Raw genomic sequence first — 126,093 nt, forward strand, 5'->3', positions numbered from 1 at the left:
AGTTACCACAGATAAAGTAGACATCTCTAAAATGAATATCATGTCACGAATGTCGGAGTTATTGACAAAATAATGCTCACAAGTTAGGTAGAGTCTACGATGCATTATTTTATTTAGGAGTGGTAAGATATCTTAATGCCATTTATATTCAAATAATGAGGGATTATAATAATTAATTTTTTTAAAAAAATCATCAATATTCTTAAATGGGGTTTTTTTTTTTTTTTTTTTAAAGTTTAAAGGCATGAATGAAGTTTTAAAAAAATAAATAAAAATAATTTTAGATTATCAAGTCATTTTTAATTAAAAGAAACGTTAATAAATTAGTTCAAAATCATTGGATTAATTGAAAATATTTTTTAAAAAAGGGGTTTAAATCAAAAGGTACTTAAAATATAAAGATTTTAATGTAACTTATACTTTGTTCTAAGAAATATTTCAATTGGCCAAATTCTTGACAATATCTGATCATTACATACATAACTGATAGATATGCACCTGCAGAGTCTAAACCCCTCAATAAGTGTTATTCAAACAGATTCAATCATTTATATCGACACGTACCTGGCGAGTCTTGATCTTGGTTTTTAACCGAGTACGAATCCGAGCAGCTCTGTGATAACTGGCAAAACAACAGAAACCTAACAGAAATAGAATTTTGGGAGTATGAGGGTTCCAAAACATGCATATCATGCTAGTGCATTTGACTTCCCCATTATGGCAGCAGCAGCAATGTTATCTATACAAAAATGCCAAAAAGGGGTCGAAAGCGATACCCCGAATCTCGTAGCTGATAAATGACATAGCGGCATAAGTTATTGATGAACTATTATATCATACAAGGGAGTAACAGAGCCAATGAATCATTGTACAAAATGTATGGGGCATAGTTCTACTGCTACAAAACAGTTGGTATCACAAAAGTTCAGGATTAGTCATCCTACATACCAACTCAAACCTTGTGCACATTCTTCTGGTCATAGGATCGCCCCCGAGGCTGTTTCGAGTTCGAAATATAGATTGAAATCAACTTCAAATGCCAACAAGAACTCAGACGAATGAACGTGTGAATTCAGAATAGTTTGACTAACCTCATAAGAAATATCCTAAATTAGGCAAATCACTTGCACTTTTCCTTCAAACAAGCAATTGTCGCTTTCATAGCATGAACGCTCATTTTCTTTACCTGTTTCAAGCATAGGTCATGATAGAAACTTGCTTCCAATCGGCAGACAGATATGTTTTTGTTATAAAAAGGTTATCAGACAGCCACATAAACAATATGTTCCCGACAAAACAAAAACATGGTCAGACATTAATCGACGAGACGAGGTTGATGAGAGATAATGATGAATTACCTCCAACTTGTCCTCCTTAGCCCAATGATTTGACGGAAGTCTGCGAAATTCTTCAGTCAAGTGGATGCACTCTCCCACGTTCTCAGGTGAGACAAAGTCCATAGCAACCTTTATGCATGACTATGTGGAACATGAATTGGAACGTAATTAGAATAATAGCCTAACAAATACATCAATATTAATAAAAATACATATTGTACCATGCAAATGTGCTTGATTTGATAATACAAAAAAAAAATGCATTTTTAGTTGGCATATATATTCTTAAAACTGAACAAGGATAAGCTTAAGAATGAATACTATCTATTACCAAACTTGAGGAGAGTGTCAAACGATATTTGTGTAATCCCATTAAATAAGAAAGTAGCTTAGGAGTATTATTGTGAGATCTCATTTCGGTTGGGGAGGAGAACAAAACATTTTTTATAAGGGTGTGGAACATCTCCCTAGCAGACACGTTTTAAAAGCTTTTAAGGGGAAGCCCGAAAGGAAAAGCCCAAAGAGGACAACATCTACTAACGGTGGACTTGGGCTATTACAAATGGTATCAAAGTCAGACACCGGGCAATGTGCCAGCGAGGATGCTGAGCCTCAAAGGGGGTGGATACGAGGCGGTGTGCCAGTAAGGACGTTGAAACCCAAAGGGGTAGATTGGGGGGTTCCACATTGCTTGGAGAAGGGAACGAGTGCCAGCAAAGATGTTGAGCCCCAAAGGGGGTGGATTGTAAGATGTAGATTGGGGGGTCCCACATTGATTGGAGAAGGGAACGAGTGCGAACGAGGACGTTGGGCCCCAAAAGGGGTGGATTGTGAAATTCCACATTGGTGGTGGGGAGGAGGGAGAATGAAGCATTCTTTGAAGGGAAACCTGAAAGGGAAAGCCCAAACAAGACGAAGCATTCTTTATAAGGGTGTGAAAACCTCTTCCTAGAAGACGCGTTTTAAAAACTTTGAGGGGAAACCCAAAAAGGAAATCCCAAACAGGACAATATCTACTAGCGATGAGTTTGACCTAGACTATTACAACTATATTTGTTGGATTTATTACTTAATATCTAGGATTATTATTGAGATTTGGTTACATAGTATTAGATTATTATTTAGATTTAGTTACCTAGTAATTAAGGATTATTATTATTAGATTTAGTTACTTACAAGTCTTTCCTAAACAACAACAGCAGTCCAAAACAGCAATCTAATTTAGACTTGCAACATGAGAAAACAGCCGTCTAATTTAGATTTGCAACATGGTATCAAAGCCTAAAACCAAACCCTAACTCAATCAGTGAAGCCTACATAGATTTGCAACATGGTATCAAAGCCTAAAACCAAACCCTAACTCAATCAGTGAAGCCTACATAGCTTCCGACCTTCTGTGCATTATAGCAACCAACCGCTGCTACTTCCTTCAACCGAGTATCACAATAACTCATCCAATCAAGTATCACAGTCCATCGCAAGGTCACCATTGCGAAGTCCAACTTTCTACTTCTGCTTCCAAGCTGCAAGAATACCCTCAAACCACTATCGCATCAAGTCCACTACCGCCTACAACCACTATATTCCACTATTGATCATAGACCGTAATGCCAACCTTTGTATAAAGGTTGCTATTGGACCTAGTACAGTGTGATGGGGCAGCCTTGCTCGGTTATGCAGTTTGTGGAATGAATGTTGCTATATCACAAAAAGGGAGTTCCTATTTTTGGTCCCAACAAGCTTCAACCCTAATTCCAACAATTTTCCAAATGATCGAATCGTTGTCAAGACTGCACGGAGAGCTCTCCACTGCCCTTCAACCATCCACTTGACCAAATTTATTCAGAGTCTCATAGCTACAAATCTTCCACCTTGACCAAATTTATTCAAAGCCTTCATTGCTACTGATCTTCTTCTACGGAATCTTCATCGCTACCGATCATCTACCTTAATAAATGTATTCGAAGCCTTCACAGCTACCGTTGACAAATTTATCCGAAGCCTTCACAGTTACCGTTGACAAATTTATCCGAAGCCTTCAGCTACCATTGAACAATTTGTTCAGAGCCTTAATAGCCACCGATCATCCACTTGGACCAAATTTATTCAGAGCATTCATAACTACCGTTAAAGTCATGTCGTCAAAATCGTGAGGTCAATATTGCACATAAGTCTATTCAGTCCAAGATGACTAATAGATATATTCATTTTCACCTTGAAGGGAAGTGTCAAAAAAATTAGTCTTAAAGTTGGGAGATATTTGTATAATTCGTTAGTTAATAACGATATTTGTGATGCATTAGATAACGAAAACAGTTGACACATAAGTCTATCTCGTCCAAGCTGAGTAATAGAAATATTCATTCTCAGCTTGAGGGGAGTGTCAAAAAATTAGCCCTAAAGTTGGGAGATATTTACACAAGTCTATCCCGTCCAAGCTGAGTAATAGAAATATTCATTATTGGCTTGAGGGAGAGTGTCAAAAAATTTGTTAGTTAATAACGATATTTGTAATCCATTAAATAACTATGACCTTCCCAATTTATCTTATTTAATTTATTTAGATTTAGTGGCTGACCAGTATATAGGGATTATTATATTGGTTGGATTTATTTAGACTTAGCTACTTAGTATTTAGATTTAGTTACCTAGTATCTAAGTTAATAATTTAGAATTAGTTCTAGAGATTATTAGTAGATTTAGTTATCTTATAGGAATTTTTTTTAGATTACTTAGTATCTAATAGATTATTTATCAATTTGGATTTAGTTAGTCTTTTCCTATAAAAGGGACATGAAATTCTCTGAAAAGAAGAAAAAACAAAACAGCATTCGAATTTAAACTTGCAACAAATACCATTCTGAATAAATGGATAATGAACTGACACAAATCTTGAAATGTAAGAGTAAAACCAAAAGGTCCAACCAGTGAAGAATCAGCTAAAAAAAGAATCAAGTTTTTTTTATATATAAAAACCAAGTTCGTTCATGTGGGCTGTGTATCCTGACCAAGTTGTGTTTCTAGATGCAATAAGGACCAGCTAATATCTAACCAAGTTAAAATATGTGTGCCCAAATGTCTGAATCTTCAACCCCACATGTGATTGAACTCTCAAACGAAAAAAAAAACAAAAAAAGAAAGATGAGCTAAAAAACTACCTGATTAGAATTGCTATCAAGAAGACATTTTTTTAAAAAGCATACAATCACATCAATCAGTTTTTAAAGAACACAATAGATACCTTTAAGTTTCTGACTTGATGAGGACAACCAGCAGGAATAAAGACAGCATCTCCCAGATTTTGGACAAACGTCCAAGGTTCAATTCCTATACAAAGAGCAAGCAGAAGAAGATTATTGTCAAGAATGATGATGATAAAAAAAAAGTGTAGCCTAATAACACATGACAGTCTAACCATATTCCTCCTTGAGCTTTCTTTTGTGTTCCAAAGTCAAATAAAATGACTGATCATGCACTGGATGAAACACCTGGATTACCAAAGCAAGAACACCTAGTAAACACATTACTTCATAAGCTTGCTCTAATCTATAGTCAATGCAAAACAAGTCCAGTTCAAATATAATGCAAACAGCTTGAGCCAACTAGCAAAGAGCATCACAAGGTAGAACATTCCTCTATGTTTCCTTCAAAGCAACTGATAGCATTTTGGGCAGATAGGAGAGAATTGATTTCCTTTTTCTTTTTACTTCAAAATGGAATAAACAATGAGGCCCAATTGAACAAAGGATACTTCATAATATTGCATATTTGTAATTATAAAAAACGATGATTTGCTATCTTAATATCAAAATAATTAAAGAATACAAGTCCAATTGATGATCATAGTAACCTGTGGAACTGGACCAGCGTGGATATGCCGAAATTCTCTGAAATGATTGTTGAGATATTGCTGCAGCAGGGGGACATCTTGCCTACGAAAAATGTCCCAAAGTGCACCACCTTCAGGCGCCTCCCAATTTTCCATTGCTTCTGATATTTTTGCATCACTGCAAGTTTCTTCAGCTAGATTTACCTTTACAGACTCATCAGGGTCAGTTCCATTGGGTTCATTCAAACTTTGAAGATCACCCTCTTCAGCATCAGCTCTCTTAGGGCTAGATGCATTCTCCAAGACTGCATTATTGTTTTGATGACCAACTTCACAAGCAAGTTCCTTCCCATTTTCAGTCATGCTACAAGGGTCATTGCAAGACTTGCTTTTGACAACAGTATTAGTATCAGTCGTGGCACCATAAATTTCTTTTTGGTCATGAGCAAGATGTTTTTCTTTTAATTCTTTAATACTATGTAAATGCTTGGGCTCAAGGGTGACATTGGTAACATGAGTAAGAACATTTACCTGAAACAAGCCAGCATAAGATTATTTTGATTCAAGTAAAAACAAGGCAACTAATCAAGTTAAAGGGTAAGAAACGAAGTAAAATAACAAGTGATAACAATCATTAAAGAAATAGGATTTGCATATTGTTTACTTTTATTGCTGTAAGCTGTAACATTTACCATTTCTTACCAGTATCAATCAAACATGATTTAAAGAAAAAATCTTAAAACATTATGCAAACCAAAATTCTTAAATGATGATAAATGAAGATCAACAATTAAATTTTTGTTATCAAAACAGATGATTTGAGACTTTAATACTCGCAAATGGAAATACTAGATCGTCAGAAGTTAAGAAATCAACCAGCCAACCTCCCTCATCACAGTACAAATTTTCAAGCAGCAGCTCAAACAAAATTTCCAAGGCACATGATAGAATACTCTTCAAATGAGCAATTCCCTTTAACAATCTCAAAACATTAAAAAAAAAAAAAAATGGTTTCTCTTAACTGACTGATGTGCAGATTCTTAAAGAATTATAGGGTGCAGAAGGAGACATCAGTAAGATGTGTAAATCTGTCTATCATGTGATAGAGTTAGTCTGCCCAATGCAAGAACTAGATATAATGAAACTGATCGTCTATGGAACAGTCTTAGCTACACCATATCCTGTAATAGACGATCTCATGCTGGCATATATGATGACTGATAAAAACTGGAAATAAAAAATCCATGAAGAATGGAATACTGATTATCTCAAATTTCAAACGGGAATATATATATAGCTCTACAAGATGAAAGAAAGTTAGATATTGACATACTGCATCAGACATATCACAATGAAGTTTGGTAACGGAGTCCCCACGACCAAGCTCCTGTGCAACTCCATAAGCAATATATGTCTTGGGTCCCATATCAGGTTTTAGAGATTTCTCCGGCAATTTAACAGCAAGATTTAGACTGCCTTTATAAGGATGTGTATATTCCTTAAAAGGTAAGCAACTGATGAATTCAGCATTATGACGAGGCAAGCATTTCTCAAAATGACTAGAAGGAGGCCAATCCTTGAGTTTAAGTATCCGGGGCCATAATTTCGCATCAAACTGACCATTGGTGTAATCGATAAAGAATTTGTGGATATTGACATCAAGCTGCAATTCAACAAGTCCATATTAGTTTACATAGTTTAAAAATAAAGTTTACCCTAAAATATAATTATAAAATAAAAGGCATGTGCAGCTGAAAACTGATATATTTCAGTATTAAGGAGCAAGGACGCATTAATTCTCAAAAATAGATATTATCCAAATTGAAATTAGACCGTATCTCTAAAATGTACATAGATCTTAGACCACAAAATTTTTATACATAAAAGGCCGGAAACCGCTGAATATTTCTGGTTGAGATTAAAGGCCATTAGTTTCATCTATCCAGAAGTTTTCCAGAATTTCCGCATTTAATTATTAACTTTAGGAATCACCAAAAGAAATAAAAAGGGTTAGAAATTCGGAATGCAATCACCCGACAGCATCCAGACCAACTAAAACCCAATTTATCATATTAAAACTACAAGATAAAGATAATTCTTTGCCTAGATGATCCTAACAAAAAATAATGTTTCATTTGCCAAATGTCAAGCTTTACCTAATGTGCAAAGTGAATGAACGACAGAGAAGAGCTATTAAATTCCTTTCAGGATTTGAAACCAAAATAAAGCACAGCTTTATAGTACAACAGTCAATTAAAAAAAATAACAAACAAAATAAGATAAACATTTTATTTCCTCAAGATGTTCTACTAGCATTCCTTATCTATTACTAGGGGTATGCTAAAAAAAAAAAAACCCAAACCCAACAGGTCAACTTAGGTATCCTTTTTGAACTTCAGGAAATTTTACTTCATGGGAAAATGAAAACCAAAATTTAATTTGGTTTTCAGAATTTATACGGGATTGAACGAGAGAAACAACACAGGTATCCCTTGATCCATCCTCTTTGTTCTATCTATCAAAATACAGCTCCCACCTCTCAGCCACTCTTCCACTCTCATATGGTTGCAGGCTTCTCTCCATCACTCAAGGCTAGTCTATATGGACGCTTGATGGATTGAAAGTACCTCGTGGCTTAAAATTGGTCTCAATAACATTCCAGGCTTCCACTTCCTCACTCATTTGGATATCTGAAGCTTTTCCGATTCGTAATTCATTTTCCTTTGCATGCCTTCTTTCTTTTTATGTTACTTTCTTCCTTGCCAATCGCATGGTACAGAAAGGTATGTTAATTTTTGGGTTAAAATGTTAGTCTTTTGCTGTTAGTTTTTGGCTTTACTTCTGGATTACACGATGGCCCTTTTTCCAGTATCTGTGGAATAAGAAACCTGTGATTAAGTTTCATATTTTTTATGAATGAATTTTGAAGGGAAAAATAGTTCCCTATAGGGAGGGGTGTTAAAACTTTATTTCCCCGTGTGTGCACACGAGTGTGGTAAGGGGGTCTGGTTTAGTTTGATGAAGGAATATGTGGAGTTTCCTTAAATTTTCAAGCTGAAGTGAGCAGAGAAATTATCTCACAACAAATTGGGGAGGAAATTAGAAGCTTTAAATTATCTCAATGTCTAGCAAAAGCAATTAAACTGACCTCACACCAATCCAAGCAATCAATGGCCTTAACTTCCAACTGCTGACCATGTTTCGTATGTGTAATTTGACGGAAGGCACGCCACATGACAAGGGGTTCCCAGCTCAAACCTGATGTATTTTCAAGAACATTGCTAACAATCACAGGCTCACCTTTGCTCCAATGCCACTGAAAATGCTTTAACTCTCCAGCTTGGATATCCCTTCCCCTAGGACAATATAAATAATTATCACTTGAACCTTGTCTGGAAGCAGCTTTCTTCAACACACCACTCTCAAGATCAATTTCACCACCCGAGTTAAAGCATGGGCACCACTTTCCTGCAGTTTCATCCACATCACTTATGTTGTGGGTTTTGGCAATTTCCTCTCCTTCATCCACCAGTTCAGAGATTGAATCTTCCAATATACATCTTAATTCTAGAAAACCATTACCACAACCACCCAAGTTGGGTGGTGGACAAGGAATCCTTCCATCTTTCTCCGCTCTCCATATGAATGCTGATTCCACATCATCTTTAGGACAAGACTCAGCAAGCACTTTGGCTTTTTTACTCACTCCACCATGCAAGTACTCAAATCCTTGATTAGTATATGGTATTATCTTTTTTTTCTCACAACACCGCATATCTCCTTCGCGGACTTCTCGGCAACAATTGATGCAAAGGTCAAAAGAACAAGAAACACACGTTCGATGAAAATCAAAAATTGAGGTTCTACAAATGTCGCTGCAAATAGAAATTTTGATATCAGAATATCCTCAAACTAATACTACACACATATCGAGGGAAGAAATCTTATAAAGAATGCCTGTACCAGTACATCCGCTCGTTGTCTTCAAAATCTACCTTCTCCACCTTCAGATCATTAAGAGGCAAATCTGCCGAAAGTAACCCACCAATTATGAAGTAAAACATGATTGAATATAAATTTCTCTACATCAAATTACAAATTCGGTCCCAATGACTTGGAGAAAGTAAAAATTTAGTCTCTATAGCTTTAAAAGTTGGAACTTTGTCCTTATAGTTTGATAAAACCCCATACACAGCCTCTATGGTTTAATAAAACCCTTGGTTTTAAAGAACCATAGGGATGAATTCTTACTCTTAAACCATAGAGACTAAATTCTAACTTTCTCCTAACCATAGGAACCAAATTTCTGCTTGGTTCGTTCAGAAGGAAAAACTCGGAATCTTAGCTCTGATTGAATGTAATCTTTTGTCTAAATAAGAAGGTTATATTATATTATATATATAGATATAAACTCATCCTGTTGATTATTTTTTTACTATGATGTAAAAGAAAAGCTACTTGAAGAATTATGAAAACAAAATAACTACGTGATCCATTACAAGAAACTGAGCATATCCACAAAAAGAAATGGACCAATATATATTTCCATAACTGAATGGCCCAAAGATTATACAAAACTCCCATGTCAAAAATTTTGTTTCTGTTAAGCACTTAAGAAAAATGTAAATTCCTTAAATACACCCTACTGTACAAATATTAGTCCATTTATATGAGAATTTTTTAGAAAAAAAAATAGAATTCCAAATTAAACAGTTTTAGAACACTAAGAATGAGAATTGCTTATGAACGGAGTCAATGACTAAACCCTAATTCATAGATAACATAAAAGTACCTAGCCTTGTAGCTTCCTGTTTTTTCTCCAACATCTGTTCTTCATTTAGCCATCTTAGAAATGGTAGAAGTTTACTTAGTACATATTTTGCATGCTCAACCTCGCTGCCTTCTGTGAGCTCCGGTTCCATGTTCTTTAAATTCTATAAATACAAGAAATTATTAATTTTAAAAAGAGAACGTCATCAAATGAACAAATAATACTCAAGAAGGAATCAGAGAAAAGGCTCACTTTGACAGGAACATCTAAACGCAAACATGCTTTGCAATTACAATTCCCACGGCAAACTGGGCAAGATTCTGCAATTTCCTCTTCTGATGTATGAGGGTACCTGCAGAATAAGAATTACACATAGTAATTTCCAAAGGGATAGGGAAGAATGAAAAAACCATAAACCATACAAACAAAGAAACATAAAAACTACAACTTCACCACATTACTGATTTTATAATTAGGATATAAGAACTTATTCAAAAAAGTAACCTTTTCAAGAAGGCTTTAAGGACATAGAAACTCAAGATAAAGGTTCCTTTAGGTTCACCAAACTCTTGATTGGGTATGTTTATTTCCTCAATGACAATTCAAACGTCCATAAAATCAGAGTATGAAAAATATTTGGTTTTGTGGTCCTAAGTCCTGGAAGAATTTGTATTTGTGAAAAAGTCTTAAGTGCAGGCTTCAGCTTATAGAAACTATGATATGAACCAGGATGTCCTTGCTTTGCCTCGAAGACCAATCAAGCACTCAAGAGTCAATCAACTACAAATGGTTTTCAATACCGCCATACAAACAGTGGTAAACTCAATTAATGAGGGTCTAAAGGGAAAATGAACCAAAGCTCTATACACTTGTTATTTTTAGGTGGTTATGTTTGGGTAAAAGTTATGACTTCTATGTTTAAGGGGGAATTGGTCTTTTAGCTAATTAGCTAAATAGACTAGTTTTAAATCATGATAAGAACATTGCATATATTACTTTTGGGTTTTTGAGTGAAACTTTTTGGCTTTGATGACAGAGATTCATCACCATTATGCAATTCTTGAGTCTGAATTGTATGCCAAGAACAGTTGAGTAGGCTTGATCAACTTGCTTGTGGAGTGCTGAAACCTTGAGGAGAGTACCAACATTCCTTACCTCCTAATCAAGGTAATCCTTATGTATTCCTTCCATTGGGAATGAAATCAAATAGATTTGAGGGTTTTTGTAATTGATGATTAGGGGTTCTCATAACAAAAGGTTTCATAATTTCAAATTACTAGATTTTCATATCAAACTGATCACTCTCTTCTAGCAGACGATATCTGTGTAAGGGAAGCAACAAAGATGCTTACCATCTATCCTTGGTTGGTTTCCCTTCCAACCTCAAACTTTAGTGGAAGCTATCAAACATCAATAGTTTCCGATGTGGTCACTTAAAATAATAAAATAGGTCTTCTCCAACTTAAGCGTGCCTCCTCTTTCAACAAAAAGCAACTGCTTTAGCTCAAGGCTATCCAGGCACTGCTCTGTGTAGTGTGGATTGAAAGAAATAAAATAGATCTTCCACAGTTTTAGAGTGGCTTCCCTTGAATAGAAAGCTGCTCTATGAGGTGTAGATTGAAAGAAATAAAATAGTTCTACAACTTTAGTATGGCTGCCCTTGAATAAAAAGCTAACTTCTTTAGCTTAATGCTCCGTGCACTTAAATGAGAAGTAATGATTCCTTGGTTAGATTTAACTCTTCACTAAGGACATCAGTTATCCGGTATTTTGTACCAATATCCACAACCATTCTATTTCCTCCACCGGTGTTAACTGAATAGCCTTCTTATATCTCCAATGCTAGGACCAAGAACTAGATCTCCTTTAGTATCATAATTGGATACAGTCAGAAGAACCATTGAAGACCATAAGGATTGGATTCTAGATCCTTCAATCAAATTTTCTAGTAAATCGCAAGTAATACATCTCAAATTCTTCAATTGATTCTGCCTCACACTGTTAGTATAAAAATATGAAAGAAAAGAATATTCCCAAGAAAATCAATCGCTTTTATAAATCTATATACTTGGAAGGAATCAACAAAAAGGAAAGAATTAAAAGAAACAATAATAGTAATAATAAAAAAAATTTTAAAATCTCATCCCAACATCTAAATCTCTTTGAGTTGGTGCGACCTCAGTATAAATTAAAATGAAAGGCATGTGTTCTCAAGTTCCCCTTCCACTTATTAATGGTCTAGCCTAATCCTGCAGACTTTCAAATTAAAGTGATGCGTCTCCCAACAGCTTGGAAGAAACTCTAGGGCAGATTCTCTGTGGGTATGCTGCCAAACCGTTAATTTAAGAACTATAGTTAGAAAGTAACATAAGTGAAGTGCCTGTAAATGAACTCCCCGTATAGAGAGGATTTCCTGTCCTCCACTGGTGTTTTTCTTCGGTTATGATAGTTATTACTTACGAGGGGGGAAAAGCACATTTAGCTTAAATTGTGGGATAGAATGTCCTAACAATACCATGAGAGATCACCACTGCAGTCTACAGTTGGAATAACTGATAAACATTCCACTAGTACCATGAGAGACCAAGAACTAGTAGAGCATCAGTTTATGGCCACAAGTGCATGTGCTAGTCCAAATCATATTCATGTCATAGCATTGTACCACCCACCAAATACCGAGAGGGGAAAACGTTGCGAGTCTTTCAGTTAAGTACTTGTCTACTGAAACTATTAAATGTAGGCCTTCATTACGTTAGAATGATATGCATCCTACAATGCATTGCTTGCTACATATTAATCGATCCCCACCTCTCCCACCATCAAGGTAAGAGTACAAACTCAACAATGTGCATGATAAACATCCAGCTATAAGCACACCACGCCCATTGACATACATCCACAAAGTAAATAAACAATCAAGCATAAATAATCCTGCTAACTTAACAGTATAAACAAGGGCGAAAAAGTTGGAAGTAAATAAGGAAGATTTGCCTACCAATTCTGCAAACAAGGGATACAATATCGCTTCCTCCTACATTTAGTACAACGTACCACACGGCCCTTATCATTCCTCTGGCACTGATGGCACATTAAAGATATCTTCTCGATGAACTGTTAATTCACATGGAAAAAAGACGATCATAACAGTAATAAGCAAGAAAAAACAAAGAATTGCACTAATCAGAAACTGTCAATTCTTACTTCCGGATCCAACTTGTTGATTCTTTTCTCGCCCTCCGGTTTGACAACTATTTGCTTTCTTTGCGCATATTTTCCACCGCGTTTCCTTCTAGAAGAGCCTCTCCTATTTCCAGAATCGCCAGAATTTGTCTCCCTAACATCGTCTGCTTCTTCCACAGGACTCCGTTGCTCTTCTTCCTCAAACACATTCCGATTCGAAGAAAATACCTTCTTTTTCCTACCCCTTCGCCCAGGCTTCTTGAGAGGAATCTCCTCTTCATCATCTTCTTCCACAGGACTCCGTTGCTCTTCCTTGTCAGATACATTCCGGTTCGAAGAAAATCCCTTCTTTTTCCTACCCCTTCGCCCAGGCTTCCTGAAAGAAATCTCCTCTTTATCATCTTCTTCCATAGGACTCCGTTGGTCTTCCTTGTCAGATACATTCCGATTCGGAGAAAATACCTTCTTCTTCCTACCCCTTCGCCCAGAATTCTTGAAAGGAATCTTATCATCATCATCAGACTCGTCAAACTCGTAAACCTCATCGTTGTACGAAACTCTCGCCTTCTTCCTCAAACTCCTAGTCGGACTCGTGATAGAAACCCCACATTCCAATCCACCATCTTCCCCACCATTAAAACCCTTCTCCTCCTCGCCATTGCCCTCCCCTTCAGTTCGCCGCAGAGTCTTTCCATCTTCACCTTCTGTAACCAATCCATCCTCCTCTTCTCTCTTCGTCTCCCATTGCACCTCGTTTTCCCCGTCGCCCAAAATTCCATTATCAACGCCTCCAACTTCAGTCCCTCCATCGCCACGCCCTTCCTTGATTTCAGTAATTTCACGCTCCGCAACAGTCTCCGGCCGCCGCCTCTTTCTACCTCGCGCCATACAGGAAGGAAGGAGAGAGGAAGCTGAATCGAAAGAAGAAACAGTAGAAAGAAGCCGAATTGAGAGATAAGATGAACAAGATGAAGAAGCAGAAGAAGAGAGAGCTTGGGAGCATCTAGCGGTGTGAAGGAGAAGATCGTAAAAGTAGAGGAGGGTTTGGGGAGAAACTGTGGGTAGACTTCCAAATTTTCCCACTTGTTTTCCTAAAACTGGCGCCGAAATTTGGAGGGTTTTTGCCTTCATTTTACTGTGGTTAAAAAATATTTGGAGGGAAATTTATCCATCAATTATTAATTACTAGCGTTGTTGCCCTGGTTAGATTGGGTAAAAAAAAAAAAAAAGAATTTCACCCCTCAAAAGTTTACAGCTCAACTCAACTCCAGTTTTTTTTTATTATTATTTTAATTGTTTAAATAACTCTACTTATCTACGTTATATGTATTAATAACTAAAATTTCATAAAATTTGAAAACTTTGATTAAAAAGGTCAAACCTTTTTCTTAGTTTTCATAATAATCTTAAAAGTCGGTTTGGGTTGGGGAGTTAACCCGACAGAAAAATGTCAACCTGCTTCTTAGTTTTCATAATAATCTTAAAAGTCGGTTGGGGAGTTGACCCGACAAAAAAAATGTAAACCTGCTTCTTAGTTTTCATAATAATCTTAAGAGTCGGGTTGGGTTGAGGAGTTGACCCGACAAAAAAATGTCAACCTTCTTCTTAGTTTTCATAATAATCTTAAAAGTCGGGTTGGGTTGGGGAGTTGACCCAACAGAAAAATGCCAACTTACTTAGTTTTCATAATAATCTTAAGAGTCGGGTTGGGTTGAGGAGTTGACCCGACAAAAAAATGTCAACCTTCTTCTTAGTTTTCATAATAATCTTAAAAGTCGGGTTGGGTTGGGGAGTTGACCCAACAGAAAAATGCCAACTTACTTAGTTTTCATAATAATCTTAAAAGTCGGGTTGAGTTGGGGAGTTGACCCAACAAAAAATGTCAACCTGCTTCTTAGTTTTCATAATAATCTTAGAAGTGGGGTTGGGTTAGGGAGTTGACCAGACACAAAAATGTCAACCTCCAAACTAACTAGAATTCTTCAAATTTTCAGAAAATCCAATCCAACCCATATTAAAAAGAAAAAAAATCACTCAACCCAACATTTATGGATTTAGTTGGATAATCTTAATTGGTTGAGTTCTGGTTATGTATTTAATTGTAAGAGGAAAAAAAACTATAATTTCTCCTCCCGAGTCAGTGAGTTTCCGCTCTGTTACACCCTATTTTGAACTTACACGTTTAAATTAAATAATAATCTCTTCTTTTTGCAAAGACGTTATCTATAGCAAACGGTCGTAGAGAGATGAGTCTTTGATCCATGGACCTCTGATCTCTTTCATTTTATTTAATAGTTTGCTCGAGTTGGATCGAAAATTTTTACACGTGAACGAGTATCGATCTCTTTGAACTCGTACTCCTTTTAAAAGATAGGTGGGTACTCATTGATGAGGAAGAAAGCCCATGGAGGGCAAGCAGGAGCCCAAGAGACAGAGCTACTGAGGGGACCACTCATTAATAGGCCCTTTTTTCTTTATCCTTTTGATCTTCTGAGCATCATGTCCTGCAGCTTGTGAGAAATGTGCATCAATTTCAGGTCCTCTTCTGCCCATGGAACCATTGGATTGTATGCGAGCACGGTTGGACCGACCGACGATGTGCGAGTCGGGATTTAGCTTCCTCTTCATCTCATCATGTAAGATCATCCTTTTACATTATTCAATATGAACAAAAATCATAAGTATATCGAAGTCTCGAGATCGAGCCTGTGAACGGAGTGCTCGGTAGCAAGAAAACTCTTGTCGTCGTCTCTTAGAGCCAGCATTCTTCATCCCACAGCGTCTCCCAACGTGTGCAAAAATGGGAGAGAGGTCATGAAGACCGGAGGAGTGTAAAGTGACAAAGAGAGTGGCATGGATTGACATGTAGCTTTGGCTTACGCGCTGTAATTCTCTTGCCAATTTCTTTTGGCTCGGAATCGAAAAAACGTTGACTTTCTATCTATTTGTATCGGTCTTTTGACTTTCATGTGGATTTATTATGTCGGTTGGAATTTATAGGACTAAAAGAATAGAAGCATTCGGAAACATTCTAACTGTCCGAGCCATGGGTCAATCCCATTGCATGCATCTAGGATAAGCCCATTGTTCACCTAAGGGACTCTTTCGTCAAAGTCTTAGATTGGTGACCAAATTACTTATCCTTATTGTTTCGCATGATATATAAATTTAAAAAAAAGTTATTATTGTTGTTTATTCAGTAAAGATTGTTATTGAATAAAGTGAACTTTACGATCATTAATCTAAATCCAATAAACTAAGAACACTCTGGCTATAGTATGATTACTTGAACTATATGTAGAGACATAAGAGTGGATCAAGTTCAAAGTATATAGTCAAAATAATTTATAGTATAAGGATAAGACTTAGTACCTTATTGTGGGGACACTATGGATGCGGCCCACTTTTGTATATGATATAAACAATGTGATCACTAAATTGTACATGTGGAGACATGTGAGTGGGGGAGTCCTATGCAATGAGTATTGCATAAGATCGAACCATGAAGAAAACCACTCTCACTTTATAATGTCGTTTACTGTTGAGACTGATTTTCTTTTCATTCGATAACCTAGGTAACTCGGTTTTAATCCTGAGCTAACCATGAACTCCTGTTTATTCGGAATTATCCTTAGATTTGCATGGGTGAGAGTGGCTCTAGTTCGCCAACTCAATAGGCCTCCCATTTCAGGGGTAAGACTGGGTGAATGGCTGGGGACGTGGGGTGCAAGATGGAATTCACTCCTACCTACTTTTAGGAATAGAAGAGAGGTAGTTCCCTTAAGCACGGACTCCAGGTCTTGAACAAGGGGCCCCACCCTCTCATTGGCCTGAGAGAGATTCGGTTTACTGGTTGGACCACAAACCAATTGTTCATTAGAGGATCAGTGAGACATAAGGAACAATAAGTAACTTCAGGGGTAAAACGGTAAATTGACCCAGCTCTAGTTACGAACAACCTGTGAAGGATCGACTTACTAATCATGGTTATATCAAATGGACAGAAATATATCTATAGTGAGGGGAGTGCAATTACTAGGCTATAGTGGAGTGTCCTAGTAGTTAACGAATGTTGGTTAATCAGGTTAATGAGTTTAACCGGTTAATCTTGGATCGTTGGAGCCCATGATCTATAGGTTCATTAGGTCCCTCTGCTGGCTCATATCGGACTAAACCATAGAACAGTGTGATGAATGAGTTCGAAGTGTTCGAATTCAAATTAGGGAATATGCGCTACATATATACGATATATTTAACCGCATTTTTGTTTTATTTACGAATTAAACAAAAAGAGAGAATCTGAGATATTTAAATATCTTAATCAATTATGTGTCGGAATTGATTGGAATTGGCATTTGAATTAATATTAAATATTAATTAAATAGTTTAATTAATCATTTAATGTTAATTTAATTTGAAATTAATTGTTCGAATTAAAATGAAGAAAGTCAAAATGTTAACTTCATTTAACGGAAAAATACATGTTAGTGGAATTTTGAGGTATCAAAATTTGGTGATCTCAAACTTGCATGAACATGCAAACATGACTGTTTAAATAGAGTGATTATGGTGAAGGTCTTCTTCTTGGTGAAAAACCTTGAGAAAAACCTCTCACAAACACTCTCTTTATATATACAAAATCCCTCTCAAGTTTAGTCACTCACCAGATTCCACAATCCCGTTCTAAGGTCGGAAGATAGTGGAGAAGACACTAGTGGTGGTTCGAAACTGGTTCGTGAGGAAAAAAGAGTTTGAACTACAAAAGGTTAGTATTCAAACTCATTAAGTTTTAATACTTGTGAACATGCTAGTTATTATTATAATTGATGTTCTAAAAGTGCCTAAGATCTAAATTGCTTCCGCATGTGTTATATTAACATCATAAAAAAATATATATATAATAAAAAAATTGTGTTCTACTTTAACCCTTTCATGCTATAATAAATATATTTTTAATTTATTAAACCAATTTTAAAGATATTACTAAAAAATTTGAAGTTCAATATTTTTTAAATCTTTAAAAAAAGTATTAACTATTTACATTAAAAAAAAAATAACCTTAAATACAATTTTTTAACTTTTTAAAAAGCTTAAGATTATTTTTAAATGGATTATAATTTTTTTAGACAAAATCTAAAATTCAGTCTTTTATTTAAAAATTTATAAATTAAAATTAAACATTTTAAAATCATAAAACTTACAAAAAAAAAAAAAAAAAAAAAAAAACTCAAATATATTATTTTTAAAATTATGAATAATATTTAGAATAATTGAAGAGTTGAGAATTTAATACATTATTGAATTAATTTATTACATAAATATTGTACTTTATGAATAGTGACAATAATTGGGTTTCACTAGATAATGTGACATTAAGTTATGGTTGCAATGCAATCAGAAATAATGTAATGAATAGTGCGTGACATGAAAATTAATGCAAATAATGCTACAAAAATACCAAAGTAGTTGGTAATTGTTTGTTGAAGACTTGTCAACTCATAGGGAACATCATGGTAGACACAACATTACCTTACTGTAGCCATCACAAATTTTTTCTCGTTTAAAAAATATGTTAAATTAATAAAAATACCCTTAAATTTTGTACTGTGTCTAAAAACACTCAATTTTTCAAAAATTTCAATAATATCTTTGAACTTTCGATAAAAGTTAAAAAATACACTTCAACTTTCAAAAAAGTTTAAAAGTACCCTTATTTACGGTTAGTTTTAGATGAAATTTGTTAATATATTGTTTAAAAATACTACTTGGCTATCCAACATTTACCGTGGGTACGATAACCGGTACACTAGAGGTGCGTCTTTCCTGGTCCTCTCAATGCTAATACCCACACCGGATATGGACCGAACTGTCTCACGACGTTCTGAATCTAGCTCACATACCGCTTTAATGGGTGAACGGCCCAACCCTTAGAATACTACAGCCTCTTATACTTTAAAATCATGTTTTAAAAATACCATTTTTTAATTTTAGAAAGTTTTTTGAAAAATACCCTTTTAACTATAAAAATATTCCAGAATTGTGAAGTGTCATAGGCGGTATTATTTATTTATTTATTTTTTCTTAATAAAGGTTAAGGATATTAATTCTATTTTTAAAATTTATGGATATTTTTTAAATATTTTTATTAATGATAAAGAGTATTTAAAAAAAAAAAAAAATTGGAGGGTATTAATAAATTTTTTTAAAGCTGTAAGTGGTTTTAAAATATTATTAAAAGTTTAAAAATATTTTAAAAATAAAATACTATTGAAAATTTAAAAATATTTTTTATACATAAAATATAAAATACAAAGTTTATAAATAAAAATGTGATATTATAATTTTAGTTTTAAAATTTAAACATTAAACCTATTTTATTCTTGATTTTAAAAAAATTAAAAAGGAAACCTTTTATTTTACTTTTGTTTTTTTGTTTGTAATTATTTCTCTTTATATATATTTTAAGATTAAAAAACTAAATAAATTCATCAATACTCAAGATTATTATTAAAAAAAATAGAATAATTTAATTTATAATTTTTCAATCCAAATAGAATAATAAAAATTTAGATATTAAGAGACGTTAGCATTATTTGAAAAATGATGTGGGGACCACCAACACTAAAAAAAATATTTATAAAGTCAAATATAAATTAATAACATATAAAATGAGACTTATATAACCTATAAAATTTAAAGTTAACCAAGTAAAATTTTATTTTAATGTAAATTTTAAAACTAATAAAAATATTTACAAAATTAATAAATTACACACTTCATTAACATGCCAAATCTAAAATAGCACATAATATGCCAATTTGTTTTTTAAAAAATATGTAAAAATTTGTTAGCCATAATTATTTAATTATTATTATTATTTTAAAATAAATATGAATAAAATAATATTAAAAATAATTCTTTTAATGTAGACAATATCTATTGGTGGTGGACTTTGATGGTTATAGATGGTATCAGAGGTAGATGCCGGCCGGTGGTTGGCCCCAAAGGGAGGTAGATGGTTAGATCTTACCTTAGTTGAGGAATGGAACGAAGGATTCTTTATAGAGGTGTGAAAACCTTTCATTTGTATACTCATTTTAAAACCGTGATCTGTGAGGTTGGTGTGAATAGGTAGCGAGCTAAAACGATTATTATTATCTTAAAAGTTGATGGTTTGATCGCCAAAAACAAACCCAATAAATTGGAAAAAGACTGAAATACCCTTGAAACTGGTGGTCGTTGTGGGGGTAAAAATGGAGTTATACAAATTGGTTGAATTGATGATATAGTTGGGGATTGAATAAAATATAGTTATCCTAGGACGCGGTATAAATAGCAAGCGGGAATACGAAAACAATGCAAATCATTCTGTTCTATCCCCCGATGGCCTCGTCAGGTGTTCGTGCATCTCATTTTCTCTCTCTCTTTCCCGCCTTCTACGGAGCTGTTTGAATTCTTCTTCCTTGTCATCACCAAACTTTTCTTCTTCTTCCTCTTTGCGAACGGATTGGCTGAAGCTGCAGAGGGAAAAAATCGTTCACAATGAGTGAGACGATGGAGAATTACTTGAGAAAGAACTTCGAGCTCGAGCCGAAGAGTCCGTCCGAGGAGGCTCAAATGCGATGGCGATCCGCCGTCTCTATTGTCAAGAATCGCCGCCGGAGGTTTCGCATGGTTGCTGATCTCGATAAGCGAGCTCAGGCTGAGGAAAAGCGCAGGAAACTCCAGGTTTTCATTTGCATTTACGTTTAATCGTTTCCGATCTAATTGATTCCTATTTGCGCCATCGTTTTATTTATTTATTTATTATATTTTATTTCGTGAGATCTTGCATTTTTGTAACCTTTCTCTGCGGTATCAGTTCGAGAAGGTTTCGTTAATCAGTTTACATAGTTGATTACATAATAATACCTAAAAGATTGATATTAGTTTTCTTTTTTAATCCGCTTTTGTCATTGGATTTTGATATTGATTTATAGCGTTACCGTAGACGAAGAAATTTATTTTGCTTTTATGTTTGGCTATATCTGTTGTGGTCTACGAATTAGAAGTCGTTGAAGGAAACGCTCAAGTTATTTTCTGCGGAGTTAAAAGGAAGGAATTATTTCTCCACGCGGGATAGGCAGCCAATTCTGAACGAATAATAAAAGTCAAATTGGAGAAAAGTGAAAGAGTCAGGTCAGCCTCATATTGGCTTGTAAATGAAGCCCGGTACCGCGGATTTCAAAATTCTTGTTCATAGTAACCAAATTATGAAGACTTGCGGAATAAAACATTACTCAAATTAGTACATAATGTTTAGGAAAAAAAGGGACGAAGCTTATTGGAAAAACTGTCTGCAGGGACCATTACAGGAAGTCGTTCAGATTAAGAACCTGCTCCAGAGGCTTCCTGACTATGATTTTGTATTCTTAAGCTTTAGTTCTTGCTCTATGTTCTGCTAGATTTCGTTAGCTCTTAGCTCTCTAGAAATGAGGACTCGAAAATGAAACGTGATAACAGTTGTATATTTCATCCGGCTTTCTTTAGAAAGAAGATTTGAGCTTCTACAAAAACAATCACGTAGAATTTATCCACTGAAAACGGTATTAAAGATTAAGACCGGATAGTTTCTGTTTCGCAGACTTAGTTGTAGGGAGGAATTAGAAAGATCAGGGTGAGTAGTTTCTCCATAATTTCTGGATAATTTAATTAATCTATCTCTGAACGGGGAGAGAAAGAATGGGGAACGCTCTAATGAGAATATATTAAATAATTTAATTAAAGACAAACTCTTAACTACTTTTCTACGGTACTAGAGATATGGGATGAAAATTTGAACCTACTACCTCATGAATACCTCAGCCGCCAAGATATTGGCAAGTTTTAAGGTTTTTGAATAAGTGGTGTTCTAACTAATTATTGAGGAAGGGGTTATGATTAAATTTCTATAGGTTCTGTTCTTTTCCTATTTAGTATAATAATCCATTGAAAATTTTATTATTAATACTTTTCAACTTTAAACTTTTCAATATAATGATATTTAATTCGGTCAAGACAGAACATATCTTCATCATGAAGTTCAAAAATTTTGGGAAGTTTCTTAGAAATTTCTCTGTTTCTTGTCATCTCTTCTATCAATAGGATCAAGACGAACTGTCCTATCAACATCATTTTCACTCTGATCATGTCGTGCATATCTCTGTCCAACAATGTCTATGTCTAGCTTAAGTTTGCACCCACCCCCTACGTGGACACAATTTCTTCTTTAGTCTATTTGTTAATCAGTGTACGTAGTGCAAGTTATAGTCTTCCTCCTTTGCATCATCATCATCATTATTGTATAATACGGTCATGATTACATTTCTTTTACATAGTCAATGGATAGTCAATGGATACAGCCACTTGTTTTTAAGTTCATTATACTAAAAGCTAGAAGCAGGTTTCATATTCATTTAGAAGCTTAAGACATAATCAGATTACTTATCCTTCTCCCATTATAGTTTCTAACAGATATTCATGCCCACTCGTGTCCAATGTGTCCGGGCTCATAAAATAACTATTTCATTAACAAAAAATGGAAACTAGATCAGGGAAGTCGCGAAGATAACTAGCTTGAGATGACCCTTTGATATAATTTCAGTCTCTCATAAAACTACGTACCCTTGCATAGGCTTTAGAGTTGCATCGATTGATGGCCTTGGAGAGTGATTAGGAGTATGGAACTGAGTTTTGAGTTAGTAGTAATCTTAAGTGAAATACCTAAGATACTTTTATGAATATTTAAAAGAATAGCAATCAAGTTCTTAAGCATTTCATGCTTATGTAACCAAAAAGATAAAACTTTTAATAGACTGTATTATTCTTTTTACTATTGCCATGTGAATCCCAGTCTGAAATAATCTCACTGTCTCTGTGCTCTGCCTCGAAGTATAAAGTTCATAATTTCATTATCTGAAAGTTTATGGATGGATGACCCACAAATCTCTAAATTGTTTTTTCTTTGTAAATATATGTAGATTGCATGTTTATTTTAGCATAACTTATAGTTGGAGATCCATTCTAGTCCCCCACATATCAATAGGATCATAATCATTGTCTATCGGTGTGAATATATGAAATATTTGAGAACAAAGAGCAGAAAGGCAACTGATTAAGACACTTTTTTTTAGTCCAACCAATTGCCAAAAAATTTTAAGTTAAAACTTCTTGCTTTTCCTGCTTTTCCCTGTATGCTGTCAGGAAAAGATACGAGTAGCTCTATACGTACAAAAAGCAGCATTGCATTTCATTGATGGTATGTCTTCTAATTCCCTATTACTGCATCTTATATTCATTGCATGTTTATTCGCAGTTTCAAAATTATATATTTATACTTGTATATTCTTTAATTGCTATGTACCAGCCGGGAAGCAAGGTGAATACAAGCTCTCCACAGAAGTAAGGGAAGCTGGTTTTGGAGTTGAACCTGATGTATTGGCATCCATGGTTCAAATCCACAATACCAAGAGTTTGTTACATTTCGGGGGCATTGGGGGATTGGCAAGAGAATTAAATGTTTCTCTGAAAGATGGAATTGCTACAAGTGAAGTAAGTTCAAGGCAGAGCACATACGGGATCAACCGTTACGTTGAGAAACCTTCAAGAGGGTTTTGGACGTTTGTGTGGGAAGCCCTGCATGATTTGACTCTCGTCATTCTCTTGGTTTCTGCCGTTGTTTCCATTGGCGTTGGAAATGCGACTGAAGGTTGGCCTAAAGGCATGTACGATGGACTTGGAATAATATTGAGTATCTTTCTCGTCGTGATAGTAACCGCAGTCAGTGACTATAATCAGTCCTTGCAATTTAAGGACTTGGAAAAACAGAAGAAAAATATTATTATTCAAGTTACTAGAGATGGATGCAGACAGAAGGTTTCTATTTATGATTTGGTGGTTGGAGATATTGTTCATTTATCTATTGGAGATCAAGTTCCTGCTGATGGCATTTTGGTGTCAGGCTACAGCTTATCAATAGACGAATCAAGCTTGTCAGGTGAAAGTGAACCTGTAAATGTAGATGATAATAGGCCTTTCCTTCTAGCAGGGACGAAAGTTCAGGACGGGTCTGGTAAGATGCTAGTAGCCTCTGTTGGTATGAGAACTGAATGGGGAAGATTGATGGTCACTTTGAGTGAAGGAGGAGATGACGAAACGCCACTTCAGGTAAAGCTTAACGGGGTTGCGACAATTATTGGAAAGGTCGGCTTGGTTTTTGCGGTCTTAACGTTTATAGTTCTGATCTCAAGATTTATTGTGCATAAAACATTACATAATGAGATTGGGCACTGGACATCCAAAGATGCATCGACGCTTCTGAATTACTTCGCCATTGCTGTAATTATAATTGTTGTTGCTGTTCCAGAAGGATTGCCTCTAGCCGTGACACTAAGTCTTGCCTTTGCCATGAAAAGGTTGATGAAGGATAAGGCACTTGTGAGGCATCTCTCCGCGTGTGAAACTATGGGTTCTGCAACCTGCATTTGCACCGATAAAACAGGTACATTAACAACGAACCATATGGTCGTCGACAAAATGTGGATTTGTGATGAAACGAGGACAATAAAAAATTCCAATGACGAAATTGCATTGAAATCCTCCGTAAATCAAACAGTATACAAGCTCCTTATACAATCTATATTTCAAAATACTAGCTCCGAGGTAGTCAAAGGCAAAGATGGGAGGAACACCATTTTAGGTACTCCAACTGAGACTGCATTGCTAGAATTTGGCTTGCTTTTAGGTGGTGCTTTTGGATCATTGAATGATGATTATAAGATAGTCAAAGTTGAGCCATTCAATTCAAATAGAAAGAAAATGTCTGTTCTTGTGGCTCTTCCCGGTGGTGGCTTTCGAGCATTCTGCAAAGGAGCATCAGAAATCATTTTATCCATGTGTGACAAGGTTCTCAGTTCTAATGGAGAACCATTGCTTCTTTCAGACGAAAAACGAACAAACATCTCGAATATCATCAATAGCTTCGCCAACGACGCTCTCAGAACTCTATGCATCGCTTATAAGGATATAACAGAAGTTTCTTCAGCACCAGACAGAATCCCAGATGATGATTTTACTTTAATAGCTGTTGTTGGCATTAAAGATCCTGTACGTCCTGGTGTAAGGGAAGCAGTTCAGGCTTGTTTGGCTGCTGGAATTACCGTAAGAATGGTAACTGGGGATAACATCAATACCGCTAAAGCCATAGCCAAAGAGTGTGGTATATTGACAGACGGTGGTTTAGCCATAGAAGGGCCAGAATTCCGCAACAAAAGCCAAGATGAAATGGAGAAGTTAATACCAAAACTCCAGGTTTTATATATATTACAAACAAAACCTGATAAAAACCAGACATGTTATCGCTTTGTGTTTGGTTCTTATTTGTTTGTTTTTTTGTATCTCTAGGTGATGGCTCGTTCATCTCCTCTTGACAAGCACACCTTGGTCGGGCAGCTAAGGAGAACGTTCAAAGAAGTGGTGGCTGTCACAGGCGATGGCACTAATGATGCCCCTGCCTTGCACGAGGCCGACATTGGATTGGCCATGGGTATTGCAGGAACAGAGGTTTGCTTTCAAATCATACACTTACAAGCGATGATCCTAATAATTAACCCTTTTGTTTGCTGCAAAATGCATACAGGTTGCCAAAGAAAACGCCGACGTAGTCATAATGGATGATAATTTCACAACCATCGTGAATGTTGCAAGATGGGGACGTGCAGTTTACATCAACATTCAGAAATTCGTACAGTTCCAGCTTACAGTCAACGTAGTCGCTCTCATGCTCAATTTCATATCCGCATGCGTTTCAGGTATGTTCATCCTCTATCTGAAATCGTGATAATGGACTGTTTTTGAGAGTAATGGACTGTTTCAGGTTCTGCTCCTCTCACCGCTGTTCAAATGCTATGGGTGAACTTAATAATGGACACACTTGGAGCTCTGGCATTGGCCACTGAGCCTCCCAATGAAGGGCTGATGAAACGAAAACCAATAGGAAGAAACGTTAGTATCATCACTGGGATCATGTGGAGGAACATCATCGGTCAGAGTATCTATCAAATCACTGTCTTATTAATCTTGAAATTCGAAGGAAAGCGCTTGTTGGATCTCACCGGTCCTGATTCGAGTATCGTTCTCGACACATTCATTTTCAACACGTTCGTGTTTTGCCAGGTAACGAGTACTAAATTTGTAATTTAACGAACATTCTTCACTCGCACTGACCGTGCATTACATCGTGCCAAACTCGACAGGTGTTTAACGAAATAAACAGCCGTGACATGGAGCGGATAAACGTTTTCGGAGGGATATTTGGTAGTTGGGTGTTCATGGGAGTGATGGCATCCACAGTTGGTTTCCAGATCATAATAGTTGAATTCCTTGGGACATTCGCAGAAACAGTGGGATTAAGCTGGAAGTTATGGGCAGCCAGCATCGTAATCGGAGCTATGAGTCTGCCAATAGCAATGGTGCTGAAATGCATTCCTGTTGCAAACTGCAAGGCCACATGCGAGTTCCACGATGGTTATGAGCCGCTCCCCACCGGTCCAGAATTGGCCTGAAAAACTAATACAAATCTTCATCACCTATGCCATCTCCATTTCAGGTCAGTTCCCGATTATATGTGAAAATCTCTCCTTAATTGTGCTTGCATTCTTTTTTTTTTTCTTCCCTTTTTTTTTTTATAAAATACTTCACTTCATTTGCTTCTTCAAGTGTGTGCTCTTTGAAATGTTTCAATTTCGCTTGTTTTTAATATATATGATTAATAACCTGTTCATATTTGGGTCTGTGTTTATTTAAATATTGAGCTCCCCCTCCCCTGACGAGTCCATTCACTCTTAATTTCTTAATTTTATTCACCTTTATCCCGCGCGATCCAGAAATTGTGCGGTAGATAATTTAAACTTTTATTAGTAAATTACAAGGTCAGTCTCTCTTAAACTTTCTGGTTTGTCGGATTTTAATAATGTATAATAGTTCTTTAAAATTCAACTTTGTGTGCCATGTGTCTTTAAATTTTCATTACATGTTAAATAAATTGTTAATCTATTCAATATTTGTGAATACCATTTAGAATTTTATTAGACATACAATTTAAATTTATATCATTTAGATGAATTTATTTTATTTTTTAAAAGTTTAAACGTTTCGAGATCTACTAGACACAAAATAAATAAAAAAACGCAGATAAAAGATTTCGGGATGAAAAATTAAAATGGAGAGTGAATTTCTGTTTTTATCTAGTTGCTCCCTCTTAAATAACCGACATCATAAAATTTATTAACGAATAATGAATGTGAACATATTTTAACGAAAATTAATATATATTTTTCATATTTTAACGAGAATTAAATATATATATATATATATATATTTACTGTAGCAGGAGTCTAAATCTCAACATTATTGTACTAAAAAACTATTATATATTTTAATAATTGTTTTTAAGATTTAGTAGTAGAATCTATTCTAATTTTTTAAAATTTAGATTTAGATTTTTTTATTTAATTTTGTTATTAATAATAATTTAAGAGGTAAAGAAAATCTATTCCATTTAATAAATCTCACTTTAAACATTATTAGAAAGTTTAAGTTTTAATTTAGCTTCAAATTTTAAAAAACCATTTATAAATTTATAAATTTATAAATTTTCAATGGTATGTGATAAGTTTATAAATATTTAAATTTATGTCTTTCACCTATTTGATTTTGAAAATTTAGATTTTCAAAAATCACCCAATTTAATTTTATGTCTCATAGTTACATTAATTTTTTTAGAAATAATTATTTAATAATTTATTAGACACAAAATAAAAAATTTAAAAATTAATTAGACACCATTAAAATTTTGAGTAAAAAAAAGTCAAAAAAAAAAAAAAAAAAAATCTAGAAAATCAAGTGTTTTTTTTAACCAACATATTAATCTCTTAACAAAGTTATCTCCATTATTCAAATTCTGAACCAAATTTGATCTTTTTTTTTTTTTTTTTTTTTTTTTTTTTTTTTTTTTTTTTTTTTTTTTTTTTTTTTTTTTTACGTTTGGTAAGAATCAATATATTAAAAGGTTCGACATTGTATGCAAATATATCTCAAATTAGATAGAAATAGAAAAGATCTTCGATGTAAAAGTAGACATATTTAGTTAGTGATTGTTTTTAGACGTAGTTAAAAGAAAAAATTATCCAATCATAATTTTAAAGTGAGGAAAAAATTATCCAATCATAATTTCAAAGTGAACAATATCGTACTATTATAGAGATATGAAGAGACTTCTTATCTTAATATATAATATAATAGTCATGTCCTAGTATTTACGTAAATAAGAGCCTAAAAGTGTTACAAATTTTTTTTGATAAATCCTACCTGCAGACCAAAATATTCATGCTTAAAGACAAGCTTAAGAACCTTTTGTTAGTTGAGAATGCAAATATAATATACTCTTAGTGAAAAAGTAATTAATTTTTTTTTTTTTTTTTTTTTCCCAACAACTCAACAACCTGGACCAACCCAACCCGAACTATAAGGGTTGGGCGGTTTGGGTTAGGTTGGATTAGCTTTTCAGGTTGGTTTGGGTTCATTTTTCTGAACCCAAACTAACTCGGTTCGGTTTCAGATTCATGGGACAAAACCCTCAGATTGACCCGAACCAAATAAAAATATAAGGTTTGCCAGAGTAGTACTTTATCTTAACTTAAAACACTCACACTTGAGGAGTTCGATGCTAATTGATGTGTAAATGTTGCAACATAAAAAATATGAAAACTCTTGAATGGAGTATTAGAACAAAAAAATCCATTAGATATAATGAACTATTGGTTCTAAGCCATCTCCGGTGATGAATCAACAATCTAAAGTGCTTTTCTTGCCGGCATATTCTTGATGCGTTTGAAGATACATATTCCATGTCAGTTGAGTTATATTCAACATATAAATTATTATTATTATTGTTGTTTTTCCAGTTAAGTTGGAACTCTTTTGGATAATGGTGCACATGTTTTAGATATATCATACACCAACTAATATGTAATTCAGTAACATATTCAAATATATAATTCACATTATTGCGTCATCTTAAAAAAATTGACAAAAGAAGACCCAATACAAATAAGCCACCAACCATTTGTACATCCCGCTTAAATTAAGATATAGAAGTATATGAACACATATTATTATAATAGATTATACATAAAAAATTAAAACCATGATGTAAGTTAATGTAGTTTTATTAACATACTAACATACCATAAATAATAAATTCAACCATAAATAGTTCTCTTATAAAACGACTTTATGAAAAAGAAAAAGAAGTATAAATAAGTCGCATAACATTTATCAATATCAATGTAACTCAGCAATAACTAACATTTACTCGTTCTCTCGAAAATAGAAGTTCAAATCTTCCTACCACATGTATTTGTAATCCCGGATTACGGATTACTTCATAAAGTTCTCATTAGATATAAAAGGCTGGAGTACACAAAATATTAAGTCAGTAAATTTCAATATCACCTCCAATAACTAACCACTATTGACAAACATTTTTAACAGCAATTCCAGGTAAAAAGTAAAACCAAAACACATATCTTTCATATTCCTTCAGTCAGCACAACAACATAGACATGATCCTATATTTCAAAACTCTTGCAAGAAATGTCTGCCATGGTAGAATCACCATGGAAACCAACACACTCTTGCTTCCCCCATTGCCTAATGCATGCACATAGTCTAACTGGGTTCAGAATGGAAGCTCAATGCGATAAAATCAAACATCAAGAAACGACTTTACTTGAACAAGACCTGTTCTATAGATTGTATATCGTAATTTCTTTCGGTGCCGAATGGCGTACCTTTACAAAAATGCTGAAGTCCTTGAACAGTAATTCTCAGAATATAAGATTATTGACAAATCCAATAAATACGTAAGCTTCATATCTAGCACAGAACCCTCACATGAACAACTTGAGATGCAATTATTCATAAACAACCACGAATAGGAATATGACGGTGAAATAATAGAATGTAGGGTCTGGTTCACTCCACTATTATTGGTCTACAGGGAACAAACCTTCTGAACTTTGAACGTGAAGGAGAATTAGGCAAGATTGATTGTGAAGGAGACATATGGATGTGCATCAGAGTCTCCCCCCAGACCAGCCATCGCTCCTCCCACTTCATCTTCAGTTTTCCAATATGTACTGCACAACCAAAATTCTAAATTGTTAAAATACTTGCATCATAAACAGCCACAAAATGCATTCCATATACACAAAATCCATAGCACATGGAAACAGAGACAAGCTTTCTTCCCGTCTTTTGAGTTCAACAATGGCAGAGGTAAGGATCAAGGTCCTCAAATCCGAAAATATTAAGTGTCTTATCCATTGAGTTATATTCAGATTCGCAACATAGAGACAAGCTGGTAGGACACAAATATAGCAAGGACATGTTTAGCCGAATATATGCTTAAACCCTACTTTAGTCCCTAAATTTACATTTCTGGTAAAAAAATTTGTACATTTAATAGAAACCTTAGACTACTTGTTTCCAGACCCAGTATAAATAACTCCATATCTTGGAACAATAGAAATATAAAATTATGTTGAGTTGAATCTTTTTTTCACTCAAAATTGATCTTTTTATATTCTATATTTATGTTTACGCCCAATAATTTCTTAAATAAGAAAAAGAAATCATCAATAATCAAGTCCAGAATGTTAAGAGTGTCCAACAAGTATTGGGATACACCACCCAGGTCATGATTCATAGAGTAGGACGGTTCAATGAACCTTAATAGATGCTATCTAGCTTCAGAAAGCACAAAGAAGGTAAACTCAAAATTCAAATAGGCAATTTAGTTCACTATTGTTACAACGGAGAAGGCATAGGATCTGTTTGATAAACATTATTTTACCATTTTCTTCCAAATTTTCTAAGTTCAAAAAATAAACTTACCAATAGTTTCCTTTTATTATTCACTTTTCAAAATATTCTTGAAGTTCTAGAGAAACTTTAAAATTTTGAAAGAGTGCTGTTTGGGAGATTGTTTTAAATTAGTTTTGTATTTTTCAGGACAAAAATAAATGTTTAACTGAATAATAAAAATTATTTTTTCTTAGTCTATTAACCTATTTTCTAGAACTAAGAATTGTTTCTCCATTTTAAATTCATGGACATAAATGAATCGTGATTTTGAAAGGCACAATTCTCAACCTTTAAAAACCACCTGTTAGCATCTAATCATAGAGACCAAAAATTGATTTGATAAGCACAAAATGTTTTGGATATAGTTTTAAGAACCTACTTTTTGTTTATGAATTTTGGCTAAGGTTGTAGAAATATTCTTAAAGATAGGTGATAAAACAAAAAGATGTTAGTGAACAAACTTATCAATTAAAAACAGAAAACTAAAAGAGGATAACTATTTCATTTTTAGTTTCCTGTTTTCGAAATTTATGCTTGTTTCCTCTCAATTTCTCTATTATGGTTTTCATCAATCTTAAAAGAAACACTTGAATTCCTAGTCAAATTTTAAAAACAAAAACTAAGTTTTTTAGTTTTTCAAAACTTGATTTTTGAAAATATGAGTAGAACATGGATAACGAAACATGGAAACTTATTGGTGGAAATGGTGTTTATAAGCTTGATTTTCAAAAACCAAATAATTATCAGACCTTAACATATCAAACTGTCCCTTAACTAAACAACAATAGTAAACAATGGGAAAGGTTTCCATGCATACGGATAGCAAAGATCAAATAAGCATTAATACCTCAGTTTTATATCTATTAATTTAATAAATCCAACGACACAACAGTTATCATGGAACTTTTAAGACTCCTATTTTGGTATTTTGTTCAATTCCACCTGAATTGACAATAGCTTCATCTTTTATGGGGTGAAGAATTCTCTTGCACATAACAATGGTAACGGATACATCTTATTAATGATCTAACCGTCTAAATAATATATGGAGGCAACATTAGCAAGTGGAAGATGGCATCCTAAATCATATCCAGATAAGGTGTTTGTGACAGGTGTCTGACATGACAATTTCATGCTCACCAGTAAACCATAGTTGATTCTTAACTAAACAAACATGGCAGCATAACAATTGAATCATTAACCAGTTACTGTCAGTCAACATGATGTGAGTTCAATATTTACTGCGAGCAACTCTGCAAACATTCATTAAATGCCAAAAGAACATGAAAATACTCGTAACTTACCTGTTAGCACTGTCACACAAACCTTCAAGGATTGATCGTACTTTCTTCTCACTTTTAACAGATGGTGCCAAAACAGATGCCTGCAAATGATTGACAGAATCAGCTTTGTCGAAAGAGGAAAAGGTTGGCAGAAACCAGGGAGCAAATGCAAGACATATACCAAGAAGGATGGTGGTAAGCCGTATCTCAGGATACTCTCAGCAAAGACACGTACGGCACAAAAGTGCATCCAGGAAATGAAAACCTGCAGATTTGAAAGAAACTCAATCAGAGGAAAGGAATAAATTACCGGCATTTTTATAGTTACACTTGGAGGAAGGAGCAACCTCAGCATAACTAGCGTATGACCACTGCAATAAAGAACTTCTCAAACTTTCCTGGTCCTGCACCAACTTTTCTAACTCCTGTTTTCTACTCTCTTGTGCTTCTGGACTATATTCAAATTCACGAATCTCCAACACATTAAGATTAAAAGAAATTAGGCCTGAAAACTACAGTATAATAATAATTGGTTATAAAAATGATTCAAAATGTATTAAATATTCACCTGGAACCCTTTTTCACGTGCACTTGTTTTGAAATTGTCTGCAACGCGATTAAAGAGTGTTACGGAGTAAAGGGCATATTCATTATCCTCGTATAACTTCTTGGAAGACCTGGGAACCTAAAAAAGCTTAGCATAATTATGAGAACATAAAAAGAACAGAACAAGAGACAAGTAGTAGAAGCATTACAGTCCCAGACATTTCAACATTGTGAGCCTACAATAGTTCATCTCACCTACCTAACATAATCTAACTCAGCCATAGAAAGCTTACCATGCAAATCATAATCCTATTAAAATGTGGTACAAGAGGGAGATAGAAGTTAAAAACATAAACTTACCACATAGCTAGTCAGTGTTTCATAGCTAGATAGCCACTCCTTCTGTGAGTACTTAGGAACAACCACAAGAAGGGTTGTTAGATGTTCTGAGATAATTATGTCCTCTGGTTTTACAAGATTGGAAATATCACGGACTGCTAAGCTGATGAAACGAAGATCAATTAGAAACATCATATAGGCTAAATACAAATGTATCAATTATGAGCATTCATACCTTCCACTTTGCTTTCTGTTAATGGCATTAAGTTGACTCCGCACATTATTGTACTCAGCAACGCGAATCTAGCAATAGAAATAGCTTTCAATGAAAAGTTCAACTGGAAATGCCTTAAAAGGTTTCAGTTATTTTTGGTTTGTCTAGCACCCACGGGCAGTAAAGAAATTTCATGACATTAAGAAAGTTTCAGGAGGCCACTAAATAAAATAGCATACATTAAGTTGCCATTGAGAAGAAATATCTGTATTGATAATAAAACCAGAAAAATGTTGCAAGTTAGGAAATCAATGAATTAGGTTATGGAGTGACAGTAAAACCTAGGAAGCATTGACACTTTAGTGTGGAAAATATGTTCAATTTGATCACATATCTAACCCTAAAACACTAGTCAAACATGTGTTGGATGCTTGTCAGGTATGCTAGAAACAGGTTGAACCCTAGTTGAATCATAATACACACATGTTAGGCACCTGTGAACATTTGTTTAGTAATTATTAGATAATTGAAAAGTGTGAAATTTCATAATTGTTGTTGTCTTGAAAAATACATTATAAAATATGTGAGAAAAACTAGTAACTTGTGAGAGTGGAAAACATCAACATTGATTAAATTAATTTTCAAAAGATATTTTATAATTTATAAAATTATTGTTTGGTTACAATTTTTCAAAACGTTTGCTATAGAGAAGAGAACCTTTAGAAAATTGTGAATAATTTCTCACTCAGAATGATTGCATGTTCACAAATTAAAAGTTAAAACCTAGTTCTAATGTGAAAAACAATGTACTGAATGAAAATATTCACATATGCTCAGAATATATAGTCCAATACACTTATCTCCATCATGTTCATATCTTAAATTTCTAGAATATGAAGTATTACGTCATGTCCATGTCCTTGAATCTTAGGATATAAATACAAAATCTTCAACACTTCTGTTTCCTAATTAATTGCATATGCAAGTGTCTGCACTTGCTCATCATCTCAAGTTATAGTAAAGTTTGCTACAGTCTTATTAGTGGCTACTGCCTTGCTGATAAGGCTAGATAAAAAGAGAGGAAGGTTATTATAATATGATCATGATAGTTCAAAAAATTTAAGAACATCCTAAAATTTACATTTTTTATATAAGAAACAATCGAAAGATATATTCCAAAAAGAGCAGAAATAGACTAAGGCCAGGGTAGAGGGAACCAAATTGAACTTGACAGTACAAGACTTGAGATTTCATACCTTGTCCATCAACTCCAACTTTCTTCCAAGCCATTATTTCTCAATAAAACAACCAGTAAATTTTTTTTAACACCTAACCATTAGTGCTTGAATATTCTTTTTTTTTTTTTTTTTTTACTATTATATATCGTAGGTAGGATATGAATACCAATTGATGGAAGTAATGCATTCAAAGAACGGAATTAACAACAAGATAAAGAAGATCATGATTCGCAGCAATCATGATGGGCAAGGGCAAAACAAATACCTACTCCATCAAGCAAAAATAATAACAACGGTCATAAATTATTAAAAATGAAGGAAGATATCCTAATGGAGGATAATCAACTTCTTCTAATCTTCCCATATGTTACAATAAGATTTTGGAAATCTTATGGAGAAAATTATCCACAGCCTAGACAAAAGTTTCAACGACTTATGATAGCCACATCTCAACCTGGGCATCAGCTCAAACAAAAAAAAAAAAGAAAAAACGTTACCTTCAGGTCATCCTCAGTCTTGGCCACTTGACTGTGAATGTTATCCACAATGTCTCTCAGAGGCGATATTGTTGGGTACTTGGCTTCATCCCACACAAACCTTCCATTACCAAGCAAAATTCATCACATCATGCAGACAAGTGACCACAAAATCCGAACCTAATTTCCCAAAATGAAATCAATTCAGAAGAAAACGCCCATTTTACCTAGTAAGATACGAATCAACGGGGACTCCATCAACCGTCAAAACATTGCTCTCCACACCAGAAACCTTCTCTAGTTCCTCGATCTGCCGTTTGATTTTCTGGGAAACTCCTTCCATAAAGCTGTTCGACTGCACAATGAAATGAATTTTTGAAACTTCTAATACCATACTAAAAACTGGAAACATAAAGATCGCGTAGATTTTTGGCCCAATTCTGTTCTTAAAAAAAAAAAAAAAAAAAAAAGAGCATTCTAAGAACAAATCAAATCGCATTTGAAAATTCAACAGACTTCAAACTAAATTCAAATACGCACAAACAACATTTTAACCAGAAACAGGAAAGCAATACCTTGAGAAGATCATCGCTGAGGGAAAGGAGCGAATCCAGCGTTCCTACGCGGAGATTAGGAACATTGAGCTAAACAAAAGAAAAATCAGAAACATTAAAAGAAAGTAAGATCATGAAAATCAAGCAGATTTGAAGATTTGGCGGTGAAATCAGTACTCTGTATAGAGGAGTATCGAAAGAATGCTTGGAGATTTGCTCTTGAAGGCGATTCCATAGGGAAGAGGCGGAGCCTTGAACAGGTAAAGAGACCATCCAGTATCTGCTCGCCATTACAGCTTTGTTCCCAAGCTGTGGAAGTATCAACTGAAAACGAGAGCGAGAGAGAAGAACGAAGCTGATGCAGCCGAGATCAAGAGCTTTCTCTCTCTTCCTCTCTCTCTCTCATCTTCTTATTTCATTGACGTCATCTCAAGATCTCTAAAATTTTCAACGGCTCAGATTCATTTACACCATCAACGTGTATGCGACAAAGAATCCATCGTCGGTTTATTCGATCTCTTTTTTCATTTGTCCCTTTTTTCTGATGTAAAATTAACCATTTTTACTCTTAAATTTAAATTAATAAAAATAATCATAAACTTTACCATTTATCTTTAAAATATCTTTAAAATATTTTTAAATTTACCAAATTTTTAATAATACTTTTAATTAAATTTTTAAAAAATATCTATAAATTTTTTAAAAAAATACTCATAAATTTTCAAATGTGCTCCGAAGATGATCGAGATAAGAATTTTTCTAACTTTTATTTTTATTTTTTACCTTTAAGGTATGACAGTGATTTTAAAATATAAGCAATTATCAAAATGAAATATTCGTGATAATAAATTTTAAAAAATATTAAAACGAGAAATAAACTTTTTTTAATTTTTAAAGGGTCTTCTCTCAAATTTAAGATAGTCTTCATACATGTCGAGTCTCTCTCTATCACATAGTCATCATTATCTCACATCCAACAACCACCCTGGTTAGCGCCATTAGTTTGACGTTTGTCTATTATAACAGTGAAATTCGACATTGATATATCATTTGTTTACGACTCCACCAACCATTTGAAAAAAGTCATTTGGAACGCAACGAGGTAGGATAGGTCTTGCAGCAACAGGAGAGACACTGGGTTTGTCGAAGTGGTGTTGAGGAAGAGGCCGATGACAGCATCGACCGTGGAGGCGTGGGGTGGAAATGGGTGTGCCGAGGTGGGGGAGGGAAAGTAGAGGGCTAATGTTGGGCAACGGCCTGATGTTAGATTACAAATTTGATCCCTAAAGTTTCGATAAAATCAAAATCCTCATGAATAGTCTCAAACGAGGATTATTTCATGAAGTTTTATCAAATCATAAGGATGAACTTCTCGCTTTTATTACCTCAAGAATAACATTCTAACTTCCTCCAAACCATAGAGACCAAATTTGTAATTTAACCTAATATTAATACGGTGAGATCCCACATCAGTTAGAGAGGAGAACAAAGCATTTCTTATAAGGGTGCGGAAATCTCTCCTTAGCGGACACGTTTTAAAAACCTTGAGAAGAAACCCGAAAGGAAAAACCTAAAGAGGACAATATTTACTAGCGGTAGGGTTGGGCTGTTGCAAATGGTATCAGAGCTAGACACCAAACAACGTGCCAACGAGGAGGCTGAGTCCTGAAGGAGGTGGACACGAGGTGGTGTGCCAGCAAGAACACTGGGCCTAGTAGGGAGGTGGATTGGAGGGTCCCACATTGATTAGAAAAGGGAACAAGTGCCAACGAGGATGCTCGATCCCGAAAGGGGGTGGATTGTGAGATCCCACATCGGTTGGAGATGAGAACGAAACATTCCTTATAAGGGTGTGAAAACCTCTCCCTAGCAGATACGTTTTAAAAACCTTGACGGGAAGCCCAAAGAGGACAATATCTACTAACGGTGGACTTGAGTCGTTATAAATACGTTTCTCATTCCAAATATCGCTACACCGAGTAACCGGCAAACGAATCCGTTTAATTCGACAGAGAATAGTCAAGGAAATGCAGAAACTATACAGTAAAATTAGTAAACTAACACATGTTCTAAGCTGCCGCAGGGTCATTTATGACACCCAAGAAGTCATCTTTAATGGTTCCAATACAAAACTGCAAGCAAAAGCAATAGTTAAATGAGACGTAGCAGACTCTATCAAACTCACATGAACCAACAAACATGGAGTTATCTTTAAGGATACTAAATAGAGAAAAGGCATTACTATTTCAGTTGCATCGACTCGAGTCCCGATTATCTTTAATCGAACTTCGCTGTCCTTCTGAATCTTAACCTACACGAGAGCAGAAATAAATCAGTAAGAACACGACAAGAGAGCGTTATGTTAGAGAATGCACGTCAAATAGAGATATACTGATCCATCTGAAGTGGTATAGTTTGGCATATCTCCAGACTGGAACTCCATATCATCTGGTATCAACTGAAACACGTGATGAGAAAAAGCGTTAGTGTTAGTGTTAGCTTGCTTAAATACTTCACTATACAACGAACACGAGAACTGAAGTTAGTGATGACATTCCTAACGCATTTCAGAATCTCTCTCCAAAAATATACATTGCACGACATTGTTGACATCGTAACAAAAGTTCAATTGGCATAACGAACCTCTCAGAGCCTTACTACCATCCTATTCCTATAAAAGCTCAAGCCCAAGCCCACCGTTAGCCGATATTGTTCTCTTTGGGCTTTCCCTTTCAGGCTTCCCCTCAAGGTTTTTAAAACGTGTCTGCTAGGAAGAGGTTTCTACACCCTTATAGTGAATGTTTCGTTCTCCTCCCCAACCAATATGAGATCTCACAATCCACCCTCTACCTCCCCAACCGATGTGGGATCTCACAAACCACCCCCTTCGGGGTCCAATGTCCTCGCTGGCACTTGTTCCCATCTCTAATGGATGTGGGACCCCCTAATCTACCCCCTTTGGGGTCGAGTGTCCTTATTGGCACACCACCTCATGTCCACCCCCCTTCGGGGCTCAGCCTCCTCGCTGGCACATCATTCGGTGTCTGGCTCTGATAACATTTGTAACCGCCAAAGCCCACCGCTAGCATATATTGTCCTCTTTGGGCTTTCTCTTTCGAGCTACCCCTCAAGGTTTCTAAAACGCGTTGGCTAGGAAGAGGTTTCTACACCCTTATAAAGAATGTTTCGTTCTCATCCCCAACCAATATGAGATCTCACAATCCACCCTCTACCTTCCCAACCGATGTGGGATCTCACAATCCACCCCCTTCGGGGCCCAGCGTCCTCGCGGACACTTTTCCCTTCTCTAATGGATGTGGGACCCCCCAATCTACCCTCTTCAGAGCCCAGCGTCCTTGTTGGCACACTGCCTCGTGTCCACCCCCCTTTGGGGCTCAGCCTCCTCGCTGGCACATCGTTCGGTGTCTGGCTCTGATACCATTTGTAACCGCCAAAACCCACCGCTCGCATATATATGGAAATGGGTTATAAACATATACTTACATGGTTTGAAACAAAAATCTGAACAGGTCCAGCTTCAGCAAAGAAACCCATCTACAATAGTTGCAATGGCAGTCATATTCATATTTACTATTCAAAAGAACTTCATTAATCACATGCTAGATATCAAAAAAGGGTGACATGGTGCCAGATACATACCTTGTTTACCATAGTAACAATTGCTTCTAAGATTTCTCCCTTGAATGGTCGAAACACGACGCATTGGTATTTAACGGGAAAAGTGACGAAACCTGTCCCGTCGCTAATCAATCCTTTACCAATGTTCTCAATTCCCGTAATTGCTACTATGAAACCATGTCGACCACTGTCGAAGTACAAAACTTTTCGATAACATAATCCATCTAATTGTTCGCTAGTTGAAAGAAGTATCAAATCTTTTAAAAGAATAATATCGTCCAACAAACAGTTTTACAGTTTTTATTGGCTTTTGTCGGTTGATGAACTGACATGTTGTAACCGTTCAAGCCCACAACTAGCAGATATTGTCTTCTTTGAGCTTTTCCTTTTAGGCTTTCCCTCAAGTTTTAAAACACGTCTGCTGGGGAGAGGTTTACACACCCTTGTAAGGGATGCTTTGTTCCCCTCTCCAACCGATGTGGGATCTCACAATCCACCCCCTTGGGGGCCTAGCGTCCTCGCTGGCACACCGTCTGGTGTCTGGCTCTGATACCATTTGTAACAGCCCAAGCCCACCGCTAGCAGATATTGTCTTTTTTGGGGTTTCTCTTCCGGGCTTCCCCTCAAGGTTTTTAACACACGTCTGTTAGGGAGAGGTTTTCACACCCTTATAAAGAATGTTTTGTTCTCCTCCCTAATTGATGTGAAATCTCACAATCCACCCCCCTTCAGGACCCAGCAACCTCGTTGGCATATCGCCCAGTGTCTGGCTCTTATACCATTTGTAACAGTCTAACTCCACCGCTATCAGATATTGTCCTCTTTGGGCTTTCCCTCCAAGTTTTAAAACGTGTATGCTAGGTAGAAGTAACCTCCACACCCTTATAAGGGATGCTCCGTTCCCCTCTCCAACCAATGTGGGATCTCACAATCCACCCACTTAGGGTCCCAACGTCCTCAATGGCACACAATCCGATGTCTGGCTCTGACACCATTTGTAACAGCCCAAGCCCACCGCTAGCAAATATTGTCCTATTTGAGCTTTCCCTTACGGGCTTTCCCCCAAGGTTTTTAAAACGCGTCTACTAGGAAGAGGTTTCCACACCCTTATAAGGAATGTTTCGCCCCTCCAACCGATGTGGGATCTCACAAAAGAAAAGGAGACTTACCAGGGAGGTTTTCCTCCAAGAAACTACACAACCATCTTGCCCAGCTAAACTAGTTCAAATCATGAATGCTTTTTGGACACTTAGTTGTGAAGCAAGGTGTAACAGCCCAACCGGGCTGGCCAATCTTGTCCTCTTAGGACTTCCCCTTTCAGACTTCCCCCAAGATTTTTAAAACGCGTCTGCTACGAAAAGGTTTCCACACCCTTATAAAGAACGTTTCGTGGGATCTCACACAGGGTCTTATCGAAAAGGTAAATTTAACAAAAAGAAAACAAGATGAACAGCAATGTTGTAGCATCATACAAGCGGTGGGGGTAAAGTTAACAAACCTGCAAGTACCCTCAACATCTTTCATGAGTTTGGACACCAGATTGTCACGGAGATTACGGCCAAAGTGCCGTGGATGCAGCTGCATGTTCCTCTCCAAGACTATGTGGAAGAACATAGTGGCTCCCTATACCTGAAGGAAACCCCATTTAAAGAAATTAAGAGTGCGATAAAGAAGAACAAGAACAAGAACAAGTGGAAGAAGCAAGAATCTGAGATAGAGCAAACGGGAATTGCAGAAGAGGGTTTTGTGGACTCAATTTGTGATAGAGCAAGAAAAAAGAGAGAGAAGAAAATACTGAATCGATGATATGGGTATGGGACAGTGAACCAGAATCAATGAACATTAAAACCCAATTATAATCTACAGTCATTGATAAGCTGAGATTGCTCTGTTAAGTAAAGCAACTCCCTGTTTCTTTCGTTACACAAATGCTAATTTGAGTTGCTGTGAAGGAAGACGTACTGGTAGGGAGGCGGCGGCGGCGGGACAAAGTGGGAGAGAGGCGGTGGCGGCACTGAACGGGGAGAGGCGGCGGGCCGACAACAGCGTCAAGCACGGAGAGGAAGAAGAAGTCTAGGTGAGAATGAGAGTGAGAGTGTAATGAATGGGTGGGGAGCTAGAGTGTTCTTTTTATTTTACGAAAATATTATTAAAAAATAATTAAAATTTTATTTTATTTTTCTATTAGAACGTTGACTTATTTTAAAATATTTACCTTATATGCATGAAATTATGAGATATGGAACATTATCAATTTTTTAAAAAAATTATTTAATTTAATTGAAATTTAAACAATGAAAATAAAAATAAACATATTACATACAAAACTTAACTTTTTAGCCGTGTATTTAATTATTTAATTATTTTAAAGAAATCCACCAGAGAGTTCGAGTTCTTTCAAAACTACCTCTCATTAACTTGAAAAGAGATAGGACGAGTCGCTTTTATATAAGAAGTGAGAAGCTATTGAAGAGCAAAGCAACCTCCTTAAAGAAAGCAACCTCCGTTTGAAATTTAGCACGAGAAGAAACCCACCTAATCCATTTTACAAGAAGATTACGTTAGATGTAGCATCTTTTTTTTTTTCCCTTTCTTTTTGACTGAATTCTTTCAAAATCTCGTGTAGCTTTTTTGGGCGGGATAACACAAAATCATTTCTAGCAAAAGACTGAGTGTCTCTCGAAGAGTGAAGCCATAGTATCATAAGAAATCTACATGCTCATTTTACAATATTAATGTTGGTATGTACAAAATATATATAAATTTTAAAAAATTATTGATTAAAAATGAGAATATAATTACAGCGGCCGTTCACCGGAGCTTCCGGCTCCCCTGTCACCAACTTCCTTGACCTTCCGGCACTGGGCAGGCGTCCGCCCCCATCCAATCACATCATCTTGGTATAAAACCAAAAAACAAAATATTGGAAAGTGAATCGAAATTCTATTCCATCCCGACTCCAAATCATTAAACTTATATAAAAGATTCTCTTATTTCTCTGAATCACAAAACACAATCAACCGAGTGACGATGCTAGAACCAAATGTTCTTCAGAACATTACCAATATAAACCTAACTCAATAGTTAAGACAACCATAACATAGTCAATTTTCCTAGAACATTTTCTTCGAGTAACTTCCTGTGCTACTGAGAGATTTTACCAGCCTTGGTTCCATGCCTAAGAAAGATATCTTCTCAAGCTCGCTGTGACACAAGTACTCGCGATCTCCAAGATAAGAATCTGGGTCTTTGAAAAGCAATGTTTAGGTGGCAAAGACATGGTTACAACGTTTAAAAGAATTGTGAAAAGAGAACCAAATAATTCTTTTACACTAACAACAAACCAGCATTAATTTGAGTTTTATGCTTGTATTCTATCAAAGTACCCCACCCTTACTTGGGAAGAGATAGCACGAGTCGTTTTTGGAGAAGGGGTGCGTGGCTATTGAAGAGGGAAGTCACCTTAAAAGACTACTTGCAAAGTTCTATCAGAAGAAAACCACAAACAGTTTATCACCTATGAACTAGCATCCAAATTGAGTTCTATACCTAATTCTTTCAAAACTAACTAGTCGCTGCTATGGGGTAGCCTAAGTTCTTTCAGGTTAAGAGATAAGTGTCTTTCGAAGAGCGAAGCCACTTTACCGAGTGATAACTTCGAAGACTGAAATGTTTGGACTTTGGAGTTTGTTTAATATGGTTGAAGATTTTGTGTCTTTTCTGATTATACCAACTGAAGAATCTTTTGTGATCTCCCTCCCCCTTGGCTTTTGGATTTGATACAATATCAAATTCCTCGTCTTTGGCACATTTCCTACACCGGTAACAACTTTAGGATTGTGAGATCCCACGTCGGCTGGAGAGAAGAAAAAAGCATTCTCTATAAGGGTATAGAAACTTCTCTCTAGCATACACGTTTTAAAAATATTGAAGGGAAGCCAAAAAGAAACCCAAAGAGAACAATATCTGCTAGCGGTGGGCTTGGACCGTTACACAACATTGTTTGTTTCTTTTCTTATGATGGAAATCAGTACATTGTTTCTTAACTTCCACCCCTACCCTCCCTCTACCCAGTTTGTGTATGTTATATATATACACACAAAAAAATGAGAGGAAAAGTACCATCAGCACAAGGAAAAATCATATCATACCAGCATCTCTACAATATACCACAGATAAAGATTTCTCAAATAAACAAGCTCAACCAATATGACAGAAGACTCACACAATCACATACGCATTCAACGCAGTAATAAGCAGAAAAAACAGCATCCAACATAAACTCCATAACTAGCCCTTCTCCTGTAGTACACAGATATCTTACATGAAAAAGGAAACACATTCAAAGTGAAGACGAAGAATGTGAAAAGATAAGTAAAAAACAATGCTTTCATAGAACAGATTAGCAAGTTATTGTCATCAAGTGAGTCAAGAGGAATTTGCATGACTGCAATCTTTGAGAGGAGAAGATCTCAAGAATGTGAAAAGATTTGTAAAGAACAACTCTTTCATTGAACAGAATTTCTCCCTCATAGATTAGCAAATTATTGTCATCAAGTGAATCGTTTCCCAGGAATTTTTTTCACTCCAAGCGGCAATTCACTTCAAGAAACTGCTTTCCAATAGGTGAAGAATCGAATGTTACATACTTCCTCAATATCCATTGATTTAGCTTTAATGGGTAAATTATGGCTTCCAATTAAGAGTGATGGGTTCAATCCCCCTACAAAGAATGGCTTAATACTGCTTCTACATGGTTCAGAAAAGGCATATGAATGAAAGCTGATGCAAGAAATGCTTGATGCTTCGGATGTCAAAGTGGAAAATCAAGATAATATGTAACCTTCAAAATCAAATTGTATGGGGGAACTCATTACATTGCTACATGATCCCTAAAGGAGATAAAAACTGAGTAATATGGATTCACATAACTTCTACTAACTCAAGGTTCGATTGCCGAGTTTACTGACCTTTCGCGTTTCAAGCATCGCTGTCGCTGCTATCATCGTCTTCGTTCCCAAGATCCGTAGCAAAATACACTCCAGGGTGAACCGTTCGCCTCCGCGTCCTAGAAGGAAGGATGTTGTCCAGATCGACCTCCGCAAGTGGATCATCCGACAAATCGCTTTCTTCATTGTCAAATTCGCTTCCATCATCACTGGAATCTTCATCGTCGTCGTCGTCGTCGTCGTCGTCTTCCTCTATCAATTTCCCTTTTCCTTTGTCATCCTTCATGATACCCTTCCCCTTACGATCCTCCTTAGCCGCTTTCCCACTCGACTTTTCACCGTTCTCACAGTCGTCTTCATCATCGTCATCCTCTCCCTCGTCCCCCGCATCTACATCAGCTGCAAGAACTCCATCATCTTTCCCTTCCGCAGCCGAAGAAATGTTATCAATCTGTTCATCACCTTGCTTATGGTCTCCATTGTCACCATTCTTCTTTACATCATTACAGGGTTCGCCCTCAACCACTTCAAGCTTCTGAATCTTGTTCGAACGCTCCTCTTTCGCTTCGCAGCAGGGATCAGCAGGTTTGCGCTTCCCATCGAATGCAGTCTCCTCTCTACTACTGGCAGTTTCCGCCATTAACGTGGCGCAAAACCCTAATTGCAGAGCCAATCGAACGAAACAAATTAGGGTTTTCAACAAGAACTATACAACGACAAGAAAATGTTCGCGGAATCAATCGAAGAAACCATCCTGATTTGCTTCGCAGCAGGGATCAGATTTCGGCCACTCTCCTAACTTCACAATTTCCCTTTCCAAATCGTTTCAGGTGAAAATTCAAAATTTACCCCAAGAATTTACCGTAAATTAGAAAAAAAAAAAACATCTATATAATTAATATAAAAGAAAGAAAAGAAAATGTTTAATATTAATATATATATATATATATATGAAACAAAAAAAATATAGAGACAAAGGTGAGTATGTATATATATATATATATTAAAATTAAGATTTAAAAGTAACTTATAATTTTTTTTTTAGAGTTGAAATTTGAATTTTAAGAAATTATGTTGGACTGTTATATTTTTTTCACACTGATTTGTAATTTAAAGTTATTATTCATGATTCCAATATATGTGGAGAGTCGATCTGTTTTAGTCCGTTCTATTGAGTTTATCAAGGTTATAGTCATTCATGAAGAACTTTTTAATGTTTTTAAAGTTGACATATTTACTAATTCGATTATTGTTATTTTTTTGGAGATCGAACTTACCACACAGGAACGACAATAAGAAGGAAAAAAATGTTTGATATTAAAAAGTATATAAGAAACAAAAAAAAATATAGGGATAAAAGAAGTGAGTTGATGCATGATTGCCTGTTTGTTATTGTGTTAAACTATACTGATTGCCTGTTTATTATTGTGTTAAACTATACTAAATTCACTGTATACCTTAAAAAAAAAAAATTAATATTTTTTTAATAATAAATGCTATAAAATAAGTTAATGTATTTTTTAAATAATTTATACTATATTACTAATCGAAATCAAATATTAAATGCAATATAAATATAAATAAATATATATATTATAGATTAATTTTTATTAAATTATAAATAGTAAATCAAATATTAATTGCAATATAAATATAAATAAATAAATATATATAGATTAATTTTTATTAAATTATAAATAGTACAATATAAATATAAATAAATAAATAAATATAGATTAACTTTTATTAAATTATAAATAGTAAATCAAATTAAGAATTCAGATCTTTCACTTAAAAATTTTTAATATCTTTTAATAATAAATGACTCTAGATTGATGGAGAAGACCTAAATTTCAGGAGACACCCGCCAACAAAACCTTAAAACTTCACGTTTTTTTAAATTTAGATTAATTTATATTAAATTATAAATTAAGTTTTATGCAAAAATATTAAAAAAAATCTCTATAATTAAAAAGTTTTAAATTATTTTGAATACTGATACAAATTTATTTATTCGATTATTCTCGTGTTTAGATCTAAATTCCACTAAAACTATGGGAATAAAAAAAATGTTTAATATAAAAATAAAGAAAAAAGAAAAAATATATATAGGGAGAAAGAAAAAAATGTTTAATATAAAAAAAAGAAAAAAAAAATATATATATATAAGAAAAAATAGAGATTAGATTGATTTTAATAATTAGATTATTCTATCCATGAGAATAAAGAAAAAAAATGTTTAATATAAAATATAAATACATATATATATATATATAAAAGAAAAAATAGAGATAGAGGGAGTATGCATAATTGCCACCGATTTATGATTGCATGTTTGTTATACTATTATGACTGCTGACATATCTTATGACACTTAAAAAATAATCATAGTTTTTAATAATAAATATTTTAAAATTAATTCATATATTTTTTAAATAATTTGTATCTCATTAATTGAAATATATATATATATATTAATGAAAATTAACGTTTAAATTAACGGTTGAATTTTTAAAAATTATGTTGAACTATCATGTTATATTTTTCTTACACATTATTTGTAATTTAAAGTTATTATTCATGATTTCAATGGTGACATTGTTCGATATGTGAAAAGTTGATCTCTTCTAATTAGTTCGATTAAGCTTATGAAGGTTATAGTCATCCATGAACTTAGTGTTTTTAAAGTTGACATATTTACTAATTCGATTATTTTTTTTTTTAAATCTAACCCAAGAAGTTAAAGTTATTGTTAGTTTGTTATTATTTTGTCAAGACTATACTGAATTCAGATATCTGCCTACCTTAAAAAAAAAATTTCATATTTACTCATTTTATTATTTTCATTTTTTTTTTTTTGTTTGTTTGAGATCAACTCCCACTAGAATGACAAGAAGAAAAAAATTAATATTAAACTATATAAGAAAAAAATGTGAGTATGATGATTTGTTTATTATTATCTTATAACTGTTCACAATATTGACACTTAAAAATAACCACACCTTTTAATAATAAATGCTTTAAAATAAATTAATGTATTTTATATATTAAAATTAAGATGGAAAACTAACGAAAATAATTGAAATTTGAATTTTTAAAAATGATGTTGAACTATCATGTTATATTTTTTTTACACATTATTCATAATTTCGTAATTTCATTATTCGTAATTGAAATAAAATATTATTATTCATGATTTCAATAATAATATGATGTTATATGTGGAGAGTTGGTCTCTTTTAGTTAGTTTTATTGAGCTTACCAAGATTATAGTCATTCATGAATAATGTAATGTTTTTAAATGCCGCTGGAACTAGAAGAAGAAAAAAAAAATGTTTGATATTAAAAAATATATATAAAAAACAAAAAAAGATAGAGATAAAAAGTGAGTTGATATATGATTTTCGGTTTGTTATAAACTCTACTAAATTTAAATATGTGCCTACACTTAAAAAAAATCAATATTTGTGTTTTTTTAATAATTTATACTATATTAGTAATGAAAATCAAATATGAACTACAATAAATAAATAAATAAATAAATATATATATATATATATATATATATATATATTATTTAGATTAATTTTTATTAAATTATAAATTAAGTGTTTATACTAAAATAAATAAATAATAATAATAATAATGTTTATAATTTAAAAGTTTTAAATTATTTTTAATATCTATAAAAATGGTGACTCATTTTTTTTAGATATGGACTGAACCAAAAAGAAAAAAAAAAAAACAGAGATAAAAGTAAGTTTCATGCATGATTGCCACTTGTTATTCTATTAATACTGTGGAGTCAGTATCTCACACTTAAAAAATTTCAATATATTTTATTATTAAATAGATTCTATAAAATAACATGATGTATTTTTTTTAATAATTCATCGACATGTGTTTATATGTATATATTAAAATTAAGATTGAAAAGTAACCGTTGAAATTTGAATTTTTAAAAATGATGTTAGACATCATGTTATATTTTTTATTTAAAATTATTATTTATGATTTCAACAGTCACATCGATCTCTTTGAGTTGGTTCTATTGAGCTTATCAAGGTCATGGTCATCCACGACGAACTTTTTTTAGTGTTTTAAAGTTACATTTTTACTAATTCGATTATTATCGAGATAGAAGTTGCCACTAAAAAAAAAAAAAAAGTTTGATATTAAAAATTATATAAGAAACAAAAAAAAAAATATATAGAGATAGAAGTGAGTTTGATGCATGATTGCCACGGGTTTGTTTATTCTGTTACGACTTAAAATTCAGATATACACTTAAAAAAATCTCAATATATTTTTTTAATAATAAATGGGATCTATAAAATAACTTAATGCATTTTTTTTAATAATTTATACTAATAATAAAAAGGTATATATATATATATATATATATATATTAATATGTATATACTAAATTAAGATTAGAATTATAAATTAGTTGAACATCATATATATGATATTTTTCTTACCTGTTATTCATAATTCAGAGTTATTATTCCGGATTTCACATAATTCAGAGTTATTATTTTGGATTTCAATAGTCACATTATGCTATCCATGGAGAGTCAATCTCTCTAAGTTGATTCTATTGAGAATATTGCGGTCATGGCCATCCACGAAGAATTTTTTTAATGTTTTTAAAGTTGACATTCGAGTCAACCGAAACAACTTTGACATATTTCCAATCCCACTGAAACGACTAGTAACTTTCTATACTCACTGTCCACGAGTAGCTCTTCATAATCACTATCCACGTGTAGCTTTCCAGCTGAAACAACTAGTAGCTTTCCATATTCATTGTCCACGAGTAGCTTTTCATAATCACGTGTAGCTTTCTACCTGAAACAACCAGTAGCTTTCTATATTCATGGTCTACGAGTAGCTTTTCATTTCATCGTTGTCTGTTTCATATCGTAAATGTAATTTCATTGTCCACGAATGACTTTCCATACTTGAAGACTATTAAAAAAAATAACTTTTTCGGCTTCCTGATTGATCGAGACGCTAGTAAGACCTAACTTCCATCAAAGATAGTAACATAACCGAAATTGAAATTAATATAACACTCGAGCCAACAAAACCTTAAAGCTTCAAAATTTATTTATTATTATCATCTTTAAATTTTAGATTAATTTGATTAAACTATAAATTAAGTATATGCTAAAATATTAAAAAAAATCTCTATAATTTAAAAGTTTTAAATTATTTTTAATACAAATTTATTTAGGAAAAATTTTGATTTTAGATTGATTTTACTAATTGTTTTTTTTTTTGTTTTAGATTCAACTCCCACTAAAATGACAAGAAGAAAAAAAAAAAAAAAAAAAAACCTGTCTGTTTGTTATTCTGTTATGACTGTTCTGATTCTTCTAACACTCAACAAAATAATTATACATTTTAATAATAAATACTTTAAAATAATTTGTATCACATTATTTGAAATATAAATATATATAATTATTAATTAAAATTAAGATTCAAATTAATTAAAGTGGTTGAAATTTGAATTTGTAAAAATTATGTTGAATATATTTTTCTTACCTATTATTCGTAATTTAAAGTTATTATTTATGATTTCAACAGTGACATTATGTTATAGGTGGACAGTTGATTTCTTTTAGTTAGTTTTATTAAGCTTATTTATAGTCGTTCATGAAATTTTTTTTAGTATTTTTAAAGTTGACATATTTACTAATTCAAAAATATATAAAAAAAAATAAAAAAACAAAAGTGAGTTTGATGCATGATTGTCACCTGTTGTATTGTTAAGACAGTACTACTGAATTTAGAATTCATATATTTAAAAAAATATATAAAAATAAATAAAAAATAAAAGTGAGTTTGATGCATGATTGCCACGTGTTGTATTGTTAAGACAGTACTACTGAATTTAGAATTCAGATATTTGCGGCCATTTTAAAAAATCCCAATATATTTTTTTTAATAATAAATGGGATCTATAAAATAATTTAATGTATTTTTTAAAATAGTTTATACTAATTCATCAAATATGAATAGACATGTATATATTATTAATATAATTTTTGCATAGATGTTGAAATTTGAATTTTTAGAAATTATGTTAGAACATCCTGTTATATTTTTCTTATATATTATTCGTGATTCAAAGTCATTATTCATAATTCCAACAGTCACATTATGCTATATGTGGAGAGTCGATCTCTCTAAGTTGGTTCTATTGAGCTTATTAAGGTTATGACCATCCACGACTTGATTTTGAAGTTGACATATTTACTAATTCAATTATTATCGTTTTTTGAATATAGAAGTTGCCACTAAAACAAAAAGAGATTGATATTAAATATATATATATATATATATAAAAATAAAAAAATATACCGAGAGAGATAAGAATGAGTTTAATGCACAATTGACACATGATTCTAACCATCACATTATGTCATACGTGGAGAGTCGATCTCTCTTAGTTGATTCTATTGAGCTTATTGAGGTTATGGTCATCCACGAAAAACTTTTAAGTGTTTTTTAAAGTTGACATCTTTCGAGTCAGTTGAAACAACTTTGACATCGTTCTAATCCCAGCTGAAACAACTAGTAGCTTTCCATATTCATTGTCCACGAGTAGCTTTTCATAATCACTGCACACGTGTAGCTTTCCAGCTGAAACATCCTGTAGCTTTCTATATTCATTGTTCACGAGTAGCTTTTCATCTCATCATGGTCCATTTCATTGTCCACGAATAACTTTCCATACTTGAAGACTATTAAAAAAAAAAAAAAAAAAAACTTTTTCGGCTTCCTGATTGATCGAGACGTTAGTAAGACCTAAATTCCCTCAAAGGTTGTAACAAAACCGAAACCGAAATTAGTATAACACACGAGCCAACAAAACCTTAAAGCTTCACATTTTTTTTTTTATTACTATACAAACTTGCATGGTCACATTTTAGCACCAAAACAACCTAAAAGAGTGTATTGTTGTATCAAAATAGTTAGTACAACACATCAAGTTCTAAACCCTTCCCCCTCCAAAGGATTTTCTAGCTAAACATTTGATGATTATGTTGTGAAACCATGCCCAAAGCTTCTTTGCTATACACATATTGCTACGTCTCTTAGTAGAACTCGTCAAGAGACAAGTTCTCGACCGATCCAAACCCTTCGAGACCTCCCATTCTCGAGTAGTTAGTCACTGATCCACTCATAAAGTCGAAAGTTGAATCGTTGTCAAACGCAGAACTAGTATCGTAGATGAACGACGACACATCCATCGTTGGACTAGGCACGTATATCGAGTTACCCACTTTATTAGGATCATAGTCATGAAACACTATATCGCCATTGATCACGACGTTGGTTCCTATGCCGGTATACATTTCTTGATCGGAAGCCTTTTTTGCTTGAATCACCTGTCGAAATGCAAGTCAAAGAGAGTAAACCTTAACGGGTTTTTTATAAACTAAAGTCATTCACTTCTTTTATACTACTTCGAGCTAATTACTTTTTTACCCCTGAAGTCGTAAGCTTCTTTTATACTACTTAAAAGTCGATTAAGGGCATTTTCGTCCATTTCTCCGACAACACGTGCTACGAATTCACTAATTAGAAATAATATAAAGCTTACATAGTTGAGGTTTTCATAATCTTGATAAACCATGATGAAATCTCCTAGTTGTAAGCCATGAGCATTGACAAAGTCCCCTGTGATAACTCCATACCAAAACAAAACACATTTATATACGAAACATCTCGACCCGACCTAAAAAAAACATTAAAATAATCAAACCAAGCTCGGTTCGATAACAATTTCATCATTTTTTTAATTAAATGTAATAAAAAAATATATATCGAATAGAGCCTACCAGTATTTTCAAGTACGTACATTCTACTATTGTTATTCGGCCAAAACCTACAAAATAATTACACTATTATTACGTCATTATTATCACAAAATTTAAAAAAAAAATTAAAAAAATTAATTATTAATCATGAATTTAAACCTGTATTTAAAGCTCCAAACATGCAACCCATCCAAGTCATCCATGGTGATTATAATCCCTTCTTTGGAATCCAAAGCTGGGAGGTGAGTTTCAGCTGCTTTCTGATTAATTAATTAATTAATTAATCAAATTAAATTAATTAATTATGTGTTAATTATATATATATATAAATTAAAATAAATAAATAAATAAATAAACCTTTGGGAGTATCATTCTTCTTAGAGAGCTAACATCACTGTTCTTAAGCTCTTTCTCAAAAAGAAACTTGAGCCTCCTTGGATCAATCACCTATTTAAAAAAGAATAAAAATTATAATTTTATTTAAATAAAAATAGCACTTGGAAAATTACTTAATTGACCTCTATATTGAACTTAATTACGAACGTACCCAAACCATTTCATTATTTATTATAAATTTAAAATTTAGGAATGAAAGGAGGAAGGGGAAGGAAGAGTACCCGTGGCGGCGGAGGCAGAAGGGGAGCGGAAGAAGAAGGGAAGGAGAAGTGGAGATTAGAGGAAGAGCGGCGGCGGTGTCTCGGCATCCGCTTCTTGCGGTGGAGAGAAGCAGCGAAGGCGGGGACAGCGGCGGCGAGATCGTGGGGAGGCGGTGGCGGCGGCGGCGGCGGAGGAGGAGGAGGAGGAGGAGGTTGGTAGTCCAAAAAGGGCATGATTCGGATAATGTGCTATATTTGGAAGGTGGTGAGGGGGGGGGGGAGAAGTGGAGGAGGGGAGGAGAGGGGAGGAGTGGTTAAAGGAGAGTGACAAATGTGAAGGAAGCGTTGAGGAATAATAATGGAAGAAGTTAACCATGGTTAAGGGACGGTGGGATGGGGAGTGAAAGTTGGGGAGAGGAGAAGGGTTACATGTGGAGCAAAAGTTCTGAGGTTGCATGCAACGACTAATTCCCCTCCTCCCTTCTCCTTCTTTCTTCCTCAATCAATGGCTTTTCTAGCCCTTGGCTTTGGACTCTCCGTCATGGTCTCTGCTTCGTTTCGGTTAAATTATAAATTTAGTTCTCCTAAATATGTTTTTAAAATTTTAATTTTATATTTACTAATATATTTTTTAATTTTATGTCCAGAAATATATATATACCGTGAATATTGAATGCGGAAATACTTTATTTAAATTTTCATAAAATGTCATATTTATCTTCCAACACAGTCATGGACAATAAAATAAATGTTTTGTCTTAACCTGAAATAGAAGTAGCTCGGAGTCATTTCTGATGTCTGGTTCGTTTCGATTAAATTATAAATTTAGTTCTTCGGAATATGTTTTTAAATTTTAATTTTATATTTACTATATGTTTTTTATTTTATGTCTAGAGATGTTCATTTAATTTGTTGAGAATGAGGGAGGGTAAGGATCGAAAATTTTCTACTTAAGTTAAGGTTGTCTGAATATTGAATGCGAAAATACTTTGTTTAAACTTTCATAAAACGTCATCTTTATCTTAAAATAGGACAATAAAATAAATAAACGTTTAAATTAAAAACATCATATTCTAACCTAAGCGTAAAAAAATAAATATGATTAATCTATGTATGTGTCATGGTCTCGAGTTGTGCTGTTGTCGTCAGCCTTACAGAAATGTCTTGTCTTACCCTGAAATAGGAGTAGCTCGTGGTTTAAGTATTTAGCCGGAATATTGGAAGAATTACTCAATAAAATTTTGATTGGAGTAATTTCATTTTAATTTTTAATTAATTTAAAATTTTGAATTAATTAGTGAATAACTTATTATACTTGTAATGTATATAAGAATATATATGATAAGAATAAGATAAGCGGATAGCGGGAATCAACCTGCATCGTTAGCTTGGAAGGCTAGGGGTTATAGTTAACGTTGATTCATCATTTTGAACGTCTCTAATTCAAAACCGAACGTGAAACTTTGGTTTCATTCGGCTCCTTTATAGAAGAAGTGACTCACTCTTGGGGTTAAATGCAAGGATATGCGAATGTAATGACAAGACCTATCATATCAGTTTATTTTCCTACGGCACCTAACGGGCAACTTGGATGTGTATTGTATACTTTACACACAGCCCAGTAGTGTACACCTCTGACAGCATTATGTAAAACATAATGATACTTCACATGCCCAGTAGTGTACACCTCCTCTGTACTTTTATGATGAAATAGGAGTATCCCTCCATGACCACACATAATGCATAAGGTCCCAATATTTTTCAGTTTTCAACATTATTAAATATAACCCCGTTTTTCATTCATATATATCATCTCATTTTCTCAATTCTCATATCCTACATAATTCTAACGGGGTTATATTTCATGTCATTTATCGTGACTTAATGTCATTCATATCATGCTATATACACACAATTTATGAGACATAACATAACGTTTCATGTCTTTAACATAATGTTTCATCAAATACATATCATACCATAACATATTGCATCACAAAATATCATATCATAAACATGACAAATTATCACATATCTCGTACCATAATATATTTCTTTTTGTTTTGTTTCATTATTTTGTATTTCTTTTTATTTTTTCTCTCTCAGAATTGTTGATCACTATGTGGTTGGGAGAGGTTGACGAGAGATATTTGGGAAAGGAATGAAAGGAATGGGTGGAAAGTGATGAATCTGCTACTTTCTGTTTAAACTAAACCAGGTTAAAATTATTTTATATTTTACAATTTGTTATCCCTGAACTGAAAAAAAAAAAACAGGTTAAAAGAGGGAGGAGAACTAGTTCGTTACGTGAACAAGGGAAGGAAGAACAAATTCTATATACATTTTTTTACCTTATTTTAAAATTTTAATTTATAATTTATATGAGAGTATGATATGAATAAGCTTTGAGACTAAATTTATAATTTATTTTATATTTTACAATTTGTTACACGACCGAAAAAAAAAAATAATCTAAACTAGATATAAATCTAAAAAATTTGGATTAAGTTTATAATTTAATTTTTTTTATTAAGATATAAACATAAATCCTCCCAAACAAGTAGTTGGATTAAATTTGTAATTTATTTTTTTATTATTTTAGGAATAAGAATAGAATGAGAACTTAATCAATAAATTTGCCCATTTTCTTTTTATGTAAATTAAAAAAATTAAAATTTTAAGACTTCATTTATAATAAAAATGTTTGAAAATCAGGACTAAATTTGTAATTTAATTTTTATTTGCACGTGAAAAGAGCGAGAGATAAGAAATCTAAATAATTTTTTATTTAATTTAAATTAAAAATAAAATAAAAAATTAAAATTTTAAAAACTTAATTTATAATTGAATTAGAGAAGACTAGAAATAACAAGTTTGTATACATTTTCTTTAATTTTTAAATAAAAAAATTGAAAATTTGAAATGTTTAAAGAGTTATATAAACTTAAATTCACTTAAATTTATAATTTTTAAATTTATTTTTTATTATTTGAGAGAAGAAGGGGAGAGGAGGAGAACCAAATCGGAGACGTTTCTTCCATTTAAATTAAATTTATAAATTAGACTAATATTTGCTTTGAATAAAATTTAGACTAAATTTGTAATTTAATTTTTATTATTTTATGTATATGTGTAAGAGTGTTGGGTAGGGTGTAAGATGGGAGGTGAAGTGAGAAAAAGAAGGAACTAATCTAAATTCATTCGCATTAAACTTGAAATAAAAAAATAAAAAAATTCCAATTTTGAAAACTGTTCGAATAATATATATATATAAAAACCTAAATTCATTTAAATAAGGATTTACACCAAATTTATAATTTAATTTTTATTATAATGTAACACTAAATTTATACGAACTCCTATAAAATTAAAATCTTAGATATAAATATAAATTTGGATTAAATTTGTAATTTAATTTTTATTATTTTATATGTAAGTGGTTACCGAAAGAAAAAAAAAAAAAAACTGAATGTATATCTTCTTTTAAATCTTAAAAATAAAAAATAAAAATAAATTTTTTTGAAGATTTAATTTATAAGTAAAATGTTTGATAATAGATATAAATCTAAATTTCAATATTTTTTATTAAATTTAATAACTTTATTTATAGTTAGAACATTGGAAACTACATATAAACCTAAATTCCTTCAAAATAGTGTTTTTATTAAATTTGTAATTTAATTTTTATGTGTGATTGTTTAGACGGTGAGAATTTAAATTTTACATTTTCTTTCCATTTAAATTTTAAAATAACAAAGAATTTTAAATTCATTTATTTACTATTTCATTATATATTTAAGTTTGTAGTCAAATTTCAAAAACAAAAATAAACTTTTAAAAACCACTAAAATTATCAGCACTTATAATTTTTTTGTTTTAAAAACTTATTTATTTATTTATTGATGGCCTTTCTCTTCAAATTTTACTAAAAAAATTTAAAGGTTTAAATTGAGAAAAAAAAATTATTAAAAATAGATTTGATTTTCTGCTTAATCATGTTTTCTAGAATATATAGTTTTCAGTTTTATATATGATGTATATTATTATATAAAAAAATCATTTTAATTATTATTAATATTATAAAATAAATCAATGACATTATTACCCACTCATCAACTAACATGTTAAATATATGCGGAAATCTTTTAAAAATATTTTATACATTATTTAAAATTTAAATTTTTGTATTTACTAATTCATATTTTAGGTGTGAGATACGTTAGATATATATTTGAATTTTATATTCAAGAGTAGAGATGTCCGTTAATTTATTGCAAAGAATCCGTATTTCGATCTCCAACAAATAAACAGGAAATTTTGCGGGATAAAAATTAAAAAAAATGAGACTGGTACGGTGAGAGAAAATAATTCTCTGTTTTCATCGGGCACGGTGAGCCTCCTAAATGAGATCCTAGTTTTAAATTTTGATGTATAATCTCATAGATTTGTGAATTAAAAAAAAAAAAATTGAAGACTTAATTTATAATTTGATAGTTTGAGGACGTAAGATCTTTTAAACAAATAAATAAAATTGTAATTTAAAATTGTAATTTAACTTTTTATTATTCTATACTTGCCGACCTTGTTATAGGGTAGGACATATTTATAGAACTGAATTTAAGTTTGTTTAAGGTTTCTTATAATTTAAATTTAAAAATAACATTTTTTTTAAATTATATTTTTTTCTTGATTTAACCGGCCAATAAAATATTTAAATTTATAGTCAAATGTATAAAACCACGAGTGATTCGATAATTATTTAATTTTTATTTTTTAAAGTTTATTTTATAAACATTAAATTAGGTTTTGAAAATTTATTTATTTATTTATTTATTTTAAATACAGTGAAGGGTTGCGATGCAAAAAAAAGGACCTATTATTGACAGCTAAAGCATTAAAGATGTTTCGTGCAAAATATTTACTCGAACAATTAAATTTTTTGTGTTTAAGGATGAAACATTCTTAGTCAGCCTTTACGTCACCGTATAAGCCACTCGCATATCAACTTTATGATCAACTGCCATTGGAGGTCACAACTTACTGTTTTTTAGTACGGTTGTGACACTCGCCCACAACATGACAAACGTTTGTGCCATGTGGTGGCTCACTTAGGATACATAGCCTGAGAGTAGTAGACAGCTAACACTATGCCTCCCTATAGTACATTTTTAGTATAGTTGGAGTAGGCGTAATTTTAGCCATCGGTCATATGGACTTATGAAGCATTTATCGGGCGTTTGATTGACACAAAATTTAGCTAACTTTCATATTTTATACGAACGGACTTAACTCTAGAGCCATATGTCGAAATTTGTGTCGAGACCTCGACTTATTTAGTAATTTGAATAATTGAAATTAATCAGCATTTTTATTTTATAGGGAACGTGGGCTTCAATACTTTGAGGGCATTCAAGTTCTCTCTTACCGATTAATACTCCAAAATTCGGCCGGATTCCTTCAGGCGACGTACCAGTCTCCGGTGAGAAGATCAGAGAATGGAAGCGAAATTGGACGGTGTGGTAGAAGGAGGAGAAACGAGGAAAGTTGAATTTGATGCATCGGAGATTGAGTACGTAAGCTATGGCGGTGAGCATCACTTACCTCTGATCATGAATCTGGTTGATCAAGAACTCAGCGAGCCCTACTCCATATTCACTTATCGTTATTTCGTATACCTCTGGCCCCAACTTTCATTCCTGGTATTAATCTCGCTTTTGTATCAAATCTCTGACCAATTAGATCGTGATTGTCGCGATTCCCTTTAATTTCTGTTCCATTCATTCTATTTTTGTTGTTTCCCCAGGCCTTCCATAGGGGAAAATGTGTCGGGACGGTGGTTTGTAAGATGGGGGAGCATCGGGGGGCTTTCAGAGGGTACATTGCCATGTTGGTTGTCATCAAGCCCTATAGAGGAAAAGGCATCGGTAAAATTTTTTTCTCTGGTTTCTGAGAAGTGGTTGTTGATAAATGAATTCTATGGTTTAGTTTTTCCTTGTAAGATTGATTTGTCATTCTGCCCATTTATTTGTTGCTGTAATTTCGTTGCATGGCTTATTTGTATGACTTACTTGGATTTAGATGATATTAGAATACGATATCATTGTTAGAAATGTGAGATTCCACATCAATTGGAGAGAGGAACGAATGCATTCTTTATAAGCGTGTGGAAACCTCTCCCTAGCAAACACTTTTTAAGAATCTTGAAGGAAAGCCCGAAAAGGAAAGCCTAAAGAGGACAATATCTGCTAGCCGTGGGCTTAGGCCGTTAGAAATGGTATCAGAGCCAGTGGGCAGTGTCCCAGCGAGGACGATGGGCCTCAAAGGGGGGTGGATTGTGAGATCCCACATCGATTGGAGAGAGGAACGAGTATATTTGGAAACCTCTCCCTAGCAGACGCGTTTTAAGAACCCTGAAGGAAAGCCCGAAGAGGATAATATCTCCTAGCGGTGAGCTTGGGCCGTTACATCAACGATCTTTGTCAAGAATGGCTGATACTCTTGGGTTGTGATCCCAATTTTCTCCTTCTTTAGTCGACTGGAATATGATTTATCTGTATGCATAACATGTACAGTACTTCATAATGTTTTCTATCTTAAATGAGTTTTAATACACCTTTTTTTGTCACAAACCAATTAGGGTTCATAGATCTTCATTATCATAATTATTTCTCTTGATATTGTAGCTACCGAGCTCGTCACGAGGTCTATAAAAGCCATGATGGAATCAGGCTGTGATGAGGTATATTGACATCAATTATGGTATTTCCTCTGTCGTGTGTTCCAATATTTATTTCCTCTATTAATTCATTAAAGGAGTCGAAGCAAATAACTTGTGCGTTCTCTTCTCTATATTATATAGTTTGGTTTGTTACTTTCTTACTCAAATCACTGAACTATTAGTTAATAGTGGATGGCTGTATAGCCTGCACCATCAAGTAATTTGACCTTTTACAAAAGAAAAGAAGCTCGAGCACGTGTTGCATATGCAATATTATACTTGTTATGTTATCTCCTTTAGATCCTAAGTGGTATTTTCAAGACAAGATCTCTTTCAATCCCCTATGCCTATTTGGCATTGCTTAGTAAGTTGGATTTGGATACATCCGCTTCCATCAAGCTCTGTTTCAATACAAGCCAATGCCTTTTATACGACAGTTGGAAGGAAAATTGGCTTTATTAAGTTGACCTTCGTTCACTTACAATGGAGAAAATGGAATATATGAGAAGGATCCAAAGGAAATTATCTAAAGTAGTGATGAATTTATTAAAGCGAACCCGAAGGTCTGGTAGAATAGGGGTAAAAGACCTTGAAACTCCTTGGGGCTAGCTACTTCGAATTATCGAGTATTTCTTTGAGAGTCCTAACTATCAAATAAATTAAGTTAAAATGATATGATCTTGATTTCTATGCATCGAATCAAATATAAGATTTTCGTATATGGGAAAACGATCATTTACAGATAAGGGAAAACATGCTACAAATATAGGGTTTATAGGTTTTCATTTCCACTTCTAATCCTAACTATAAGAAAGTTTAAGGTGTGGAAAAATGATGCGAACTTGTTTACTTCTGGGACCATGGGTTTATGGTTTCAAGGTCACCATTCTTTGATATTAATATCTATTTTCTCCATTCCAATGTTGTATAGCTAGGCAACAATCATGTAGGATTTGTCAATTTGATGATATGTGCGTAACTTGTTCTCGACACTCTCGGTTTAATGGAGATAATGCACTCTCAAGTTAGGATGTTAAATTGTGTTGAATGTGGCTCATATTTACCTGGAGGAATGTTCTTGGGGAGTTATCCTGAATTGATGGTATGGAAATAGCTGGAACTTGATCTGACTTTGAGATTCACGGCTTCTGTTGAATTTACCTGCAGTATTACTGCCTTGAGTAGCTCGTATCTTTGTTTATTTGATTTGACAAATTGAACCAAGTGGTACCGTGTTGTGTTCATTTCTGTAGAACAGTTTTGGCTATCGTTTTCTTAATATGTTTCGAATTGTTTGGCTGTGAGATCCCACATCGGTTGGGGAGGAGAACGAAACATTTTTTGTAAGGGTGTAGAAACCTCTCTCTAGCAGACGTGTTTTAAAAACCTTAAGGGGAACTCTATCTGCTAGTGGTGTGTTTGGGCTGTTACATTGGCGAACTCTTTTCATGTTGCTTTTCTCATATTACACGTCTCCAACCACTCTTGTTATTAGCACCGTTTTCTGTAATCTCTTCGGTCTCACGAGAGAGGATTACTTGTTTTCTCTCCTTTCTTAATCTGTATTTTAGGTAATGGAATATTTTGTTTTAAAGGAAGTTGACATGCTAACTTACCATCTCATGTTGTTTGTTCTCAAGGTCACATTAGAAGCTGAAGTTACAAATAAAGGAGCACTAGCACTATATGGTCGTCTCGGGTTTATCAGGGCAAAACGACTCTTCCATTATTACTTGAACGGAGTTGATGCATTTCGTCTAAAGCTATTATTTCCACGCATGGACTCACACCCATCCTTGCCTTCGATAGCGAACAGAGCCGATCATCAGAGGGATAACGATGGTTTATAACGTGAACGCTACGGTATCCATCTCGACTTGAAACTAAGCTGTGAACACTATTCACCCTTTCCTTCTATAATTACTTTGTCCACCATGTGATGTTGTGCATTAAATTTCATTGAAGCCTCTGATATCTCTCTGATGTTCTCCTTGGTTGTTAGAAGTCGATAGAGCTTTAGAAAGTTGTTTATGCTGTAAATTTAGCTATTTGTGATCACACTTTAAACTTGTAATGAAGTTACAAGCAGTTTTGGGTTATTTTGTTTATTTGAGATGGGGATCAAAGATGGATGGTGCACACGCACACGCACACGCACACGCACACGCACACGCACACGCACACGCACACGCACACGCACACGCACACGCACACGCACACGCACACGCACACGCACACGCACACGCACACGCACACGCACACGCACACGCACACGCACACGCACACGCACACGCACACGCACACGTTCTTGAATAAAAAACAGGTATGGGTTTCAATTATGCCTATATCTTAGATTGTTTATTTTTTTAATAATTCAAATAGGCGATATTATTTTATTGGCATTTACCTAATTTATAAGGTAAATGAAAGTTTATAAATAATAGAGAAAATACTCTCTTATTTTGAATATCATTTTAATCATGTTTATAAACTTTAAAATATTATATTTTAAATTATTTTTGACATTTAATTTTCATTTAATCATTCAAATTCAAAAGTGTTACATTTTTATTCGGGGCTTGAATCTGATTTCTGTTCGGTTAATTTTTAATATTTATACATTTTCAATCTTTAATTCCTATGGAATAATTCAAAATAAATAGAATTAAATTATTTTTCATGTAGTTTTTTTTTTTACTATTAAAATTCACTCATCATAATAATTTTAAATTAATTGAAGTAAAAAAGGTAATATTTTGAAATCTTTCTTGATAAAGTATATTATATTTTGTTCTTATATATTGAGATAAAATTCAAAATTACCATTAAAAAATAAATATAAAACATTAAAAAGCTGGAAAAAAAAAAAAAAAAAAAAACACATAGATTAAACATAAGCCCGCGGGCAGACGATCAGGACCACTGAATCAAATCAAGGCCAGCAGTGATCTGTCCCCAGAAAGGTAGCTCGGTTTTCACTCTCTGAACTAGACCGAAAGCTGTTCAAGGGTTCCAAGCCTATCTTCTTCTTCTTCTTCTTCTTCTTCTTCTTCTTCTTCAATCATTCACTGTTCATCATTCCAGCAAACGGAACAACAAATCAATGGATAGGCTCAATTTAGCACTAACATCTTCTCCCAAATTTGTTTTCCTCGGATATTCTTCTACTTCTTCTATATCCACTCCCACTAGAACCAATCAATTATGTGGAAGCAGGCGCTTGGCAAGCTCCAGGATTAAGTATCCTCCCAGAATTCTTGCTTCTGCTGTTAATCGTCGATCCAACCACCGTATCGTCGGTAATATTCGAATTCTCCGTTGAAAATGATGTTTGAACGTCACTTTTAATATTCACTCCGTATTTGATTGTTCTCTGTTTTGTTTACTGTCGTGAAAAGCAGTGGCTGAACGGTTTGCAAGTGTTTCTTCTTCGACTACTAGCAATGAATCGTCTTCTGTTGGTGTTCCATCAGTATCTGCTCCTCCTCCCTCCTCATATGTGTAAATTTTCGTTGCCTTATCTTTCGTTTTTATTGTAGGTTTTTGGAATTCAGTTCTACGATTTTTTTTTTTTTTTTTTTTAAATCTCATAAGACACGGATTTGATTGAATGGATATGACATGAACTAAGTTCAGTACCTTAGATTCACCTGGCAGGTTTGCTCTGTTTTTTCTTATTATTTTTATAAATCTTCACCATTATGGTTGTCATCTTTTTTAGAGGGTCGCCTCTCTTTTGGGTTGGCGTTGGTGTTGGGCTTTCAGCATTATTTACATGGGTGAGTGAGAACGAAACCTGTATGTCTGAACTATATATTTTTTGAATGTGGAAGTTATTGAATTTAGCAACAATCTTTTAGGTCGAATGTTCTTTTAACAATTTGTAAAAAAAAAATTTGCAGGTGGCTTCTTATTTAAAGGTGAGTTTTCTTCTACAAGGTATGGGATTATGATTGTGCCTTATATATGCTTTTTTCCTGCTGGAGTCAGTCTTCCATAGCTCTCTTATTGCTTGAAGTTGCACAGATATTCTTCTGAAATGTTATTCTTTATGCTTGGGGTTCTACACGATACTAGTTTATTGTCCATGGAGTTGTTGACCATTGAAAAGTTGTATCATTCATTTATACAGAACTTTCTGCACTTTTGTTGTCGGACGAAGGTGGTGAATAACAAAAGTTCTTTCATTAATAAATTGATCCCCACCCTCTGCACGTTTTCTTTTGTAAGCTTTAGTGATTGGTCGCTGATAAAAAAGTTCAGTTTCTCTTGTAAAAGGATTTGCGTTCTAGTACACATAATAATGTTTCTATGTACTCCTCCCAAAGCAGAATCTTTTCCAGTACATTTTCTTTCCTTTGCCCTTCTATATTTCCATGGGTCTTTCAATCCTATAAGACTGTTCTTCCATTTTCTTCTTGCATATAAGTTACAACTTCGATCAGTACTAACCTTGACCGGTCTATGTTTCTTTTGTTCCTATATATTTTATTGTAATTGCATTCCAGAAATATGCAATGCAACAAGCTTTCAAGACGATGATGTCTCAAATGAATTCTCAAAACACCCCGATGAGTAATTCTACACAACCATTTGGATCACCTTTTCCAGTACCTCCGACATTTGCGACTGGAACGGCAGTTTCTCCATCTGTTTCTGAAACTGCTGCATCGATTGATGTAACTGCAACAAAAGTTGAAGACGAGCCAGTTACTAATGTCAAAAGTGAGACAGAGAACATGGAAGCAAAGAAGTTTGGTATCTAAGGATCCTCCTCCTATTATATTATTTCAATATGTTGGTTTTTCTGAATTTATTGATTGTGATTTCATTTTTGAGCTTCCAAGTGACAACCCTCTTGACTGAAGGCTTGAACATATGGGATACAAATGTCGAGGTTTACATTTTAGTTCTGTTGATAAGCTTTACTAGGAATCATCTAGGTTTTATATCTTGGTATTGGGGTGCGAACCTTCCGTAACCTTCAGGATTAGTTGGTGAAGTGCCCTTTATGGATACCTGCATTTATTAGTGAAATTACTAGCCGTTTTGGTTCAAATACTTTCATTGCCTTGTTGTCATGGATATCGGACAATATGTATTTTATGTATGCATGGATATATATTTGTTTATTTATTAGATGCCTTTGAAGAAATTTTGAAATTCTTCCTTATCCTCTTTTTTTTTTTAGTTCAACCACACGTGAGGGTGGGGATTCGAACCTCCAACTTTTGGTTGATAACATAATACCTTAACCTATTAAGCTGTACTCAAGTTGACAAAATTTTATTTTATCTCTCTAGGTGCAACATCCCACCACTTTGCTTAGTAGTATGCCTAGATAAATAGGTCCTCGATGTCTAGGCTTCAATTTATTTGGAACAGGCTTCGTAAGATCGGTGAAACAGGTTATATGGCATAATTTCATTTCTTTGCACCTACCTACATACTGCACAGTACAAGTATTGTGAATATATGCTCATATATTCAAATTGTAGGTGCTCAAGCCAGTCTATGTGCTTCTCAACTAACTTTATAAGATATTAATCTAACTTTATGACATTTTGGTATCACAACTCTGAAGGATTTATAATATCTTCAATTTCTGACTTCCAAGATCGGAGGCAAATTCATGAAACTTCTTTTCACAGCTTTTGTAGACGTTTCTCCTGAAGAAACTGACCAAAAGAGTCCATTCAAAGAAGAAGCCACAGACACCGATGTTTCAAAGAGTGCTCAGCCTCCTGTGGAAGTAAGTTTTTTTTTTTTTTTTTTTTTTTTTTTTGCTATGGTGGCTAGCGTTGATATGGCAATTTACTCTGATTTATTTGTGAAGTTTCCACAGAATGGAGCTGCTTCAAAGCAGGCATTTAACGGTTCAGAGGGATCACAATTCAGCCGTAAGTTGAGAACAGTAAATGATTATATTTCTTCCGTTAATTCTATTAACTCCCCCCCCCCCCCCGGGTGTATAAGACCTACTTAAATAGAAAGTAAAACAAAATATTATGGCAACTTAAAACCCAGTCTTGAAAAATAAGTTTAAGAAAATTTTGACCTACTTAAAGCCCATTATTTGATATTTCTGTCTCATAATTTTTCTTTGGTTATTTCTTCTATTTTCTTGTTTTTGTGCTGCAAGGTCATTCATGATTGAATGTGTACTACTGCAGTTTAGTTATTACTAAAAAGTTCAATAAAATCTTTGGTATTCTCATCTATTAGGAAAATCTGGCAAAACCTTATCAGTGGAAGCTGTGGAGAAAATGATGGAAGATCCAACAGTGCAAAAGATGATATATCCGTATGCAGCTTTTACTGTTTATCTACTTCATATTTTGCTTTCCCCCTATATAAGTATGTTTATATCAGTGGAAACACATTGTTGTATTCAAAATAAAGAAGCAAACAGAAATGTGTGGGAATAGGCGTTGCTTCACATATGTAAATATAAAGAACTTACAATCCCTCAAGCCAATTAGGTGGTAAATATCCAAGGATGGTGACTTTAGGCCCTGTAATTTGCCGGGTTTACTCATCCCAAACTGTACTTACTATAATAAAGTTCCGTAGAGAAGAGGATCAAGAGGAGGTCTTCATGATCTCTTGGAGATTTAAGCTTGATTTTTATACTGGATACTGCCCGAGCCAAGCTCACTTGAATTTTTATGATGGAAATTAATATTCCACCTGAGTAAATGACTACCTTCATGCGGCCTTATCTCCTCAAGGAAATCTGATAATTTTTTCGGTAGTCTTGATGTTGAGAGGAAATAAGTGCAACTCTGCCACCTTTTGAAAAAATGAGTGCTCTTCCATCCCTTCCATCTTCTCTTTGACATTGGTGTTGGAGTTAACAACCTCACTTATTTCAAACTCAGATGATATCTTTAAGAAACCGTGTTCCAAAAATTTCTGAAAGATTTTTGGAGATTAACTGGTGAAATCATCGCCTTGGTGCACTCTTATCAACCAACTCAAGGATAGGCTTTTTGGTTTTCCCTATTTAATCTCTTAAGGGTAGTCTTGGAAGATTCAGCAGTAGGAGACACATCAGGGAAATTCCAAAGAAAGCTGCTTTAACTGTTTTTGGGATAAAGGTTTTAATAAGGTCTATATAATTACTCTCTCATTTTCTCTAACTCAGAAACCTAACAGCTAGCCACTTCCCTGCCTGTTGATACTGATAACCATTAGTTAATCTGAAAGAATGATGTACATCAATTTACATTCCGGATGGACCAGAATCAGATTCAACAATATCCTTGAACCAACTCTTTTTTTTCCCCATTAAATTTAAGTTTTTGGTCATAAGACTCTCCATTATACGTGAATATGAAATTCTGCTTTCCACCATGTGTCGGGTGTTCAATACCTTCTTCTTTTTCTGGGTGAATATCTTTTCTGCCTTTTGGGTTCCTTTATTGTATGCCTTTTTGCATTGCATGTAACTTGTATGATAATTTCCTGAAGCAGCTGACAGCTAAATTTGATTCCTGAGTACTTCTTGTGTTGATTTCTAAAAGCTCGTGTACTTTTTTTTTTCATCTTACAGCCATCTGCCCGAGGAGATGAGAAATCCAGAAACATTCAAGTGTAAGTCTATTGATTAATGCAATCTTCAAGCAATACGCCTTCTATAAGCAATGAGAAAGGTGGGAATAAGTCAAGATGAAGGCCCAGGGTTGTTCCTGCTGAAGATAGAAGAAGAAACCTGGGAGGGGGAGGTTATGCTGGAAGTAAATAAGATGAAAATTAACGGATTAAAAAAAAAAAAAAAAAAAAAAAAAAAGATGTGAGGCAGGGGTATTCCTGCTGAAGTTAGAAGAAGATACCCTTGAAGGGGGGAGGTTATGCTGAGGCAGGGCTATTCCTGCTGAAGATGGAAGAAGAAACCCTTGAAGGGGGGGGGTTGGAACAATATTAATGAACCGAAAAAAAAAAAGAATGTGTGACCTAGTGGGTACTGTGAATGCAAGGAAGAAATTAACTTTACTTAGTGATTCTAACAAGATGCAAGCTAGTTTTTCAATTCTATTTTAATCTTCTAGAATAAAAATTTGGTGGTCTCTTTTGGACAATACAGGATTAACTGTATTGTCAACCCCAGCTTGGAAGTATAATTATTATAGTACACATATTATAGCGATACTACTACTTAAATTCAGATGACGGATATTTACTATTAATTTGGGATTTCTAAACATTTATTGTGATCTTCACAATCGAGATTAAATTTCTGGAGTTTCTGTGATTTTCTTTTGGGGCATACTTGGAGGATTGGCAACTTAGTTTTAAATTTTACTTGACCAGTTTCTATAATTTAATCTTCTACAAGGTATCACTTATTGATGGAAATATTTTGAATAGGGATGATGCAAAATCCATTATATCGTCAACAATTAGAAGAAATGCTGTAAGTTCTGTTTATTTATTCTTCTTTTTTTTTTTCTTTAAAGAAATAATTATTTAATTCTGTCCAAAGGCTTCTTATATATTATGTCAGTTTAACATTCATGTAAAAAAAAATTACTGATCAATCTCTTATTTTCTTCGTGCTTTTGCTTTCTTTGCTTTCTTGTGTTTGCTCCTAAAATCTTACAGTGACTTGTGACAGCGTCGTTTTCATACTTTCTAAACTATACAGTCTTACATTTGATTTTATTGAACATTTTTGTAAGATATCAAACTGCAGAACATGCTTGGTGATGTTGGAATCGAATGTTTATCCCATAAGCATTATTAGTAATTTAAATGCATAATGCAAGTGGCTAAGATCCTATTTTCCATATTAGGTTGGAATTTGAAGAGTGAGTTTGTTATGGTTTACTGAACTGTGAAAATGCGTTTTAAGTCAATTGTACAATGTTTGAGCCACTTTTGTGAGTTGCTCCGTGTCTTTATTATCTTTCGAGTAAGAAATCGCATTTTGTGGTTTCCACTTCATTGTCCTTAGATACCTCTTTGTTTTCTTGGGCTTCTGACGACCTCTTTTTGATAGACAGGCGTTAGAGATGACAAATTTTCTTTCTTTCTTTCGTTCCTTTTTTTTTTTTGTGTGTGTGATCTGATCACGTGTACCAAGAGAGAAGGGACTCTAGGTTTTGGACCTCTCGACTCTTTCATGGGCTTTTCTTTTCGTTCTTTTTTCCTGTGTTGTATGTTCCTTCCCTATGCCAAACCAACTCCATTCTTTCATCCCTCTGGGAGGTTAAAATCCCTAGGAAGGTTAATTTTAGTGTGGCTGGTTTTGTAGGGGAATGCCAATACTGTATACCTTATTCAAAGACACTTTTCCTTTGTGTTGCTCCTGCAATGGTGCATCCTTTGTTGGCAGAGTTGGGGACCTGTCCCGAATGGGGTGGGGAATCCCCGTTTAAATGGGGAATGAGGATGGAGTGAGGAGAGATTTTTCTCCGTTAGCTAAACGGGGCGAGGGACGGAGATTATTTATTTGTGTGAAATACTTGGTTCCATTGGACTAGAGTCATAATATGTTTGAAGTATGCGACACAACGCTGTCTTCTAACGTGATTTTTTTCCCCTGCTTTAATCATTATTCACAGTAACAATATGAGTGGAAGCCCTCAATGGGACGATCGCCTCATGGATTCTTTGAAAAACTTTGATCTTAGCAGCCCCGAAGTTAAGCAGCAATTTGGTCAGTCAAGTCGATCTCTTTGATTTTGTACATTTTGTCAATGGTTATATCTTGGGAGTTAAATGGCTTGATCACTACTCTCTAGTTGGATTTGCTGTGCATCAAATATTTCATATATGTCTGAAATGTTGATAGTATTTTTTATTTTCTATGACTGTTGCAATCATATATTCCCACTCTTAAAAATTATGGACCAACATCTTCTTGTTTTTCTTTTTTGTCAAAATAATTTATAAGCTTAGAAGTCCGTAAAATTGGCTTCAGTTTTGGTTTTCTGATGCCGATGTCATTTTCTCTTTTCACTGAAATTGATTTAAATATATTCTTTGAATTTTAGTTTCAATAAGATTCATGAATGCTTCATTTAGTATATCTATATGTTTAGGTGAGTTACTTGATTCCTGTTTAGAAATGAGATTTTGAAACAAATTTTATGTTTTTAAGAATAAAACTGTTTTTCTATTTGGAAAACTTATTTGGCAGAAAACTCCCCTCCCCCCACCACACGCACAAAAAAAAAAAAAAAAAAAAAAAAGCAATAATAATAGACAGGCTTACTCTTTATTTCTGGAAACTTGACAGATCAAATTGGGATGACACCTGAAGAAGTTATTTCAAAAATGATGGCTAATCCTGAAATCGCAATGGCATTCCAAAATCCAAGAGTTCAAGCAGCCATCATGGATGTATGTTCTACTTAAGGTTTATTAGTTTTTGGTTCAAACATAACACTCCTATTTTGCTTTTTGCAGTGTTCACAAAATCCACTGAGCATAACGAAGTATCAAAATGACAAAGAGGTACGTTAAATTGATATTGCATAATATTGCATAATATTGCATATTGTTAGTATATATTTTTAGTTAGCACGTTCATTCTCAGCTTCACTTCATGCCTTTCTAGTTTTGTTCACATCAATTCTATTTAGCAATAATGGAACAGTCAATTTCTGTTGTGGTATATGGTCTGTAGATTTGTCGTTTAGCTGGATGATGCTGTTCATCTTATTCAATTCATGCTGACGAAGTTTTCAGTTAAAAAGAAAATAACAACAGTATTTTTTATTCCTTTTTATTGCCAATTTGAACATTACTTAACTGGTTAAGACATGTATCTCTTGACTAAGAGGTCGGAGATTCGAATTCCCTACCCACACAGCCTTGAAACAAAAAAAAACTAGCAACAAATTGTTTCGTTTGTCTTTGTTAAATGCTTGATGTAATATTTTTGGACTTATATTTCTCCTCCTGCAATGAGTATTGATTTCCGCTGCCTTATTTCCTTAGAAAGTAACAGTTGTTATCACTCAATCTCATTTCTTTTATTCTTTCCTTTTTTTTTTCCCTTATTGTCCTTTTAGGTTATGGACGTCTTCAATAAGATATCAGAACTATTTCCCGGGGTTTCTGGAGCACCATGATAGTTGTAGCCTATTTTAATTATTGATTAGTATATGACAAAACGTGACTCGAATATGGAAGATTGAGAGCATGCTTCCCGTCCCATTGCAAAATAAGTTGGGGAAGTAATCTTCCTTTTCGAAATGAAGTTAGCTGAGTAAGGTCTCACCTGCTTCAATTACAAGAAATATATTGGAATTTCTGGGTGAGTTAATTCTTTTTTCCTTTCTTAAACTATGTTTTCTGTGTATTACTACTATCTGGAGATCATGAATTTTATCAACGTCATAGGTACCTCCTTTTCACATAGTGTGGTTAGATTGTAAGATTCTTTTAAGTTCCTTGAAATGTTAAGCAAGTCGATGTAATTTATAAGTAATTTTGGCGTATTCCTATTTGACTCAATTGAATGACATCATTGGAAGGATTGCTGAGTGATGTATATTTTGACTTACCCTTTCTTCCTGATTGATGGGATCATCAACTGGCAAATATGAGCTGTGCTATTATTATGCTGGAGCCCTTCAACGGATCAGGATGAAGATAAAAAATACTTTTGGATTTTGTGATTTTGACATGTTAAATTCAGAATGAAGATTAATAATGGGTAGAAGGGTAAGGCTTTAGGGCACGAGCAAGCTCTCGCTTACCTGCTTAACCGTGCCACAACTGGTGCTCTTGTAAGGCTTCTAGAACAGTTTTTAGGATACTCTTCCTAGGTCTTGCTGTAAATTCTACCAATGTGTGCTCTAAGTTTAGGTTTCATTTTGAAAATATGGCAACGATGGCATGAAAGCCATCAACTTCAACCCTAGTATCTATATACATGCTTTTGCTATTTCTAAAATTCCTCAAATATTTTGAAAAAAATAACGAATAGGCGGTGGTAATCCTCTACTTTAAAATCATTGGAGACTCAAAACTCGAGATCGAAATTATAATACTTTAACCAATTGAAAAAGATTCAGCTAGGCATGCTTACCTCCCCTAATACATCATAAACTCGAATTTCTACCTTCATAAATATATACTAACAATCAATCACCCATTACAAAATGTGAATCAATAATGGAAAAACTGAACGCAATTTTTAAGGAACAAACAAAAATCAAGAACACTAGGTTTATAATGCCACTTTTTGGTGGTTGCTCCAAATGAAGTGAATAATCCAAATTCATAACCATAATGTGCGTATGCTAGAAACGTTCAACGTGTTATATTTCTTATCTAAGTACACGACGTACATGTATTTTTACCAGATAATCTTCGAAAATGAGAGTACATGTAAGCAAAAGGAATTATGAATACAGAAGAGTTTACACACTTATCTAATGTGGGGGCATTCCAACTGCTGCATATTTAGTTTAGTTGCAAGTTCTAAGGTAAACGTCTCCCGAACCTCGTATAATTCCCTTACAACTTCAATATTCTAGCGAACCGACAGACGGAAGCCCTGAAACATTTTCAGCTTCATTGCCACCACTGGTAAGTCGCTGACCACCGACGGGGTTGAAGGACTCAATTGCCTGAACCCCTAGTTTCTGAAAGTCCTGGGGAGAGAGTATCTTGATATACCAGACATTATTCACAAATGCCCTGCAACATATTCACGGTAAGCGTCTGCTGAAGTATTTTCAAACTATATAAGAACATTACATGCAAAATTAGCAGACGGTAGATGAATGGACATGCACATAGGCAACAGATTCCAGGAGCACACAGGGCAAAAAGATTCAATTCAGAATATAAACTAAACAAAAATCTTCGTCTCAGAAGTCGATACCAGTCGAGAAAGCCATGTGCTAGTATGGTCTTGAACTCGAGATATTAAAAAGGAAAGTAAACGTCGAGAACTTACTCCCAAGGGTCATCTCCAAGGAGAAGTACGTCATTCTCCCTGTCGACAAATACAAGCTGCCAGCCTGATCTATGAGGGTCTACCAACTGTCCCTCGATCCCAAACATCTGAGCCAGCTCCTCTCGCAGCTCCTGATAGCTGCTGAACCGGGAGATGTCTAGTGAACGCCCAACAGATCCGGATTTGTAAACCTAAAAGAAAAAACGAGTTATAAGCCAGCATACAACTTATATAAACATCATTTACCTCGAGTGTTTCCAGGTTCAGACCTTCACAAATGTCCGAGTTGGATTCAATGGATCAACTTGCCCCGAGCTGTGCAACAACTCAGAAGAGTCTTGGACACAACTGTACATAGAATTTTGAAATCCAGAATCTCCCATTGGCATTGAGGATGAATCAGGACCAATTGATGGAGAAGCATAAGTGGGCACATTAGAGGGAAGTAGAAGTCCAGATGAGTCAATATTTACACCAAAAAGTGTACGACTTGGAGAAACTGAATTACAATTTCCCAGCTCCAAAATCGAGTCTCTACCAGAAAATGGTGGAGGAAATGTCATCGAGTTCGAGTGAGCATCAACCTGTGGATGAGCATTCTTAGAAACAGGAGATTGTTGAGGTAACTGCTCAGTTAGGATCGACTGCCCACTTCTATAGATATTCGAAAGATTTCCCGTCCCTTCAGCACACGATGAAGCAAGTATATTTCTTCTAGAGATCATGGATTCGGAGTAATTTGTGTTCGAATCCATAAGCTCTGTCCTGGGAAATGGGGGTGATGGCACATTTGAATTTTCACCCTGATGAAATTGATTGCTTTGAACCTGAAGGGTATCATGATAAGTACGCTGCTGCTGGTTTGGAATATCCTCAGATTGATTTTGTGGAGTTTGCTGGAGAATGTGTTGGGGTATATTCTCTGCCATAACTTGGCTTGGTGTCTGAAGGATGTTCTGAGGCATAGATTGTTGAACCAATTGCTGTTGCTGCTGCAATAGAGAGTTATGGAAGCCTGCCTGTTCAATATATTGGAAAGGTTGTTGAAGATGCATAATTTGCTGTCTCAGCATATCAACGCCTCCAAGGTTCGGCATTCCAGCAGCTAACATGGCTTGATACTGCTGATTATGATCATTTCCAAACATGGGAGAATCAAGTCTCTGCTGCAACCACGGCAGTGAGCCCATGGATTGCAAATTCAGTGAGTGTAGACCTTGATCCCCGACTCCTCCCCGAAGCCACATTAAGCCATTAGAAGCATCATCTCTGTTATCTGTAAAACCATTACAAAAACGTTCAGGGTACTAGAAGCCTAGGTAATAGCATCAAACGTTCAGGGTACTGGAATTTTTTTTTTAAGAACGGCGAACAATATAATCCAAAACGAATGTGAGATCCCAGTCACGTAACTACCTTCCTTAATCCTCAAAACTCTACATACACTCCAACCAGTAAACCAAAATCAGTTCATCTGATTCCCAAAAACAAAATAACTTTAATCCATTTAAATTTGCCATCTAAAGAATATGCATTAAAAAGCATCATAAACATCAGAAAATAGTTCAGACACCTAATGCATCGGGCAGAATGAATTAATTCGATAGAAAACAAGTACCATGAACAGAGGAGACTCCAGGATGCCATGGACGTTTCAACCTAAGTGGAAAAAGAGACGGATACATAGGAAATGTAGTTAAAGGCTCAATTTCCCACAACGATACCCTTGGCTGCCTCTCGCCAGCTGCTGACTCGTCCCACCCTACCTGCAAACAAAAGAAGGTATGGCCACATTTAAACAACCAAACGATGAAGATTATAGACTCTACTTTGAGACACCACAAAAGGACACAGATTACCAAATCAGCAGTACAGTAGAGAGCCATTCATACTGTAGCCCAAAATCTAAACATGCGCTACTACATAAAGTAAAGAGAAATAACGACGTCGTAAATTGCTGCAACACCTTGACAGAACGCCAATGAGAATTCGGCCAACGAACAGGGTCAAGATCACTTATTCCAGTTATAGTACCCATGTACCTGACAATTCAACTATCCACATGTTAGCATGCAGAACATGCAAATTGCGGTAAGATATCCATAATAAAAGACATACTTCTTAACCTCACAGGTAGATCAACTAATATGCAAGGAAAAATTCTAGATATCATGGAAACTTATTGTGTGCATTTCTTGAAGAAATTGTAATCACAACTCATCGGAGTTTATCAATATCTTGAGACAAAATATGTGCATTATCACAAGAATAGATAGTAATGGCTACTGATAGATGAACAAAAATTTGCTTAATTCACAAGTAACAGTTGACTAAGTACAGCTTCTTTAATTATTTTTTTTTTCCTTTATTATTATTATTATTATTTGTGATAAGAAATTGAGAACAATTAATTAAGGGCTCGTTTGATACGTTCCCGTTTTCTATTTCTGGTTTCTTTAACAAACATACAAATCATCTCATTTCTCGTTTCTAAATTTTTAAAAACAATTTGGAGCAAATTTAGCGAACCATAGCTTGGCTTTCTTTTTCAGTTTTCATGTGCCCCTCTTTCTTTCTTCCTTCCTTTCTCTCTCTCTGACTATTGTAAGCCAATGTCACTAAAAATTGGCTAGAGTAGGAGGTGATATTGTAGATCAAATTTGAATAACATTTGAAGGATAAAACAAAACATTGACCAAAATAGAATGAATTAGTTCAGCAAATGATCAAGGAAACAAACTATTAAAATCACTTGATATTGGAAAAGTATTGCCAAATATCTAGGTTATCTCCAATTTTGCCAATTTTCTGGAAAAACAACCTTCCTCACTATCATTGTCAAGGGTTTCATCCCTGCTCCTAGAAAGAACTTGTGAGACATCTAATCGTGAACACTTAGAAAGAACTTGTGAGACCTCCAATTGTGAACACTTGCACTGGGAAGGGTAAGAAATATAATGTGTGGTTAGGCAGACCATGCGTGGATGAATGGTGCATGGATGTATCATATGAGAGTGGAGGATTTTTGCAGCAGTTTGAGTAGCCATTTGATGTAGTAGAATACTTTGGGGACTTTCGTCTAGATGAGACATTCAACTCACTTGAATAGCCCATGTTTTGTCTCGTGTTTCTATTTTGTTTGTGATTGGTTGAATAACCCACTGTATATTGAAGAACTATCAACAGAATCAGTGTTCGGTTTTAAATTATTCCTCTGTTTGTATGCAATTTCGTAATCTAGATAGTACCCAACATATTAGTATTAGATCCAAGTTCATCGGAAGAGAAGGCAGAGATTGGCGCAAGAACAACTTAAGGAGAGGATGGAAAGCACTAAGAAGTAAGAAGGAAGTTGTTGAGATCAAATAAGTACTACAAAGGTTGGGAAAGAATCGGGCGTGTGTGAAGGAAAATATGTGGGAGATGAAAAAAAACCATGGCTACCATGTTGCTTGAATTCTCCCATGGTAAATGTCAAATATCGGCAACTGTAACAAGAAGTTCTTTGGAGAAACAAGTTCATCCCAAGAGAAAGCGGAGATTGGCGCAAAAACAACTAAAGGAGAGGATGGAAAGCACTAAGAAGGAAGTTGTTGAGATCAAATAAGTACTACAAAGGTTGGGAAAGAATCAGGCGTGTGTGGAGGAAAATATGTGGGAGATGAAAAAAAAAACCCATGGCTACAATGTTACCTGAATTCTCCCATGGTAAAGGTCAAATATCGTCAACCGTCACAAGAAGAGCAAGAGGCTTGATCGTAACGAAGAAGGTGATCAAAGTTTTAAAAAAAAACTAGAGACATAAATCTTATCTAGTGAGAATCTAGATTTATGTTTGTTCACGATAGAGAGGAATTTTTAGATTCATTAGTAGTCAGATATAGACGGTTTTGATTGTGAGTTCAGAGCAGGGTGTCATGATTGTAGCGTTGGGAAACAAAGGTAAGAATTCACGTCATGGGATGATTTGAGGACCAAGCTTTTAGCAAGGTTTAGATCATGAAATGAAGGCCATTTATGCGGCCAAGTTTTGGCCTTGAAAACAAAAGGGCAATTTATACAAAAGGAAACAATGGCCCAATGGCTGAGTTTAGGGAGATGTCCAAGACGTAATCAACACCATTGTTGAAGTTCCTTGAAGATGTTTTGGAGAACACTATCCAAAACGCACTTCATACAACCATTAGGGCTATTGTTATCATTACGAAACCGATTCCGCAAAAAAGTACTATGAAGTGAAATTAGACTTAGAGTCGAAGGCAACAAGGCCAGGCATTGCTTCAGACAAATCGGTCCAGCTAAGCCCAGAAAAAATTGTAAATTCCAATGCCATCAAGCCCACAAATCGCACTTCCAGCTTAATACCAATCCAATCAGTTACCCTACCCTAATAAGGGGAATACCAATCCAAGAGGGTATCAGAAGTTGAGTTTCAATGAACAGAGAAAAAGGGCTCTGCTTTAGGTGCAACAAGATGCATATGATAGGGCACAATTTCAGAACTCATGAATCTTACATTCTGTTTTCAGAAAACATGAATCTGATAAGCATATGATAGGGCACAGTGTTGCTAGTGAACAGCCTTGAAGAGAATGAAGTCGTCCAAGAGGAATCAGCAAAAGAACCACATGAGGCACAAAATCTGGAGGTAGGGATATGGTGGAATTGGACCTGAAATCTGATATTGGGTTTTCGCTCCGGGAACAATAAAGGTCAAAGGGTTGATAGGTGAAAAGAGGCAATGATTTTAATCAATTGGGGAGTCACCCATAAAAATTCATCTCATAAGTGGGGGATGAATTGATGTTACCTCTTACAACATCGTCAAATTACAAGGTGGTAATGGGAATGGGATTTGCGATGCTAGGCAAGGTAGTTTGTAAGTCTGTCATGGTAAGGACTACTCGAGTTGACAGTTCAAGAGAATTTCTTACCTAGGTTGGAATTGGAGAAGAATAAGGTCACCATGGAGGGAGACCCATTATTAACAAAGGCTTTTCTCTCAAAAGATTCTCACTCAAACATGGTCAGATCTAGATCAAGGGTCTAAACCTCAAGGAAAAGGCAATGGGGTTAACGTCGAATGAAATGTCTGCGTAACTTAAGGAACTATAAGCACCTAAAAGAGATGGTGACCATCAAATTGTGTTGGAGGGCCAACAATCGGTTAATGTAGGACCTTACAAGAAGGCTCATTCCCATAAATCATAAATAGAGAGATTAATCATTGAAATGTCGGCTTTCGAGATAATCAGACCATGTTACAACTCTTTCTCAAGCCCAATACTCCTATTTAAGTAGAAAGATTGGGTTGGAGACTCAATGTGGATTACCATAGTTTAAAGGTGATTGTATCAAATAATTTTCCCACACCTGCCATTAAGGAATTACTAGATGAGCTCCACCTGTCAACTGTTTATTCCAAACTTGACTTGAAACCTAAGTACCATCGAATCAAAATGCATGGGTCTGATTCCCCATTTTTGAAAGCAAGAAAGACATTACGAGATTTTAGTGAAGCCATTCAGACTATCCAATGCTCCAACCATCTTTCAATCGTCAATGAACCCCATGTGTTTCGTCCCTTATGGAAAATATTCATACTCGCTTTTTAATGATATTTTGATTGACAAACCCTGATCTTGCAACCTATGTGAAATATAAGACAATTATCTTCAACATTTAGTATGATCAAGTGGCGGATAAGATACGTAAAAGGCTTGCTTCTTGAAAGAGAGGTTTGTTCTTCAAAGATGATAGGATAACCCTCATTCGTTAAATTTTGAGTGGAGTTCCCGTTTACTTATTGTTCTCTCTTTAAGGATCCTTCTCCAATGTGTAAGAATCTAAAGAAGATGAGGGATTCTTTGTGGAAAGGGGTTGATGAAGGGAAAGGTGCCCATTTGGTGAATTGTGAGCGGGTGGGAAAGCCAATGAGCATTAGAAGTAGGGAATTTAAAATCTCATAACAAAGCCCTCCTGACTTAATGGTCGTGGCATTTTTCCCTTGAGCCTACTCCCTTTTGGCATAGGATAATTGCAAGCAAATACGACTCTCATACTTCTGGGTAGATGTCAAGTAAGGTCAAAGGCACCGAAAGAAACCTTGGTTCATTGTTCTGTGGGTGATGGGAATGCTACGATTTTTGGAAAGATAAGTAGATGGAGGATAGAACCATCTACGATACATTTCCTTGTTTATACCACTTGTGTTGTATGAAAAATTGTCAAGTGGTTGATGTTGTTCAATCTAGGAGCTCTAACTCTCTTTCGCTTGGGTTCCATCATAATTCATCTAATAAGCAACTGATCTTTGATTGGAGAGGCTGAGTTTAAGTTGTGAAGAAGGGACTTCGTCTCAAGAGTCTTGACCCGGCTAAAGGCTTTTCATTTAGCTCCTTTCATCGATACTTATTGAACCTTTCTCCACCTAGTGAGTTTGTTCTCACCACTCTTTGGAATGTGAAAATCCTAAAAAAATGTTACGTTCTTCATCTCACAGGCTATCCTGGGAAGAGTTAATACTCCTGATAGGCTTTTGAGGAAGCTGTAGCTGTCTTCCTTGATTGGATCGTTTCATTGCATCCCTTTGTTGAAAAGTGGAGGAAGACCTAGATCATGTCTTATGGAGCTGCAAGTTACATTATTCCGTCTGCAATCACGTTTTTGTTGCGTTCGGTATCCAGTTTGCTAGACACAAAGATTATAGGGAGATGCTAGGAGTTTCTTAGTTACCCTCTTTTTTCATAATAAAGGGAGATTTCCTTGGCAACATGGGATATTTTCTGATTTATGGGGTCTTTGGGAGAAGAGAAACAAATAAGAACCTATAGAGGTATAGAGTGGGTCCTTATGATTTTTGGTCCCTCGCTAGATTCTATGTTCCTTTTAGGGCATCGGTGACAATCGTTATGTAATTAATACATTAGGTTTCATTCTGCTTGACTGGAGTCCCTTCGTTTACAGGTCTACCTTTTTTTAAGTGGTCTTCTTTCTTTTGGATGCTCTATATTCGTTCATTCTTTCTCAACGAATTCTCCGAACTTTAAACCAACTTCTCAAAATGTATTCTTTTGTATGGACTGAAGATGAAGATGTGACCTTTGAAGTTCTGAAACAAGCAATAGCTACTCTACCCTTGTTAGCACTTAATAGTTTCAGCCTTCCTTTAGTAATTGAAACGAACGCTTCAAGAACGTGATTGGAAGCATTGTTTCCACAATGACACAAGCCAATAGGCTTCTTTAGTCAATCCTTATTTTCCAGGGCCAGAATTAAATCAGTCAACGAACGTGAACTTATGATCATCATCCTAGCAAATCCAAGGTGGAGGCATTACTTGCTTGGTCAAAAGTTCAAGGTTCGAATTGATTAGAGATCTTTGTGTCATTTGCTCGAATAAAGAGGTATACCCTTAGAGTATCAAAATAGGTTGAAAAAATTAATCGGTATGATTTTGGAATCAGGTACCCAGTCGGATTGTTGAATAAATCCCCAAATTATCACCGACAACCAAATTGAATGTACTATTTGTTTTTCACGATCATCAATGGGTCGACCATTCAAAGGGAGGTCGAGACCAATGTCGTGCTGAAGCAACTCCAAGACCAAATAGAGAGAGAACTCAAGAGCAAACATAACTACTCAATGCATTAGGTTTGGGATCGTGTTTCTCTTTTGGTTGTGAACAGAAGAACCACCATTAGCGCAATGTTTGGTTTTCATTATTCCCGAGTTTGTGAGTTAGTATATGTTTTGCAGGTGAAATCTCGTTAGATACCTAACAAATTCTATTTGGTTGACACAAGTAAATTTCCTATCTCCATTGAAACAGAAAAATTATCTTCCATAAGTGGAAAAGTAACATTACAACCATCCGAGGAGACAAACAATCACTTACTCTTTACGAGCTAGAAAAATCGTGAATGCATTGCCAATAGAACCAACCAAACAATTTTATCATTTAAATGCAATAGACTCCCACAATTGGAATGCAAGAATACCTTCTCTTTTTCTTTTCTTTTCTTTTTTTTTTTTTTTTTTCCTTTTTTTCTCTTTTTTGTATGAAGCTATTTCATTAAAAGTATGAAATAATCGAAGGGAGGGAAAGACCGATAAGCTACATAAAATGCCTACAAAAGTATTTGCACCAATAAAAGGTTGAGGGAGATATGCAAGAATTTTCTACAACAAACAGATGATAATGAATTATTTAGAGTTATCATATCATACCTTCGAACGCTTGACTCTTCAGTTTCAAAAAGCATCCGAAAACGCATTCCTACTGAAACACGGGTATGAAATACAGCTTTAACATACTTTGTCAGAGGGATGACAAACTCTGATGGGCTAGCCCTGGAATTAATTTTTGCAAAAGAAATTGCTTCAAAATGAGCCAAAGTAGACTATAAAACCAGCTATAACAGTAGCAGAAGGAAAGAATATTTTCGAACCTGGGGTTGTAGAACACTGTGAAACAGCTATTAGTTGCAGCAGCATGAGCTGCAGCAGCCAGGAGTCCAATGTGCATGCTATCACTTGATAAAACAGAAGAGGGCATCACAGTCTGTGGTCTTGTGGCACGACGTATTCCCAAAAGAAGCTGATTTTTTTCATTCCTAGATAAGTGATTCAGGGAGCTCAATAATAAACTCCGAAACGGAAGCCCTAGTGTGAAAACACATATAAACAAATTGGAATAGTTACCATATAAAAAGTACAGAATCCCCAGCAACCAATCTTTTGGCACTAACAAACACACTCCAACCAGTTGTAAGAAGATGTCGTTTTGGCTGTCCTGTGGAAACAAAGAGAACAAGCCACGTTAGCTGCAGATGCAGCTTACGATTCCCAAATAGTTTTTTATGTGGGAAACAGACTTTCAACAAGCGAGATGATGGTGCAAGGAAACGCACAGGAATACACCACATCATACAGAAAAGAAAAATTCAGAACACAGGAACCCCCCAAGCAACCTTTACATAACCTATACAGGTAAAGGAGAAAATAAGAGGAATGAGAAAAATAAAGGAAAGAAAAAAAATAAGAAAATTTTGAGATGCAGCAACAGTAGATACGCAAAGTGAAATCGCTTAATCTCTGTCCCATCAATGTTGTTAAAAAACCTTTTGATCTTTTCAAGTTCAAAAGCTCAAAAGTTTGATGGAGCTAGCACGTGACACCTTAGGAAAATGGACAATAAATCGAAGATCCACTCATCCACAGCTTATCTGCAAGAATGGATCATTGGAGTTGAATGAACAATGGAATATCTCCTATGAATGCCATTAGAGACAATCCGACCCATGATCACTAATCCCACGAGCCATCTCCTAAGGATCGCTCAGATCTTAAAATCAAGGTTTTACAACTTCAAGGCCCCGTAGATGTGGGTTTAGAGAACCCACTTCACCAAGTGAGTGAGATACACCTCCTCTCTGTTTTCTTCTACCCCTTCCCATAAACAACTCTTGTCAACGTACCAATCCTCTATAGCCAATAGCAGTTAGCAGCCTAGAACCAGACTAATAAATAGTAGAAGGTATATTTAATAATTTGATAATTAGTTGTGAGTGTATGTATTAATAAAAAACTTACTTTTCATTAACGAAAGAGTACAAGGAGGGAAAATAAGACATCCTCCCAACCTACAAAAACCAAACGAGGTTATATATATTATATTATCTAAAAATGGAAATATTAGTATAAGACGGCGGTGAGAAACAATGACTTGCAGCCTCCGTGTCAGTCACCCACTTGTGATTCTACCCCTTCATTAGGGAACAAAGGAGTTGTTCTTCCATCACAAAAAAGTACTAATATTAAGAATTTGATCCATCTAAAACCTAAACTTTGAAATTATCTTTTAGGAGGCATTTGCTATGGAGTTGGGGAAGCAGGCAGGGGGTTCCATGGTGCATCAGTAATTTACAATATTAATACCAAATAATTAATTTAGATTCAATAAAAAACCACGCCGTTAGAGAGAAAATGAAGGGAATACAAGCAGGCAATACCAAAAAAAGAACCATCCTTCTCAAGAGGCAAGAACTTCAATGGATAAAGGATCCAACTTCTTAAAATGAAAAATAAATTTAATTTAATTTTTTATTTAATATAAAATAACTTATTTAACAAAACATTATTTCAAAATACTAATTTCACTATGCATAATTAATAGAACTCTTGCTAGTAGTGCTCGCTCTCTCTCTCACTCTCTTCTCACCCATCCGCCCTCCACCTCTTATCTGCAAATAGAGATGTTCATTTTTCTAGCAAGAACCCACTCCATATCCACGATTAAGCAGGAAATGAAGGACTGGAGGCATGATGGGGAATTATTCCCCATAACCTAAAAGAGGATTAGGAATATGATCTTGCCTCCCATCCCTACCTTGTTGCCCACGTTCATATATATATTTAGTTTATTTGGACTAAAATGAAATACTATTTTGTCTTTTCATTTGCAAGATGGAGAATTAAATGGTGGCAAGGTTGGGGACGAGGAAGCCATCCCCATCCTTGTTCCTGCTCTACCCTTGAGCAACCCTAGCTACAAAGCCACATCCTCACCACCAGTTAATACCCAATTTGTTGTTTGGTTCAAAAGGTTTAGTCGTAAACCATTGTTTAGCCACAATTGTAAACCATCGCTTAGCCACCATCAAACTGAAATCCTTCTCCCTTGTAGTAAACCTCAAATACTAGAAGAAGATATAGCAAAAGCTTCAAAAGGCAAACCTTTCTCCATTGATGCGCATTGAAGCACTATTGATGGATTATGAGATATTTCAAGCTTCTATTTGAATTTCCCCCCAACCACAAATCTTTCAAAGAAAAGTGAATCGTTGATGAAACCACGCATCAAAGAAGAAAATCTCAGTAGTGTTTATTATGGAGCTTAACCCTCAAGACTAACTGGACTGTTAACCTACCACCTACAACTAGGTAAACAACTAAATAAGTACCAACTAAAACAATTGGATTCAAATGAAAAGAACAAAATAGTTACATTATACTACATAAATTTGTTTATTTTTTTTATTCGGTCCTACAGATTGCGAAACGCGCAAACAAATGGAAGCTCAAATTTGATTAAATTTTTCATCAAGTCCTATAGATTGAGAAACTCACAAACAAATACTCAACTAAGTTAGTTAGGTTGGACACTACAATTGAGGAAAAAGAAGGCTGCTTCTCCGAGTAGGGAAACAAAAAAGAGGATGGAGATTTTTAAAGACCTTATTATGTCCATCGACATCTCAAAAAATTAAAGGGGCTATTAATCACAAAAGACCAAATTACAGAGATGTTCTTCTTAGTACAAATATCATTAATGAAAATATAAAAGGCCAACCATCAGACCCATCTCATTTAATCCATTGCCCCCTCTCCCCCGAACACAAGTTCGGGCAGTACTTCCATAGGAACAAACTCAAAGACCCGCACCTTACTTCCCTTCAAATCAAAGCACATCATTGTCCTTCAAAAGAAAACCATCCACAACAGGTGGTATAGGATTTTGAGTGCTTCACAAACCCACATATTACCTTATTTTAACTCAGCCCATTTCAACCCAACAAAGACATCTTTATAAGTGAAAAAACAAAATAGGCACATATCCTCTACCAGAGAGTGAGCACTTTCCATTTCCTTAATGAAACCTGGAAGCAAGAGTTCTTTGGTGAATAAGTGACATCGTACAAGGGTTAGATGAAGGAAAGAGGCCTTTCCTTGAATAAAAGAGACTTTCAAGAAAATCAATAATGCCTATGGAGGTTTAGGGGAAGTTGCAAAAATGCCTGAGTGAAAGGATTTGATGGAGATTAGCATTTAAGGAAAGGAAAGGAAAAATTATTGTTGATTCCAACAGCTGGCAACATTTTATGAGGAAAAAGTTTCCTTCATTCCATTGGTGAGATGAAATTATAAAAGTGGCAAAGGTGCTAAGAAGATTTGCAAAAGAATTGTGTGTTGTATGAGAAGTAATGCTATAGTCTTGAATATAGGGGAAGATATACATCAAATGAGAGAATGTAGGTAAGATTAAAAAATGGACTTGAAATTTGTATCTGTCCTCAAATATGCGACGATTTTGCTCTCTCCAAGTTAACCAAAGGAAGGCTTTGTTGACAAAACCACACAAGACCTCATTTTCTTTGCTAAAGGATGACCCATAAAGAGAATCTCTAAAAGAGTGATTGGATCATTTGGAAATGCAAGTGCGTAATACAGGTTGAAAGCCTTCCAGAATTTTGCCCATAAAGAATTAGCAAAGTGGCAAGGGTGAAAAGGTGCATCATGGTTTCTCCACTTTTCTAACTAAGAACACACCAATCCGGCGAGGAGACAATCCAGGCGACTTCTTGAAATAGTTAAATTGCTTAAGATTTTGGGTTTTGTGGTGATTTAACATGGTATCAAAGCAGGTGGTGATCATGTATTCAAACCTCTAAAATATCATTTTCTCCTCAAGTAATATTGATTTCCACTTGTCGAGATTTCTACAAGTTTTCAAGCCCACAAGTGAAAGAGAGTGTTGAACTATTGAAATAACTAAAATTACAATAACCCATTAGTTTAAGCTTTTGGGTTTAGTGGTGATTTAACAGATACATTTATAACCTAACTCCCACATAAAAAATTGAACCTTGGAATGGGTCCTTTCCATTGTGGTGAATAAAAATAATGTAGATTGGTTGCCATTGGATGAAAGATGTCGTGTGAGGGATTTGGCCGTGTGGGAGCTTTTGGTATCAAGAGCCTATCTCCAATGGACTTGGAAATTTGGTCTTTGGGGAGGGAGAAGAAATGTGGGATAGATTGGTCCACTCATTCATTTCTTCTTCGGTAAGGCTTGGACGAAGGCCCAAATCCCAAGTGGTTGCCTCCTCTTTCCATATATCTGCAATAGAGTTGTCTTTGCATAAGGCTAGAGCGTGAGACTTGGGCACGTGTTTTTTTAGCACTAAACCAATCCAGCGGTCATTCGAGAAGGATGTGGACTTCCCATTACCAATTAAACTCACAGTATTATCATAGTCCATATCTCTCTACTCCATAATGTATCTTCAAGGCACCAAGATGCTTCAAGCTTACAGTTGCCTAGGAGATTACCAAGACATTGCTGCAATGAAACGTCTCCATAGGGCTATCCTTGCGTTGTAGAATATCCTTATCCACTTTGCAAGAAGACTCCTGTTCTTGGATTCAATATCAATCAAACCCAATCAACCTTCAATAACGAAGTTAGTCTACGTTCTTCACCATCTTCAAAACCCAATCAGAATTCAATAACAGAGTTAGTCTACGTTCTTCACCATCTTCAAAACCCAATCAGAATTCAATTTAGAGGAAAGATTGCGACTACAAGAGTCTTGAGACCGGAAGACCCCTCTCTCTTTTCTTCTTTACTATCATAGGAGATACTCTTAGTCGCTCAGTTCATTATTGCCTTAAGAAAATTTTGAAGGGCTTTATGTTTGGTAGAAACAGGTCGAAGTCCCCATTCTTCAATACATTGATGATACAATCATTTTTCGCCCTAATGAAACAGTTGTTCTTCAAAATTGATGGGACATCCTGAATTTATTTCTGGCTGGTTTAGGGCTTTCTCTTAATTTATCAAAACCTACAATGAATGTAATTCAATGCTCATACTCTAGTAAGAACTAACTCTGTCGGGAGTGTTGTATATTTAATGAACATGATATCACAATTACTTCGTAGCAAAAAAAAAAATTATTATATTAATAATTTCCTTGACAGCTTCATTCCAAATGCCAACAAAATCAGAGTACTAAAAAACCATTAACAAAAAAAAACTTCCGAACTTATTTCCAAAAAGGAGAGATTCACCATTAACAAAGAAAACCTTCGCACTTATTTCGGCTAATGGACAGAACTTCACGGGACTTACCTCGAAAAATATGCCTAAACTTCCATTCGACATCATGAAGGTCCCTTGCAATCAGCTCTTGTGCTGGTGGCTGTTGTGAAAAATCCTGCAGGACCATAACAAAGAAAAATGTCAAAAGTCATCCATCAGATCCAACAGAATCATATAATAGAATATATGTATGTACCAGTGGAGGAAAAACTTTCTCAGCAGCACGACGAGGTACAGAGAAACCTCCATGGGTGCTTGTATCACTCGCTGTCAACGTCTTGCAAAAGTAATTTGTTGGCTGTCTACTCGGAATCCCCAATTCCATGGGTAGAAATGTATCCTTTTGCTCTTGCTGTACGAATGAAATAAATTGAGCAAAGGTATATTAATAAATGTGGCAAGAACAACTGAACGAGAAACAGAGTCGTAGAGATATTTTACTGCAGTCAGCGGCTGTAATGTCATCTGGGCATACACTTCATCCGTTTCCACATCTGCCTGAAATGTCACACATACAAATCTTGCTTAAAAGCCCTCCTAGCTATATCAATTTCATTTCCTCATTCATGATTAACAGGAGATTAATGGAATATTTACGCCATTAATCATGTAACGAAGCTAAACACACTCAAATTACATGAAACATAGAGAACCCACATGCATTGTAACATTGTGAAGTTGACATATCAACTGGGGAGGTAGGTTCGGGTAATTGGGTATGTGTCCATCAACTTCTTTGTTCGTCGTCGCAGCAACCTACAGACCGAACGAAACGACAGAAAAGTCCTATCAATTTCACAGGTTTATGCAATGACAACTCATTTAATTAAAGAACTTCTCAACTTTTCTCCATGCAAATAAGAACTTAAAATGAAAAGGCTAGCCGCAAAAAAAAAAAAAAAAAAAAAAAAAAAAAAAAAAAAAAAAAAACCATAGAACCTGTTCGCTGTGACCCTGAGGGAAGTAAACAACCCGAGTCCCAGCAGTTGGGAGGGACACAAGGGGCCCCGCGCATGCATGCCATAGCTCTGAATTCAAGCATTTCTTTTCCCCTCCTATAATCATCATCATCATTACATCGCCATAATTAAAGTTCAGCACAGAAGATCAAAACTAATGGCGGGTGACGAGGGAACCATAGCATTTAATAAAGGAAGAAAAAGAACAACAAAACGAAAAAGGGGGCACATCATAATCATAGTAACAGCTCAAAACAGGATTTCAATCGTCCCAAATTGAAGCAGTAAATCAAAATCAAAAGAGAAAGAAAACAAATCATACCTTCGTGATCCTGCTGACCAAACCCTGATGTTGAAAGCTTCATATCAAGCTTTCCCCAATACTAAAAAAGACTCCAAACTCACACACACACACACACACACACAGAAAAATTCAAAATAAAACTAATAGTAAAACCCTAATCGACAGGACAAGAACCCTGCCTGAAACTCATACCTCTCAACCGAACACATCAAGAAGATTCTTCCGCTGCCTAAACCCAACGCAATCACTCACAACCCAACCGCGCTCTCCCATCTCCCCTCGCCCCAAATCAACCCAACCCAATATCCATCCTCGCAAACCCATAATGTTTTTTAGGGTTTAAGCGCAAAATCCCCCAAAATCGAACACTCAATCCAAACAAATTCAAACCTCAATCCACACAAATCAAAAGCCAATCCGTACAAGATCGTCTAGAGAGAAACAAAAATAAAACGAAAGGCTACAACAATCGAGTGACGAAACGGAGAAAGAGGAGAAAAATTAAACCCAAAAAGAACGCCCCCTCTCACTGACAAAACAATTGTAGAGTAAGCCGGTACCACAATCGGACTGACTGAGAATGTCAGTCAGTACAAATACACTGAGAGAGAGAGAAAATTAAAAAAAAAAAAATTTAAAAAATTTTAAAAAAAAAAAAAGCGTAAAAGAGAAGAGGTGGTGGTTCAAAGTGGCTTCTTCCAAAACCCCTCCCCCAAAAGATGAGAGAGAAAGAGAGACAGAGACAGAGGAGAGAGAAAGCACGGTCAAGGCGGTGTCTCTGTAAATGTTTTAAGAGTGAGAAAAAGAGAAAATCTATAACCCAAAAAGAGAATGGAGTCCAGGAGATACTAATTTAGGACGACACAATCACAGCCGTTTGTCTCTCCTTATCTTTTGATCCTGACCGTTTATTCTCCCCCCTTGATTTGACAGCAGGCATGTGCCAACCATCCTCCACTGGTCCTTGTCAGACGTACGGATTTATGTTAAATAATCAATTTTTTTCCTTTTTTTTTTTTATTTTTTTTTTTTTTCTCCATATTGTTTGCTTAAAAAATATCTTTGGCTTGGTTTTAGTTTTAATGCAAACTTTTTATTATTGTTTATAAAAATTTTAAAAATTACGAGGTCGTGGCGGGTAAGGCCGTAAAGCTTGGAGTGACCTAGGGATTAGTTCGTGGTGATATAGTGAATATCGAACTATCAATAACTCGAAAAACATCAATCTCGATAGCTCTGAAATTGCGATCAACTATATAGTATTCACTGTGCGGTTGCAAAACTTTCCCATTAGCCGATCATTTGATTGATCAGCGGGCAATGCAGACCCCACGTATCTTTGATCTCGGCTCAATAGCTCATTTGATTGATCAGTGGGTGTCATTCACATACCGTTCCACATCACGCGGATTACTAAAGTAGTTCAACCATACAATTGGGTTGACCCTGACATCTGTATATGGTAACTAAAGTGAACGGAGAGCAGTCGAGTAATGTTCTTCATTTCCCATATGTTTTATATTTATATATTTATACTTAAATAAAAATTTAATCGACAATTTCTATTAAAAACTATAATATTATAATAAATTTAGTAATATTCATAACAAAAAAAAAAGAATATAATATTATTTCCGATATAATATCTAAAAATAAAAAATTATTATTAAAACATAATATAAATAAATAAATATTATTTTATACTGTGTATGAATCGTTATACTTGAGCGGGGATCTAAATTATGAGACGAGGAAAGGACTATATGAATTTTTACGAGAGTAGTGGAGATTTTACGTAATAGAGAAGTAGTATTGGTGGAAGATTATCGGCATAATCGTCGAACTAGAGAAGCTACGTGAAAACGAGAAGATGAAGTGAAAATTAGTTATTCATAGTTGTTTCAGAGCTAGTATCATCGGGATCAGAGAGAGGGAAAAATTGTAATATTAAAAAAATTAAAATAATTTCAATTGGCGACCGGGTCCTTGAAAATTATATATGAGTTAATTATCCTCTTTTGTTTGAGTCATTGGAAAACTTGACCTAAAAACTTGTCACCGATTGCTTCGCTCTTTCATCGATTCACAATGTTTCAGTTGAATTTTCGTTTGATTTCGGTATTGCGTTACTTGAGTAATCTATTCATGTTCGTGATTTGAACTTATTCTCAATGCTACTTATTATTGTGTCATAACACGTTACGATGTACTACATCGGGACTATAAAGAGTCGTTGACTGCCTCTGGAAGTGAAAGTGTCATATGTGGCTAGCCCACATATATATCTTAATCGACCGACACTGAGCCGCTCCCGTATGTTATAATGATACTGCAACGATACGTTAAATGGGTTACCAATTACCTATAGCAGTAATACATTCATAAAACAATATCGATCATCTAGTGTGTTAGGTTTCACCAGGGTCGTCCCCTTCATTTTAAATTGACTCTAGCCCCCGGTCGACTTTTTTAGGAAGCTCGTTCCCACTGCGCTTACGACCCGCTTAGCCTGCTAGCGATAATGGAAATTCTCCCGTTCACTGGTCAAAGAACTGATTGGATGCAAGACCGATAGCACATTAAAATTTTGCCATGCAAAATATATTTTAATATAATATATTTATAAATCGATATAATAACCCAATAAATAACAGGTTAAATACATACTATTACAATTATATTTTACATTAAATTTTTGTTTTATTATTATTTTATGATATCGTATAATTTATAATACATTATATCATACACATTTAAGTTTAATAATATAACATAGAATATTATATTTATTAATTTTTTTATATTTGTTAAATATAGATTTTTGGATTTTAATTTTTCATATTCAAAATCTAAATATTAAAATAATAATAATAATAAATGTTGTTTTTCAAAAATTGTAAATTTTGATTTAAAAAAAAACACATTTGTCAAACACAAATTCTTCGAAACCAATAAACCCGAACAAACACAAGAACCAACATTTTAACCCATTATTTAGTTTCTAAAATATGAATTGGTTTTAAAATAAAAAATAAAATAGAATTTATTAATTCAGGTAGAATGTAGGTTGGAACCGTTTCTCCGTTTTAAAATTTGGGGGATTTCAAAAGGAAAAGTCAAAAGATAATAATATTTGCTAGCGGCGAGGCTGTTACAAATAGCACCAGAGCGTAGGCAGGGGACAAAACATTTCCTACAAAGGTGTAAATGTTTTTTTTTTAATTCTAAGTCTAATTTTATTTTATTATTTATTATTTTAAATATCATAACTAAAATTATATTAATTTAATTTTGACTTGTAAAAATTAAAAAAATAAAAACAAAAAGTTTAATAATATTTTAACATTACCATTATTATTTTATCGTTCAAGTGCGTGTTGGTGGGATTAATTATTTTTTATTAAATATAGCGACAAATATGTAGGTGAAATTAGCATAATCTATTAATTTTCGATAAAAATTCACGTCATTTTTTAAAATAATTTTATATCATTTTTTATTTAGTATGTGATAAGCTCGTGACAAAATTAATTGATTATTATATATGAAATTAATTTTTTTTATTTAAAAAACACGAAACTTTATTTATGAATTGAATTTGATTACTAAAATTTCATAAATTTATATTATTTTGTGAAGGTTTACAAAATTAATAGATTTTTTTGGTTTAATTTAGGGATTGGATAAATACAAAATTAAAATATTATATTAGTATAATTTAATTATTTATAAAATCAAACTGTTCGTTAACCAAAACAAAATTAAATTAATTAAATCAAAATTATTTTTCCTAGACATTTGGAAATTGAAATTAAATTAATTAGTATTAAATGAATGAATAAAAATTATTTTTTCTAGAAACTTTGGAAATTGAAATTAAAACTATAAATTATAGTAATTCAAAAATCATTTTTACTTTTTTTTTTATCTTTATTTAAAATTTAAAATTTCATAAATCAAATAAATAAATTTCAAATTAAATTAAATTGAAATAAACTCGAATTTATTATTAATTTTAAAATATATATTTTTACTTACTATATAATAAAATATACATAAACTTATTTTAATAAAATATACATAAACTTATTTCATAATTTTTTTATTATTGTTTATGGACTGGAAAGGTAATTTTTTTTAAAATATAAAATGAAATTAAGTTTTTAAAAATATAAAAGGAAATTAAGTTACAAATTTTAATGGATTGTTTTGAAATAAATAAATATTTATTTTACAAAAATTAAATAAAGACGTTTGAGTCGGAAAATTTTTACTACACAAAAAGTTGGGTCGGGTCTAATGTCTCAACCTGACCAATACCCGACGAAGAAAGATTTTTATGGAATGTCCTACTGACCAATACCCGACGAAGAAAGATTTTTATGGAATGTCCTACTGACCAATACCCGACGAAGAAAGATTTTTATGGAATGTCCTACTCCTACCCGAGCTTTCCGTCCATCAATTTGCTTCCTATGAGTTCAGGTCTCAATAAGAATGCTAGTTCAGCGGTTGATTCTTCGAACATTTTCGGTTGGATTCTAAGTGTTTCTCGCGTTAGTCGGGTCCCTGATTCGCGTAGACGAAGGGCAACAATTTAGACAACCCGATGTTCCGACAAGGCTCTCACGAGCACATTAGAATTTTGTTTTAAAACAATTAAATTGAATTTTTTTTAAAGACAAATAAAATTGGATTGTAATGGAAGTAAACAACATTAAAAATTTCAGTTCGTATAAAGTTTATCCTTTCCTATGCATTTTGCTTCATTTCTCCGCTAGATCTTCTCCACAACCCCTCCGATTTCGCTTCCCGCTCGTTCTTCAGCTCTCTCCGTAAGAATTTCTTCTCTTCTCCACAACCCCTCCGATTTCGCTTCCCGCTCGTTCTTCAGCTCTCTCCGTAAGAATTTCTTCTGTCCTTGTAATGGAATCCTGAAAACTGAGATCGTTTTTTGGTAGTTCATAAGATGGGAGTGCTGTCGAATAAGATTTCGAGGGAGCAATTGAAACCGGGGGATCATATCTATTCTTGGAGGCAGGCCTATATTTATGCTCATCACGGTTTCCTCTCTTTCTCTCTTCTTTTTCTTTTGGATTTCTTATTTTGTGATTTTGTTCTTATTTTGGGGGATCGCCTCTTTTTCATTTTGTATGTCATGCTCTGATTTGCCCTAAATTGCGTAACGGCATTCTATGATCACTACCTAAATATGGCAGATGTGTCTGATTTTACTTTTTCTTCTCCCTTCTGATTGCTATATTGTTCTTCTTTCATGGTTATTTTGCTTTTTTTTTAGAAATTGTCATTTCATTGTCGTTTGCGTAGTTTGGAAGTTATCAGAAATAGATTGGGGCCTTATTCTTGAACTATGGGGGTGGATAGGGACGGTGTTAGCTTTAATTTATGCTAATTTCTTTGATTATGGTCTGAAGAGTTTTAGTTCCCTTTTGCTTTGGTGACTTTCCAGTGGTGTTGCTCATGATTTTTTTAAAACCCTGAAGTGATTCATATGTGGGATCTCCATTGGCTACTTTGAGTTCCCTTTGAATTGTATATTAGACCGCTTCCTTGTTAGTTCATCTGCTCAATCTACAGACAATCCATGTCCTGCATGTGGTGATCAGTCAAACAGTGACTGAGAGGCAATATCCATGTCCTGCATGTTGGCTACTTTTACTTGCACTTGTTAATATTTGCCCGAGAGGCAATATCGAGCACTCTTTCTGGTTGGGGTGGCTATGTGTGAGATCCCCAACTTGGTTGTCCGAGGGAAATGAAACATTTCTTATAAGGGTGCGGAAACCTCTTCTCATGTTGGAAAGCCAAGCCCAGGAAGGGAAAGCCCAAAGAAACCAGGAAGGGAAAGCCCAAAGAAACCAGGAAGGGAAAGCCCAAAGAGACAATATCTTATAGCGGTAGACTTGATCTCTTACACCAGAAGACAATATCTGATAGCTGTAGGCTTGAACTGTTACACCAGAGGACAATATCTTATAGCGGTAGGCTTGAGCTCTTACACCAGAAGACAGTATTTGATAGCTGTAGGCTTGAGTTGTTACACCAGAGGACAATATCGGATAACTGTAGGCTTGAGCTGTTACACCAGAAAACAATATCTGATAGCCGTAGGCTTGAACTCTTACACCAGAAGACAATATCTGATAGCTGTAGGCTTGAGCTGTTATACCAGAGAGGACAATATCTGATAGCAGTAGGCTTGAGCTGTTACACCACGTGATAGGTTCATTACTTAGATGTTTAAAGTGGCTTTGAAAGCTCTTAGATAATAGATTTTCAAGTATTATCTGTCGATGTGTATTTGCCTTTTCTTTTGAGAGGGAAAGTGAATGAGGCAAAGAAAGTTGTGTCTTAATCTATTGTTGCATGTTCATCATACCATAGAGGAATTCTTCGAGAATATAAAAAGTTATCGAAAATATCGTTCTTAAGTGACGGGTTGATCCCAATTATTAGTAGAAGCTTCTCTTTAAATGTTACAACCTTTTTAAGTACTCAATCCTGAATATCTTGTATTATTCCAGGGGTTTTTGTTGGTGATGGAAAGGTGATCCACTTCACTCGTGGAGGAGGCTTGGAGGTTGGCTCTGGAACCGTGTTAGACCGATTCCTTGTTAGTTCATCCGTTCAATCTTCAGACAATCCATGTCCTGCATGTGGTGATCAGTCAAATAGTGACGGAGTAATCTGTTCGTGCTTGGATTGTTTTCTTGGAGGAGGTGATCTTTATGTCTTTGAATATGGCGTTACGCCTATGTTCTTTCTCGCGAAAGCCCGAGGCGGGACTTGCACTCTTGCTAATTCCGATTCGTCTGAAGTTGTCCTTCATCGTGCTTCTTTTCTTCTCCAGAATGGCTTTGGTATGTACAACATCTTCAAGAACAATTGTGAAGACTTCGCCATCTATTGTAAAACAGGATTGCTTATTTACACGACCCTCAGCGTGGGTAGGAGCGGGCAGGCTGCATCGTTTCTTGCTGCCACAAGTGCGATTGTTTCTTCCCCACTTCGATTTTTAACCACAAGTTGTAGCGGTCTAGCGGTTGTGGGCGTGGGGATGTATTGTGTTAGTCGATATGTTTCTGACATCGGAGTGCGTCGTGATGTTGTTAAAATCCCGGTCGAGGAGCTCGTGGCTAGATTCAGCAGCAGCAGTGATGCTCCAGAGGATGCAACACAGAATGCCAAGCAGGAGTAGTTATGTTGTTGGCTTCAACTAAACCACAAAATTGTCTTAGAAGGTGTGAAAAATTATTCTTAATTATGGACCCGCTTGCTTTAATTGTATTTGTATCCACGTCGTTGAAACAACTGTTTATTTCCTGTTTATATTTTGGACTTGTGACGATGACTTCTTACCGTGTTCAAGTTTCGAACCTTTTGAGGCCGTAAAGTGTTGCCCGCCGCACAAACACGATAACATGATAACACGATACCATGATCGAATTTGAAATGTCTACCTTTTTAGAATAGGTCCGAATTAAATAGTAATGATTGCACCTTCGGGCCTAGCTACTTAATTGACATACCACTAGATGTTTGACTCTAATATCATTTATAACAATCTAAGCCCACCACTTACACATATTGTCCTCTTTGGATTTCTTTAAATTTTCCTTCGAAAAGGTTTTCACATCCATTCTTCTACCAATGTGAAGTTGCACAATCTATCTATCAACTAGTAATGATTCGCATGTACTTCTTTTAACACTATTCAGACCTAAATTTCTAAATTGCATGTACCTCTTTTAACACTATTCAAACCTAAATTTCTAAATTTTTAGAACGTAGCCTAAACGAATCCTCACTATATCGTTCAACATTCGGCTTTTCCTTGATATATTTTCTTTTTTGACAATTCCAAATCATTTCTAAAACCAATATTTACTTCACAATCTTTCGAACTTACGACAGTATCAATAAAAACGTCAACATCGACGAACATTTTTACAGCATCATAAAAAGATGCAAAGTTGGAAAGTGGAGTGAATATCTCAGATTACAAGAATGCAAGGTCAAGAAATTACTGGAATGGCCACATATCAAAACCCTCAGGCTTCTTTACAAGGATCTGATTGTACTCTGGCCTTGATGTCTGCATTTGAATTCCACACGATTAGAATCTCTTAACATTTGCACATCAATAAAGGAAGACGATCAAAAAAATAAGAATGTTCACGATCTGTTATGCTAGATTTTTGTTGAGTAGTTTCAACATAAAGATTTGGACAAAAATCAATTTATGCATTGAGAGTTGAGTATTAAAGCTACAAACTAAACTAGTAATTGTATAAATTCAAACCTTAATCTCTCATAAATGAATCAATTTATACCGTTCGTTAACGATTTATAGCTATTTTCACTTGATTTCATTTAAAACAAACTCAAAATCGCCTAAACAAAATTATTTCTCCAAAGATTCCACAGACTAAATATAAGTATAGAAAAATAGAAGACAATGAAAACCACACAAATTTAAAACAAATAAATAAATAAAACTGCTACAATCCGTTCGAGTCGCACACTTCAATCTAATTTACATTAATTCTCACATTTAAAAAAAAAAATGTGAAAGTTGTGTATTAACCGTTTAAAAAATATGTAATGAAGATACTAAATTGACCTATTTATGAAAGTTTTTGATTTAAATTGATAAATTTACATCCTTTGAAGTTTGATTTGATACAATTTGACTCAGCTTTAATTCAGAAGAGATAACAAAAGTGGCATACAAAAAGGCAAAGCACAAAACAAACTCTAACACCTTAACAATTAAAACGAGCTCCAATAAAAAACAATAAGACCAAGAAAATAATTACAAAAGTGTTTTGAAATAGACGTTCATTTATGACCCTACTTTGACTCTACTCTGCTTCAGAGAGAACATAAATAAATAATGCCACGGTTCACAACTAAATTCAGCACAAAAATGAATAAAGAACACTGAATCTATCTGAGAATTGTTATTGAAAATGGAGAATGAGCTCACAAGACCCATACACGATGAAATGAATCTTTAATGTTGATGCCTACGCAGCGAGCAACATAAGAATTGTCTAAAAATTTTATCCAAGAAAATCCAAGATATGAAGATTCTTCATGTATCTTTGGCAATCTCAAACTGACTACACCTCTCAACTGAAAACAAACAACTAAATTTATACCAGCTGAATAGAACTAAGGTGAGAAGCAATTTCGGAATCCTGATAACTGATTTCAGTACGATCACATAAATAATTTTCCTTCTAAGGACATTTCGCTTTCTAATCGAGCTCGAAAAGAAACAAATGATGCAACCCACAACAGTAATCTTATGAAATAGTGATTCTAAAAAAAGGGAAAGAAAGAAGGAGAGAAATAATACTGTTGAATGGCATGAATGTTCCATCAGCAATGTCCTCTGGTCTTGCAGTGAAGAAGAGAGAAGAGTTCCTATATGTTTTCAAAATTATCCAATCTTTCATTCTGGACCCATGAATTTTCTTAGAAAATAGGGTTCCATGTTATAAAAAGAAATCTGGACCATTTCCCTTTATGCAGTTACCGTTGGAAAAGACCAAATACAGGGCTTGCACTCTTATTCATCAAACGTATTTTATTTCCTCAAGTGCAAATCTTCTCCTTCCATATTGTGAATCCTTGGCATATTTTAGGCTTAGATTTTTCACCAGATAGCAAGCAAGATTACATAAATCGCTTCTCTCTAAAATGTCTCTCTCTCCAGTCATCTTTTTCTACAGGGTACTAGAACATACCCTTCATTGGGCATCCATATCCATAACTACCACAACTACCAAAAAATCAACATCAAAATCGGAGGAAGCAATAACTGGGCAAATCTCCTATGAAACAACGCCATACATACTCCAAATCTCCTATGAAGTACAAAAGTTATTTATTTATTTGTCAGAAAGGAAAAGATGAGTATTCACTTGCAAAAGCAACCATATGACCTAATGTTTAAATCTTTGAAAACTGACAAGCAAATGAATACTGATGTTGGAGTGATTTTCCTTGTGTCAGCAAAGAAAATTTGAGAAAACAATATATATAGAGTTAGTGATTTGTCTCATTCCATCTCATGCAGTGATGGCTATCACCATCACAAGTGATAGCTTTCTGTGCAAAATTTGTAATAGACTTCTCCAAGTTCTTAGTCACAACGAGAAGAAAATAGGCAGGAATATTTATAACCATCAGCGTGGCTAAAGTGAGCTTGCAACAACTGCAAGTTCTGCCATTTCAAAAGCTTAGCTTGCAATCCTAAACATTCATCGGTCCGAGTAGCAAAGCTCACAAGCCAACGGCAGTAGTCAAATCAACCATTGCCTGTTGAGGACAATCATATCCAGGAATTGTTTTAACTTCTTTAACTCCTTGTTAAACGGCTTGTTAAATGGAATTTTTGTTGGAATATCTATGAGCCTAAAGGATAACTTTTTCCTTTGCCTACCAATCATACTTGCATAAATTTCTTCCTTGTTTTATCTACTTTCAAAGATAATTTCTACCTTCTACCTAGCCAAATTTTGTACACTAAAAAGACAGAAGTTTCCACAAATCTGTATTTTACATTCAAAAATTAGCGAAAATTTTTAATCTTATCATAAGTTTAGTCTAAACCAGTGACTATATACAACGGCGAGGAAAGAAAAGAAAAGATCATCAGCTGCTCGATCAAATCTAATTCGAGGATCAAAGTACACTAACATACACCAAATTTCTGAAAACAAGATTACAAAACAACGACAGAGCGGATCCAATCCAATTAAGATAATATGCCTCAAGACAGAGCAGGAATAACAACAGACCAATAACAGAGAGACTTACGAGATCTTTAAAGACGATAAAAGCCACGATGAAGAAGAGAACGAAAAGGATCTCAAACTCCGCCATCTTCAATAATCTGAAAACCGCCTTAAGAAACCCTCCCCCCGACGGTTCGTTCCCACTCCTGCTCCGACCACCTGCCCGAGCCATCGCCACCGACGACGACTGCCGCTTTTGACGAACACCGATTTCTCTTCAACGATCAACAGATAATTCGAAGCAAATTCAGAAGTTCTTCTTCTCTCAATTGAACGTGTTAAAGACTGACCGAATTGATTATAATATTTTATTCAGATTTCGATTTGAATATTCTCTCATAAAACAATTTAATAACAATTTCGTTTTATTTTTTCAAATAATAAAATCAGCCACTCAAAATTAAAGAAATAATTATTAAAAATATATTGAATATTCTTATTATTGTCTATTAAATTTAAAACTCTATTAATTAAATTAATTAATTAATTATTACTAATATTTTTTTTATTAATTATTAAGACATATTACGTAGAACTAATAAATTTTAATAAATTCTTAATTCATATTATATTATCTTAACTATTTGTTATAATTTATTATTAATTTATACGTATTTAATTACTTTTATTTATTTTTAATGCAAGAGTATTCATTTATTTACACTAATTTTAATTTTAATTTCAATAATTTATTCTCTTACATTTAATTAGTAAAAGTTGTCAACTAAATAAAAATTAAATTTTTAAACAATAACAGCACATAATAATTATTTGAAAATTTATTATACATTTTTAAAAGTCTAAAGTATAATATTAATAATTTATAAATTTATTATATATATATTAAATAAGAGAGATTTATAAGACCTATTAAATAAAATTTTGGAGGGACCAATATTATAATTATTAAACAGAATTTAATTTGATTACATCAGCAAATAATTTAATTTTTTTAGTTTTTTTTTCATGAAAAATAAATACAAATATTTTCTAGCAAAAAAAGATATTAAATTTTTTAGATGTTTATTCGAAAAAAAAAAAAAAAAAAAACTACTCGTAACCACGGTCTACCTCAATTGTACAAACGGGATCGAATAAGGCATACCGAACATGAATTAACAGGTTGATTTTAGGTTATAATCTTCTCGGATCAACATGCTTATTACGTCACAAAAGTTACCATAGCTCGGATATAATTTACCTATCATTTTATGTGTGAATCAACCGAACTCGACCAAGAGGTTAGATACCCGTTCTTATTACTATTAAATTAAAATAATTTTAAATTCAAAAGAAAAGAAAACGGGGAGACTCTATTATATCTATATTCATTTATTATTTGGAGGGTGAATGTACCTAATGGCCCGATGGTAGGGGTAGATGTACGTAGCGGTCAAGGACACGCGTCACTTGATTCTTTACTACATAAAGAATAGATTAAAAATAAAACTAAAAATCTCACGAACCTACGAAACATTTTTTTAAACTTTAGAAACCGTATCGATAAACTCCTTCCCGTCATTACCGTCATTACTTTAGAAACCGTATCAATAGACCACCTCATCATGCACCCTGTACATTTCCGTCATTACTTGTAATTTTTTAAACGAAAAGGTTGAATATTATAAATACTTAGTAAATAACTTCGACGGGACCGTCTATATAATCACATGTATCACATGTTGAATAACTTTAAACTAGTTCGACGTGAAACTGTCTTTTTTGTCTTCTTCTCCTCATTTCCTTTCTCTGAACGTGCACACTCACACTCATAGACTCGTAAATCACATAGGGATAAATGTAGACCCCTGTCGATCGAGATAGGTTCATTATTAGAAGTTACCGAACTGCCCCCTAAATCATTTAGATACACATCAGTTTAATGTACATCGAGCTTTCGAGACATGTATCACTCGCGATTATTGAATACTTCAGCTTGAAATTGGCTTTGAGTTTTTAACCCGTTCAAAAAAAAAAAAAAAAAAAAAAAAAAAACTCGGATTAAGATAAAATAATTAATTATTAGTTGGAATTAATTCAGTTAAATGGGCTTAATTAACATGTAATAATTCAATAATTAATTATTTAATGCGACAATTAATTTTGATTGAATAAACGAGTGAGAATAATTCATTAATGGCTGACTACATGTTTTTAGCTAATTGAGATGGAATATTACTATTTTTAAAAAATAAAAAATCACATAAATGACAATTTTTTTTAGAAAAAGCTTTTGAAAATGACATAAATAGCCTTTTTTTTTTACCTAAACTTATTTTGGTAGAAGTCATCCTACAATTAGAATTAGTGAGGACAAAAATGCCATTTCCCTAGGTGAAATTCTAATATAATAATAGAAAATAATAAATAAATAAAAATGTAAAAAAAGTTGGCCGTTTTATTAATCTCAAAAGTAGTAATTTTCATTTTTATAAATTATTTTTTTTTAGATTTGTATCTATTTTATCTTTGAATTTTAAAAAATTTAAAAATTTTAAAAAATATATTTTTTATATTAAAGATTAAAAGAAATTAAAAATTAATGAGAGCCCATGGTTTTCTCAAAACCACTTCTGGTTTTAGGTACAAAAAACTGTTTTCTCTTCCCCTCTCTCTCCGCCGTCCACTCCTTTCTCTCCGCTTCTCTCTCCTCCCCCCACCACCGGTCACTGTCAAACCCGCCACTACCGCCGCTGTGCTCTCCTCCTCTTCTTTAAATTTTTTAATTTTCACGGACAGAATAAATCCACAAACCTACCTAAGATTCTTTTTCTATTGGATTTCGTAATTACCGGTGGAGATGAAGCCAAGTTTTTACAGCAGTAATTAATATCTTATCCATCCACGTTCTTCCACATCTCTATCAACCTCTTTGGGTCGTTTAGAGACTCGTGCCAAATGCACGTCGAAATTGTAACCGTCCAAGCCTACCATTAGTAGATGCTGTCCACTTTAACCCGTTTTGTATTGTCGTCAGCCATACGGTTTTAAAATATGTCGGAGATATTTTCATATCCTTAAAAAAATGTTTTGTTTTTCTCTCCGATCAACGTGGAGTTGATTATACTCATTATTAATACTTATATTTTTCAGGTGGTACATGAGCTAGTACAGCTAGTGACGATTTCATACTGAAGTTGAGAGTCACTTTTATTTTTTAAGTGGTAAACGATCTAATACGACTCGAAATAAGTGCATACCGAAGTTGAAAGCTCTTTATACTCGTTCTTGCTACTCTTCTTTTTCAAGTGACACGTGAGCTTGTACATATAATGACAAGTATATATCGAAGTTAGGAGGATGCAAAGCTTATAACTTTCTATTTAACAAATGTTTGAAACAAAGTACGACAATTATGAATTGGTCTAGGTCACTATCCTTTAATAGCGACATATCTATCGGTGTTGTCACGGTCGGTCACCGAAAATGAATTTTCACCCAAAAAATGTTTAAATTGTAATATTTGATTATACCTATTATAAATTATCCGAAAAGATGGCTACGACATGTCTATTTCAGTGTAAATTCGATCATTATCCATTAAATTGTGTTGCTAAGTAACACCTAAGATAGTTTGGTAGTTAGAAATTTAAACGATTTTTTTTTTTTTTTTTTTTTTTTTTTTCCAAAATGGCGTGTGGTTCTTATCATCATCATCATCATCAGCGTTATCATCTTACAAGTTGTTGAATTTATATATATGATCCAATCCTCTGCCATGGCTTCCCATATTTGCAGAGGGAGAAACAGAGCAGAGCTTAATTCGTTTCCATGGAAGATTTGAAGCCGAACCCTGCTAATTCCTCTCCCCTTACGCCGATCGGCTTCCTTGAGAGAGCCGCCGTCGTCTACGGCGATTGTCGCTCCATTATCTATGACTCCACCACCTATACCTGGACGGAAACTCACCGTCGATGTCTGCAACTCGCCTCTTCCCTCGTATCCATCGGAATCCAGAGAGGCCAAGTCGTCTCCGTCGTCTCTCCCAACACTGCTGCCATGTATGAACTCCATTTTGCTGTTCCGATGGCCGGTGCCGTCCTCAACACCATCAATCTCCGCCTCGATGCTCGAACCATCTCCGTCATCCTTCGCCACTGCGAAACGAATCTGATCTTCGTCGATCAAGCTTCTTGTGGATTAATCTCTGATGCCTTGGCCTTATTCCCGCCGGAGATGAAACGGCCGCCGCTAATCCTCATCGCCGACAACGCTGCGGCGGAGGATTCGTCATCGTCATCGTCATCGGCATCCTCTGTTTTGAATCGCGCTGATTTTGTCGATTCGTATGAGGAAATGGTTCAGAAAGGGGATCCTCTGTTCCAGTGGATTAGGCCGGCGAGCGAGTGGGATCCGATTGTTTTGAACTATACTTCTGGAACGACGTCGTCGCCGAAGGGAGTGGTTCACTGTCACAGAGGAATTTTCACGGTGACGCTCGATTCGCTTATTGAATGGGGAGTTCCTAAGGAATCGGTTTATTTATGGACGTTACCGATGTTCCACGCTAATGGATGGAGTTTTCCATGGGGAATCGCCGCCGTAGGCGGCACAAATGTTTGTATACGAAAATTCGACGCGGCGGCGATTTTTGCCCTAATTCATCGCTATCACGTGACGCACTTGTGCGGAGCTCCGGTGGTACTCAATATGCTAACAAACTCCCCTGACAATCGGCCACTTGATCGACCAGTCAAGATTCTCACCGCTGGAGCGCCGCCGCCTGCAGCAGTTCTGTTTCGAACCGAATCGTTAGGGTTCGATGTCAGTCATGGATATGGACTGACGGAGACTGGTGGACTGGTTATTTGCTGCTCGTGGAAGTCGGGATGGAACCGATTACCGGCGGCGGATCGGGCACGGTTGAAGGCGCGGCAGGGGGTGCGGACGTTGGCGATGGCGGTGGCTGACGTGTTGGATCCAGAGACCGGAAAGAGCGTGAAAAGAGACGGAACTTCAATCGGAGAGATCGTTCTGAGAGGTTCATCGATGATGCTAGGGTATTTGAAAGATCCAGAAGCGACGGCGAAAGCGATGACCGCCGAGGGATGGTTCTTCACCGGAGACGTTGGTGTTATGCATCCGGACGGGTATTTGGAGATCAAGGACCGGTCAAAGGATGTGATTATCAGCGGCGGAGAGAATTTGAGTAGCGTGGAGGTGGAATCAGTTTTGTACACAAATCCGGCGGTAAACGAGGCGGCAGTGGTGGCGCGTCCGGACGAGTTTTGGGGAGAGACGCCGTGTGCATTTGTGAGCTTAAAGGAAGGATTAACTCGGCGTCCGACGGAAGGGGAAATCATTGAGTATTGCAGAGGAAAGCTCCCGCGGTTCATGGTCCCGAAGACGGTGGTGTTCACGGCGGAGCTGCCGAAGACATCGACCGGAAAGATCCAGAAATTCGTCCTCAGAGAAATGGCCAAGTCAATGGGCCCCGCCGGGAAGAGCCGTTTGTAGAAGAAACTCATTGGTCCACGTTGGCATTAATATAATAAACACTCTATTTTGTTCCTAAAACATTGGAATCGGTAACCGCCGTTGTCTTTCAAATTAATTATATAAGCTTAAATTTAATTTAATTTTATTAAGAATAATAATATAAAAAAAAAAAGATTAAATCAGACATTTAACAAAAAAATGTCTTGTTTTATCTATTTCAGAGAATATTCTTTCATAAAATACATTTTTTATAAAAAAAAAATTCAAACCCGACCTCGTACTCCTAAATATTATGATAAAATTATGATCGTCACCTCGGAAATTCTAGAAAAATTTAACTCATACTTTTCAATTTTTATTTTATTTTATAAAAAAACGCATCGAAATGAAAATGACTATAATACTTTGTTTTTAAAGTTTTGAAAGATAATTAAAAAAAGAATATAGTTAATAAATAAATAAATAAATAAATAAATAAAAAGAAAACGTGCGGCGATGGCTAACTAAGAGTCGTAAGGGAGCCATCAACCCATAGCCAAAGAAAAAAACAGGAAAAAAAAAAAAAAAAAGAGAAAATATAATTTTTTAATTACATTTATTATTATTATTATTTATAAAATATTAGAAGAACAACGATTTCACGTGGGTTCGAGCACTGGAAACAGCGCCAAAGTCAGTAATTCAAATCAATAAAATTAAAATTAATTAAATTTTAATATTTAACTCTAAGCCATATAAATAATAATATTTTAAACATTTTTTTTTAAATTTAATTTTATTAGATATTTTTTTATGAACCAGAAGTTTAGCAATGGTGGGAAGGCTTACAAGTCCCTAATTTGTCCATTTGTGTGATAAGTGGAAAATTTCTTTTTGAAATTAAATTAAAAACCACACCTTTATTTTATCCACAGTATTACTTTATTTTGTCTCCATTATTACTTTATTTTACGATTTTATAAAAAAAAAATATTATATTATATTTTATTTTTAAAAAAATTATTTAAATGTAGGATTAAAAAAAATAAATTGTTGACACGTGGAAATCAATCAAAATTATAATTTAATGAAAGATACGGGAAAATGAAGAAAGTGGCAGACAGCCATACGTCATCACCACGTCCATTCGCAGATCTATCTGATAAGAGATAAACGATAATAGCCAATTTTTTTTTTTTTGTTTTTGTTTCTTCGTTAAAATTAGACTGATACAATATTTCTAAAATAAATTAAAACAAATAATTATAAATAAATAAAAAAAACCATTTATTTGTTTAAATAATTATAAATTAATTTTTATTTGCGCATGGTTAATATATTTTATCTAAGATTATTCGAAATAAATAAAAAAAATTTAAATTTAAATTTTTAACACGTAGGTTGAATTGATAACATCTTTAAACTTTGTGTTGGTCTAATTTTTTTTTTTTTTTTTTTAAAGTTTAAAAGTTTCAATAATATTTTAAACTGAACAAAAAAGATCTAAAAAATATATTTATACCTTCTTAAAAAAATATTATCGGTTCTGTTCATTTACTGTGTCACGTGACGGTATATATGAAAAAAAATGATATTTTTGCTTCAATTTTCGATCCACTTTTTCAATGATAATAATATTTTTTCGTCATTTTAAAAGTTATTTAAGGAGTTTGGAGAAATTTTTGAAATTTTCGAGGACCTAAACGTGAACAAGAAGAGAAAAAATATTTTTTCAATTACATTTATTATTTTTTATAAAATATTAGAAGAACGACGATATCAGGTCGCTTCGAGCATTCGAAACTGAGCCGAAGTCGAGTAATTCAAATCAATCAAAATAAAAATAATTTAATTTTAATATTTAACTCTAGTTGTATAAGCCACATAAATATATTTTTTCAATAATATTTTAAAGTAGGGAAATTTCTTTTTCACATAAATTATAACACTTTTTTAAAATTTTATTTTATTAGATTTTTTTTTCCAGACCCAATTTGTCCTGATAGGTGGAAAACTCCTTTTTGAAATTAAATAACTGTCTAAATAATATCTTTAAATTTTAAAAATGCTTTTTATATTTAGTTAGTTTTCATCTTGAAGTTGCTAAATGATTTTAAAATACCAATTTTTTTTATTTAAATAATTATAAATTTACTTTTATTTGTGTGTAAATTTTTAATATATTTTATCTAAAATTGTAATTAATAATTATAATTGGTGTATAAATAAAAAATTTTAAAATTTTAATTTTTAACGAGACAATTGAACCCGAAATTCTTGGCTTGGATTGGATTAGATTGTGAAAAATTTAGAGTTAGGTTGGATTACCAACACGAACTTTTGAGTTAGTCCAAGAAATTCTTTCGACCCAACCACTTAGTACTCTAATAGATTGATAAAAATATCTTTAAATTTTATATACATTTAAAAAAAATATTCTTAAAATTTAAAAATTTTAATAATATTTTTAAATTAGGAAAGTTTTAAAAAATACCATTAAACTTTTATAAAAGTTAAAAAACATTCTCGGTACCACTCATTCACTATTCACGAGACTGTTTATGTAAAAAAAACTGATATTTTCACCCAATTTGAATATTTTTGTTTCGATTTTGTAAAAAAAAACTTAGCTTGAACTAAAGTTGATTTAATGTACGAAAAAACATGTTAAACGTTACCGTGAAATTGAAAATATGTCTTTAGTATAATTAAAAAACATGTTACAGGAATCATATTATCAAAGTTTGAGTGTGAAATTAACTAAGTTGATGTAAGAGCATGTTAAATGTCACGATGCACGTTTTCGAGATATATATTATCGAGTCAACCCGATCAACTTGAAAATAGAGTTATAATCCAATCTAACCCAACTTTCTTTAATTTTAAGATTGGTATGAATATTAAGAATATCTGACATTTGTAACTGATGTTTTGTGACTTGTACATATATGATATTTATTTTATGAAATTTTTGCTAATATATATATATATTTTAAATAATTAAATAATAATTCAATAACCCAATTTAATCGAAGTTGTGAATTTTATTAGGATTGCTACCCAGTAACCCAAAATTTATTTGAACATATCTGGTTGTACGCAACAAGTTTGGAAGTGGTAAGATTTTGGACTGTGTGTGTCCCAAATCGATCTGTGGTGGTGACTGAAGCGATAACAGAGAGAGTAATGGCGGGATGTTAGCGCTTATCGGCGCCTAATTGGTTCCTGTTTGAAGCGAAGGAATCGTAGCAGAGACGACAACAATGGCGGGCTGTTTAGCCACTGCCACTCTTACAACCACTTCTCCTCAACTTTCCTCTTCTTCTCCATCGAACTGTCGCCCTCTTTTCAGTTTCAGGAGGCAAATTGTCGGACTGGGTATTTCCTCCGTAGCGCCAATCCTCCGTCGACGACGTGTGCCGTTTCAATTAGGTTTCAGAAGGTACGATGAGAAAGGCCGGTTTCGTGTCGATTATGTTGCAATTCCAGTGTCGAATTGCACCAGAAGTGGTGCGGATACCGATTTGGATTTTACAGAGTCGATCGATTGCGTGGGGACTGCTCAGGATGTGGAGTGTGTGGTTTCCTCGACTGATGAAGAATTAGGGATTTCTTCTGATTTTGATAATGATGGTGATGGTTCTGTGGCAGTCTTGGAGAAAGCCTGGGAGTTTGCTGTGTTGGTTTCGCCGTTTTTCTTTTGGGGTACGGCTATGGTGGCCATGAAAGAGGTGCTTCCAAGGTCTGGTCCTTTCTTCGTTTCCGCCTTTCGTCTTGTACCTGCTGGTTTCCTCTTGATTGCCTTTGCTGCTTTCCGCGGTCGCCCCTTTCCTTCTGGGTTTTCTGCTTGGATTTCCATCCTTCTTTTCGCTCTAGTCGACGCTACATTATTTCAGGGCTTTCTTGCTCAAGGCTTGCAGAGGACATCCGCAGGCTTGGGTAGTGTAAGTTTCACGTAAATGTCTACATACTTCATTGCAGATTTCTGAAATTGATAATTGGTGTATTAGTATGTGTATATGTTGGTAGTGCTGTTAGGCAGAAATGAAAAAAGAAATCAAGAACACAATTGAAGACGAGAAAATTATTTCATCTTCTTTGCTTGATTGATTAAGGGATCCTTTATATTGTATCCCTTACGATTTTGAAGAAGATTCAAAGATAAACTAACCTCCGGTTGTTTTGAAGCGTATGATCCAAACAATTAGAAACGTATCAAGTAATTTGCAGCATTCCCTTAAGCTGAGTTCAATTGTTGACGATGCCACCACATGTTATTTCTTTGATGCCCAGCTATTGCCCCCAAAACCTATTATATAGTAATGTAGGTTGGTATGGTTGAAGAACAGGATTGAAACTTCAGTCTTTTCCATTGTATTTTGATTGAAAGGAAGGGGAGTTTTGATTTGTGAATTGTTATTGGACGAAGGTTGAATTTGAATATGGAGATGGAAATGACATCCAGGAGGAAGTAGTCGGTTTTTTCTGAATTTATAATCTTAGAGATTATAGGAGTAGGTTCTTACTTGAGCATGTGGACTTTCAACCAATTTCCGGAGAGAAGAGAGAGACACCACTTGCCGATGTATTTCATACTAGATCTGGTAGATTGAAAACACTAGGCTTACTTCTTACACGGATTCGCAGGAAAATTCGTTAGGAATTTTAGAACATTCTCAAGATAGACTTCATGTATGCTCCCATTGGAAGTATAATAAAGTTGAAAAATGTTGACAAACTTATGGCGATTACTTTCCATTGATACTTATAGCATCCTTCCCATATTCATTACTTGGAGTTCTCTTGATAAGAACTTTTGTATTTATGATCTGCCTCTCATTTGTACCAACTGGGGGGAACTTTAGCTTTTGTAGGCTTTATATATTATCATTCATTTCATTTTTCCAATGACAAAAAAAGGGGGAAAAAAAATCACATTTGGCACTTTTCTCTCTATATCTCTGTACTCATTCAAGGATCATACGAAAATTATATTTATATCTCTTGTTTCTGTACCTACGCCTTCATTGCAGGTAATAATTGATTCTCAACCATTAACCGTGGCAGTGCTTGCAGCCTTCTTATTTGGTGAGTCCATCGGTTTAGTTGGAGCCGCTGGACTTGTACTTGGAGTTTTAGGACTTTTACTCCTTGAGGTACTCGTTTTTCCTCTCCTCGGTATAGTTGGGGCTCTTGTGTTAGTGTTACTGTCTTACAGATGCATTATATAACTGGATGGTTATAGAGATGTGCATGATTAATGAGACTAACAAAGTGTAACTATCAACAAGCTTGATTTATGTAATTTGTGGCGGGATTGGTGAGCTTTTGGGATGATGAGATCCAATTTTCGTTAGAAATGAAAACCGTAATTTTATATATCTCTGCTCTAATAATGCAGGGAGGTTGTGAACATAAAATTTATACTGGATTTTGAGAACTACTGTGTACTCTTCGGAATCTTTAGAACTGCAATCTGATCATATCTTTTAATATTTCAATCTCACTTTTCATTTTCTTTGTAAACTTTGATTTTAACCATCTTATGAATGCTCAGCTTGGCTTCTTGGCTTTTTTTAAATAAACCACTTTTGTTCTCTCTTTCTTCCACAATAGAATAATGGTCTTTTGTGTGCGGTGTGCGCGAATGTCTTTATTTTCTTTTAGGCATTATGTTAGTACGATTATTCAAGAGTTATATTATATGAAAAGAGGTGGCATTAACGAAATCACGCGACCCATCTATCTGCACTTTATCCAAGCATAGCTTCTGTTTGATGTGGCACTTGGTTTGACAGGTTCCTTCACTTACACTAGATGCAAGTAGTTTTTCGTTGTGGGGAAGTGGAGAGTGGTGGATGTTTCTAGCTGCACAGAGCATGGCAGTAGGTACTGTCATGGTCCGCTGGGTTTCAAAGTATTCTGATCCTATTATGGCAACTGGATGGGTAGGATCAACCGTTGAAGTGATCTCTTATGAAATCATATCACTGTTCTTTCTTATGCATTTCAGTATACAGATTTTTTTAGTGGACCCTTTTCATCATCCTTATTAAAAATGTATATGATCGCATGATTGAAGAAAATTAGTTTCCGATCTACCTTCAGCACATGTTCATAGTCCTCATGGGAAATTTCCTGCCCCCTTCGCCCTGTTAACCCATCATTTTGTGATTTTGATACATCAGAGTGAGAGGAAGAGTTGTTGTCCAGTGTAGCATGCAGGCTATTAAATATAGAAAGCATCAAACTTCAATGGAGTTCCTTATTGGAAGTTATGAAATACTTGAAGGATGCCTTTTACAAGGCCTTAGTCTATTGAACTAAATAAATGTAACTTTTTTATGTTACAGCACATGGTGATTGGTGGTCTCCCGCTTTTGGCGATCTGTTTCCTTAATCATGAGCCTGCAGTCAGTGGGAGTCTTCAGGATTTTACAACCAATGATATACTAGCACTCTTTTATGCATCTATATTTGGAAGTGCTGTTAGCTACGGTTCTTTCTTCTATAGTGCAACAAAAGGTTTCACACTTTCCCTAATAGCATTCTCTAGTTTTTAAGGCGTGTTTTGCTTTGAAGTTCAAGTTCTCTCATCTTGTTGCTTTATTCTTTATTATAAGTATGATCAAAGACATAAGAATAACATCACTTTATAGGTCTCACCGTGCCAGGTTAATAGGCATTTTGAAATCCATTTAGCTCAAGGTTCACTGGTTTTCTGATATGCTGTGTGCATCTGATCAAATTCTTAATGCCCCTTGATAATACTTTGTAGACATTCATGGCTCGTTACTTAATCTCCACTTTTGTGCTAATTCTCCATTGTGCATGTTTTTTTTACTTCTTTTACTAACAGGTAGTTTGACAAAGCTTAGCTCTCTCACCTTTCTCACTCCAATGTTTGCTTCAATTTTTGGGTAAGGTTCTACACGCTATTTTACAACAGGGCACAAATACAATGTGTGAAATATCTACTTTACAGACACTTCAATGTTTCCTCCGTTCGTTTATGTCAGGTTTCTATATTTGGGAGAGACATTTTCACCTATTCAACTGGTTGGAGCCGTTGTCACTGTGGTTTCTATATACGTGGTCAACTATGGCAGTAGTTTGGAATGAGCTCACAAGATCTGTTCACGCTTTCAACATTCAAAACAAAGGTTGCCTTTCATTATCGGACATGAAAGGCCAGTTTACATAATACTAAACTTAGAAGAAATTTCCACGATAGGATATACTTGATGCAATACTTTATTGTGCTGCAATCTGATAGTACATGTGCGGTTGACAGATCAATCTTGTGCGTGCAAACGCACTTAGCGATGATGCATGATTTATGGACGTCTGCTATCAAGAGCCCTCGTCGCGCAAATCTCTTGTGAGTTTTGAACTATCAGGGGAAGATCTTTCGTAGCATTTGTAATTTTAGTGATCGTTCGTCGTAGGACGATGCCTATTTGTAGCATTTGTATTCAAATTATGTAATTATGGCATTTGTAATATAAGATTATTGTAATTATATATTTTTCTTGCTTCATAACCTTGATATAATTCAGTTTATGGTTTATATATTAACAAGAACCTAGTGGAAGGAAAGTACACATTTACTGAAATAATTTGCGCTGCTAATATTGAGTGGAAGAATTCAGGAACAGGTGAAATTGTTGCAAGTGTGCAACTGAATAAAAAAGCAGAAGGCTGAGGAATGGAAAAAGACAACAACACAAAAAGAAACGGGCAAATGGCCGAGGTGAGGAGATCTATACAATTCTAATCAGGTGGAGCCAGTGGCTGCAACAGGAATTGTATGAAGAACTTTACTACCACCACCGAGTCTGCCACGGCCAATCCCAGTCCTTTGGGAATTGGATTCCCTCCTTCCGGCTGTTCTCCGCCTGTTATCATCTCCGGTGAGCCCTGGTTTTGATTGCAGACTACTCCCTGAGCCAGTATGTGGCTGGCCTTCCTCTTTGGTGTTCTGTCTTGATGCCCAGGAGTCAGTTGAAATGCCCCAATGGTGCTGTTGAACACTGCCCACAAAACTGCTGCTACCGGAGGATTCCTGATCATCTGTATCTCCCCCTCCAGCAGCAACGACAGGGCCGCCTCCCCTTCTCACAGTGGTGTACTTGTGAAAGCTCGGTTCCAGAATATCGTCATTCATGGCAACTTCTGATTCAACAAAAGGGTCTCTGATGGCAGCCATGCCCTTCAGATTGCCACTGTAAGGTACGCTATGCTCATTTCTACTGGATTGATATGTTGGTGGATTGCTTCTATCCTCGGAGAAAACACATGAGAAATTCGAACCTGTTGCGGAATTGAGATCAGCAACTGCTTCAACAATGGAACAGGCCTTGGTTACACAAGCTGGAAGGGAAACAGGGTTAGCATTCTTTTGATGGAAATTCTGAATGTCTTGAAGCAACATCTTGGTGTAAGATGGTGTTTGACTTTGATTCAACAAAGCTTCTGGATTAATATCTAATTCTCTTGATTGCCTTGCAGATCTGCTCCTTGCCAGTCCCTGGGGTTTCTGATGCTCTACCACGACCACCTCTGTGTTTGACAATGGTGTTGTGGAGGCTATAATATTCACAACAGCTCTGGTAGCTGCGCTGCCTGATTTGTTGCTATTCACTTGGGAAACTGTTACTTTGTGACCACTTTTGGAATCAGTTTTTGGCTTCTGTGACAAAAGATTGCAAGGTATGAATCAATATTAAAAGACTTTCTGGATACTTGAAGTCATGAAAGAATAGGGTGTGTGTAGGTTCCAAATGTACCTGGTAGACACCATTAATGGAGTCCTTAGCATTCAGTTCTTCCGTTTCCTTTTTGCTTCTGTTGTTTATCCTTTTATGTGGCTGTGAATTTGTATCAATTTCGCTCAATGGGTTTCTTCTGTATGGAGATTGCTCTGCTTTTCTTGATGAGCTGCGGCTGAGAGATGGCTGCTGCTGCTGCTGGTTTTCGTCGGCGGCTTTAACATGTTCAATGTTTCTTGCAGGAGACTGTGAGCGAGGCGATGAAGCAACCCTTGAACCCGCCATGGCAGTCGCCTCGCCGACATTTCTTTTAACCGATATCCTCTTAACAGCAGTCACCGTCGTCGAATCATTGTCTCCATAACCACCAGTGACATTGTTGCTCTTGTCCATTTCCATGTGACAGACAGTTGCAGGGACCGAAACCATTTTTGCTGGTCGACTGAGACCACCGCCGTTATTGGCATTGGCATTGGCATTGGAAGTATTCGTTGCAGAGGGCTCCGCTGACCGTCGGCCAGGTGACCGGCTAACACGCCTCTCTCTGCTGCTGGACCGTTGGTTTTGATCTCTCTCCCTACTTGGGGTTCTCCTCCTTCCTTGAGAGGAAGAGTGTCTAGAAGACTGGCGGTGGCCCTGCCTTAGATGGTGGCGTTTCTCCGCCGGAGTTCCAACGTCGTCAACCTCAACAGAAAAGGGATTCTTCCCATCTTCATCTTCATCACCAAAATTGGCAGAATCAACACCATCTCTGCCACAATGATCAAAATCATTGCTTCTCTTAGAACCAGAGTACCTTCTTCCATTGCCTTTAGCAGATGAACTCCGACTCAATCTTCCACACTGAATCAAAATGGCATCAACTTCCTCTTTAGTACAGCTCGAAGTTCTCACCAAACCCACCTTCAAATTTTCACCCAAAGCTCCAGACTCCAAAATCTCACAGGAAGAAGAAGACACATTACCCTCTTCAGGAGGAGGAACAAGAAGAAGAGAAGCCCCATTTTTATCTCTTCCATCGTGGCTCTTCCTGTGCTTAATCACAAAAACCTCCTTCTTCTTCACCGGGTACTCACTTCTTTCTTCTTTCCCCTCACCATTTTCTTGCCCTGTTTTCTTGCTGCTCTTGATTTTCAGGTCAGTGGTGGGCAGCTGAGAAATTGAGATGATGGGTTTGCCGCCATTGCAGGAGCTGGGATCTGGAGTAGGTACATCAGTAGAAGAAACAGCAGAAGGTAAAGTCTTCTTCTTTTTGCTCAAACAAGCACCCATTAGAGAGGATCTATGGCAGTTTTTAGTAGACTAAACTCTAGAAATCCTCCGAAGAGTTGGGGATATGGAAGAAACTCAGCTCTAGAGAGAGAGAGAGAGATTTGAAAGTGGGTTTAGTGAAGAGAAGACAGAGAGACAAGAAAAGAGGGTTAACGGGTGGCGCTCTGTTCAAGAAGCATTTTCAAAATTCTGCAACTTTTATATTTAATGAAGAGAGAGAAAGAGGAGAGAGAAAGTGGAGAAAAAATTCGAAATTTGAGTTACAGAGAGGCAAAGGAAGAATAATTAGAGCCGTTACTTAAGTTGAATGGAATTGAATACCAACTCTCTCTCTCTCTCTCTCTCTATAAATATATATTTTGGCTCTTATTTTCTTTTATTTAATAGCCTTTTTCCCTCTATTTTTTTAAATTATTTTCCACTCTCTCTCGCTTTATTACCTGTCCATAAAAATATTTAACTTTCTATTTCACCTTTTTATTTTATTTTTATTTTTTTTTATTTTCATCAAATTTTCTATTTATTTTAGTGTTTTAATATTATAGCATAAATCTCAAAAGTAATAATATTTATAAGAAATTATATAGTTTTTTAAACCAATTTTACATTGAACCTAATTTCACACACTATACGTCTAGCCAAAATATTATAAGCCGAAATCAAATGGAATATATAAAAAAAATATTTATGAGAAATCTTTCTTCATCCTTAATGAATAAATTCTCGTTCTCAAGCTAGTTTATGAGAAATCTTTCTTCGTTCCGGATGTCGGGGAAGGCCCAATTGGTATTAAAAAAAAAAAAAAAAAAAAAAAACCACATTCTTTTAGTATAACAGTTTTGAGCTGCCTACGGTTACAGAATTGTCGGTCTGCGGAAGCTAAAAAAGCTTTGTGCATGGGTGTTGGCGCAGATTTTTTTTAAACAACGTTCAACTTTCATGTGTTAAGCATATAACTAGCATTTCTTCTGAGTCCAGATCAAATTCAGATTTTGAGTATGAATGGGCCCTGCTGTGGTAGAACCTAATGAATCGGGCTACACATATTAGTACAGTATATTGAGGTCCCTGGCTAGAACCACATGTGCAATTTCCCTGCATGTGACTCGTCCGTGCTTTCCGAGGCTTTGCCTACAACCCAGCCTGGGAGAAGGGGGCGAAATTGTCCACTATAGTTAAGTGTAAGATATAAATTGGAGTGTGTGCATGAGAAAGAGAGACCCACATTTTAAGTTGGGTGTGAAAGAGACATCTTTAATAGAGTGTGAGAGAATTAAACGCAAAGTGTGCTTATTTTTGTTTCTAAATTTAAAAAAAAAATCTATTTATTAAAATTATTTATAGGTCTGTTATATGACATCATAAAATAAATATTATTCAAATTTTACTGTCTTAAGTTTTAAGAATCATTTCATTCGTCTTTCATTACGCATTTTAATTAGTCTGTTCAATTTTTACATTTTTTTTTGTTTATATAATTACACTCATTATTCTTTTCATATAAAATGCTGAAAATTTTAATTTTAATTACATAGTATACAAAAACACACATATACTATGTGTATAACTCCGATATATACTCTACCAACTATATATATATATATATATATATATAAACAATCAAATGATTTTGGTGTTATATAAATTTTCACTGAATTAAAAACATTAAATGCGAAGACAAAGAGTTAGGTACAAAATAAACCCTTCTTTAAAACAGGAGGCTCCACCAAAGGGAATAACTTGTGATTTGTTTTATTTATTTATTTATTTAATGGCATTTAATATTTTAATTCAGTATTTTATGATTGAATTCCATAATTACTAAAACAATTAGTTCCGAGGAAAAAGCTATGATTAACAGAACAAAAAATTTCCTTAAAAAAACGTTGATTCATCATTTATTATTATTATTATTTTTTTCTTCAAACTTTAATAGTAAATTTTTAAAATTCACAATTTTTGTAGTACATATAAAATATAAATTTAGGTTGTTTTATGAATTTGTAAGCAGTTTGATAACGCATCATTGAAATTTTAACTCTATTATACATGAAACTAAAAGTTTAGAGATTAATAAGAAACTTTCATAAAGACTACAAAAAAAACACAAAACCTATCGTGCGTAAATTTAAAAGTTCAGAGATCTATTAGACACATTTAGAACGAGAGAAAAGTTTTCGTATGCAAATTCAGTGTTCTAAAAGCTAGCTAAACAAAGAAAAGAAGGGTAAGTGAACAATCAAAGAGCTGAGATGAACTTCTGAATTTTCCCCTGCGTTCGCTCTTTCTCTTCTGGTCCATCGAGATCTCCGATATTGTCGTGATACTCCTTTGATTCACAAAATGAAACGAATTGAATTGATTAATTTAGAGTATTTGAAAGAAAACATATTCTTGTTGAAAGAATAACAAAAGTCAGGACAAAATAATATAGCAGGCACTTCACTACTAACCACGTGAAGAACATTATTCTATATAGAATTGAATTTCTTTATGAATCTGTGAAAAGTGATTACACAGCCACCCACAGATTTGTTCCTAAGAAGATAATGGGGGCCTAAAGTTTCCCAACCAAAGACTCCAACATAGGCGTAGCAAGAGGATGGGTGCATGAGAGTCCGTGGAGCCGGTAGTCTTAGTAGGAGGGGGAAGAGTTGAGGATTTATCCGGTGTGAGATATCAAATTGTTTGAGGAACCCTAGATGCTGTCGGAGTAAAGGATCGTCAACAAGGGCGTTCTAGTGCGTAGTAGATTTTTATCCAAGACTTGTATCATTTGATGATGCCATGTGAATCGCTAGAAACATGTGGAGTGTATGGCTAACCCAATAACGAAAGTTTCGCCCATGAGACAAACAAAAATCTTCTTTTTGAAATCAAGTTTGAACAATCAACCCTTTTTATTCCTTACTTCGTTACCTGCCATTGCTTCGTTTGTAAAAACTATTCTACTTGATGTACCAAGAAGTCCACTCTTTACATTATGCTCATGCCCTCCTCTTTTACTAATCTTGAGAAGGGTTCACCCACTCCAATAGCAGCTTTAGAAAGAGTTCTAAGTTTTTAATCAGAGACTGGAATCCAAGACTTTGGAGGGTATTTTCAAACAACTCAAACTCCTCGAGGGTAAGAACTTGTCTGGCTTAAGTCTAGTCTTTAATCATCGAAGCTCTTCTCTTCTTCTTAATGAGAAAAGTAAAGTTCAAGAATAAACTAAGGTTTCGATTCTGTCATGGCCTACCATTTATTGTGGAGATGCCCTTATGCAAGGACCCTGCCTCATTTCAGTCAGGTCTTACGTTTCAGAAGTAAATAAAAGGCCATCTACGATAAAGGTATTGGCTAACTTATAGCCTATAGGGGTTAAAAAATGAAAGCCTATTTGAAATTTCTTTTAGAATAGTGACTAATTGGTGGGCAATTCCAGCATCCTGTATGATATGATTTTGATATTTAGTACAAGCAAACAAATTTTAATGGGGCTTTGAATTCCTTATCCCAGAAGTCACAGAACTCAGCATGTCGAAGCTGTCAGCTTGTGGAAATGTAGTTATGTAGATATGGAAGTCATCAACGGGAAAATTGAGGCTTGTTTAGTGTTGACGGTAATTAAAGATCTCTGGTTCTTCAAGGGGCAGGGGTACCTACGAGTTTTCCATTAATCAAGAGCTGACTACAAAACTAACGGACAAGCTGGTTTAACCCTCTAAAAGCCCCTACCCATCCATTTTCCTTCCTTGCAAGCCTCATTGGCAATTTAAAAGGTTGATCAACATCTTTTGGATAGAGACCATATGTTCTCAGACAAGGCATTCGTTGGGCTGAAAAAGATTGGATTAGTACAGCAATTCCAAACGTAAGGAGGTCCACTAAAAAGTGGGCAAATCAAGTCTTTCGTGCATTTCAACTTCAACAAGTTGTAGGCCACAATAGCTCTATGTTGCCACTTCCTCGCAATCTCAATTTTGAGCTGCTATAGATCAAACCAGTGATGACTTTGAGTGTTTGTTGTTAAAAATATTGTTGTAAAGCTTTGAAGGTCCTTAACCTAGCGGAAGGGCATGTCAACCAAGAAGGCCCCTTTAGAGTCAGTAGACCAATCAGCTCAACAATTTCTCAACTTCCACCTTCAGTAAAAAACGAAAGAATAGTTCGCTCTCGCCACATTGCATGGCTTTGTAATTTCTTGGCTTCCACTTGGAGGACAAGTTGGCTCTATGGGAACGAAGTATTAAGCCTCCAAACACACAATTTATGAGAGAAGAATCGAAAAATGGATAGATGCACATGTGTGAGGTAAGGGGAAGGAAGGAGAATCTAGGAAAGTAACTAGAGGACATGAGGAACTCCAGGAAGGAGTGGCTTAGTAGGGAATGGGCAGGGATCTTTCTAGTAAATTGTGGATTAGGAGAGATAAGGACTATGCTTTGGACCATTTGGACTATCAAAACAGAGCGAAAATTTTTAGAAGAGATTGGAAGATCTTCAAAGAAATTTTGGAATGATTTTGTAAATCTTTCTTCCACTTGGTCCTCTCTCTCAACATTTCCATTATAATACCATTTCCTCCTTTGTATTCAATTAGGTCCTTTTATAATATCTTGGTTTGAGCTTGCCTTTACTTCATAATTTCAATGAAATTATTAATTTCTTATGAAACAAAAATAAATATAATAATTCAAAAGCAAGCTCTGTAATCAATATACTGGATTTATTGGACTAATATTTCTCTTTGAATGGAACGAATAAAAAGTTGTGTAGAACAAGAGATAAGGCAAGAAATGCAACATAAAGAACACCTAGATCATGGGGAGTCACTTCTATAGAGACCAAAAAGACGAAATAAGTGGGTTTATAAGGGTGACATTCAACTAGTGATCTAAAAAGAACAATTGGAAAACAAAGGATTTATTAAATAAAGAAGGATTCAGTGAAATACATAATTGAACGGTATGTTTTCAGTGTTTTCAAATGTGTGTTTGGTAACATATATATAAATTGGATCCCAATTTCAGAAGTTACTCAAGATATGTTTGATATTATATTTACAAACCATGTAAATAAGGGTAGTTATGGAAAATACCAATAACATAAAAAGGTTGTTTAAAGAATTTCCACTAGGTGAAAACACAAAATGCAAACAGATCTGTCAAATAGATATTCGTTAGATCCAATTGACTCTGTGACTCTGAAAACATAATTAGTATCCAAAAAGTATGCCACAAAGGTCCTAACTTACTACCCTATGGTTGCTTAAACATCATACTTCTCATTCAAGACTTGAAACAAAAATAAAATGTATATATAAATTGGAGAAAAAAAGGTCAAGTGAGAGGCAGACCTGAAGAATGTTCTTGATGTCCTGCCTAGTAAGTTTTTGTTGCTTGAGCAATAATTCAATTCTTGCTCTCATTTGAGAGTGTCTACAAGAGAAACAATCAAATGAAACATAATCTCAAAGAGATCATTAGGTTATGCTCTCATTTCTCATTGCATTTATGTTTGGTAACCATTTCTTGTTCTCCCACCTCCAATTGTTTTGGTTTCTTCTTTCCAACTTGGTAATAACAGTATAATAATATTTTTTAAAAATTAAAATGATATAATAAATTTGAATATAATACTTTCAAATACTTATTTTAAAAGTAAATCTTTCACTTTAGAAAATAAGGCAAAAATAATTGCCAAACATTTTTTTTTTTTTTTTAATTTTCTCATAAAAAAGAGAGAATTGAAAACAAGAACCCATTGTTCAATAAATTTCAATTTTTTTCTTAAGGAAAAAAAGAAAAGAAAAAGAAACATAAAATGAGAACATCATGAATGAAGTTTGACGCAACACTTACTCGGAGCACCATAGATGTCCCAAAATAACAGCAATCAACTGCAAGAACAAGGATTGATGTTAATACCCCTATTGAGAATTGAAAATAATTAACAACGTAAAGAATTTCAAATTTTCGAGCATTGGAACCTTTTAAGCTACTCATAAATCCCACCTTTAAGTGAATTTCAAAATGTGCCTCCAATCTGATGCGCACAAAATTTATGCTAGACTATTTTCATTTTTTATCAATAAAAACTTTAATAGATAATAAAACACTATAAAGAACATAAAAAGACTTTCCTGCAATAAAGAACATAAAAATATTTTCCACCAAAGACTATATACTTCATCTAATGCTGAGATATGAATGACATCCCTCGATAAACTTTGCTTCATCTCCTCAAAGGAATTCATGTGTTTATTTATTTTTTGTCAATAAAACTTTGATCAACAAAGATAAAAACTATCAAGCAGTAGGATAAGATGCCCTCAAGCCTAAAAACTGTAAAACTTGCATGTAAGGAAGAAAGGTTGACATTTCTAAATTCTAGGAAATCAAATTAAAAGAAAGTTTATCCCCCAAGGGTTTGGGGTGTCTTGGTCATATTGATTTAGAGGTTTCAAGTTCAAACCTTCATACCAAAAACTTCTGATGTCTACCGGGTTCAGGCCTTTTGGGCGCAGATGCCCACAGATGTAGGGGAGAAAAGCTCCAACTCCCGGTTATCAAAAAATAAATAAATAAAATAATAAAACAAAGTTTAATAAGTCAATTTTATGAAACATAGGATAATGCCGGTTTAAGTGTAAGAAATAGAACTGTCTGGATGTTCTTAAAAAATGTATCATGGAGAAGATCTCAGACAAAAGTTAGTTGTCCGTATTTTCTCTTGCATTATTTTCAAGGGTAGCTTGTTTCTAAGGTCATAGTTCCATAAATAGTTGCTCCAAAATCTAAATAATACAAGCTACTTAATCAAAATTCTTATCAATTGTTTTTAAATACTATTTTACAGAACAAGCTGTCATAGCATTTAATGAACATAAAAGCTTCTGAAGGAGTTAATCCCCAGCTTATACAACACAATATCGAGTGAACAACTCATATCAATGATCCACAGGGACTGAGAGATTAACTATCTCTTGTTACAACAACCCAACATTAACGTATGCACCAATCATCAAAGTCCATTGAGTAACAAGCTTTGAAAGTAATGAAACATTAATCACGAAGACAAACCTGAAGGGTATAAAGTCCAGACTCTAATTTGCGGTTGTACTTTTCCTCTTCATCCATCTGCAATTTTGGATGCATATTAGAGCATAAACTAATTACTAAAATGTATGAAATTAAATATATATCACATGGAACCTCTAAATCATCGAGTTCAATCTCGCTTAGCCGCTCCATCTCCACTTTAACTCTATCAGAATATCTATAAAAATAAAACTATAATTTATCATGCCAGAATATTATTTGTTCGAGGAAATAAATAAATAGAGGACTTCATCTCTGAACAATAGGAGTGCAAAGAAATAGAAGTGAACATGAACCCACCTTAAGTAGAGTTCCATCAGCCGATCTATCTTTTCACACTCATTTTCAACAAATTTACTCAACAACCTTTCCTTTCTGGTACCCCTCAAAATACCACCTGGTAAGGGCAAGGAACATTAGTTGAAACTAAGAATAGGAGAAAGCATAGATTAAAAAAATAAAGAAAACTGGGTATTTCCACGTGCTTGTGACCAACGATTGCAATAAAATGCAAATTGGAATATAACGACCAACTCTTATAACAGAAACATATCATTGCGTTAAGAGACGAGCGTCTAATAAGTAAAGAGCTTAAAAATGTAACAGCACTTGAAACATAAAAAAAACGATGTCAACCATATTTTTAAGCACTGTAAATATAAAACCACAGTGAATACACCGTACAATTTCATTGAGCCAATTGTTTCTCCAGCACTATTTACATGATTTGAGCAGTATTAAAAAGACTTTTTTGCACTTCTACTGCCAGTCCAGGATTTTCTTTTCCTTCACCCCTTGACAGACTTAGTATCGGTATTCATTTAAACATAAGGCAGGCCTATCAAGCTGGCCAAACTATTTTCAAGGCAAAAGGAACAAAAGGCTGCAACCACTGTTTTGCTCTACGAAAATTCTTTAACAAAGTGAAGTATCCAAGGTAGTGCAGAAAGCCAAGTTGTCAAATTATTGTCATTCTAAATCAGTTCAAGTTCAACACTCCAGTATCAGACCATCTCTCCATCTCTCATACAATAATAACTTCAAACTCAATGCTAAGGAATACGGTACAACCAACCTTTTCAACCCCAAACTCAATGGTGTTCATATCCAATACTAAAAGTTGGAAAGATTATCATATAAGTTGAAGGAATATCTTCACAGCAGCCAGAAAGGAGCAAAATTTGTTAAATAAACACAGATGGTAAAGAACATATGTACAATATCACTTGCCTGCTTACCAAATAATGATGCAATAAGAGACACGATACGTTCTTCCAACTCCTCTTGATAACGCTCTTTCTTGTTTTTCTTATTCAAAGGGATCTACAAAGTTTAAAGCATGTGAAGTAAGCATCATCGAATAAGTGATTAGAAAGTCAAATTTTGGAACAATTTCACAGAAAAATGTATTAACGAAAGATTTAGACATCAATTTCACATTTATATCAAAACCTAATTCAATAGTAAGACAGCTAGGTTGGAAAAAATGCATTGTTTTTTTAATAAGAAATTGAGCTTTAATCAAGAGAAATGAAAGAAAATACACAGGTATAAAAAAAAACAGCCCCACACAAAAAAGAAGTCCAAAGAAAGATAAGAAAGAACACTTCAATCTAAAATCAAAAAATCCATTTGATAATTACAAAAAGCCTTAGCCAGTTAGGCCCATAAGAGAAACTAAACCAAGAAACCTTCCACAACTCCCCCTTATATCTCTGCTTTTCCTTGAAAAACTTATGATTCAAAGGGCTTGGTAGGAGCTCAACCAATGATTGTTCCAACCAGTGAATCTGATGCCATTGAAACGGAATTAAGAGCGTTTAAAAGATTGTAAAGAGAAGAAATGGAATAATAAGAAACGTCTTTCTTTTCCTCCAATTTAATCATAATGCAGCCTGAATTGCTAATTAAACCAATGAAAAAAAGACTTATTTTCCGCATCACAACCAATAAACACTACCATCCTCGCTAAGAAACAGAGAAATTCAGGACCTTCTCTAGTTCATTCACATATCATAAGCCTTTTCTAGTTGTATTTTAATAAACAAGATGCCATCAAAGAGAGAAATCAAATCTCTTTTTTATAAGAATGTCTCTCTACACATGTGTATGTGTTCAGAAGTTCGAAAGCTATTGGCAAACGAACGGATAAATTAACAAAATAAATATAAGATTGTACCATGGACCCGTTTTCCAATCAGATTTATGTTTCCATATGATCCCAGAATCATAATTGATTATCACACATGCAAACTTTTACTTTAGAATCATTCTGTGCTACTCTTTGAATGTCACAATTCAACTCTAAACTACATTCAATAATAGAAAATAAGAAAAACAACAAAATGCAAGGACTAGAGGAAGTTATGTAATTTACCCTACCTTACCCATAAAGGCAGCAAAGGCCGTCTTTAACCCCAAAACATCAACAAATCGTTCACAAGCAGGCGGGTAATTTGTCATGGCAAAATCAAGAGCCCTTATAGCTGACCCATAGGCGGATTTCTTCTGTTTCATAATAATTATCATCAATTCCACACCCTCAGCTTTCACAAACCTTTCCTTGTTCTCCAGTGGCATCAACAAACAACACAAAGAATCAAACAAATTTTCCACCATCTCAGCCTCATCAGGACTCTTGGGGTCCTTGGACTTGTACATTGCAACCGCTTGAAGAACAACATCGACCCCATTCATCTGTCCAAGCCTTCGCTGATTCACCGTACTGTTCTGCAAAAGTATCGCCAGTATCTCCGATGCATACTGCTTATTGCTATCAAAATCCCTCACCTTAATCTTCCCAAGTAACCACTTCATTAGTTTTGTGCGCTCACAGACCAACTCGGCAACTACCGGTTTCACTTCAATCAAGTTCTCAATGGTCGCTAGGGTATTGTAAACGGCACTCATCTCGTCCGGGTCCGTCTCCGATAATCGATGCAAGTTCTGAACCAACAGATCAAGAACATTATTCTCAATCAGCGCATCGACCAACACGCGAGCAGGTTCATCGTTATCCTCAAGAACATCCTCGTCAGTCAAATCCTGGATCAATTGGACCGCATCAATAGCAATATCAGTATTACTATGCGAAAGGAGGTCAACGACGGACGAAACTACACCAAGTTTGACGATATCAGGGTACAGCTCGGGACCAGCGGCGAGCACTTTGAGCTTCTGAATCTCGTCGTGAAGCTCGACTTCAGAATCAGCAAAGCGCTCAGGCTGGTCGGGATACTTGAGGCGAGCTTCGGTGTTGTCTCTGAGACGGCGTTCGAACGAGAGAGAGAGCTTCTTCACCGTTCGAAGGTCCAATACTTCGACTACCTTTTGGGACTTCTCGACGGCTTCGAGGAGAGCCAAGTCGATATGGTCAGCTCCATTGGTGGCTATGTCGTCGCGCTTCCGCTTTGGATGAGAGCTGTGGTTCCGGTCGCCGGCGATTTCCATCAAATTCACACAAAGAGAAAGAATCCCGCCGGTGAGATGATGTTTATGGTTCGGGCTCCGGTTGAAACCAAACCAGAAATATGAGATTGAACTCAACTTAGCGGCAGGGTGTTTACAACTTAATATGCTACCATCATATTCTTTTTTTTGCTTCAAGCAATTAAATAAAATTATAATTAAATTAATAAAAAAAATTATATATTTTTTTTAAAATAAATATTTTGTAATTTAAGTATTTCAAAAATATCATTAAGTTTCAAAATTTCTCGTAAAAAAATTTAATATATTTAAATACCAGTATCACGTTTTAAAAATACTTATAAATTTTTAAAAAATAAATTAAAATTTTTAAAAATAGTCTAGGAAGTGTTTTACAGGTTTTTTGTCTATATTATTGACTATAATAATTTTTTTTTTTAAATTAATAATAAAATGTAAAAAAAATATTTTAAAATTTCATAAATATTTTTTAAACATATTATTATTTTTGAGCTTTTTTCGAGAGTAGTATTAAAAGTTGGGTAATTCATTATTTAATAAAGTTTTATTCGTAAAAATGAATTAAATATATTATTATTGATGTATTCAAATTAAATAATTAATTATATTTTAATTTTAGTAAACTAAAATCAAGTTATTAATTAAGTACATTTAAAATAAAATTAAATTAAATTAACAAACGAAAGGTAACATCATTTTTTTTTATAAGGAATTACAGAACCATTGTATACTAATTTTAATTTTTTTAATTTATATAAAATATTTTTAACAATTATTTTGGTATAAATGAATTTAATAAAATTATATAAACTTTTACTCTTAGATAAGAAGTATAATAATAAAACTAAATAGTTAATTATATATGTTATGCTTTTAAAAATTAAAATATAATAAATTTATATTATTCCTTCTAACACAAAGCACATATGTTTTAATTTATTATAATTTAGGTTAAATTTCAAATAAAAACAATTTTCTATTTTAGAAAAACAAAAATTGTATAAAATGGGCTGGGCTCTGAAGTGTATAATGTGGACCCAACTCCCAAGCCCACGATCAGGCCCAGGCCCGGTTACGGTTATGTAACCGTTGAGAATTCGAGTAAAGCACGAAATAAATTTTATAAATTTTCAAAATTGTATATTATTTTTACATTTAATATAAGTTTAAATCTCGATAATAAAATAGCTTAATATTTGATCAAAGGTTAAGATATTATATTTTTAAATTCGAATTCTTGAATATATTTATGATGTACTACGAAGAAAAAAAAAATGTTACGGGAGAAGTAAATGTACATGGAATGTCTCAGTTTTCCATAATAATCTTGCTAGTGTAGTTGGGTTGTAACCCTATTTTTTAGTTGATTGAGTTGATCCAAGGTTAACTCGACCTGAATTCTGATTTTTTTTAAAATTCAATCCAATCTAAACCGAAAAAACAAAAATCTAATCCAACCCAACATTTATAGTTTGAGATAGCGGTTGGATTGAGCTGTCGTGTTGTTTTTTTAATTATTAAAAAAATTATATTTATCTATCATACATATTTCATTAATAATTAAAATATTGTAAAATTCAAATATTAAACATTTATAAGTCACAACGCATCATTAATATCTATTACAAACGTCAAATATTTTTAAACTTGAGTTGTTACGAGTAGCCTCGGTTTGGAAGTATAACGTCGTAACCTGTTGAATCGTGGTCGAGAGAATTCAAATGTTGAATGTTCGAGAAAGTGATTAGTTT

General features: G+C 34.6%; 15 protein-coding genes across 22 annotated transcripts; 6 read left to right on the top strand and 9 right to left on the bottom strand.

The window, feature by feature from the left end:
- Positions 1–673: 673 nt before the first annotated feature.
- LOC111809358 (lysine-specific demethylase JMJ27) lies at positions 674–14,199 on the bottom strand. The gene is made up of 13 exons (XM_023695806.2): positions 13,139–14,199; positions 12,933–13,048; positions 10,190–10,289; positions 9,959–10,100; positions 9,130–9,193; positions 8,315–9,041; positions 6,500–6,829; positions 5,188–5,697; positions 4,753–4,825; positions 4,579–4,664; positions 1,359–1,478; positions 1,092–1,186; positions 674–997 (listed from the first exon to the last, which is right to left on the bottom strand). The coding sequence occupies exons 1-12, from the start codon at positions 14,003–14,005 to the stop codon at positions 1,121–1,123; spliced, it is 3,201 nt and encodes a 1,066-aa protein (XP_023551574.2). The 5' UTR covers positions 14,006–14,199; the 3' UTR covers positions 674–997; positions 1,092–1,120.
- Positions 14,200–20,470: 6,271 nt separating this feature from the next.
- On the top strand, positions 20,471–26,919 carry LOC111808333 (calcium-transporting ATPase 4, plasma membrane-type). The gene is made up of 7 exons (XM_023694254.2): positions 20,471–20,845; positions 23,339–23,393; positions 23,502–25,444; positions 25,538–25,696; positions 25,773–25,944; positions 26,010–26,308; positions 26,389–26,919. Exons 1-7 carry the CDS (start codon positions 20,660–20,662, stop codon positions 26,695–26,697), a joined length of 3,123 nt encoding a protein of 1,040 aa, XP_023550022.2. The 5' UTR covers positions 20,471–20,659; the 3' UTR covers positions 26,698–26,919.
- Positions 26,920–29,919: 3,000 nt separating this feature from the next.
- Positions 29,920–36,113, bottom strand: LOC111809104 (V-type proton ATPase subunit C). Its single transcript, XM_023695454.2, has 11 exons — positions 35,888–36,113; positions 35,732–35,800; positions 35,384–35,511; positions 35,178–35,277; positions 33,464–33,531; positions 33,250–33,391; positions 32,912–33,028; positions 32,691–32,816; positions 32,525–32,608; positions 32,365–32,444; positions 29,920–30,333 (listed from the first exon to the last, which is right to left on the bottom strand). Exons 1-11 carry the CDS (start codon positions 35,999–36,001, stop codon positions 30,231–30,233), a joined length of 1,131 nt encoding a protein of 376 aa, XP_023551222.1. The 5' UTR covers positions 36,002–36,113; the 3' UTR covers positions 29,920–30,230.
- Positions 36,114–37,647: 1,534 nt separating this feature from the next.
- On the bottom strand, positions 37,648–40,972 carry LOC111809014 (DNA-directed RNA polymerase II subunit RPB7). The gene is made up of 6 exons (XM_023695319.2): positions 40,848–40,972; positions 39,371–39,536; positions 39,215–39,265; positions 38,103–38,168; positions 37,953–38,021; positions 37,648–37,842 (listed from the first exon to the last, which is right to left on the bottom strand). Exons 1-6 carry the CDS (start codon positions 40,961–40,963, stop codon positions 37,780–37,782), a joined length of 531 nt encoding a protein of 176 aa, XP_023551087.1. The 5' UTR covers positions 40,964–40,972; the 3' UTR covers positions 37,648–37,779.
- A 1,077-nt stretch (positions 40,973–42,049) lies between these two features.
- Positions 42,050–45,119, bottom strand: LOC111809013 (nucleolin). 4 transcript variants are annotated; one of them, XM_023695318.2, is made up of 2 exons: positions 44,320–45,119; positions 42,050–42,245 (listed from the first exon to the last, which is right to left on the bottom strand). In XM_023695318.2, the coding sequence occupies exon 1, from the start codon at positions 44,936–44,938 to the stop codon at positions 44,330–44,332; it is 609 nt and encodes a 202-aa protein (XP_023551086.2). In that variant the 5' UTR covers positions 44,939–45,119; the 3' UTR covers positions 42,050–42,245; positions 44,320–44,329. The 4 variants fall into 4 exon arrangements, with proteins under 4 accessions (XP_023551086.2, XP_023551083.2, XP_023551084.2 ...); XM_023695315.2 differs by lacking the exon at positions 42,050–42,245 and adding an exon at positions 42,323–42,590; XM_023695316.2 differs by lacking the exon at positions 42,050–42,245 and adding an exon at positions 42,323–42,596.
- Positions 45,120–51,185: 6,066 nt separating this feature from the next.
- On the bottom strand, positions 51,186–53,212 carry LOC111809142 (B3 domain-containing transcription factor FUS3-like). Of its 2 annotated transcripts, none has more exons than XM_023695503.2 (6): positions 52,751–53,212; positions 52,491–52,580; positions 52,293–52,393; positions 52,155–52,201; positions 51,917–52,002; positions 51,186–51,701 (listed from the first exon to the last, which is right to left on the bottom strand). In XM_023695503.2, the coding sequence occupies exons 1-6, from the start codon at positions 52,961–52,963 to the stop codon at positions 51,408–51,410; spliced, it is 831 nt and encodes a 276-aa protein (XP_023551271.1). In that variant the 5' UTR covers positions 52,964–53,212; the 3' UTR covers positions 51,186–51,407. The 2 variants fall into 2 exon arrangements, with proteins under 2 accessions (XP_023551271.1, XP_023551272.1); XM_023695504.2 differs by having other exon boundaries at positions 51,917–51,993; positions 52,751–53,210.
- A 4,881-nt stretch (positions 53,213–58,093) lies between these two features.
- LOC111808141 (N-alpha-acetyltransferase MAK3) lies at positions 58,094–61,546 on the top strand. Its single transcript, XM_023693953.2, has 4 exons — positions 58,094–58,428; positions 58,533–58,653; positions 59,413–59,468; positions 61,088–61,546. Exons 1-4 carry the CDS (start codon positions 58,225–58,227, stop codon positions 61,295–61,297), a joined length of 591 nt encoding a protein of 196 aa, XP_023549721.1. The 5' UTR covers positions 58,094–58,224; the 3' UTR covers positions 61,298–61,546.
- An 828-nt stretch (positions 61,547–62,374) lies between these two features.
- LOC111808507 (protein TIC 40, chloroplastic) lies at positions 62,375–70,897 on the top strand. 2 transcript variants are annotated; one of them, XM_023694528.2, is made up of 14 exons: positions 62,375–62,746; positions 62,849–62,948; positions 63,169–63,226; positions 63,350–63,367; positions 63,956–64,205; positions 65,099–65,199; positions 65,293–65,347; positions 65,673–65,751; positions 67,003–67,043; positions 67,818–67,863; positions 69,014–69,108; positions 69,691–69,794; positions 69,861–69,908; positions 70,469–70,897. In XM_023694528.2, the coding sequence occupies exons 1-14, from the start codon at positions 62,551–62,553 to the stop codon at positions 70,526–70,528; spliced, it is 1,251 nt and encodes a 416-aa protein (XP_023550296.1). In that variant the 5' UTR covers positions 62,375–62,550; the 3' UTR covers positions 70,529–70,897. The 2 variants fall into 2 exon arrangements, with proteins under 2 accessions (XP_023550296.1, XP_023550294.1); XM_023694526.2 differs by having other exon boundaries at positions 62,377–62,746; positions 65,284–65,347.
- Positions 70,898–71,614: 717 nt separating this feature from the next.
- Positions 71,615–88,309, bottom strand: LOC111808386 (auxin response factor 8). Its single transcript, XM_023694318.2, has 14 exons — positions 87,536–88,309; positions 87,194–87,309; positions 86,912–87,010; positions 86,696–86,752; positions 86,451–86,606; positions 86,285–86,369; positions 81,073–81,163; positions 80,820–80,984; positions 80,599–80,721; positions 74,333–74,408; positions 73,985–74,132; positions 72,636–73,642; positions 72,367–72,557; positions 71,615–72,104 (listed from the first exon to the last, which is right to left on the bottom strand). The coding sequence occupies exons 1-14, from the start codon at positions 87,576–87,578 to the stop codon at positions 71,930–71,932; spliced, it is 2,532 nt and encodes an 843-aa protein (XP_023550086.2). The 5' UTR covers positions 87,579–88,309; the 3' UTR covers positions 71,615–71,929.
- Positions 88,310–92,252: 3,943 nt separating this feature from the next.
- On the top strand, positions 92,253–94,889 carry LOC111809286 (NC domain-containing protein-like protein). The gene is made up of 3 exons (XM_087129511.1): positions 92,253–92,299; positions 92,367–92,580; positions 94,063–94,889. The coding sequence occupies exons 2-3, from the start codon at positions 92,487–92,489 to the stop codon at positions 94,734–94,736; spliced, it is 768 nt and encodes a 255-aa protein (XP_086985637.1). The 5' UTR covers positions 92,253–92,299; positions 92,367–92,486; the 3' UTR covers positions 94,737–94,889.
- A 546-nt stretch (positions 94,890–95,435) lies between these two features.
- LOC111808120 (uncharacterized) lies at positions 95,436–98,660 on the bottom strand. Its single transcript, XM_023693932.2, has 2 exons — positions 98,369–98,660; positions 95,436–95,633 (listed from the first exon to the last, which is right to left on the bottom strand). The coding sequence occupies exons 1-2, from the start codon at positions 98,516–98,518 to the stop codon at positions 95,562–95,564; spliced, it is 222 nt and encodes a 73-aa protein (XP_023549700.2). The 5' UTR covers positions 98,519–98,660; the 3' UTR covers positions 95,436–95,561.
- A 3,364-nt stretch (positions 98,661–102,024) lies between these two features.
- On the top strand, positions 102,025–103,925 carry LOC111808907 (2-methylpropanoate--CoA ligase CCL4). Its single transcript, XM_023695141.2, has one exon. The coding sequence runs from the start codon at positions 102,118–102,120 to the stop codon at positions 103,801–103,803; it is 1,686 nt and encodes a 561-aa protein (XP_023550909.1). The 5' UTR covers positions 102,025–102,117; the 3' UTR covers positions 103,804–103,925.
- Positions 103,926–106,863: 2,938 nt separating this feature from the next.
- LOC111808757 (nodulin MtN21 /EamA-like transporter family protein) lies at positions 106,864–111,307 on the top strand. Of its 3 annotated transcripts, none has more exons than XR_002817126.2 (7): positions 106,864–107,708; positions 108,798–108,920; positions 109,563–109,712; positions 110,118–110,289; positions 110,624–110,684; positions 110,784–110,954; positions 111,059–111,307. XR_002817126.2 is itself a non-coding variant. In XM_023694917.2 (7 exons), exons 1-6 carry the CDS (start codon positions 107,028–107,030, stop codon positions 110,884–110,886), a joined length of 1,290 nt encoding a protein of 429 aa, XP_023550685.2. In that variant the 5' UTR covers positions 106,864–107,027; the 3' UTR covers positions 110,887–110,927; positions 111,059–111,307. The 3 variants fall into 3 exon arrangements, 2 of the variants coding, with proteins under 2 accessions (XP_023550685.2, XP_023550684.2); XM_023694917.2 differs by having other exon boundaries at positions 110,784–110,927; XM_023694916.2 differs by having other exon boundaries at positions 110,784–111,307.
- Positions 111,308–111,370: 63 nt separating this feature from the next.
- On the bottom strand, positions 111,371–113,849 carry LOC111808756 (uncharacterized protein At1g65710-like). Its single transcript, XM_023694915.2, has 2 exons — positions 112,554–113,849; positions 111,371–112,456 (listed from the first exon to the last, which is right to left on the bottom strand). Exons 1-2 carry the CDS (start codon positions 113,805–113,807, stop codon positions 111,542–111,544), a joined length of 2,169 nt encoding a protein of 722 aa, XP_023550683.2. The 5' UTR covers positions 113,808–113,849; the 3' UTR covers positions 111,371–111,541.
- Positions 113,850–115,830: 1,981 nt separating this feature from the next.
- LOC111808871 (ARM repeat superfamily protein) lies at positions 115,831–124,453 on the bottom strand. Its single transcript, XM_023695088.2, has 8 exons — positions 123,275–124,453; positions 122,131–122,215; positions 121,193–121,289; positions 121,007–121,070; positions 120,875–120,931; positions 119,654–119,691; positions 119,149–119,230; positions 115,831–116,136 (listed from the first exon to the last, which is right to left on the bottom strand). Exons 1-8 carry the CDS (start codon positions 124,340–124,342, stop codon positions 116,047–116,049), a joined length of 1,581 nt encoding a protein of 526 aa, XP_023550856.2. The 5' UTR covers positions 124,343–124,453; the 3' UTR covers positions 115,831–116,046.
- Positions 124,454–126,093: the final 1,640 nt, after the last annotated feature.

This window comes from Cucurbita pepo, chromosome 13 (genome assembly GCF_057944985.1).
Source record: "Cucurbita pepo subsp. pepo isolate OVF chromosome 13, ASM5794498v1, whole genome shotgun sequence".
Taxonomy (NCBI): domain Eukaryota; kingdom Viridiplantae; phylum Streptophyta; class Magnoliopsida; order Cucurbitales; family Cucurbitaceae; genus Cucurbita; species Cucurbita pepo.

Excerpts from the sequence above, each read along its gene's own strand:
- LOC111809358 (XM_023695806.2), bottom strand. The coding sequence starts at position 14,005 with ATGGCGCGAGGTAGAAAGAGGCGGCGGCCGGAGACTGTTGCGGAGCGT. Across the intron at positions 5,698-6,499 it reads ATTGTGATATGTCTGATGCA|GTAAATGTTCTTACTCATGT; the intron begins GTATGTCAATAT and ends GGCTTGTTTCAG. Across the intron at positions 1,479-4,578 it reads ATCAAGTCAGAAACTTAAAG|TCATGCATAAAGGTTGCTAT; the intron begins GTATCTATTGTG and ends TGTTCCACATAG.
- LOC111808333 (XM_023694254.2), top strand. The coding sequence starts at position 20,660 with ATGAGTGAGACGATGGAGAATTACTTGAGAAAGAACTTCGAGCTCGAG. Across the intron at positions 23,394-23,501 it reads AGCATTGCATTTCATTGATG|CCGGGAAGCAAGGTGAATAC; the intron begins GTATGTCTTCTA and ends GCTATGTACCAG. Across the intron at positions 25,945-26,009 it reads CATATCCGCATGCGTTTCAG|GTTCTGCTCCTCTCACCGCT; the intron begins GTATGTTCATCC and ends GGACTGTTTCAG.
- LOC111809104 (XM_023695454.2), bottom strand. The coding sequence starts at position 36,001 with ATGGCGAGCAGATACTGGATGGTCTCTTTACCTGTTCAAGGCTCCGCC. Across the intron at positions 35,278-35,383 it reads GTTGATTCGTATCTTACTAG|GTTTGTGTGGGATGAAGCCA; the intron begins GTAAAATGGGCG and ends TGGTAATGGAAG. Across the intron at positions 33,029-33,249 it reads AAACACTGACTAGCTATGTG|GTTCCCAGGTCTTCCAAGAA; the intron begins GTAAGTTTATGT and ends AAGCTTTTTTAG.
- LOC111809014 (XM_023695319.2), bottom strand. The coding sequence starts at position 40,963 with ATGTTCTTCCACATAGTCTTGGAGAGGAACATGCAGCTGCATCCACGG. Across the intron at positions 39,537-40,847 it reads GATGTTGAGGGTACTTGCAG|TGGTCGACATGGTTTCATAG; the intron begins GTTTGTTAACTT and ends GTACTTCGACAG. Across the intron at positions 39,266-39,370 it reads TTGTTACTATGGTAAACAAG|ATGGGTTTCTTTGCTGAAGC; the intron begins GTATGTATCTGG and ends CAACTATTGTAG.
- LOC111809013 (XM_023695318.2), bottom strand. The coding sequence starts at position 44,938 with ATGGCGGAAACTGCCAGTAGTAGAGAGGAGACTGCATTCGATGGGAAG.
- LOC111809142 (XM_023695503.2), bottom strand. The coding sequence starts at position 52,963 with ATGCCCTTTTTGGACTACCAACCTCCTCCTCCTCCTCCTCCTCCGCCG. Across the intron at positions 52,581-52,750 it reads TTCTGCCTCCGCCGCCACGG|GTGATTGATCCAAGGAGGCT; the intron begins GTACTCTTCCTT and ends TTTTTTAAATAG. Across the intron at positions 51,702-51,916 it reads ATTATGAAAACCTCAACTAT|GTGATTCAAGCAAAAAAGGC; the intron begins GTAAGCTTTATA and ends GCATTTCGACAG.
- LOC111808141 (XM_023693953.2), top strand. The coding sequence starts at position 58,225 with ATGGAAGCGAAATTGGACGGTGTGGTAGAAGGAGGAGAAACGAGGAAA. Across the intron at positions 58,429-58,532 it reads GGCCCCAACTTTCATTCCTG|GCCTTCCATAGGGGAAAATG; the intron begins GTATTAATCTCG and ends TTGTTTCCCCAG. Across the intron at positions 59,469-61,087 it reads TGGAATCAGGCTGTGATGAG|GTCACATTAGAAGCTGAAGT; the intron begins GTATATTGACAT and ends TTTGTTCTCAAG.
- LOC111808507 (XM_023694526.2), top strand. The coding sequence starts at position 62,551 with ATGGATAGGCTCAATTTAGCACTAACATCTTCTCCCAAATTTGTTTTC. Across the intron at positions 65,200-65,283 it reads GTGCTCAGCCTCCTGTGGAA|TTTCCACAGAATGGAGCTGC; the intron begins GTAAGTTTTTTT and ends TTATTTGTGAAG. Across the intron at positions 69,109-69,690 it reads CGAAGTTAAGCAGCAATTTG|ATCAAATTGGGATGACACCT; the intron begins GTCAGTCAAGTC and ends GAAACTTGACAG.
- LOC111808386 (XM_023694318.2), bottom strand. The coding sequence starts at position 87,578 with ATGAAGCTTTCAACATCAGGGTTTGGTCAGCAGGATCACGAAG. Across the intron at positions 86,753-86,911 it reads TTCACAATGTTACAATGCAT|GCAGATGTGGAAACGGATGA; the intron begins GTGGGTTCTCTA and ends GTGACATTTCAG. Across the intron at positions 72,105-72,366 it reads CTTGGAGATGACCCTTGGGA|GGCATTTGTGAATAATGTCT; the intron begins GTAAGTTCTCGA and ends AATATGTTGCAG.
- LOC111809286 (XM_087129511.1), top strand. The coding sequence starts at position 92,487 with ATGGGAGTGCTGTCGAATAAGATTTCGAGGGAGCAATTGAAACCGGGG. Across the intron at positions 92,581-94,062 it reads CTATATTTATGCTCATCACG|GGGTTTTTGTTGGTGATGGA; the intron begins GTTTCCTCTCTT and ends GTATTATTCCAG.
- LOC111808120 (XM_023693932.2), bottom strand. The coding sequence starts at position 98,518 with ATGGCTCGGGCAGGTGGTCGGAGCAGGAGTGGGAACGAACCGTCGGGG. Across the intron at positions 95,634-98,368 it reads TTATCGTCTTTAAAGATCTC|ACATCAAGGCCAGAGTACAA; the intron begins GTAAGTCTCTCT and ends ATTCAAATGCAG.
- LOC111808907 (XM_023695141.2), top strand. The coding sequence starts at position 102,118 with ATGGAAGATTTGAAGCCGAACCCTGCTAATTCCTCTCCCCTTACGCCG.
- LOC111808757 (XM_023694916.2), top strand. The coding sequence starts at position 107,028 with ATGGCGGGCTGTTTAGCCACTGCCACTCTTACAACCACTTCTCCTCAA. Across the intron at positions 108,921-109,562 it reads TAGGACTTTTACTCCTTGAG|GTTCCTTCACTTACACTAGA; the intron begins GTACTCGTTTTT and ends TTGGTTTGACAG. Across the intron at positions 110,685-110,783 it reads ATGTTTGCTTCAATTTTTGG|GTTTCTATATTTGGGAGAGA; the intron begins GTAAGGTTCTAC and ends CGTTTATGTCAG.
- LOC111808756 (XM_023694915.2), bottom strand. The coding sequence starts at position 113,807 with ATGGGTGCTTGTTTGAGCAAAAAGAAGAAGACTTTACCTTCTGCTGTT. Across the intron at positions 112,457-112,553 it reads CCATTAATGGTGTCTACCAG|AAGCCAAAAACTGATTCCAA; the intron begins GTACATTTGGAA and ends CTTTTGTCACAG.
- LOC111808871 (XM_023695088.2), bottom strand. The coding sequence starts at position 124,342 with ATGGAAATCGCCGGCGACCGGAACCACAGCTCTCATCCAAAGCGGAAG. Across the intron at positions 119,231-119,653 it reads GGACATCTATGGTGCTCCGA|ACACTCTCAAATGAGAGCAA; the intron begins GTAAGTGTTGCG and ends TTTCTCTTGTAG. Across the intron at positions 116,137-119,148 it reads ACATCAAGAACATTCTTCAG|GAGTATCACGACAATATCGG; the intron begins GTCTGCCTCTCA and ends TGTGAATCAAAG.